The sequence below is a fragment of the Oryx dammah genome, unplaced genomic scaffold (assembly GCF_014754425.2).
Source record: "Oryx dammah isolate SB20612 unplaced genomic scaffold, SCBI_Odam_1.1 HiC_scaffold_10, whole genome shotgun sequence".
Classification (NCBI taxonomy): domain Eukaryota; kingdom Metazoa; phylum Chordata; class Mammalia; order Artiodactyla; family Bovidae; genus Oryx; species Oryx dammah.
Window position 1 is genome coordinate 66,646,151 of NW_024070194.1, and position 142,976 is coordinate 66,789,126.

Here is a 142,976-nt window from a genome sequence, read left to right on the forward strand (position 1 = left end):
CTGGAGTCAGTTGTCATTTTCTCCTCCAGGGGATCTTCCCAACCCAAGGATTGAACCCACATCTCCTGCACTGGCCGGCAGATTCTTTTACTGCTGAGCCACCTGAAAATGAAATCTCAGTCTTTAAAATATTCTGTTCTTTTCACTCTAGTTTAATCCTACACATTCCTGCATAAGTACACAGGTTTTTCTCTCTATTCCAAGAAAATGTTTTTTGGAAAGGAAAATTTTTTCTCTCTACCCTTTTAGATTCAGTACCTGGGGTGTATGAACTAAACTGACAACAGATTAATACAGGGGAAAAGTATATAAATTTAACTGATGCTTTTAATTTTGCATGAATGGGGCTACATGAAAAAGAAGTGAAAGCCCAATGAAGCAGTTAGACTCGGAAGGTTATATATCATTTTAACAAAGGGTGACTAGAGAAAAAAAGGGGTGAACTTCTAGGGCGGAAAACTGCAGGAAGGCAAATACATGAAGTAACCAGTGGAACTAATATAAGATATATTACCTGTATAAACTAGATGTAAGGGTTATTTTAACAAGGTTTGTGTAGATTCATCTTCATGTTGGCTTTTCATCTTCAGAGCCATAAATCTCCCGGGGAGGATATTTATGGCAGTCTCCATTTCTCAAAAGTTTCTGCTTTTAGTCAGATAAAGGGAGCTCCAAGAAGTTTTCTTTCTTCATCTGATTGACTCTTAATTGCCTTCAGCTCAAAATAATCCATAGGCCAAAGTCTATATTCATTCATTTTTAAAAAATATATTGGAGTATAGTTGATTTACAATGTTGTATTCATTTACTTTTAATTCTTCTCTCAAAATGTGATTGTGGCCCCAGGACACAAAGATGAATAAGATACAAATCATAGTCTCAAGGAGCTCACAGTCTTAATGGGAAAGCAAATACAAACAAATTACTTCAATATAATGAATGTTGGAATTGAGTTATTCAGAGACTACTATGGGAACCCAAGTAGGGACAGAGACTTAATCCAACATATGTAGGGTGGTGGTGATGAAGAATGGCTTCCCCAAAGAAATAATGCCTTTAGCATTTAGGCTGAAAACTTTCATGGGAGAAAGTATTCTAGGCAAAATCATAATATGTGCACCAAATGAAGAGGAAGTTCAGTTCATGTGCTGTGCTGTGCTAAGTCGCTTCAGTTGTGTCTGACTCTGTGCAACCCCTATGGACTGTAGCCCGCCAGGCTCCTCTGTCCATGGGATTCTTCGGGCAAGAATACTGGAGTATGTTGACATGCCCACCTCTCCTTCACAGGATCTTCCCAACAGGGATCGAACCTATGTCTCCTGCATTGGCAGATGGGTTCTTTACCATCTAGCACTACCTGGGAAGCCCAATTCAGTACATGCAACTTATTAACTACAGCTAGAACTCAGACCTGAGGAGAATGAGCCAGAAACTAGATATACAGGCAAGAGCTATGAAGATCTCCTCCTAAGACTGAATTTTTACCCTGTAAGTCAGTGGCTTCCAAAGTCACTTGGCACAAGGAGATATGCAAAATGATCTATTTAGGCAAAAATATTAGAACTTGTTTTTTTTTTAATTTATTCTACTTTGGGATGTGTAGTATTATGTACAACTTTAGGTAGTAATACATATACACACAATTTATATCTAAGTAAATAGACATGACTTGGGAGTGTATGCCCTCCTCCCCTTCCCATGGATAGTACAACCAGAGAAGTTTGGAGACTATTGCCATTAAAGGGTGTTTTGCACAGGAGTTAAACAGATTTGTGCTTGAAATGTTGCTAAGGTCAGAGGGGACAAAATTAAAAGTAATTAATTAGAAGAATTAAGATTGTTGCCAATAGCGTGGGTTTGAATTGATGTTGGTCTCAACTAAGATTGTGGCAGTGGGATACAGAGGAGGACTGAGGTAAGATCTTTTTTAAAATTTTATTCATTTATTTATTTTGGCCCTGCTGAGCGCAGCTTGTGGATCTTAGTTCCCCAACCAAGTATTGAACTCGGGCTAAGGCAGTGAAAATGTTCTAACCACTAGACTGCTAGAGAACTCCCAAGGCAATATCTTTTTAAGACACACTGATTTCGGGCTTTCCTGGTGGCTCAGTATTAAAGAATCTGCTTATCAATGCAGGAGACACAAGTTTGATCCCTGGTCTGAGAAGATACCACATGCCATAGAGCAACTAAGCCCGTGTACCACAGCTACTGAGCCTGTGCTCCGGAGCCCAGGAGCCACAACTACTGAGCCTGTGTCCTGCAACTACTGAAGCCTGTGTGCCCTAGAGACTGTGCTCCACAAGAGAAGCCACCACAAAAATTAGCCTGAGTACAGTAACTAGAGAGCAGCCCCTGCTGGCCAGAACTAGAGAAACGCCCTCATAGCAAAGAAGACCCAGCACAGCCAAAAATAAATAAATAAATAAAATTTTAAAAGAAAAAAAAAAGACACTGATTGCATTTGGATAAGAGATGACGAAGGACAAAGAAACTATTGGGGAGGAATAACTTTTCCTCTATCCTCTTATGAAACGTTGGGCTGGATGAAGCACAAGCTGGAATCAAGACTGCTGGGAGAAATATCAATAATCTCAGATATGCAGATGACACCACCCTTATGGCAGAAAGTGAAGTAGAACTAAAGAGCCTCTTGATGAAAGTAAAAGAGGAGAGTGAAAAAGTTGGCTTAAAGCTCAACATTCAGAAAACTAACATCTTGGCATCCAATCCCATCACTTCTTGGGAAATAGATGGGGTAACAGTGGAAACAGTGTCAGACTTTATTTTCTTGGGCTTCAAAATCACTGCAGATGGTGACTGCAGCCATGAAATTAAAAGACGCTTACTCCTTGGCAGGAAAGTTATGACCAACCTAGACAGCATATTCAAAAGCAGAGACGTTACTTTGCCAACAAAGGTCTGTCTAGTCAAGGCTATGGCTTTTCCAGTAGTCATAGATGGATGTGAGAGTTGGGCTATAAAGAAAGCCGAGAACCGAAGAATTGATGCTTTCGAACTGTGGTGTTGGAGAAGACTCTTGAGAGTCCCTTGGACTGCAAGAAGATCCAACCAGTCCATCCTAAAGGAGATCAGTCCTGGGTGTTCATTGGTAGGACTGATGTTGAAGCTGAAACTCCAATACTTTGGCCACCTGATTCGAAGAGCTGACTCATTTGAAAAGACCCTGATGCTGGGAGGGATTGAGGGCAGGAGGAGAAGGGGATGACAGAGGATGAGATGGTTGGATGGCATCACCGACTCAATGGACATGAGTTTGGGTAAACTCTGGGAGTGGTGAGGGACAGGAAGGCCCGGTGTGCTGCAGTCCATGGGGTTGTAGAGTCGGACATGACTGAGCGACTGAATTGAACTGAATTTATGTTCTTAATTGAGACTGTGCAGATTAAACTAACAAAAGACAGATTATTAGGAGAAAAGACATACAATTTTCACTTATATTTATGTGAGTTCACAGAAAAGTGAAACACAAAGCAGTTAGACTCTGGGCTTAGGTACCATTCTAACAGAGGAAAGGGAGCTTGGGTTTCTAGGGATGACAAACTTTTGTTAAGTCACTAGAAAATATATAGGGGAACTAATGGGAGATAAGGATTATCTTAGTAAGATCTGTTTATGTAAACCCATCTGAGTGTTGTCTCTCCATCTCTGGTGATGAGACAGTTCTTGATGCCGGGGTTGGAGGGTTGGGGTAGACACTTTCACAAAGGGAAATCCACGCTCTGCTTTTAGGCAGTTAAGCAGAGTTCTATGGAACTCTTTCTGAATCTGTTGATTCTTTTTTTTTTTTTTTTGAATCTGTTGATTCTTAATTGCCTTCCTGGTGGCTCAAACGGTAAAGAATCTGCCTGCAATGCAGGAGACCCAGGTTCAATCCTTGAGTCAGGGAAGATCCCTGGAAAAGGGAATGGCAACCCACTCCAGTATTCTTGCCTGGAAAATCCCATGGACAGAGGAGCCTGGTGGGTTACAGTCCATGGAGTCTTAAAGAGTCAGACAGGACTGAGCGACTAACACTTTCACTTTCAGAACAATCCTTATGATAAACTAGCACATTTCGGTGTGGCCTATGTGGTCCCTTTTAGCATCATTAACTGATAGAATAAAAACAGAAAAAGAAACAGGTGGGGTTGGAGGCCAATATTAAGTTCAATTTTGGACATTTTAGGTTTGGTGTATGTGGTGTATTTCATCACAATTATCTCACAGCAAAGACTTAGAAATGTAAGTCAGGAATTAAAGAACTGAGATCAATTAGATGATATAGGGTTAGTTTTCTCACCACTTAATTACCCATTAGTTTTCCCAAAGAATACTGAGGATGTTTCTTCTACTGAGCAATAGAAGTGAAACCAGAATTAGAGATATTTACACACCTCTGTCTTTATTGTTTACAGTAGTCGAGAGCAGTTTCTTTTTTCTTCTCTCAGTCTTATTGGGGTATAATTGACAAAACTGTAAGAAATGTAAAATGTAAACTGAGGTGATTTGACATTTCTCCTTTCTTTTTTATCTTCCTTTTTTGTTTCTTAGCAGGATACATAATGTTGGAGTAAAAGGTTCCTGGTGCACCAGTTTCATACCAGTGGGAGGGCAAAAAAAGGGCCTTGAAGTCGTATTTATTCAAATTGCAAAGCCATTCAGATGATAGTGTTTATTGTTAGCAAAATGATTTGGTAATAGCTAACACTCAAAGAGCATAAACTATGAACGCTGTGTTAAATGGTTTTATTTAAATCACCTCAATTACTAGTCACAAAACCCTAGAAAAAAGTACTGCTATTATTATAATTTTCAAGAATAAAAAGCTGTGACGTTTGAATAGCTAGTAAACACTGGGACTAGAATTTGGATTTATGTAGGCTACCTCATTCAAAGAGTTGACTCATTGGAAAAGACCCTGATGCTGGGAGGGATTGGGGGCAGGAGGAGAAGGGGACGACCGAGGATGAGATGGCTGGATGGCATCACCGACTCGATGGACATGAGTTTGGGTGAACTCCGGGAGATGGTGATGGACAGGGAGGCCTGGCGTGCTGCGACTCATGGGGTCGCAAAGAGTTGGACACAACTGAGCAACTGAACTGAACTGAATTGAGTCTCACTTCAGAGATGCTACAGTGTTTTTGGTTTCCCATTGTAGCTTCCAAACCAGTTCTCTTCCAAGAACTTTGACCCTGTTGGGCTTGCTGCTTCTGTCTACACCTCCTGCCATGGTAACTCTTCAGAACCACTTTCTGATGTCCTTGTCTGTCCCCATTCACTCACTCAAGGTTTGGCTCTTTTGTCAGTTTTCTTTGCAACCTGTACTCCTATCAATGTTAACCCCATCCATACTCACATACAAACCTCATTTCCCTTTAACTTCCCTCCAAATCCAGTGTAGATCCTACGATCCTTCATTACAATTGTTCTTTTGCAAACACCCACGATAGATACCTGTAGTTGTCTCTCTGCCATTACCCTCATGGAGAAAAAAAAAGGCAAGCTGATTAAATCTAACTGTCCATCTGTTCTGGGGATATTGGCAAATGTAGGCTAGATGGTTTTAAACTTATGAGTACATAGTGCTGGAGAAGACTCTTGAGAGTTCCTTGGACAGCAAGGAGATCAAACCAGTCAATCCTAAAGGAAATCAACCCTGAATATTCATAGGAAGGACTGATGCTGAAGCTCCAATACTTTGGCCATATCTGATTTGAAGAGCTGACTCATTGGAAAAGCCCCTTCTTCTATCAAAGGCACTTTTCCCATTTGTACTTTAATTTTTGACTGTGCCACACAGTATATGAGATCCCAGTTCCCTGAGCAGGGATTGAACCTGTGTGCCCTGCAGTTGAAGCTTGGAGTCTTAACCACTGGACCACCAGGGAGGTCTCTCCACTTGTACTTTAGATGCTATTCCTTTCCATCACAATGATTTTCCTCCTTTGCTATCTTCTTTTTTCTCCCTCTTGCAACTCCAGTATTTCCCTATTAGATCATTACCATTAATAAACATTCTTTGTATTTTTCATAAAATACAAAAATAACATAAAAGATAGAAACAAATCCTCCCTGACTTCACATTCTCCATAGTTCATTTTTCTACTGATCTTCAGAGTAAAATGCCTCAAATACTTGTCTTCACTTTTTTCATCTCCAATTTCAGTTCAGCTCAGTGGCTCAGTTGTGTCCCGCTCTTTGTGACCGAATTTAGTCAACTATTCCAATCCATGCCCACTACTTCACTGATCTGGTTCCGAAAAACTCAGTGTTGAGGTCCACAGTGTCAATCCAATGGGTTCTTTCCGGCCTGATGTTACCTGTTCTCTCATTAACATTTGAGACAGTTAGCCACTTCTTTTCTAGGCTTTTACAAAGCTATTCACTCCAGCTTTCCCCTCTCTGCACTGTCTCCTTTTTAGGGACTTAACCTCTATATTTGGAAGTTTTTCAGGGCTTAGTCCTGGACCACCTTCTCTTATCACATTTTCTTTGATCTCATTTTTTCTTTTGACTTTATGTATGTGTGTATCTACTGGCCACACAGCACAGCATGTGGGATCTTAGTTCCCCGACCAGGGACTGAACCTGGTCGAGAAAGTGCAGTCCTAACTAGACCACCAGGGAATTGCCCTGTTTTTTCATATGGTATAGTTCTGTCAAGTGAAGCAGGAAAAAGAAGAATGGACATTTTTGAGAATTTTCTGAAATACTTAAATAAACAGTTAAAAACTTAATATAATTTAGCTTCAAGAAATAGTGAAATTTGAGTCATCACAATGCAAAAATGATGGCTTCTTCAGAGCAATGTATTCCCTGAAGGTAAGATTCAATGACATCCCCATATCAGAGGGCTTTTGGTGGTTTGCTTGACATGCTCCTCTGGAAACAAAATGATTGGCAGCATTTTCAGTCTATGTAAAAATGTGCATTAAGGCAGTGGGATATAGCAAAAAGAGCTTGGTTTTCTGCAGTTAAGAGTTCAGTATGATAGTAGAGAATATATTTACTAGTTTTTGATCTTTAATAAATTAATCTTTGTGATTCAGTTTCTATAAAATTCAGAATACTTACCTATAGCATTTTTGTAATTATTAAAATAACAAATGTAAAATATCAAACGCTCTCTTCTTTTTTGATCCCTGTACTCACACAGTTTTTTTTTAACACCTGATGACAGGCAAAGGATTGAGAAGATTTACTGATCAATGGCACAGGTGAATCTTCTCAAGGTAATCAGACAAAATACAAAAAGCTTCAAGGAGAACTTGGTGGCTTGGTGTTTTAGAACAGTTCTCTCATAATGGCTCATCAATGATACAAAAGCAGTATTTGTCTTTCTTTTTCACTGTCCTTTAAAGGGTGGGCCTATCAGTAGGGTTTTTTTAAGTACAAGAAGCATCAACACTCAGTTTGGAAGAGTAACTTATGTGCTAAGAATAAATGGTCTAAGTGTAAGCAACCCGTGTCCACCAACAGATGAATGGATAAAGATGATGACACACATACACACTCAAGCATAAAAAAGAAGGAAACTTTGCCATTTGCAACAACACGATGAATTTGAAGCCTTTTGTGCTTAGTGAAGGAAGTCAGACAGAAAAGTACAAATACTGTAGATTATCACTCATGTGTGGTATCTAAAAAAGAAAACAAACTAGTAAATAGAAAAGAAACAGACTCAGATACAGAGAACAAATCCATGGTTACCAATAGAGAGCTGGCAGGGGAAGGGGAAACAGAGGTAGAGGTTAAGAGGTATAAATTTTATGTACAATAAATGAGTTACAAGGATATATTATACAGCTCGGGAATATAGCCAATATTGTGAATCACTATAAATAAAAATTGTGAATCTATGTTGTACACCTGAATCTTATATAAGATTGTAAATCAAATACACAGTTTGAAAAAAGAAAGGTAAGTGAAAACAGTAAATTGAGACAAATGTACAAAAGTTGAACACAAGTGAATTTAGACATGCGTCAAGGATTCGAGGCGGCTAGTAGTTTATTTTGTGGGAGGAGCACTGCACGAAAAAACAAGAGTGAAGGCCAGTTCTGCACCTTTGTTCCTGACCAGCCAAAGCCGGTAGTACTTAACACCCAGACAGATTCTGTTGGCAAACCTCGCACTTTTTCGATAAAAATCAGAGGCCTGATGCACGAATTCATCAATTTAAGAGAAAATAAGTTTAGATAAGCTGAGCCATTTAAAAAAAATTGACTTGGTTCCACGTTTAGAAGAAATAGCAAGACTGTCCAATTTTTAACCTGGTGATTTCATTCAGTAATTCGCGGAGATGATGCTACTGTAAAAAAACTTGCTGGCTACAACAGGGTACTTTCTAAGACCTGTATGAGAAAAGCCTTGATCCTTCTTCAGCCGTGAGGTACTTACAGATTGAACAGCTAAAACTGCTTCTGGAAGTTCCCCTACGGGACTTTCTTAAATCTAGATCCGTCCCTTAACCAACCTGTACCTTCCTCACCGTACATATTCTTAGCTTCTCCAGCTTTCAGCTTCCTAAATCCTCAACCTCACCCCACGAATTAGTCCAATCAAACTCTCCCTTCTTAGACTCCTCCTTATATACACTCCAGGAAAAGCCTCTGAGAAACACGTGGCTAAATTTGTCCTTAATGGCGCTCCGTAATTCGCCTACTCCTCCACCGCCCTTCCTCACCTCCTGTTAGCTCCGCCCCTCCTCATTCTCGCTTTCCCCCTCCGGTCTCCCTCCCCCAGCGCCTGCGCTTGCGCACCTCCAATTCAGGCGCTTTCCCTTTCCTGGCGACCAATCCACTTCCTGCCTCCCGGCCTCTGAATACTCCTCCCCTCCGCTGAGGCCCTGGCTAGAGGTGCAGGTTATGGCTGCCCTGCGAATTGCCTGTCTGAAAAATTAGCTCCTCTCCTTGAGTTGGGCAGCTTGAAGCCGCCGCTCTGGGTGTGGCACCTATCTGAGCATTCACTCTCGATCCTTCGCCCCGGAGCTAAGCTAAGAGCGAGGGAATGCCGGCGGAAGGAAAGCTCGGACTGTTTTCGACCTGGCAATAGTGCGGACGGCTGCTTCCTTTCCGCCGTCCTCCGCCCCGCCCCCACTCGCAGCCTGGCCGCGCTGGTGAGTGGCGGACGGGAGGGCCGGCGGGCGGAGGGAGGAGGGGGAGGTGAGGGAAGGCGGGCCCTCGGCTGCGAGCTAGGTGGGGGGAGGGGAGGGGAGAGCCCGAGCGCTGGAGTTGGTGCTGGGAAACCCGGGGCTAATGTTGACAACAGGCTCGAGGTAAGTCCCGGGGAACCTCCTTCCCCTCCGCCCCAACGACCAGGCGGGAACGGGGTTGAGGGGCACCGGCCTGGACTCCTACTCCCCCGGGGACCCGTGAGGCGACTCGGCACCCCAGCGCTCCGGGGACGGCGGGCAGGAGACGGACCGCGGGTCCGGCGTCGTTCTCCTCAGACCCCTCTCCTCTGGAGGCTCCCTTCAACGCGGGAGGGAGGCAGGAGAGGCTGTCGAGGGGGCGCATGCCCTATATGCCTGGGGTGGGCCTCGGGGCCGGAGGCGGGGAGCCCGCCGTGGCGGGGTGAAGAGGTTTGGGGTGTGGAGGAGAGCGAGGGGAGGCTGGGGAGAGCTCTTTGGGAGCCCGGAGGGAAGCGAGGGCGAGGAAATGGGGAGGGTGGGTGTGTGTGTGGGAGGATGTGGAGCCGGGAGACCGGCCGGGGCGCGTGGGGCTCCGGCGGTGAGGGAGTGTGGGGCGCGAAGTTAGGGCTGGGGCAGGGACGGTCCGCGAAGGTGACCGTGGACCCCGGTGGGAAGGGGAGTTGTGGCGAGGAAGCGAGCGGAGCTGAGGCGTGTGGAGCGAGAGCAGGGGGTTGTGGGAGAAGAGGGTGCAGGGGACCGGGTTCGGTGGCTCGGAGAGTGGTGGGCAGGCATTCCTGGGTGGACTTCTTTTTAGTCCCATGGGCTGAGGATTCTTCACTTTGCCTTCATCCCGGGCTTCCCGGTCCTCCTGTTGAACTAAAGAGGCGATCGCGGGGTGTTTGGTTGGCGGAGCAGAGCCAGCTTATAAGCTTGAGGGGACAGTCTGGACCGGACCGTCGGCTCTCTTGCTCTTTTAGGACTTGCACGCAGTGATGCATCACACCTGAGGAAAACTCGCCCTCACTTTTCCCCTTTAGCAGAGTTATTAAGTGTTTAGAAAAACTGTGCGACTCATCAAGAAAACCATTTTTGAACTCTGGTGGAATTTGTAAAAACTTTGAATGAGTCCTTTTTCCTGAGGACTTTCTTTAAAGTCAGAGACTGGGAGGTAATGCCCTTGTGCTGTTCTGCCCTTAGACCATGTTAAATGAATAACACAAAATGAAAAGATTAAATGTCATTCTTTCACTCTGGAGCATTTTCAGAGCAGTCTCATTGCGATTTCATACATAACCCATATGGTACTTTGTGGAGAAATAGCTTTAAAGGGAAACACCCCTTTCTCTGCACTCTCCCAGCAGACCATTGAAAGTACCTGTTTGAGTAAAGTAGTTTTTCTTTCTTCTGGAAGTTCAGAGTATATTTAGAAAACCAAATAAAATATACAGCCCAAGGGCCAGGACACTATTTTGGGAGCTAGAAAGGTGGTTTTAAAGCATGGGTTCCTTTTAAGGACTGTGTGAATGTAATTATACTGGCTTGTAGGAGCTAATCATATTCCAATTAAAAGATCACTAATTTTTATCTTACAGACTCTATTTAAAAGTTCTAGTTTTTATTTGGAAGACGAGGTAGAATATTAAAGCATGAGTTTATTAAAATTTGAAATGCAATTAGCATTTCACAGTATAATTTAATGCTCAGTTTCATATTTGAAATTTGATGTGATACAAATACATATTTAATCTGAATTCTGTAGCTTGTATTTTTTACTTGGCTTTTAAAAAATATTTATTTGGTTGCACCAGGTCTTACTTGGGACATGCGGGATCTTTAACTGCACCATGTGGGATCTTTAGGGATCTTTAGTTGCAACATATAGAATCTAGTTTCCTGACTAGGGATCCAGTCCTAGCCCCCAGGGTCTTAGCCACTGGATCACCAGGGAAGTCCCTACTTGACTTTTTAAGTCTTAGGGTATATAGGGGGAAAAAGCACTGGACACAGAGTCTCAACCCAGTCACTAAGCTAGTTGTGTAATCTTGGGCAGTTCACTCAGTGTAAAAATTGAGAATTGGAGTAGTTAAAATCTAGTACTCCTAACTCTAAAAAATTCTTATTTTAGGCTTAACTCTTCAGTTTTCTCTGTGAAAGAGAATAAGCATTTGTTGAATGGCTCTCTCATGCTCTCTTCTAAACTTAGAGAAGTTTAAGATGTCTGTAAGAGAGGTAGCAGTATCTCCATCTGATGGATGAATAGACTCAGAGAAGTTACATTGCCCTGTTCCCATAGCCAGCAGGTTGTAGAGTTTGTAAACTTAAAAGTCTGACTGACTTTAAAGCTCATATTATTTTCTCATAGTGCATTGCTACCTTTACATGAACCTTAAATTTTTCATCATATTTTTGTTCACTTAAATTTAGTTCCAGGTGTTCTTTGGGTATGTGTTTGTAATATAAGGATGAAATGGTTCAAAGAAGATACCACTGCCAAGACTTGAGGGTCTTGTTGAAAATCTGTTTTGCCATGCTCTAGAGCAGAATCTAATTCATGAAAGACTTCTGCAGTTTGATATAGAAGGCATTTAAAAGTCTATTGAATATATGAGTACTGTGGAAAATCACAAAAGTTTGAGGGACTGTTGTGCTGATAAATGATGATCCTTTATAAATTTATCAGATTCCAAGTATGTTTCTTAATGTTTTAACAGAACTTAGTGTCTAATTTTGTCTTCATAAATGAGATATAAAATTTGGTACCATTCTTTTTTATATTCTGAGAACTGTTCTTTCTCGTATTAGCTGAAGTGTTGCTTGTTGCAGCTTCGCATCAGAAAGTACAAATTCTATATAAAACTTACTATTTTCTTGCATATAATTACAGATATCCCTAAGTAAGTTTACCTGATTACCTGGAAATTAGCTGTCCCAATATCTTTTAGCTAGAATAGGCTGAAAGTTAAAACAATGTCTAAACTGCTTAAGCATTATCAGGGACTCTTTCTACTTTGAGAGATGTCCTGATTTGTGTAGTCAGAATCTCTTGTCAGGTTTTCTAGCTGCACCCTCTTCAGGGTTCTTAATAACTTTGGTTCAGCTCTGTCACTAGCTGTAGAAGCCTTGGTCAACTTACTTGGTCAGGTCTCTTTTTAGTCATTTATTAAATAGGGAAAATAATACTTATCTCATGAAGATTTTATTATTAAATGAGATAATGTATGTAAAATGTTTACTTTGTGAGAAGTAGCTAGTAGCTATTAGTATTTGCTCTTGAAAGTTTGCTTGCATTAGGGCAGCCAGTCACTTTAGGGTAGTGGTGGGTATTTAATTGAAACTGCATGAGAAGTTGATACTACATTTCCCAGGTAATATAAATATTAACACTGTCTTGCCACATAAATAAGTAGTTATGCTCTTATATATTTTAATGATTGTTTAAACAGGATTAACAGCCATTTTTTGTTCAAGTTCCACAAGTAGGGTTATCTGAAGCCTTTGGGTGTCATTGCCCAGAAAATGCATAGAACATGGAAGTGGAGGAGAATAAGAGTAAAACAGAAAAGGGGAAGGAAGAGGTGGCTGAGATAAGATACAGACTATGACATGTGCCTCCAAAAATCACTGAAAGTGCTTCAGTTGGCTTAGATTGTCTTTCTGTGGTAATATCTTATTAGAGGGCTGAAATAAATGCTTTGTGTTTATAAAATATTTATTACTGCAAATGTTTTGTTTGCTAACATAGTTTTTATTGAGGTAATTTAAAACATATATTGAAAATACTTGAGCACCGTGTTTAGCTTAAAAAACCCTCGGTAGTTTAAGTAATTCTATACTTCTTAAATGAAAAGTATTTTGATTTTCTTGTGTACAACTTTCAAATGATTTAGGAGTTAAAACATGAAGTATTGTCCATAAAAGAAAAGACATGAGAACACTAAGCTCTAAGTAGACACGTATTTTTAGAAAAGAAAATCATGAATTTTGCTGGAGAATACATTTTTTGTTCCAGAGTTTATTCCAGTTAACTGTATGGAGCCTGTACTATACCCCAGTGCTCGCCAATAGAACTTTCTATAATGATGAAAATGCTCTATATCTGCACTGTCTGATGTTGTACCCACTAGCAGCATGTGGAGTTGAGCAGTTGGATTATGGATAATGATGGAGAACTGAATTTCAGAATCTGTTTAATTAATTTATAGTGTAAGTAGCCACGTGTGGCTAGTGTGGTGGTTTTCAGCTGGTAGTGATTTTGCCCCCAGGGGAAATTTGGTGATATCTGAGCAATTTTTGTTTTTTTAAAACTGGGGCAATATTCCTGGCCTCTATTGTGTAGAAGGCAGGGATGCTTCGTTTACACTTTGTGCAATGCACACTGTAGCCTTTCCTCCTCCCACCAGAGAACTCTTGCCCACGACGTCAGTACTCTTGAGGCTGGGAAACCCTGTAGAACAGAATATTTCATTTATGTCTTATTTATAGTAATCATGATGTTTATAGACTAATTTTGACTACTAATAAAGAGATGAAAGGTCTAGTCTAGTTTGGGATAGTTAGTAGTTTTTGTGTTTGATAGTTAGAGCAGTGAGATGAAATTTATTAGTCTTGTCCATTTTATTAGTTGCTTCGTAGAAGGTAAGAGCTCGTTTATGCTCCTACTTAAATACTTGTAATTGAATATTGTATGATGTAGTGTCACCAGCATTTCTTAATGGTTGTGAAGTATGGTGGGTGAAACTGGTTGAAGATGTTCTCAGATAGTACTGAAGTATTTATGATAAAATGATATGTCATTTAATATCAGCTGTGAAGTTGATAGTGGTTGAATGTAATGGGTACATGGAGGTTCCTTATATTGTGCTCTCTACTTCTTGTAGAGACTATTTTCTGACTAAAAAGTAAAAATAAAAAAAGTGCTTAGACATAAGCATAACTAATAATGATAGAATATGGAATATGATCAGTGATTTATCACTGAAATAGTATTTGTTTTGTATGCATTTTATTTAATCTCTCACAGTTGCCAAGTTGCATTAATATGTTCCACTTAACAAAGTAATGTCACATTACTTTAAAAAAAGTCAATGCGATTATAATGCTGACATTTTTCTACTCTTACAGATTGTCTTGGGTAACATAATGCCAGCTGAGCGTAAAAAGCCAGCAAGTATGGAAGAAAAAGAATCTTTACTAAACAGCAAGGAAAAAGACTGCAGTGAAAGGCGGCCAGTGAGCAGCAGGGAGAAACCAAAAGAGGAGATCAAGCTTACTGCCAAGAAGGAGGTTATTAAGGTCCCTGAAGATAAGAAGAAGAAACTGGAAGAAGATAAAAGAAAAAAAGAAGACAAGGAACGCAAGAAAAAAGAAGAAGAAAAGGTGAAGGCAGAGGAGGAATTAAAGAAAAAAGAGGAAGAAGAAAAAAAGAAACATGAAGAAGAAGAGAAAAAGAAGCAAGAAGAACAGGTGAAACGTCAGCAGGAAGAAGAGGCTGCTCAGTTGAAGTAAGAATATTTATTCTAACTATTGATGTGTAGAAATAGGAAGATTGGAATGTTTTGGAAAAACAATGATTATTTGAAATCAAATGTGCAAGGTACAGTTGCTTGAGAGTTGAGAGTATCTCAGTTTACTTGTTCTGTTAGTTTCACTGACTACAGGCATGCTTACAGTGCTTTAACTCTTGAAATTAAATAATAGTAACCTTTAATAAGTATTTTTTTGAGGTGTGGGGCACTTTGAGCTGTTTGTGCTTTTTAGAAAATTTTTTTCATGGTATAGTATGTAATCTTTCTAAGTTGAAAATCTTTCTTTTTTGGCCATGCTGTGTGGCTGGCAGGATCTTAGTTCCAAGACCAGGGATTGAACCTGGGCCCTGGTGGTGAAAGTCCTAACTATTGGACTGCCAGGGAATTCCCGAAAATCGTCAATTCTTAATGGCTGCTGTTGAGTTTCTTATATGCCAAACTCTACAGTTGTATCAGTACCTGTCTTTAAGGCAGTCCTAATGAAGTGAGCTTATTGTTTTGTGGATTAATAAAATGAAGCTTCAAGAGATTAAATGACTTGCCTAAGGTCACAGTAAATAGTAGAGCAGCTGGGATTTGAACCTAGGTTAGGCTGACCTTAAAACCATTGTCTTTAAGTACAATTCCAAAATGCTTCCCTTTTTTATTTTTATAAAAATCTATTTGTAACCTTGTAAATCTGTGCAAGTGATATAATGAACTGGTGAAAAATGAGGTAGTCCTCTTAGGAAGACTGCCAGGATGTAGCAGAAATGACAGTTGATGAATAGTGCATGAGACCTAATCCAATAGTGCATGGGCTCTTCCCTTCATATATGTAATTTAAAAAGCTGTTTGCAAATACGAATTTTTATGAGTCTCTTGAACAGCTCAGTTACCTACTTACCAAAGTTCTTTAGTACCTCTAGTTTTAATGAGGAACTGGAGTCTTAGGTCTGAAAAGCAATAGCAGTAGTTTTGGAATATTCAGAACTATGATTCTTGAGAATTTCTTGCTTATTTTCTATTTTACGTAAAATAATTTGGAAGGATATTTCATTTCACTATAACTTTGTTCTCTCACCCTTGCAATACAAAGAGCTTAAAAAAATAATGGTAACCAAAATGCCAACTTTTTATTTGGAAAAATTCAAGCATGTAAAAGATAGAATGGAATAAATTAGTATCCCTTCCCATCTACCCAGCATCTGCAATTACTCTTTTTTTTTCTTGAGTATTCTAAAGCATCACATTATTTCACCTGTAAATATATAAATAGGTAAGTATAAATATTTTCATTGTGTGTATATATATATTCATTATATATCAAAGTATTTTTAATAAAGATGATAATTGAGTTGTTGAATGCATGGAAGTAATGAGTTATACTCTCTTAACGAGTACTCTCACTGCTGATCTTGTTTTTGTGTGGCAGGGAGGCTTCTAAGAGATTCATATCCCTGTTCTCAGAGGTAGATGTAACTCTGTTAGCCTATTGTAGCTATTAGTGGAAAAATCGTAGAATTATAGAGTAACTCAGGGATGGTTATATTAGAAAGATGAAAATCTGTTTTATTAGAAATTTATATTTTAAAGTTACATATTTCGGTGTCTTAGAAACCTCGGATTGTCCTCATTCTCCCACTCCTGCCTGGGTTATTTTACTACTTCTGCAGTTTAAACATGTCCCATCTTTCTAGTGGAAACATAACCAGATTTGATTTTAAATCTTCTCAGGATAAACTTGAGTCTGCTAACCTTTTATTAAAGTGCTTTTATCCTATAGTTTTTCTGATTCCTAAATGAGCTTTTAATTATACTTGAATTTTAAGGCCTAAACTTTAATTAAGAAAGGTACTTTTATTAAGAAAGGTTTATTTAATGCAGAAGTATGGGAAAAAGTGGTACCTAACTCAAAGCATTTTTAATGTATTTTCTAATTTTGTTCTTTTAACTTTTTTTGGTGGATTTTTTTCCCGTTACCCCAGTGCTTTTATTTGGTTTAGGTTTTATATTTTTCCAAACATATTACTTTGTTTTTTTGTATTAAGAATCCTGTGTTTTATCCATTTATTTTTTTCAGCTTAATTGAGTTACAATTGACAAGTAAATAGTTATATTCATTTAGCTTGCCAGTTGGCAGAATGATTTTTAATCTAGTTATTAAAAATGCTCCACTCTGCCACTTTTGGTGTTATCAGTAGAATGAGTTCTCATTATTTTGTCATTAATCAGATGTCTTTAAAGTGGTGAAAGGGCCTTTTGCATTTCTTGTTCCTCTTGGATTTTGTTGCTTTTCTAATTTTTCATTGGCTTTCACTGTTATGGGAATCATCAGTTACGCTTCAAAATATACAAGGTATCTTACTTGTTTGTTTGTTTGTTTGTTATATAGAGAGAAAGAGGAATCCCTTCAGCTTCATCAGGAAGCTTGGGAACGACATCAGTTAAGGAAAGAACTTCGTAGCAAAAACCAAAATGCTCCAGACAACCGACCAGAGGAAAATTTCTTTAGCCGACTAGACTCAAGTTTGAAGAAAAATACCGCTTTTGTCAAGAAACTAAAAACTATTACAGAACAACAGAGAGACTCCTTGTCCCATGATTTTAATGGCCTAAATTTAAGCAAATACATTGCAGAGGCTGTCGCTTCTATTGTGGAAGCAAAGCTAAAAATATCTGACGTGAATTGTGCTGTGCACTTATGCTCGCTCTTTCACCAGCGCTACGCCGACTTTGCCCCATCACTTCTTCAGGTTTGGAAAAAACATTTTGAAGCCAGGAAAGAAGAGAAAACACCTAACATTACCAAGTTAAGAACTGATTTGCGTTTCATTGCAGAATTGACAATAGTTGGGATTTTCACTGACAAGGAAGGTCTTTCCTTAATCTATGAACAGCTGAAAAATATTATTAATGCTGATCGGGAATCCCATACTCATGTTTCTGTGGTGATTAGTTTTTGTCGACATTGTGGAGATGATATTGCTGGACTTGTACCAAGGAAAGTAAAGAGTGCTGCAGAGAAGTTTAATTTGAGTTTTCCTCCTAGTGAGATAATTAGTCCAGAGAAACAGCAACCTTTCCAGAATCTTTTAAAAGAATACTTTACGTCTTTGACCAAACATCTGAAAAGGGACCACAGGGAGCTACAGAATACTGAGAGACAAAACAGGTGATTTTCAAACGTTTCTCAGAATTGAGAATTTATTTTGGAGCTCATACTTTAAAAAATGTAAAGTCTTCATGCCACTGAAAGAACTTGTGGAAAAGGGCTTATTGCAGGTGATTTCTTAACATTCCAGGAAAAAATTTCACAGGGTAATAACAGTCTAAGTATTCATGTTTAAATGTGAGTTTTTGATAGATTTTGTTTCTGATTTAAAAAAAAAAATTCGGCAAGTATATGATGATTTTTACATTGTGGATTTTTACTGTGATTTAAAAATCTCCTTAACATTGAGGGATAAGTTTTCTTTTTCTATCACTTTAACTTATCTGCTGTTATTTTTTTGTGTGTTTCACTGTTTCTTTTCTATAACAGGTTTGCTTTTGTTTTGTATTTGTTTATTGACGTCACCATTGATACTCGCTCTTTTCAAGAGTGTAAGTCATTCATGAGTGATATTTTAGATCAGAAATTTGGAAAATAGTGTACCAGAGTAGCTGTGGAAAAATTCTTTAAATGCAACTATGTTAAGTGCATTTACAGGAGTCTTTCTCCTGGGGACATCCATTCAGAATTCTAAAGGAGTGATGTGTGTGCCTATGGTGAAGATCCCTGATTTAGGCCATCCCTTGATTGTTACAAGATACTGTAGACTACTGTGTATCATCTGCACCTAGAAGGCATCGAAAGGCTAGAAGTTTTGATGTAGTTGGTGGATATTAGGTCAGTATGGAGGTGTGTATGTGGAGGAGGGCTGAGGGTGTGCAGAAAGGAGGTACAAGCGTTAGCCTTTGGCTGAATACTCTGCACCTATTTTAAAGTTCCTGTGTGGGGAGAACACTTACTCTTTAGAAGCCTGTAGTTGGGGAGGACTGGTTTACGTAGTTACCTCTAGAAGGTACTTAGCCACAAAAGATTGCAATAGTGAGTTGTTCACTTACGTAAGGGATAAGATTGGAGCAGAGGCTATATGGATAAATCTGTGGTGGCTGAAGCTCACTCAGAGGTGAGAATTTAAGATGGCAGTGGTGTTCCTTAATGTTTCATAAAACAATCCTCATTATGTGCTTTTGAATAGCGAGGACTGTTTTAAACTTTGAAGAGGTAACTTCAGAATGTACTTTTATAGCCAGTAATGGGTTAAAAAAGAAAGTAGTGGTCCTCTATTAATAATTTTCACATATATTAGCTTTCTTAGTTACAATTTACATAGTCATTTTTACAGTCTTTTTCCTTTTCACATATGTTTTACCTAATATGTCGCAGGTGATTTTGAAAGTATGGTCTTTGAATTTTTTTTGGCTACTTTCTAAGGTTTTTTTTTTTAATTAAACTTTGTATTTTGTGTTGGAGTATAGCCAATTAACAGTGTTTTGATAGTTTCAGGTGGACAGCAAAGAGACTCAGCCATACATATACATGTATCCTTTCTACATTTTGTGTTTTTGATTGGCCTCACAGAAGCTTTTAGGGCAGAGTCTATAATGATTTAATCTAGTCATCCTTCCAATGCAAAATGAAATCTATTTTATAGATTATCTGACATGAATTATTTTGAAAACTGTTTGAGCTTAGTGTTCTGAGCCATTCCACTGTTGGACACACCTATTCCTAGCCTGTTTGCTGGGAATTTAAGCTGAAATTTAACTCCCCATAAAATGGTTCCCTTTGATTTACTTGTTTTTTCTGGTACAGACAGAATAAAGCTACCCAGAGTGGGGTTCCATGAACTGTTTACCTGTTGGCCTGTGAATTAAGCAGAGAAACTGAGACAATACATTTAGACATTTTGATAGCAATTTTTCATTGCCATGATATTGTCATCATATTTTATAGCCGTGCAGTGATTGGAAAGAAAATTATTCCTTTACAACAGATAATTTGAGAAGCATTGGCATGGGATGTGTCTCTTCTTTTACACCATGATGTCTCAAAATATTTGCAGACTGCCAAGATGTTACCCTTTGATCTTCTCCAGGCTGAGTATCTCTGGTTCCCTCAATTTGCTGCCTGATTTTCAGACACTTTGGATGTTTGTTTTTGATGCCTTCTTATCTGCCTGTTGGAGAAGGCAATGGCAACCCACTCCAATACTCTTGCCTGAAAAATCCCATGGACGGAGAAGCCTGGTAGGCTGCAGTCCATGGGGTCGCGAAGAGTTGGGCACGACTGAGTGACTTCACTTTCACTTTTCACTTTCATGCATTGGAGAAGGAAATGGCAACCCACTCCAGTGTTCTTGCCTGGAGAATCCCAGGGACGGCGGAGCCTGGTGGGCTGCCGTCTGTGGGGTTGCACAGAGTTGGACACGACTGAAGCGACTTAGCAGCAGCAGCAGTATCTGCCTGTGGCCTACAGTTTTTATAGCTGCAGTCTTTTGACTTTTTGTTATACCTAAAGACAAATTTCTCAGATGGCATGCTGCCGAGCCAGTTCTTCACTTTGAACTATAGACATAATTTTTTATTCCTGATACAGACTTAACTCTTAAACTTTAGGTACTTCTGGCATGTTATGTTAGCCTAATGATAATTGATGGGGTGTGTGTGTATTTTTTTTTTTCCCCACGCCACATGGCTTCTGGCATCTTAGTTCTCTGACCAGGGATTGAAACGGTGGCCCATGGCATTGAAAGCACTTGAGTCCTAACCGCTGGCCTGCCAGGGAATTCTCAATGATGTATATATTATTAATTATACTTATCCAGTGGTCACATTTAGATTAGATAAGCAGACCTGTTTTTCCTGTTTTTGTTCATGATTAAAGTCACATAAGAAAATTTTGAACCAGGATACAGTGTTGAGACCACAGGCTCGTGGCCTTTTCCTAGAAATTTCCTCATGTTAATACAGAGCTATTGACCTATGGTTGGTTATTAGAGGACGATATTTACTAAATGTAAATTGACCTTAGCCTGGGAGCAGTTATTTTATCACAGGAACTAATTATATGTAATTATTTGGAGGATGTGAGAATCTTAATCACAGTGTAGAAAACAATTGGCATACAGCTTAGTAAGTCACTCATGCCTTAGGATAGCTTCAATTTGAAGAGCCTTTGTAAGTGAGGATTTAAGTGCCTGAATGAGCAAAGACACGAATTGGATTAATGTAGAGTCCCTACTTGGCCTAATATTAGTCTCATTTCTAAGAGGGTATGTTACAGTTAAAATGGCCAGTTTCCAGAAGTTTCTTTCTGCCCATCATTATCCAGTAGATGTTTTGAAGTTTTTCTCTTTATCATAGAAATAAATCACAGATGGTCATTTTTCTCAGTAAGGTTTCTCTTAGGTGTGATAATGCTAGAAATCTAGGTGCCAAGCTAGTGAGTATTTAAGACTCAAGTAGTTAAACTACTTTAAGCCTTTATTCATTGTCTTTAATGATGGTTTTTTAAAAAGTGAAATAGCCTGTGTTTTCAGTCTATGGATTGTAAATGCTCTTGGTCATTCTGGTTAACTTGGGAGATGGCATGGTGCTTAGAAGTTGTGAAGTGTTAGTCTGTACTCATTGAAGTCTATACTTAAAATTTTATTTACCCAATTAAAAAAATAGAGTAATAAAATCTCTCGTGTTTTCTTAAAAACACTGTAGTGGATGAATGAAGGCATGACTGAATGAGACCTGTTGAGTCTCAGCTGTTCTTTTCTACTGTTAGCTATGCTGATATGTATTAGTTACAAGCCCCGAAGGATTTACAGTTGTTAGCGAGCAATAAAATTGATCCTAGGGTTGGGTGAATTCTAATAAATGTGAATTTATAAGCTTTTTGTACTTGTTAAGTACAAAATCTTATTTTTAAATGCATTTTGGTTAAGTAATTGATCTGAAGAGTTAAAATTAATATTTGCACATTTAAAATATCATCTAACAGTATTTTCCAGTCTAGAATTAATAGTTTTACTTCTTGCCAAGTGTTATTTTTTATTATTTTCAGTGCTGTTACTTTATACTCAAAATGCTTTGTACTTTGAGATTTTATTCTCACTGAGGTAATAACCTAGTATTTTCTGGCATTTAATAAAAATTGGTTGAATAAATGATTTAATTTTATTGGATATAACTTAATTATGTAACAGTTAATTTCTTGCAGTATAGTGAAATGAATTCAGATATTAAGTCAGAATACTTCAATCATTCTGAAGTGTCTTAATTTCTTTTTTTTCTCCTTTATTGGTGGGAATGAGAGCACATTTCTCTTTTCAGTACCGGTGAATTATGACCTTCATGATTGCATGCTCAGTTCAACAGCAGTAAATGATTTGATTTAAAGTTTGGGAAGGAAACAAATGTAGGCTTTTCCCCTGTTAATGTAACCAGAGAGGTTTCTTTTATTAATGCAAATTCATGAGGCATTACTTTAACAGTGTTGAAACCTGAAAACACATTAACCTGACATTCAGTGGTGTTGCTTTTACGTTTCATATTCTTTCCGGTTAGGTTGTACCTTGCCTTTACAGGAAGATTGTTTATTAAACGAAGTCCACGGGGTCGCAAAGAGTCGGACATGACTTAGCGACTGAACAGCAAGTATTAAGCACTATTAAAATGTTATATATCATTGTGCATTATATTTACAGAGGCTTTAGCAATTTTATAAGTGTTTCAAAATGGTTACCTCCTAGATATTTTCTGATTGAGTCAGTGACGTTGATGTAGTTGATTAATCACTGGGTACAATTATGCTTAATAGTTGCTCTATGCTCTTCATATAAGATTGTACAGCATTCATAACCAACTTCAAAATTGTTACCTCCTTCTAGATATTTTCTAATTCTGAGTCAATGATTTTGATATTAGCTGGTTAATAAATCTTTGGGGACAGTTATGCTTAACTATTGCTCTACTCTCTTCATGTAAGATTGTTCAGCATTCATAACCGAATTCTAAAATGAAACCACAAGAAAATTCAAGTTCTCATGAGAATTTGACAGAGCAGTAAAGAAGATGAAAAGTGAAACCTAGTGGTTTTCATCGGTCTGCTTCATGGTTATTTTGTCAAGATTTGGCCATGTGTTCTATTTTATTTTACATGAGTGGTTAAGGACAAAGCTAAAATAGATTTTCTGTATTCAAGATTTTTTTTTCTCTTTTACTTTGGCTGATAGAAGATTAAAATAATACTTCAAATTTTAAGTTCTTGCCTTTGCTACAGTGGACTCTGGCTTTTTTTTTTTCCATGAAAATACTGTTTTACTTTAATGTACCAGGTATATGATCTCAGTTGATCCTCACAGTACCCTTGAAAGAAATACCTGTATTTTGAAGGTGATAGATCAGATTTAGTTATTAAAGACCTTGCCCAGTGTGACTTCGATAGCAAATGACAGAATCAGTTTCTTTCCTATCTCTTCATTCTTCTTCACATCTTCCATGGTATTCATCTTCATCTGCATTTTGTTTAAGGTATCTAATAAACCCATTAGCTACTCAGAACTTATAAAGTCAAATCCAAATAAAAGAAGGACCCAAAAGAGAATATAAAATCAGCACCTTGGTTTGGGAAGACTTGCCTTTGATATATGCATTTGAGAGACATCCTAATTCAATATATGGTACCAAGTAGATAATTTGAGAGGCAGTGTAATCCAGGAGTTAAGAGAGTGAACTTTGGAGTCAGACTGCTTGGGTTCAAGTTTTAGATTTGTCATTCACTCCCTCTGTAACTTTGGGCAAGTTCCCTCACATCTCTGCTTTGGGTTTCTCTTCTGTAAAATGGGATGCCAGTAGCACTGTATCTAGAAGGGGCATGCGCATGATGCCTGTGTGAATGCATATGTGTAAAGGCATTTATAACAGTATCTGGCACATTGTAAGTATCAATAAATGTTAGTTCACTGTTCATAGTATATTGCCTGCTCAATTCTTCAGAAAGTTTTTCAAATGAGAATTTCTCTTTGTGCCTTTTTATGATTCTCAAAATGTGTATCTTAAACTTGTTAAATTTTCATAGCTTATTTTTAAAAATTCATTTTTAAAAACAATATAAAGCAACAGAATAAACACTGTACAAAATAAAAGAAGTAGCATGAAGGCCAGGCAATAACAATAAAAATTTTAAAAATGGAAAAAAATGAATGACTCAATATAAGAATTTTTTGAGGCATATGTGGCTTTCCTTATGAGATATATTGCTTAATTCCAGAATGGACTATTTGAGATAGTCAGATTTATAATATTAAATTAATGTTAAATATAATATAAAAAACACTCCAGAAATCAAGGATTGATATACCTTAGAGGTGCTCCCAGATAGTGATATCTTGTATTTTAGGTGCAAGACATCTACTTTCTTTTTTTTATAGTGAATAAGACTTGGAATTAATTTTGTTTTTATTGCTTGCTTTTCATATCTTTAAAGTAGTACCAGTTCCTCCCTATCATGCAATGAAACCAGGAGAGGGAATGAACTTGTTTATAATATATTTAACAGTGGTACTTGGTTACCTCCAGTTATGACAAGGATTGGCAAACTATGGCTTTCAGGCCAGATTAGTAATTACACGATGTTCAAATTTCAGTGTCCATAAAGTTTTACTGGAAATAGTCACACTCATTTGTTTACATATTGTTTGTGCTGCTTTTGTGCTATGCTATCAGACTTGAGTAATTGCAGCAAAGACCATATGGTCTGCAAAGCTTAAAATTATTATGTGTCCCTTTGCAGAAAGTTTGCTGACCTCTGATTTATGACAGCCTCAAAAGAACGGTTTCAGTGCAACTTTCTATAATAGATGTGCTTCTGAAGAGATTGTAATTAAAATGATACATGATGAACCATATTTTTAGCTTGATTTTGCTTAGTGTTATATTCCGTGGAATTGGAATTCACATAAGAAATTTTGGTGAGATTTACACTGATGTACAGAAAATGTACTCTGGTCAGATGTGCTGTGTATGTGTAGATCCCTTAATCAAACTGAAAAACTTTTCCTGTGGACTTAATGAACTTACAAGAACTGACTTATGTAGTACATTCATTAGAAATTGTTTCATTTAAATTTCATTAGAACTTCTAAATGACAAGGAATTTTGAATTTTCAGGCACCTGCGATTGATTCTTTCTCTGCTTGAAGTCTGTAGTCTTACTACATGCTGTAGAATTAGATATTAAGAAAATATATTTTAAATAAATGGTCAAGGAAAATACATATGACTATGTATGTTTTGTATATAACGGATCTCTTCTAATGCCTTTTCATTGTTGTCCTATACTGCTTTCTGACTGTACAGTATAAGGTTCTATTAGAAAATCAACCAGAGTCTAAGCTGCCTGCCCTTTAGGATTGTTCTTATTAGATAGTAACCTAAACATGTATGAATTAAGTAGTTAAGTAAATTAGTACTATTAAAAGTTTAATCATGGAATTGAGGTTTTGAGGAGAGCAAGGAGTATCTCCGAAGCTTCAGAGTTTTAAATGGTTGCAGGAGGACTGGAAGAGAATCCTTTTGCCAGTGCAGGAGATGCAAGAGGTGTGGGTTCCATCCCTGGCTCGGGAAGATCCCCTGGAGAAGGAAATGGCAACCCATTTCAGTATTCTTGCCTGGAAAATTCTGTGGACAGAGGAGCCGGGCAGGCTACAGTCCATGGAGTTGCAGAGAGACGTGATTGTGTGCACACGCGTGCGCGAGGACTGGATAGGAACTGAATGCACACAGTGGGACCCCTCATAGAATTCAGTCATTTAATTGACTGAATGCAAAGTCCAGGCAAAAGTTTCAAAGTGAGGTTGATACCAGAAAAAGTGTTCACTTTCTGTTTTGATAAAATAGGCACCATCTTGGTACAGCTTGTATGTCATAAATCTTTAGTGGATATTGTATAACCTAAACTGGATGTGTGTTCTTCATATGATCAGAATCCCAAATTATTAGAGAAGTAAAGTTTCACGTTATGGTATTTTGAGATATTTTTCAATTTTGTTTTAAGCACTGAAATAATTTTGAATCTTAGTTGTCATTAGAAGTTTTGAAATTCCTTGGAACTTATATCTCTTAATATAATTTGCTTCTGAATAAACTTTTAAAGTTTTTATTAATATTTCTCCTAATAGTTGTAGAACATTTTAGAGTAGCCTGCTTTTGAGTATTATTTATTCAAATCATTTAATTTTAATGGCTTTTTTAACTTGGAAAATGATGTGACTTCTAATTAAAAGTTCTACCAAGCTCATCATGGCTTGAATATTTTTAAATGCTTGGGTTTTTGTTTTAATCTAAAAAAATTCATAAAGCTTAATGAAAGGAAAGTTAGTCTGAAATAAATATTTGAAGAGAAAAATTGTTCTTTAATGACAGTGTTATTAGAGGAATACTGTTTAGCCTGGATTATTATGGTTAAACTGTCTTGGCATTTTACTAATCTGTTTGTAAAATGATATTGTCTGGTGTGTATTTAAATAATAAGAAAATGAATGAAAAAATCTCAGTTTAGATCTAGGCCAGATGTTGGGGAAAAAAGGATTGAATGTAATGAATTGTAATTGTTTTTTGTATTGATCTATCTTGTATTTGTAAATGGGACCTGATATTCCTAAAAATAGAAAATGTTAATATTTTAAATATTGTAGCGTTGAAACAAAAGTTCCTGTTGAAAAGAATGAGGGAAGATGGGAAAGTTTAGAAATGTTCCAAATAAATAGAGATAAGTAAGTGTAGGCAAGGATTTTTTCTTCATGAAAACTTCCATTTTCTATAACTTTTCAGAAAATGACAACACACAAAAAAATCCATCTAACTCATTTTCTTCTCTGTTCAGAAGAAAACTCAAAACAAGGAATAAAAATTCTTTTATATATTACTTTTGAAAATGACTTAATTTATAATTTATAATTGACTTTTTGAAATTGTATTTGCAATAAGGTTTATAAATTTCATGTCTTACACTACTGTGTATTTAGTTGTAGAAAAATTGAGTCCAGCTATAGACATTTCAACCATCTAAGCTAATGTAGTAAACTTTTACTCGACTGTACAATTGAAAATTTTTCATTAGTTTTACATTTTTGTTAATAACTGTGGGTGGTTTATTAGTGAACTGTTGCAGAGTAGAAGAATACTGTGTCCTCTGCTCCTCAGAGTAGCCTGACCTTGATTAAGTGGGTTGCACCAGTGATATTTGTTAAATGACTAAATAAAGAGTGCTTGAATAGTAAGATTGAGAATTCACTGTAGGGAAGATGCAGGCTTTTTCAAGATAATCTTGAATCAGATCATTGCGAAAGTTTAAAGGTACTTGAGTCTCTAACCTGTTTTTGAAAACCAACTTGTATGTCTGGGGTATATGACTATAACAAAATACTAAAAATTGATGAGTGGCATACTGTTAAATTTTGTATTTCTGCAGGCATACTTGTTAATCACACTTCATATTTTTTGAAGAACCAATGTTAAATTTTAATTGCTTAAAAAATTAATTTGTTTAGGTGAATTTGATGATGTAAGTCTTGAAAGTGTTAAGTATTAAACATAGGTTATTAAAGAAGGTTGTGCTAATAAGCTTGTTTGATAAAATCAGATTTTATGGAACATTCCCAATATAATAATAGATGATCACATCTGTTTTGATAAGATTGTCAGATTATTTCATCATTTGTTTATAGGCGTATTCTACATTCTAAAGGGGAGTTAAGTGAAGATAGACATAAACAGTATGAAGAATTTGCTATGTCTTATCAAAAGCTACTGGCAAATTCTCAATCCTTAGCAGACCTTTTGGATGAAAATATGCCAGATCTTCCTCAAGATAAACCAACACCAGAAGGTAAGATATCCTTAAAAATAAACACTGATTTTTTTTTTTTTTTAGTAAGCATTAATCACTTCTCTCTAGTCTTCTCAGATGTATATTATTGAAATCAGATGTTTTGAAATGCCTTTAAAAATTTTTTAATGAAGTAGTATTAAGACCTAATAAAAACCTAAAGCTCTTTAAATGCTTCTCTGAATGGAAAAGTCTTTGTGGTTAGAACAGTGAAGCCTAACTTATAATGATATGATGGGTTTCTTTAGGTTCTTTTGTAATAGGTATTCTTAGATTGTATCTAACAGGGCTTGTCTTAAACTATATTTGGGACTATATAAAGATTTACTGTATTCCTCAGGTAGGTAATGAGGTGGATTGGACCTTTGGGATACTAATATTTCTATGTTGTTTTTTTTTTTAATTTAGTTGTTTTGAATTGTGTATTATCATAAATTGTTACTTAGAACTAAAACCTACCTTGCAGTTTTATAAGATAAACTTATCATTTTGTAAAATGAGTTCTCATATTATTGCAAAGGTGTTTTAAACTTCCTTTTTGGTAGGGCTCCTAATACATTACTGTAATATATTATACCAACTATTTGAGAAGTAAGTTGATAAATGTTAACACATTATTAATTTTAAAACTATCTGAAAATCCTATATACTTAAAATCTTAAGAGTGAAGTATTTGTAAAGTATCCATTTATAATACAGGAAAGTATTTTGTATTTTACATCCTCAGTAAGAAAATATCCATTGTATACTGTGAAAACATTTATAGTCCTTCTTTGGTATCTTCAGGGAGCTGGTTCCAGGACCTCTGAAGATGCTCAAGTCCCTCATTTAAAATGGCTTAGTATTTGCATATAGTGAAGTGAAGTCACTCAGTGGTGTCCAACTCTTTGCAACCCCATAGACTGCAGCCTGCCAGGCTCCTCTGTCCATGGGATTTTCCAGGCAATAGTACTGGAGTGGATTGCCATTTCCTTCTCCAGGTCTCCTGCATTGTAGACAGACTGCTTTACCGTCTGAGCCACCTGCACACATTTTCCCATATACTTTAAATCATCTGTAGATTACTTATAATACCTATTACAGTGTAAATGTAAATGCTATGCAACAAAATTAACAAAATTCTGCCATCATTTTAAAAAGATATTTTCACTTGGTACAGAATTTAAGGGTGAGATTTTTTTTTTTCTTTCAGAATTTAAAGATGTTGTTCCACTGTCTTCTGTCTTTCATTGTTTCCAGAGAGAATGCTGCTATCATTTGTGTCTTTGTTCTTTTAAACTGTGTATTTTTTTTCCTGGTTGTTTTAAAATATTATCATCATTGACTTTAAAGAACTTAATTATGATAATGACTTGGTGTGGTTTACTTCATGTTTCTTGTGCTTGGGGTTTGTTGGGCTTCTTGAATCTGGGTTTATAATGATCAAATTTAGCAAATCTTGACCTTATTTCTTCAAATATGTATTCTATTCCTCTCCCCCATTCTATAGGAATTCAAATACCACTACGTTTGAAGTTGTCTTCTCTGCTTTAGTATTTTTTTTCCGCCCTGTTTGGTATTGGTTAGTTTCTGTTGCTTAGTTTCTATTGCTGTGTCTTCCAATTCACTCTTTTTTCTTTTTTTGGTGTCTGATAGTCTCATGTAGAGATGTAGAAGCTAGTTATGTTTTCCATGGTCTCCAACATGCTTAGTGTATCTTCTAGCTTATTCAGAATGTGAAATATAGTTGTAATAACTGTTTTAATGTTCTTGTCTTAATTATATCATTTATATCACTTCTGCATTTATTTGATTGATTGATCTCTATACCTTTGGTAATTTTTCTACTTTGGTGATATCAGTCTTTTAAACATAATCTAATGGGTCAAAGTGATAAATGCTTGTTTCATTTAGCATTATTCTGATTAGTACTGAGGTTAGGATCTTTTGATATACTCTCTGACTTATCTGTTCAGAGGCTTTATCCATTTTTTTCTATTGAGATTTTGGACTTTATTTGCAGAAGCTCTTTATATTATGGATATTAATTCCTTTGTATAAGTTTTGCCAGTATTGGCTTCTAGTTTGTCCTTTGCTCTTTTTTTTTTTTTTTTTTTGCCACACAGCGTAGCTTATGAATCTTAGTTCCCCAACCAGGGGTTGAACCTGAGCCCTTGGCAGTGAAAGCTTGGAGTCCTAACCACTGAATCACCAGGAAATTCCCCGCTTTTATTTACATTTTTGTTAAAAAGAAATTAAATTTATCAGTGTTTTCTCTTACATTGGTTTACTGTCCTGAGTTTAAATATGTTTTTTGTAAGGCATATAAGTAATGAGTTAGAGAGCCAGTACTTTATTGTTTTTGTCCTGTTCTTCCTAAATGACTTTTAATGAATAATCTAATTTTCTCAGGGCTATTTTTAATCTGCATTGTCATTCTCTTATAATTCTAGTTTGGAGAGAAGTACAGTGAGAACAGATAAAATCATGAATGGTCTTGTGATCATGAAGTAGGAAATTGCTTTTAATGTTCTGAATTTTAAGCATCTATAGTTGTATGTAAATGTAGCCTGTGTATATACAAACACATGGTTTTCCACTCTCTACTGAAATGTATATATATGTCTTCATCATTGTTCCCTTCCCTTCTAGTTATTTATCAGTTGACCACTTATGGCAGTCTGTCTTATACCAAGTTTAATACCAAAAGGAGGGATGCTTCTTAAGGGTTTATGGTAAGATAAACCATAAACTTGTGAACATAATTAAGATAAAATCATACAGAGTGTTGGGAGTATTAAAAAAATGCTTCATGGGGGAGGTGGGACTTCAAGCTAGATGTTTAGGAATTGCCAGGCTTATGTATTTCTTAGGTTGGTTTTAAGCTTTGTGAAGATGGGCCTAATATATCAAATAGCTACTTAATCTCATATCAGTTGCTTAAAACTTCGAGAGAAAAGCATGTTTATCCTGCACTTTCCTTTGATCTGTCCTGGTTTAGAGCTTTACTTAAAACAGAATTTGTGATTTTCTGGTAAAGATGGTTACATGCATAATCAAGAGTACTTGTTGACTGAAGAGGTAACTGTTAATTGAAACATTCAAGATTTCATTGGTTTTAATTCCCTGTGATTTATTTTACTGTAGAGCATGGGCCTGGAATTGATATATTTACACCTGGTAAACCTGGAGAATATGACTTAGAAGGTGGTATATGGGAAGATGAAGATGCTCGGAATTTTTATGAGAACCTCATTGATTTGAAAGCTTTTGTTCCAGCCATCTTGTTTAAAGATAATGAAAAAAGTTGTCAGAATAAAGAGTCCAGCAAGGATGATTCCAAAGGTAAATGCTGGAGGACAAATTTTTATATTAAAGTGCTATAAATTTTATTTTCAAATAATATTTGTAAAAAATTTTTTTTTTACTTACTAGTTTTGTTATATGTACATTAAGTCACTAGATTAAATGCATGACAGAATAATATGGACATCTTAATTGAGTCCACTTTATCTAATCAGATTTATTTTCTCCTCATCATTACCACAAATCCTCATGGCCTGTATGTCTCCATTCATCAGTCCACCCATCCATTCATTTCTTCGCTGAACAGATGTCATGCACAAAGAAATTATGGTTTTTGTCCTCCATGAGCACAATGTATTTTTAAGAATCTAAATATCAAATTTGTCAGATATAAATGTAGATTCTAAGAAAAATGTTGCAGATTTTGTGAATCTTTATTTTTTGCAGCAGGATTTCAATATGACTTTTAATTCAGAGATACTGATTCTTTGATTTCAAACAGAGACAAAGGAACCTAAGGATAATAAGGAAGTATCAAGTCCTGATGATTTGGAACTTGAGTTGGAGAACCTGGAAATTAATGATGATACATTGGAGCTAGAGGGTGGAGATGAAGCTGAAGATCTTACAAAGAAACTTCTTGATGAGCAAGGTAAACATTTTTGCCAAAATTTTTAATTTTTGACTAGGTTTTTTTTTTTTTTAATGTAATGTTTTACTTATTTTTTGGCTATGCCTTGCGACTTGTGGGATGTTAGTTCCCTGACCAGGGATTGAACTCAGGCCCTTGGCAGTGAGAATTCAGAGTCCTAACCAATGGATTGCCAGGGAATTCCTAACTTTTGATTAATGTTTATACACAAAGCTCTTGCCTGTGAATATGGGTCTTTACTCTTTAATTCCTTGTTTTCCTGTTGTTTCTAGGCCCTCACTTTTTTGGAATTTGATTTGGAACATAAACACTACATGTCCCATATTATGTGACTACAAACTTTAGTGATCTAAGTCTTAATAGATATTTCTTGCACTTCAGTGCTTTTAGTATTGTCCTTAATGTATTTTATTTCTGATATCTTTACAATCTTAACATAAATGCATTTGAAAGTTGAGAGATAAAAAGACCATTGGTATATCAATTCAGTTGGTATATCATTTCTTCTGTCATTTTTATCTGTCTTTACTATTGAGTAATGTTTTGTATTTAGTAATAAAAATATCACACTGTTCATTATTTCCTGAATACTCCTATCAAGTTTCTTTATCAGTTAGGATTCTTTATTAGAAGAATGCCTTTGTCAGGTTTGCCTTTCTCTCTGTGGGTTTCATTGTTTCCTGCTGCAGATTCTGTAGTTCTCCATGTCATGAAGGGAGGGAGGCATGGCTGGAGGCTGCCCTTGGCTCAAACCAGCTCGTGACATCTGAGGAAAAAAGGGATTCTCTCCCACTGTCTGTGTATAAGCATCTTGGAGGAGTTGGCTAGTCCTGTGTCATGCTTGCCTGTGGCGAGAGGAGTAATGGTATCTGTGCTTGGGCAGCACCCTTTCCCATCAGAATCCCGTGGATTGCCTTTGAGGGGAAGCAGTGATAATACTGTTAAGTTGAAGACATGGGCAAAGGGATGTTCAACAGATAGAAATAGTAGATCTTCTCTAAAACTACATGCAACTTACGACTTCTCATGTAAAAGTTTTCCCTTTTATAGTTGATAAAGACTAGTGATTTAGGCTTATGATTCTAAAGATACCCTTTCTTTCAAGAGTAATATCTGAAAAAGTGCTTCATTTTTCATAAGAAAAGTGCTTTAGATTATCTGTGCCTCAGATAACATCTTACTGAAGGTTTTTATTCTTACATTGTCTATGTATATTTCTAAACCTACTTAAATCCAATTTCATATTAGAACAAGAGGATGAAGAAGCCAGCACTGGATCTCATCTCAAGCTCATAGTAGATGCTTTCCTCCAACAGTTACCCAACTGCGTCAACCGTGATCTGATAGACAAGGTATGAGTGCCTCTGTGTGACTTTACTCAAAGCACATAGACCTTGTAGGATAGCTGAAATTAGGCGTGTCTGTGGTTTTTGCAGTTTTGGCTATAGAATGAGCCATTTCTTCAAATGGAATTAATATAGGAATTCAAAATGAACACATTTGGAGCCAATTTGTAGATGCTGTGTTTGGGGGTGGAATCTAGAGTCCTGTAGGCTTGACACCTCTCCCCTTCACATACTGCCACAGTGTGGAAAATACTGTTTTAGGCCAGATATTCTTAAAGTACTCTCTTTAGATTCCCGGTGTCTTTTTAGATACTTTCAGGGCGTCTGTAAGGTCAAAACTCTTTTCATACTAATACTAGGAGTTTTCCCCCCACTTTTTCACTGTTTTTGACATTTGCAAAAGTGATGATGGGTAAACCTGGCATTTTAACGTGAAGTCAAGCTGCATTGGTAGCATACTCTAATAATAGCCATCGTAGTCTTCATTGCTGTGCATTTGTGATTAAAAAACAGTGTCACTTTAACTTATAGATCTCTTTGATGAATCTAAAAATTAGTGATTTTGTTTCATTTCAACCTCTGAGTACACTTCCTTTTAACTTGATAAAATGAGAAGGATGTGTAAAGCCTGTCTGCTGACTCAAGGTTGCCTTGAGAAAAGCTATTTGTATGATTAAGTTGCAAGCTAAACTGCTACTTTTTATAGAGTACCATTTTTACTTGAAAGAATGGAGGGATGAAACATAGTTATTCAGACTTGGGTATTTAACAGACATTTTTCTGACATGAACAAAATGAGCCTCTCAGTTCAGGGGAAACAACTAAAAGTATTTACTGACAGTAGATAGTGGTTATCAGTTTCCTAATTTTTGTTGAAACGTAGTCCATTATTAGCCATTAAATGTTTTTCTTTATTTTTTCTTTTTCAAAAAATGTTGACTTGAAAGGGGTGTGTGTGCGTCTGTGTGTCTGTGTATGCCTGTGTGTGACATTTTTATAGTGTAAACTAGTTTTTTTCTGAGTGGGTGACCTTTGGGATTATCCTAGTCCACAATTTTTCAGTATTTCATGTGGGTGAATTACTTGAAGGAATTTTAGTGTGCTTTCAGCTTTTCTGTTTGTTATTCTAATTAGCTGTAAGAAGCTTTAATGTTATAAAATATAAATTTTAATAAAATGTATTATACTCCCTTTACAAGCAGAAGAAAAAGTTTAAATTGGTTTTACTCTTGACTAATTCAATCTTGGTGAATACTTTCAATGTGCATTTACTGGGTTTGAATCTAATCAACATTAATTGTGTTTTATTTCATCAAAAGTTTTTAGCAAATGGAAAGTTTTTCAGTGAGTGTCGCTGAAGAGTTGACATCCTTTATAGGGAAATCAGAGAATCTTTGTAGAAAGAAAGAAAAGTGAAATTGCTCAGTCGTGTCCAACTCTTTGTGACCCTGTGGACTGTTGCCCACCAGGCTCCTCTGTCCATGGGGATTTTCCAGGCAAGAATACTGGAGTGGGGTTGCCATTTCCTTCTCCAGAGGATCTTCTCAACCCAGGGATCGAACCTGGGTCTCACACATTGCAGGCAGACTCATTACCCTCTGAGCCACCAGAGAATCTTTGTATTTGATCCTTAAATCTACCTAAAGTTTGAGAAATTAATGATAAAATAACTATGTGAAGTTATAGAAGGAAAATACTGGTGATACCCAATAGGGTTATTTGATAGTAGTTATTTTCTTTTTAAAATATATCTTAAATGTTGGTTTCATAAACTATGTATATTGAAAATCTTTAATATTTAGATAATATATACACCTGTATTTTAAAAATACCAATTACTCATAATTTTGTTTTCTAGTGGTTTCCCAGAGCATAGACTTCTCCCAGCTTTTCTTCTACACTTACATTAGATTTTAGATACATTGATAAAATATTGAACACATTTTTGTTATTAAAATATAAAATAGTGGATTGCTATACTAAATAACAATTATAGTCCTATGATGTGGTTTCTTTAGTTTGTTGCTATATCTGATTGTCAACAGTAAACCATTTTAGTTGGTTTTAGCACTTTAACCATTTTAGCACTTACTCTTAAATTTTTCTGGTTATAATCTGTGTCTATCTCTCATACATGGTTTGTCTTTATTCTTTTTTAATCCTTATTAGCATTAATAATTTTCTTGGTTCCTGGCTTCTTGCTACTTTGTAACTTCTATCAGAAAACTTTCCTGATATTAACATTGATCTGTGAGATCAAAAGCATGGGTTGCACATTTCATGCAGTTATTTACCAAACGTGTCACCATAGGTCTTCAATCTACCCCCTGGAAGTTCTGTTTTTAGCACTAGGTTGCAGTTAATAAGTTTTTGTGAAATATGTTTTGAGATATATAAGGAGAGAGGAGCTTAAGCTTGATGATTGTTAAAGTTTGGAATTTCCTTGTAATACTAGTGTCTTAAAACCATTGTGAACTGTTTAGGAACTATTAGAAATCCATTTTAGCATGCTGTTTTAGTAGCTAAATTGAGGTTTTTTGTTTTTGTTTTTAAGAAAAATGTTTGCTTTTTCTCCTTTAGGCAGCGATGGACTTTTGCATGAACATGAACACGAAAGCAAATAGGAAGAAGTTGGTACGGGCGCTCTTTATAGTTCCCAGACAAAGGTAGGTTTAAAAAGAAAAGAGAGTAATTTCTTAGTGTTTCTACACTGCACTGATTGTAAGAGCTAAGTTCTTGTATAATTATCTCTTTAAAAATATCCCTTATCAACAGAAGTTATTATCATTGTTGTTAGCATATTTTCTAAAATTTACTTCTCCCTGATTTTTGTTCATGAGCTCTAGTGGAAATATTCCTTCTGATGCTTTCCTGTTATTTTAAGAATAATAGAAACTTAATAATTTAATCATTGCTAGAAGCAATTTATTTACGTCTTTTCCTCTGAGGAGAAAAAATAAATAGTATTTTTTTTTTTGAGAATTTTTATTTTGTGGAAAGATCAGACTAAATTGATTTTATCTAGTTAATAAGTGTTGTGTTTAAATGAAAATTTTCAAGGTTTTTTTGGTCATTATGCTGTTTTGGACTTGAAGGTCACATTGATGATTATGTTGCTAGTAATTCAAGAAGTGTATTCCATTTCATAATGCTGATAGGGAATTCTAATGCTCTCTTAAACTAAGTTAAAGTCCCTACTTCACCCACATATTTTAGGAGGTGACCATAGCAGGTCATAGGTTGTTGACTTTAGGAACTTGGAGAAGATCTGTTTCTGTTTATTCAACAGGGAATAATTAAAGGATTTTGTTAACTATTATGATGATTACATACTTCATAGCTAATAGATACTTCCCCCAGAAAGATTCTGTGGGATTTCACTAAAGACTTCTTAAGCAAAATTTTAATTTGGTTCATTTGTTGGTCTCTCATTGGTAACATTTCTCAGTGAAAACAAATCACTACTTTTTTCATTTATATTTGTTTTTATCCCTGTCAGCAGCCTTAATATGAGCATTTGGTTTTTCATTTTAGTGGGGCAAGGGAGATAGGATGTGCTAATGTAGTGAGTAGTAATTCAGAATTATCCAATTGAGAATATCTTAGATTAATTACTTTTATTATGTAAAATTATATGCTACATTTCCTCAAATCTGAGGTGCCATCAGTTACGAGGTGCACCATTATTTCATGAACAACTGAAAAAATAATATTGCCAGTTACTTAAAAGGTTTTTGACTGTCAGACACATTCTGGTTTCAAACTCAGAACTTCAAATAGGCCTTAATATTTGGACCTTTTTTTTTTTAAAGTAATTCTTTTTTACTTTTGCAATGGAATGTTTACTTGCATAGTTTTCTTTTCATCTGTTCATATGAATGAATAAACATAAGTAACAATTATCGGAACTTCTAGCATAGAATGAAGCAAATTTAGCCAAAATGAAAGGCTTTTTTAACAAAAGAATTATGCAGTAATACTAAGTAGTTCATTTATAAGAGAGCATTTTGTCTCCCCTTGTCCCCATTCCATCCCACTCCCCTGTCCATGGAGAAGACTGAAAATCTATCTCTCTCTCTATATATGTAAATATAAATCTATATATATCTATATATCTATAAAATCTATAAAAATCTATAAAATCTATATATCTATATATATACACACACACACACACACTCTCTTACTTGGTCTTATGCCAGTTACATTCTTTGTTACTGGATTTATCTGCTTAGCTCAGCAGTTAGCTGCAAACTAGAAGTGTTGGAATCTGCTAGAAACAGACTTGAAAGTAGTAGGAATTGACAGATTATGGTCTGAGGAGAGAAAAAAAATAAAGATATAAGTACTTAGAATGCATGGCCTTTTGGAGCCATGAGGAAGAGACCACTTGGTCTTATATACCTGAAATATAAAAATATAATAATTTAGGTTTTTTATAGTCAGCTTGAGTGATCAGGAAAGGTTAAAATTATGTTCTAAAATTTATTCATTCACTAAAGATCTACTCTATACTGTGATTAGTGCTGGAGGTACAGTAGTGAACAAGACAGATTCAACTCTTGTATTCGTGCAGCTTACAGTTTGGAGAGGAAGAAAGAGAATTTTAAGTGCAGTTGACAAAAAGAATCCCAGCGTGCTTTGGAGTATATAACAGAGGAACTGATTGATTTAGTCTCAGAAGTCAGAGAAGGCTGCCTGGAACAAGGGTCATTTAATTCAATTCCTGAGAAAGGAATGAGTGAGGTGAGGAATGGGTGTGGAGAGGAAATGTCCAGAGCATTTCTGATAGAGGCAACATTATGTGCAGAGCCAGAGACAGGAGACTGAAAACCTCTGACTTAATCTTGAACTCTTAGGATAAGAGTTATCTTCTCTGAACAACCATCCTTATTTTCCTTATGTATATATAGGTGCTGCTTTATAGACTTTCAACATAATGTCTTCACACATATCAAGAATTCGGCACATCACATTAGGCATATTAGTTACAGCCCAATGTTGGTTTGCTGCCTATATTCCTATGAAACTAAAAATATGGGTCCTTTAAAAGAGGACCAGATCTTTTCATTTTGAACATCCCCAACATCAAGTGTATTGTTTGGTACACATAAGTGCTTGAAAATATTTGATGAATTAATATTGGTCATATGCAATTAAAATTTTTATTAAAAAATAAGTGAATGCATTCATAGGACTGAAAACACTGAAGTGAAAAACCTTGTGCTAGAAAGTGTCCTTATCCTTGTCTCCACATCTACTCTCCTCCCAGTAGGAAGCCACTGTCTTGATTATTGTGTGTTCTTCCAAAATTTCTTTTGCATATGCAGGAACATGCCAACATTCTATATTTCCTGTTTTTTACACAGGAGCAACTTATTTTACTTATTCTTCCAACCTTTACTATTTTCACTTAACAGTATAGCTTGGAAATCTTTTCGTATCAATAATAAGGACTTCTATTGTTATTTTCTTTTAAATTTAGCAGGAGTTTCCTTTTATGAATACTATATTTAATCATTTTGGACATTCCAGTCTTTGCCATTACAAACAATCCCGTTTTTGTACTTTTCCTTTCTTCATCCTCTTTATTATATTAGCTGGTGGTTTATTCATTTTAGGTTTTTTCACACACATGCACACAAAAACTCAGTTTCTAGATTACCTATATAGTCTACTGTTTTATTATTTTCCTACTGATTATTTTTGGATTTTATCTTTATTTTCTTTTTTGTTTTCTTTCATTCTTTTTGTTCTCTTTTTGGCATTTAATATATTGCTGTCCTCTTACCCTGGTTTTGGCTGTATCTGTTAGTTCTGACATGTGATTTCTATTTTTGTGTTTTCTAGAAATTCTTCATTTTCTGACTTGGTTAGTAATTCATATTTTTATTGTACTATGATTAGAGAATACTGTGTGATTTTTGCTTTTTGAAATTTTTTGAAATTTTCTTTGTGGCCTCTTACACAGTCAGTTTTCATGAACATTCTCAAACATATTTGGGAAAGGGGGGGTGCCTCCCTCTGTGTGTGGCATTTCCCTCCCCATCCTGTAAGGGACGTGAATCCTAGTGAGTGTCTTTATTTTTCTCTATGGCCATTTAGTCCATCTAGTCTGAGTTGACCAAAAAAACAGAAAATTATTTAGTAGTTACTTGAGTGCCTATGAGGACCCAGAGGTTTTATATGTGTGTATATGTGATAGAGAATTTAGCTGCCTTACCTTGTCTGTATAGTTTGGTTAAGGAAGCACTAAACTAAATAAATCTTAAGGTCTTTACAGTTGTTTTTTTTTTTTTTTAAGTTTAAAAAATAACAGCAACCAGCTTTATTGGGATATAATTCTCATAACAGTTTACCAATATAGTTCACCACTATAAAGTATATACAGTTTAGTCTTTTAAATATATTTAACTATCACAGTAATAAAATTTTAAGACATTTTCATCCCGCTAAAAGAAACCTTATATCCTTTAGCAAGCAATTCCATTTCCCACCTCCCCATTCTCTCCCCTTTCCTAAGAAACCACTAATCTCCTTTCAGTTTCTATGGATTTACCTATTCTAGGTATTTCTTGTAAGTGAAATCATAAAATATGTGGCCTTTTGCACCTCACTTCTTTGGCTTAGAATGATGTTTTCATGGCTCATCCATGTCATAGCATGTATTAAAAAGGAAGACTGAATAGTATTTCATTATAGAGCTCTACCACATTTTGTTTACCCATTTGTCAGTTGATGGACGTTTAAGCAGTTTTCACTTTGTAGCTATTATGAGTGTATTGTTGTGACTCTGTACAAGTTTTTGTGTGAACATACGTTTTCAGCTGGAGAAGGCAATGGCACCCCACTCCAGTACTCTTGCCTGGAAAACCCCATGGACGGAGGAGCCTGGTCGGCTGCAGTCCGTGGGGTTATGAAGAGTCGGACAGGACTGAGCGACTTCACTTTCACTTTTCACTTTCATGCCTTGGAGAACCAAATGGCAACCCACTCCAGTGTTGTTGTCTGGAGAATCCTAGGGACGGCGGAGCCTGGTGGGCTGCCGTCTATGGAGTCGCACAGAGTCAGACACGACTGAAGCGACTTGGCAGCAGCAGCACGTTTTCAGTTCTCTTGGCTATGTATATATGAGTGGACTTGTAGTGTTACAGGGTAAGTGTATGTTTAATATTTTTAGTAACTGCTGAACTGTTTGTCACAAGGGCTGCACCATTTTACATTCACAGTAGCAATGTATGAATGTTCCAGTTTCTCCATATCCTCACTAATACTTGTTACTGTCCCTGTTTTGCTTTTAGCTGTCTTAGTGTGAAGTGGAATTTATCTCATTGTGGTTTTGTTTGCATTTCCCTAATGGCTAATGATTGTGAGCATTTTTTCATGTGCTTATTGGCCATTTATCTGTCTTCTTCGGAAAGTTGTTCAAGTCCTTTGCCTCCTTTTAAATTATTATTTGTCTTTTTATTGTATGAGTTCTTTGTAAATTTTTTATACACATCCTTTATGGGATATAATTTGTAGATGGTTTCTTTCATTCTGTGAGTTGTCTTTTACTTTCTTAGTATCATTTGAAGGACAAAAGTTTTAAAAATTGATTTATTATCTTTATAGCTCTTCAAGGTCTGATCTGAAGCACTGGTTTAATTTTCAGTTGTGTTCTTCCTTCATTAAATAAACAGTGGTTAAAATTTTTTTTGAAAAGGCTGGACTGTACCTCTTAGCCTGTTAATTTTAATGAATCCACTGAAATTAAATCTATAGAAATCCCCTTAATTATATATTTACATAATATTCTATAGTTAATTTGTAGTATAACTGTCCACACATTTAATTGAAATTTCACAAAAAGTGTTAATATCTTGTTTTAAAATTTTATTAAAGTGTAGTTGATTTCCAGTGTTAATTTTTGCTCTACAGTAAAGTGACTCAGACTTATATATTCCTCTTCATATTCTTTGCCATTTTGGTATATCAGAGAATATTGAATATACCTGTGCTGTTCAGTAGGCCCTTGTTGTTTATCCATCCCGTATATACTAGTTTGTGTCTGCTAATCTCGAGCTCCCAATCCTCCCCTCCGGTGCCTGACCTTGCCTTTCGCAGCCACAGGTCTATTGTCTCTGTCTGTGGGTCTCTTTCAGTTCCTTAATTTGTTTGTGTCGTTTTTTAGGTTCTGCATATGATATCATATGGTATTTCTGTTTCTCCTGCCTTACTTAGTATAATGATCTCTAGGTCCATGCATGTTGCTGCAAATGGCATTATTTCACTTTTTTTATGACTGAGTGGTATTCCATTATACTACTTTATTTATCCATTCACCTGTTGATGGACACTTAATGTTGTTTCCATGTCTTGGCTGTTATAAATAGTGCTGCTGTATGAAATAGGGGTGCAGTATCTTTTTAAATTATAGTTTTGTCTGGATACATGCCCAGCAGTGGGATTGCTGGACCGTAAGGCATAAAGTGTTTACATCTTAAGTATTATGTGTGTATACACACCTAGATCAAGGTAGAGAACACTCCTAGCCCCCTCCCAAGGCTCCCTCACCTAAGTGAACTTTCAGGTATGAAGTCAGCTGGAATCAGGGAACGTTCCTAAGCATCTCTTAGTTCTTCATTCTGAAGATAGATGAACCTGGTATTGGTTTTCATGACTTTGAAGACCTGTGGACTTTACCATGTTTTAGCAGATGGTTGGATGTTCAGAGTCTCTTTACATTAATATAGACAGAACACTATTCACCAGTGAAGTACTTTACTTCAATCTTAGCTTTTCCTGATCCAGCTTTTAGGAGCATTTGCTGGAATTTTGGGGAGAGAGTTTCTACTTGAAGCTTCCCTTGCTAAGAATGAGAAACTGAGTTTTGGGAGATCTGTTAGCACTGCACCACTTGATGGCACTGTTGCATGAGGAGCGTGAACGTTGTGGGAAAAGTTACAGGGGCATTTGCTTGTCTGTTTCAGAGTAAATGATCTCATTTTTTTTTGTTTTGTCCCTTTTGAATCATCATCTGCTTTAGTGTTTCCTATCAAGAAAAACCTTTGTTTTCTTCAAATAAGCAGTAACAGTGTTCTTTCACATTAATTTTTTTCCAGGCATTTTTGAGCACAGAAATATAATAGCTTTCAACAGTTAAATTATTTAGATTTTAGAGAGAAAACAGCTAAAAACCTGATAGATTATGAGGTTAAAAACCTTTAAAATTTCCCTGCCCCCCTGCCCTGGTCCGGAACAAAACCGTGTAATTCTGCTTTCTTGTTTTTACTTGTAGTTAGTGACTAGATGTTTACTTACTTGATGATCATTAACTGCTTGTAGGATACTTAAATGTGTGATTTGGGAGACCTTGAAAATATAAGTAAGGCTTCATTATTGTTTAAGAAAGAAATATTCTTTTTAAATTGTTCACTCATTAACTGCTGGTAAAAATATCACTCAGAAGATTATAAAATTCAGTTTTCACAGGAAGGATCTAAGTTTATTTTCTAGTTCACTTTCAGAAAGGTTAAATAAAATATATTTAGCTTAAAATTTAATCTAGAAATTTGCTTTTTATATTGATTGAAGTGTCTTATAACATTTATGTAATTGGTACAGCATTTAGCACTCCATTCCCTTTGAGCTTGCATTTGTAGGAAAGTGAAAAAGTCAGAAGATTTTACTTAAATAATTATGAATGTTGAAAAATATGTAATTTCTTACATTATGTACAACATAAGGGATCTTATTTTGTGAGGTAATGAATGTTCACAGAACTTGAAGGTTTAAATGGGGCAAGATGACTTTAGTATCAACTGTTCATTTAATTGTAAAAAGTATAGTGGTAAAAGAGGAACTAGGAACTTCTTGGTTTGAGGAGGATTTGGTGAATTTACTAGGAGTAGAGGATTCTGAGGAAGTGGACTATCTAACTTTACTTCCAAAAGAAACAAAAACTAGGGCTACTGACTACTTGGAACGGTATAATTTAAAGAGTTAAGATCGTCTAGCGGTTCCTTAAGGAGAAGGCAATGACACCTCACTACAGTCCTCTTGCCTGGAAAATCCCATGGACAGAGGAGCCCGGTAGCCTGCAGTCCATGGGGTTGCTAGGAGTCGGACACAACCGAGCCACTTCACTTTCACTTTTCACTTTCATACATTGGAGAAGGAAATGGCAACCCACTCCAGTGTTCTTGCCTGGAGAATCCCAGGGACGGGGGAGCCTGGTGGGCTGCCGTCTCTGGGGTCGCACAGAGTCGGACATGACTGAAGCGACTTAGCAGCAGCAGCAGTAGTTCCTTAAACTAATTTTTAAGTTCCTGTTGAAGCTGAAAGCACTGACCTGTGTTAGTAGTTTAATGATGTGAGTCTCCGTGGATAGCAAAAGCTGCTTTACTTTGTAAAAATATATACATGATTTCATTTATATTTTTGGTTGTGCTGGGTCTTTGTTGCTGTGTGGACTCTCTGTAGTTAGGATAGTGAGGGTTGCTCTCTAGTTGTGCTATGCAGGCTTCTCCTTGGAGTGGCTTCTCTTATTGCAGAGCATTGGCTTGAGTGCACATGGGGTTTGGTAGTTGCAGCTCCTGGGCTCTAGAGCATAGGCTCTGTTCTTCCATGGGATGTGGGATCTTCCTGGACCAAGGATTGAACCTTTGTCTCCTGCACTGGCAGGTAGATTCTTTACCACTGAGCCACCAGGTAAGCCCAGGCTGCTTTACTTTAAAATGGATGGGTCTGTCCATCTTTCTATTAGAGTTGGAAAAAAACTTTGAAGTAGATTGAACTAACAGGAAGAAGAAAATAGTGCAGCAAAGTATAGATGACTTGCCCAGGAAAAGAAGAAAAAAGATGACATACTTCAGTTAGGTTTTGATGCTACATGTTATAATCTCAAATTTTATTGAAAAATACATTGAAAAAGACAACCAAGAATTGATTTTGTAAACTCAGAAGCTAGTTCTTAAAAAAAATTCAAATAGAGAACTATTTAGCAAATATTAAAAAAATTAAAAACTTTAAGAATAAGCCAGCTGATATCCTAGAAATATTTAAAAACCACTTGAAAACAGGTAATTTTTTGTAAAACATAAACATTTTCAAAATTGATTCAACACAAAATTAAATAGACCAGTGATTATGGAAGAAAATGTAAAAAGTTACCAGAGTAATTTCTCTGCTCTATCATTTTTGCCAGAGCATAGGAAAAAAAAAATATGGAAAAACAGGCAAAATCTTACCAACAACAAAAAAAGAGCATGGAAATCAAAAGTATGGGTTAGTCTCACTTTGAAGTGTCGATACAAAAATTCTAAGTAAAACACTAACAAATTATATTTACTAGTATATTAAAGATAAAAATTCAGCATGATCAGAGAGAATTAATCATAGTAATGAAAAGATACTTTAAATAGGAAATTTATTAATATATATAACAGCAGGGACAATAAACTATATGATTACCCCACTAACTGCATGTATTTGATAAGCTCTTGTTTGATAAAATATAAAACTTGATCAATTTAATATTATTCTTATAGAAATAGGATGATATTTTCTTAATATGCTGTAGAATGTTTTAGAATAAGAGGTAAAAGTATTTATCTAAGAAATATCTATCGAACACTTACGATATTCTACATACTGTTTTGAGTGCTGACAAACTGTTTCCATGGAGCTTACCTTCTAGTGGGGAAGGGTGACAGACAACAAACATAACAAGTAAGTAAACTATGTCTGTTGGAAAGTGATAAATTTTATTTAAAAAAAAACTGTGTGGGATAAGGAGATGGGAGTGGAATGGATTTGCAGTTTCAGTGGCATATTCAGAATGGGTCTCATGGAGGGAGTGTCATTGTAACTAAGACTTGACCTTTGTGAGGGAGTAAGTGGCAGAGGTCTTTGGGGAAAGTAGACTCCAGCTGCTGAGAACAGCCTGTACTGAGGCTCTGAGGATTAGTGGGGGTCCAGTGAGACTGGAGAAACTAGTAGGAGATGAGGTCAGGTCAGTTCTTGAGATCACAGAGGTACTGTTTGGGAGAATTAGAACCTGAGCCTCTCAACTCCCAGTGCATAACTCTTTGTTATCCCATGACCTCAATATTTGAGTCTTAATTTTACTGACCTGCAATGTGGCAGTTGGGAGGGGTAGAACTTGGGCACAGATTTAAAGTCCTATATTTGTAATTGATCATGAACTGAAGGGGGAAAAAAGTATTTGTTACTAAAGTGAATATGAAAAAACCAACATTGTAACTAAAATATAATAGCAATATATTAAAATGTAATATTCTAACTGAAGTTTGAAAATTTAGAAAGTAAATTTGATATTAGTATGAATCCATCAATTATGCTTGAAAATTAAGTCTGCAGTTGCCCTAGGCATTTTTTGGAGGGGGGGTACTAGCAGATGTTAAGAAAATTATTACAAATTTGTGAGAGTGTTTTACAGGATACCTCAGTTCTTTACAGAGTGGATTGTGCTTTTCATTTCTTTAAAGAAGGACAAAGTGAAGTGAACGTCACTCAGTTGTAGTTGACTCTTTGCGACCCACCATGGAATTCTCCAGGCCAGAATACTGGAGTGGATAGCCTTTCCCATCTCCAGGAGATCTTCCCAACCCAGGGATTGAACCCAGGTCTCCTGCATTGCAGGCAGATTCTTTACCAGCTGAGCCACAAGGGAAGCCTAAAGAAGGATAAAATGCATTTAAAATATATTGAAGTACTACTGTGGAGGCATCATATTCTTGACTTCTCAGCATCTGTAGCCTTATCTCTGAAGTGCTGATTATGGTTATTAGGATCAACAAGATAAATAATGGATATCAGATGCCTAGGACAGGGCCTGGCACGTTCATAAGAAAAAATAAATGATAATTAAAAAAATTGTGATGATCAAAGAGGAATACGAAGTGTTTGAGGCTATGAGTACTTTCCTCCCCTTGGCTCCACCTTTCAAGTTTATCTCCATTCTTCCTTCCTCACCATGTCCCTTCTCCCAGCTAAGGCTTTTATTGATCCACACTGGGAGTTTTCCAGGTCTAATTTAAGTCTTTCATGGTAGGCAGAGTTTTTTCTGATGATAAACCATTTTCATGGTTCTGTAGTATAATGATATATTCAGAGATGTATAAAACTTGTAGAATTATTTCTGTCCTAAATGGCTTTGGGTTGTAGTTTTTGAGCTCATGTTTTGAATTTTTCTAGTTTTTTGCTTCCTTCCTCACTGTTAGGTCCCATTACTTGCTGCTTTTATTTTTTCCTCATGACTTCTCATTTTCAGAGTCTGATCTGCTGAGTGTTGACTCATTGGATAATCGAGTTTTATAAAATAATGTGTGGCAGGAATGGAAAATAAATTTTTAGTTTGTGTGTTGATTCTGATTAGTATTGGCTATCTGGAGTGCTGAATCCTGGAGTTGTATCCATATTTGGTGAGAAAGTGCTCTGATGATGAAAGAGGGTGGCAGCAATGCATATTTGCACTGATTGTCTAGAGAAAGGGTAGGTCGGCCCCATGTGAGAGTCCAAGTGGGCTTTATAATGGGTAAAATAAGTTAGTGTATAGGTTTTGTGCTGTTTTTTTGACTTCTTAGATACTCTTTTGGTTATTGGTTAACCCTTTTACTTTACTTTGAGGCTTCTAAATAACTTCTCCATGGATAAATGAAGGAAATGATTTAAAAGGATTGTTTTGTTCTTTTTAAGTTATCTTTATGTTTATCTTCCCAGTACTGTGTGATTAAAATTTTAAGCCATGTTTTCTTTGCTGTTTCATATTTTATCAAAATTGTGTACTTGATGAAATTTGCAGATGTGCGATAATTGCACTGAATGGAAAATACCAGATGATTAATAAACTTTCACAAGGTGAATTGAATTTCCAAACACTTCATTATGATGGCAATTAATGGGCATGCCTGTATGATTACTAGTTTTTATAATCTTTTAATGTGTGACTATATCTGAGAAAGTTTAATTTATTTTAAAGTGAGTTATTTCTGGTGTGCTTTTCCTTTTACACATATCACATATAACTTTTGCAGGTTGGATTTGCTACCATTTTATGCAAGATTGGTTGCTACATTGCATCCCTGCATGTCTGATGTAGCAGAGGATCTTTGTTCCATGCTGAGGGGGGATTTCAGATTTCATGTATGTATTTAAGCATTTATTTTGTGTTATATATATATATACTTATAAGATGAGTGAGAATATGATTATTTTATTGGTAAGCACGTTTTGAAATCTGATAGTGGTATAACAGTTCAGAATGTATGGACTTCTGAATTTTTAAAATGTGAATCTATTCAACAACACTTGAATTTTATAAATGCTATTCCAGATTGGAGATGAGTGGCTGCTGTTACCTTGTTTTCCCATTGTAGGTACTGTACTCTTTGCTTTTGTAAAGTAAAACCACTCTCCAAGGTCAGGAGAGCCAGCAGGCCTCCTTGGGGTCACCAGAAGAAACATAGGGTTGGCCGTGATTCAGGGCACAGTGCCAGTAGGATGCCTCTTTAGGTGTTGGGGTCCTGTGTTTGGGGCACATGAAGTTTTGATCTCAGTGAATGTGGTCATAGACCATGTTTTTATTGATTCTTGCCTTAAAAATCTTTACCTTAAAGATTCTTAATAGAGTGTGTGTGAGTGGTTCTCCCAGACCCATGTTACCCCATCATCTTGGCTTGAAAGAAGTACAGTGATACCTTAGGGGTGACAAAGTGAACATTGGTAGAATTTGAAAAGACCTGAAATGCAAGTGTTCATGTATGCCAGTGGAAAAATTGTGTTTGTAAAATTTAGCTTTATATAGCAAGTTGCTTAGAATGCACATAACTGTTTGCTGCGCTCAATATGTACTTTATTTCACTCACTCTGGCCACATCAGTAGTAGGGCTGAGAACTAGAATGGAAATAATTCTTGAGGTCAGGAGTCACATGATATAATTAGAAAGATAAGGCATAAATACAAAAGCAAGAGTGAAATAAAAAATTAAACCCTAAATGTATATTGATGTTATAAGGAAATGCATGCTTACTTGCCAAATGAATTGTTGGAGACTCAGTGCCTTGAGTCTAGAGGAGGCAAATTCTCTGTGGAGGTAGGTGGTCTCTGACGGCTTCTTGCCATAAGTGTTAATCTGTTAGTATGAGATTTGTAGGTAAAATTTTCTGAACCAGCTCTTCTGAAGTGTGTTTCAGACATTTGTAGATATTACTACACAAGGACAGGTTTCTGTGTCTAGAAAAGTTGGAAACACTGAGATCAAGAAAGTCAAACCATTTTGCTTTTGCTTTGTGGTAAGAATTCTCAATGCTTTAGTAGGATAATGAGCACTGTGAACCTCCTGGAAGGGGCTGACTATACACTCGAAGAACACATTTTGATAAACGCTACTAGTTTAGGGGCAGATGGGCCTGAAGGCATATAGTTGATATCCCATCAGGCAGATACAGACAAGACAGTGTTTTACGATCAGGCAGTATGACAATATCAGAGAAGGCAACGGCACCCCACTCCAGTGCTCTTGCCTGGAAAATCCCATGGATGGAGGAGCCTGGTAGGCTGTAGTCCATGAGGTCGCTAAGAGTCAGACAAGACTGAGCGACTTCACTTTCCCTTTTCACTTTCATGCATTGGAGAAGGAAATGGCAACCCACTCCAGTGTTCTTGCCTGGAGAATCCCAGGGACGGGGGAGCCTGGTAGGCTGCCGTCTATGGGGTCGCACAGTGTCAGACACAGCTGAAGTGACTTAGCAGCAGCAGCAGCAACAGTATGACAATATTGTATGAGTTACATGCACGTACCCCTCCACCAAAGCTACAGTCAAACAAAATATAAGTTGCTGAACCACACATGATTAGTGCTTTTGGTGAGAAACCTAAAATTAGGAAATTCTGTTCTTGTGTACTTCTGTCCCATCTTTGAAAATTGGGGTGAGAGTTGAGGGAAATGGCATTTTTGTTACTGTTGTAAGGTTCCATTAGTACGAGGAAAGTATCAGGATTCCAGAGAGTATTTGGGAGCCGCTGCTCTCGGGAGAGAAGCAGGCACTTGGTGTCATCCATCACCTCTGCTTCCTCTTGATCCAGCCTTTCCCACCCTCAGATCTGCAGACTTTCCATTGACTTTTTATCAGGCAGTAAATGTGCTCAGCACTGTCCTATCTTTAAAATAAGGTGTAAACAAGAATTTTTACACACCTGCACCTCTCCCCATCCTCTTTCATTTCCTTCTTATTCGAGTGCTGTAGAGTATACTTGTCTCTTACACTTCTGACAGTTGCTCTTTGTTTTCCATCATAGTGCCCTGGCAGAAACCTTCACTGTTCTCCTAAGCACCTCATCCTAGTTGAGGTCCTTGAGGATTCTGACTATCACTGTGGCTCCACCACAATGGCCAAGTTACTTAAATGCTCCATACCTCGGTTTCCTTTTATTAAATGAGATAATTTTATCTTTTAAAATAGGATTGTTCTCTGTGATTAAATGAGATAATGCATACAAAACTCATCACACAGTGCCCGGACACAGATGCCCTTGTGATAATAATGACCCCTTTTGTGCACCATGCTCTCCTGCTTTTCACTTCTGACTACTTTTCTCAGTATCCCCTTGCTCTTTTTTCCAGCTGAGTTTATGTCGTAGTATTCTTCCTTCACTCTCCTTTTTGACAGAATGCAGTTTCCCCGGGGTTTGGTTGGTATCTATTTCCCAGCAGCCTCACATACCTGTCTCTTAACAGAGCCTCCCTCCTGGTGCTTAATTAGTTGTCATGTACTTTTAGCTAAATACATCCATAAGACAAACTCATTTTCTTTAAAAAAATATCTTTATCTTTCCCTTCCTCATACAAATTCCTATATTCCTCCTGTAAATTTGCAATGTAGTTTATATAATCACCAAGGGAAATAGCTCTACTTTTGCCCCTCTGACATTCAGGAACCCATGTTTGCCAAATTCTATTGATAATACCTTCTAAAACACGTCCTTAGGCTAGTGTCTCTCCTTCAGTCCCAGTGCCACTGTCTTTCACTCTCTGTAGCTTGAATTAGAATAGCTGTGTAACCAGGTTCCCCATCTTTGCCTTCTCTCTAGCTGTAACATATTGTCACAATCTGATCCTATTTGCTTCTTGCTTAAGAACCTCACCTGAGAAAAAATGCTGGTTGGCAAAACTGTATAAAATCTTATCTGGTAGTCAAATTCTAGTTAAAACAACAGCTTTGCTAATTTGACTAATTGGTTAGTGAAGGTAATAGAAATGAGAAACCATTATCATATACTTGAGATTGTAATTTGAAGAAGGGAATTTGGCAGTATGTTTCAAGATCATTGGAGGTATTCATACAGTAGACAACTCTGAGAATCTGTTCTGAGCAGATGATCCTGAGTACCCCAAAAGCTTTATTCACATCATGAATTGTAATAGAGGAAAAAAGGAAAATAATCTAGAAGCCCAACAATTGATTAAGAAAATGGTTGTATAATCACAATGCTGAAATGATACAGAGCCATTGAAAGTCTTATTTACCAAAAAGTTTTCAAATCATATGCAAAGTACTTTTAGGGGAGAAAAAGCAAGCTCTAAAGTCTTAAACATAATAAATTCACAATTATGTTAAAATGCTTAGAAAGTAACCAATAGAAAAAGGTATATATCGGTATATTAGCAGTGGCTGTTAGATAGTGGACTTATGAGAAACTCCTTTCTAGTTTTCTGTGTTCTCTACATTTTTAGCAAGGGCTGCTTCTTTAATAATGGAGAAGACAACTTTTACTTAAACACAGACATAATCATCCTCACTGTTCAACATTTTTGAAATCTGGTTTTTTAACTTTTTTGATCAAACCTCTCTCTTGGTAAAATAAGTTGACCACGTATCATAAGTTGACTATATTTATAAGTTATATGCATTTTTAATTCTACCAGATATTTTATATATATCATAAAACATACAAAGGTAACTTTAAAGTATGAGATAAAAAACAAAAACCTAAGTAGAAGTTTGATCCCCACCACCCCAGTAGATAAGAGTCTTATCCTCCTTACTTTGGCAATCAATAGTCCCTAGAATAATATAAATTAAGTTTCTTTGAAGGCAGAATTATCTATTTATAAACCCAGTGCCTACTTAGTGTTTAGTGTATAGTAGATTTTCCAAAATATTAGTTGAATGATTGAATGTTTGTGTAAAACAAATGAGCTAATTATGGAGGATATACAATATTTGGGTGAAGTTATTGAGGGGCCAGTTTGGGGCAAAGAGTTCTTCCTTTAGGGGAATAATGAATGCTAGGTCTTGGAAGTTCTTACTTTTGTATGTTGACATAGCTGAAGAGATTTTAACTCATTATATGAATCTAGTTATTTGATTAATCTTGGTTTTAGCTGTCTCTAATACATGAGTTGTAAGCAGCATTTTTGCTACATTTAATTATATAAATAAAATCTTTTAAGACATATATAGAAAATTTTACATTGTTAGTTCATCTGTATTTACTTTTGCAGAAGTGTTTGATGTATCATTTGATCATAAAGAATCAACAAATGAGATTAGAAAATATTAAATGAGGAATCAGAATAAGTCTTTTTTGTCAGTCACAGTCTTTTGAAAAAGCTTGTTTTTTTTTTTCCATTGAAAATGAGGGAGTGAGATAATTCATACCTCATTTTAAAAGTCTGTAATCTTCTCATTTTAGTTAGATTGTACTACCTTAACCTCAATAATATGTAAGAGTAATTGTGAATGATACACTGTGTTATGTGTTTTGGAAACTATGATGCTTAGTAATACTTAAAATTGTATGACCCTTACGAATTTGAGTCAGTTCTAGTGAGGTGGATGAACCCAGAGCCTGTTACACAGAGTGAAGTAAGTCATAAAGTGAAAAACAAATATCATATATTAATGATAAATGTGGAATCTAGAAAAATGGTACTGATGAACCTATTTGTAGGGCATCACTAGAGATACAGATGTAGAGAAAAGATTTGTAGACCCAGCAGTGGAAGGAGAGGGTGGGACAAACTGAGAGAGTGCCATCACCAGTCGGAATTTGCTGTATGACTGCAGAGAGCTCAACCCAGTGCTGTGACAACCTAGAGGGATGGTATGGGGTGGGAGGGAGGTTCATGTACGGCAGAAACCAACATAACATTGTAAAGCAATTATACTCCAATTAAAAACAAATAATTTAAAAAATTGTGTGATTCTGCATAGCACAGAGCTTGTACATCTAGAATCGCCCAAGGAGCTTTGTAAAAGCATATGTATGTATTTCCCAGCCTTTCTCCCTTTAAAGATTCAGCTTCAGTATATCATTTTTGAAATGTTTTTTTTTTACTTTTTCTGTTTCTATATTTCTTTAATTGTAAAAGAAACACATGCCCAGACTGGATGATTTAGAAAATACAAAAATACATAAAGAAGAAAGTGGGGGGCAATCTCATAATTTCATCACTTAAACTTTGTTAATATTTTAGTTTGTTTTTTTTTTTTTTTTTACTTTCTTGCTTCTATAGTTTTTCATGGATGAGTTTATCTTTAGTACAGTTTTTCATTTTTTATTTCCCAGAAGCATTTTACTGTTATCATTTAAAACACTTTGCAAGCATCATTTGTATAATCTTTTGTCCTGGACATTAGTTGCTTAGTATTAGGTGAAGTATAGTTATCATCATTACCACACACTGTCATCATCCTTGTTTTTATCCATATTTTTCCAAGTGAGTGAGTAGGTTCAGGGAGTTTTATATGCATTGTCCAGAATAATATACCCCCACCCTCACTCCCAAATGGCACAAAACGACCACATGAGCTCAAGTGTTGTGAACTGCACATCTTAATTCTTTCATGGCACTGCAATGTATATATAAACATTAAGCATTTTCATTAATTTGTTCAGTCAGTGAACATTAATTTTGTGCCCATGTATTAGTGATACATGTACAAATGTGGATAAGGCTCACAATGACTATTATTTATTGAACTCTTTATGGTCCCAGTCACTACACTATTGATTGTGCTTTGTATGTATCAGTTCACTTAATACCCACAACCCTATATGATACAGGTTACTTTGATTAGTTCCATTTTACAGGTGAGAAAATTAAGGCATAAAATTTAAGTAACAGTTAAGTGATAGAGCTGGGAATTAAGCCTAACAAATTAAACCTAGCAGATTTTTGTTCACAAATTATCCCTGAAGATCTAAAAAGTTTATAAACACCTACTTTTGCTTGCTACAGAAAGTTGGTCTTTAAAAGGAAGATGATGAGGTTAGAAGACACACACACACACACACTCTCTCTCTCTCTCTCTCTTTCCCCCTCTCTCTCCCCCCCCCCCACTGGACCACCTGGTTAAGACTTATTTTTTGAACCCCAGCACATGCTTGAGCACTTGAATTCTCAAATGTGAGTTAGGAGATTGGGGTTTTGGTACTGATCCTTGGTCAAGTCATTTGACAGCGTTGTGTTCTTCTGTTGTTGTTTTAACTATTAAATCATATTTATACAGATTTTACTCCTTTCTCAGTATTGTTGTGTGGAACAAATAGGAAGTATTCTGAAAAATAAGGACAGTAAACTATTATAGAGAACTGCCATATTATTGTTATTGTTCAAAGAAAAGTCTTCTAGACTTCAGGTTTGTTTTTCTCATGAAAATATAATTCTGAGGTTAAATCCATTTACAGTTATCTTGATGTGTCTGTTCACATTGTACTGTTGTAATAAGACTTTCTTATGTTCAGTGTTTTTTGAAATGTGTGCCTGAGTAGAGGGCTTATATTTGCAAAGGATTTGAACTTTGATATATGACTGTGATTGTTGATAATAAAAAAAAATAGCGATTGTATTGGAAATTTTGTTGTACTAATGCATTTACAATAAAAAATGTAGTATATAGTTCATAACTATAATACACTAAGCCTTAATATTTTCTGCTTAAGTGAGCTTTAGGCATTTATTACTTTTAAAGGAGCATTTCCTAACATATATTCCTTATAATATTAATTTAACAAACTAGTAGTTGTTAACATTTCAAAAGAGGGATTTATGTTTTATGTTGCCAAAGAAATTTAAGGAACATTGAGTTAAGTTAAACAGATTTCTTTGTTTGAGAGCCTCTTTAAGGTTGATGAAATGCATTGTTTCTCCAAATTACTTGACCATGAAACTGTTTTGGAAAGCACTTCCTGGCCCTGGTGTTCCACGGAGCTAATTATGTCTTAACTTAGAATAATTTGAATATAGCAAGAAACTATACCCAAATTTATTTTAAAATATCTTGAGTGATTCAGTCTTATTAAAATAACAGTTTTTATCACAGATTTCAGACTATTAAGCAGTGTCTCTTTTCTTTTCATTTGTAGGTACGAAAAAAGGACCAGATCAATATTGAAACAAAGAACAAAACTGTGCGTTTTATTGGAGAACTCACTAAGTTTAAGATGTTCACAAAAAATGATACGCTGCATTGTTTAAAGGTAAGTGCTGAATCATTTGAAATATTTTTTAATAGGTAAATCTAAAGTTTTAATGCTTTAGTTTATAAATGCTGGAAAATGATACAGTTAAGAAATATTTAATTAATCTATAGGAAGACAGAAAAGGTAAAAAGGAACAATAAATAGATGAACAAACTAGAGAACAAATAATAAGATGGTAGATATAAATACAGCTATAATAGTAATCACATGTAGTGTAGAAGGACAAAATGTATTAAGTAAAAGCCTTAAGAATATAAGACTTGATTGAAACAACATTATATGCTGCCTACAAGGAAGATGCCCTTAAAATATTAACACCAGGAAGCCTAAAGTGAAAAGATGGGGGAAATATACCAAGGAAGCACTAAAAAGATAAGATAAAGCACTTGGCTTCATTATTGTCAGACAAAGTAGGCTTTAGGGCACAAAACATTGTTAGAAATAAAGAATGATAGTTCATAAAGATAGTGTTACCTTCCTGAATCAGTATGCATCCAATAATGTATTTTCAAAATACATGAAGCAAAAATCAACAAAGAAAGAGAGATCTGCAGTCATAGTGAAATACTGAAAAATACCTTTTAGTAGCTAAAAGCATAGGCAGGCAAGTAAGTAAGTGAGTAAGTATGTATCAGGTTGGACAATGCAATTAATAACCTTAATCTAATTGACAGTATATTCAACAGAATCAGAATTTACAGTCCCTGCAAATGCACATGAATGAACCAAAATCAATCAGAAAGTCTCAGCAAGTTAAAAAAAAAAAGGAAATTACTCAGATTACAGTTTTTTGTCCACTATGGAATCAAACTAGAAACTCACTAGTAACTAACTAGTTATGTGTGGTAAAGCTGATAACAGCATCAGTTCAATCACTCAGTTGTGTCCGACTCTGTGACCCCATGGACTGCAGGCTTCCCTGTCCATCACCAGTTCCCGGAGTCCACGCAAACCCATGTCCATTGAGTCGGTGATGCCATCCAGCCATTTCATCCTCTGTCGTCCCTGTCTCCTCCTGCCTTCAATCTTTCCCAGCATCAGGGTCTTTTCAAATAAGTTACTTCTTTGCATCAGGTGGCCAAAGTATTGGGAGTTTCAGCTTCAGCATCACTCCTTCCAATGAATATTCAGCACTGATTTCTTTTAGGATGGACTGGTTGGATCTCCTTGCAGTCCAAGGGACGCTCAAGAGTCTTCTCCAACACCACAGTTCAAAAGCATCGATTCTTTGGTGCTCAGCTTTCTTTATAATCCAACTCTCACATCCATACGTAACTATTGGAAAAACCATAGCTTTGAGTAGATGAACCTTTGTTGGCAAAGTAATGTCTCTGCTTTTTAATATGCTGTCTAGGTTAGTCATAACTTTTCTTCCAAGGAGCAAGGGTCTTTCAATTTCATGGCTGCAGTCACCATAACAGCACAGATGAAATAATTTTTCTACATTTGAAATTGGTCATTACTAACAATAACAAATTTTTTATCAAGTTGATTTCCTGGATATATCACTTAGCTATGTCACACAAAATGGGTCTCATGGATTCAAATACATTCAGAAAACCCTGAGTTAAACAAACATGTTTATTTACTGCATGATTTCTTAAGAATGTTTAAAATATTTTAAACGATCATTATAAATATTCAAGGGGTTTAGTTTCCTAAACCTACCTGGAACATCTCAGGAGACTACAGAGTACATTAGGGAAACTTTGGACAGAATTTTAAGAGAGGTTGTGAAAGTTTTTTCAGTGCTGTCATTGAAAGGAATCATACCATGAACAACTTAAACATTAGTATATCTCTTTGTATTAATTACTGACATATGTAGGAAGAATATACATTTGTTTGCCACAAGTTCATTTATGTAAATTTGGTTTAAGGAAATAATCATAAATGTAGTTAAATTTATCTACAAGAATGTTGCATTACACTGTTGTTTATAGTAGCAAAAATTTTTTTTACAATTCCATCAATAAGAATTGGGGAAGTTTTATAATTCAAGTGAGCCTTAGAAAGCATCACTATGAACAAAGCTAGTGGAGGTGATGGAATTCCAGTTGAGCTATTTCACATCCTGAAAGATGATGCTGTGAAAGTGCTGCACTCAATATGCCACTAAATTTGGAAAACTCAGCAGTGGCCACAGGACTGGAAAAGGTCAGTTTTCATTCTAATCCCAAAGATAGGCAATGCCAAAGAATGCTCAAACTACCGCACAGGTGCACTCATCTCACAGGCTAGTAAGTTCAGTTCAGTTCCTCAGTCGTGTCTGACTCTGCGACCCCAGGAATTGCAGCATGCCAGGCCTCCCCGTCCATCACCAACTCCTGGAGTTCACCCAGACTCAAGTCCATCAAGTCAGTGATGCCATCCAGCCATCTCATCCTCTGTCGTCCCCTTCTCCTCCTGCCCCCAGTCCCTCCCAGCATCAGAGTCTTTTCCAGTGAGTCAACTATTCGCATGAGGTGGCCAAAGCACTGGAGTTTCAGCTTTAGCATCACTCCTTCCAAAGAACAGCCAGGACTGATCTCCTTCAGAATGGACTGGTTGGCTCTCCTTGTAGTCCAAGGGATGCTCAAGAGTCTTCTCCAACACCACAGTTCAAAAGCATCAATTCTTCAGCGCTCAGCTTTCTTCACAGTCCAACTCTCACATCCATACATGACTACAGGAAAAACCATAACCTTGACTAGACAGACCTTTGTTGGCAAAGTAATGTCTCTGCTTTTGAATATGCTTTCTAGGTTGGTCGTAACTTTCCTTCCAAGGAGTAAGCGTCTTTCATTTCGTGACTGCAATCACCATCTGCAATGATTTTCGAGCCCAAAAAAACAAAATCTGACACTGTTTCCCCATCTATTTCCCATGAAGTGATGGAACCAGATGCCATGATCTTCGTTTTCTCAATGTTGAGCTTTAAGCCAACTTTTTCACTCTCCTCTTTCACTTTCCTCAAGAGGTTTTTTAGTTCCTCTTCACTTTCTGCCGTAAGGGTGGTGTCATCTGCATATCTGAGGTTATTGATATTTCTCCCAGCATTCTTGATTCCAGCTTGTGCTTCTTCCAGCCCAGCGTTTCTCATGATGTACTCTGCATATAAGTTAAATAAGCAGGGTAAAGTAATGCTCAAAATTCTCCAAGCCATGCTTCAGCAATACGTGAACCGTGAACTTCCAGATGTTCAACCTGGTTTTAGAAAAGGCAGAGGAACCAGAGATCAAATTGCCAACATCCGCTGGATCGTGGAAAAAGCAAGAGAGTTCCATCTGTCTCTGCTTTATTGACTGTGCTAAAGCCTTTGACCGTGTGGATCATCATAAACTGTGGAAAATTCTGAAACAGATGGGAATACCAGACCACTTGACCCACCTCTTGAGAAACCTATATTCAGGTCAGGAAGCAACAGTTAGAACTGGACATGGAACAACAGACTGGTTCCAAATAGGAAAAGGAGTACGTCAAGGCTATGTATTGTCACCCTGCTTATTTAACGTCTATGCAGAGTACATCATGAGAAACGCTGGGCTGGAAGAAGCACAAGCTGGAATCAAGATTGCTGGGAGAAATATCAATAACCTCAGATATGCAGATGATACCACCCATATGGCAGAAAGTGAAGAGGAACTAAAAAGCCTCTTGGTGAAAGTGAAAGAGGAGAGTGAAAAAGTTGGCTTAAAGCTCAACATTCAGAAAACTAAGATCATGACATCTGGTCCCGTTACTTCATGGGAAATAGGTGGGGAAACAGTGTCAGACTTTTATTTTTTGGGGCTACAAAATCACTGCAGATGGTGATTGCAGCCATGAAATTTAAAAGACACTTACTCCTTGGAAGGAAAGTTATGACCAACCTAGAAAGCATATTCAAAAGCAGCGACATTACTTTGCCAACAAAGGTCCGTCTAGTCAAGACTATGGTTTTTCCAGTAGTCATGTATGGATGTCAGAGTTGGACTGTGAAGAAAGCTGAGCGCTGAAAAATTGATGCTTTTGAATTGTGGTGTGGAGAAGACTCTTGAGCATCCCTTGGACTGCAAGGAGATCCAACCAGTCCATTCTAAAGGAGATCAGTCCTGGGTGCTCACTGGAAGGACTGATGCTAAAGCTGAAACTTCAATACTTTGGCCACCTCATGCGAAGAGGTGACTCACTGGGAAGGACTGATGCTGGGAGGGACTGGGGGGCAGGAGGAGAAGGGGATGACAGAGGATGTGATGGCTGGATGGCATCACTAACTCGATGGACATGAGTTTGAGTAAACTCCGGGAGTTGGTGATGGACTGGGAGGCCTGGCGTGCTGCCATTCCTGGGATCACAAAGAGTTGGACACAACTGAGTGACTGAACTGAACTGAATGAACCCTTTAAATTATTTAAATTTAAACTATAGAAGGAAAAATAAGGACATGGAAAATACTCATGTTAGCCAAAATACAAGCCAAATTATTAAATGATATGGCTAAATCTGGTTTAGAAAATATACACAAAAATATTGGGGAGATAAATACTAAAATGTTGTAATGTGTTGTAAGTTTCATATAATAAGCCTTTTGTTGTCAAAATTTTAAAGGTAAATGTCATATAAACCCAAGCCAGAAAATATTTAGAAACTGTTAGCTATTGGTATGTGGCATTTATTTAAATATGTAGCATCTCCTGATAAATATAAGTTTTGATAAATAAATTTTCACATATCTTTCTAAAAGGAATAACATTGAATATATTGAAGTTTTTAGATAAAATTTTATGGTTGAACACAAGATACCCTGTGATAACGCTTGACATCTAAAGTAGACTAGTTTTTTTTTTTAGTTGAAAGTTTTGTTGATTTATAATGTTGTGTTTAGCTTTTTTTTTTACAGTGAACATTTTTAAAGGTGTTCCACATATTAGGTATGTAATGTTTTCTTTAATAGGATTGAAATGTTGTCTTTGTGGGTTTTTATCATTATTATTATTACAGATGCTTCTATCAGACTTCTCCCATCACCATATTGAAATGTCATGTACCCTACTGGAAACATGTGGAAGATTCCTTTTCAGATCTCCAGAATCTCACCTGAGGACCAGTGTACTTTTGGTAAGGGCTTGAGGATACTAGCAAGAGCTTGAAGTTCTTGATTTACTCCAGGGGTTAAAAATTTTGACCAGTGCCTGTTACCTTGCTCAACCATTTAAACATTTTACCTAAAGAAGAACTCCAGCCATTCCTGAGTAGCTATAGGAAATATTCTCATTTGGCTATCAGTTAGCTCACACTATTATAGAGTGGGATTGAATTCAGCCCCAGATAACTTTTGATAAACTTAGAGCCATCTTTCTGAATATTCTTGGTACATTGTTACTGTGCCATAACCACATAAATGATGGCGCTTAAATTTTTAAAATTAAAAAACAAAACATAAGCTTAAAAAATTAACTTGGAGGAGAAGATATTTCTTAAGCTAATTAGCATGCCAAAATGGCAATCAAGTTTATTAAGCAATTAAGTTATGCTAATTGGTAATATCCATGCATTCACTTGGAGCCTTCACAGGGGAGACAGTGTGGTGGGGGAGGGGTATCAGACTTTTACCCCTTCCTAATTTTGAACTAGTGTCAAAGAGAGCACTGGGTTAGGAATCCCTGGACATAGACTGTCTTTGCATCAGTGTCGCTTTTATAGAAGTGCTGATGGTGTCTTTTTCTCTACATGTGTTATTTTTTTAGAATTTAGTTATAAGCTTGACTACTTCTCTGACAATGATATTTAAAATGAAAATACATAGTAATTTATTTCTAGTAGACAGAAATAATGTGACAAGCATTAATATTTTGTCTAGTAGACAAAAATATTAATGTGAAATCATATGGAGTTGACTTCCACATTCTTTTTAGGCTTATTCAAATGAATAATAATCATTCCAAGTTCAAATTTTTATTTTAACATAGGAAAAACTCTTCCTCCTCTTTGGCCCAAGCTGATATGGCTAAATAAGACACTACATATTATAATGTAATAGAGATGCCAAGAAAGATTAGCTTTAAAAGTGACTGTATTTTGTTTGTAATACTGAACTGTCTATGTTTACTGTTTGCTGGGGAAAGTTTACTAGTCATGGTATAGATGCTTATCCCATTGCTGCAAACCAAAGTCCTGGCTTTCGTGGCTCAGTGTATCTTCCCTGTCTTGTAGCAAGAGCAGCCAGCCTTATCATTGATTGTCTTGCTTTCTGGATAGGAGCCTTATTTATCATATAACATTTTCGGGGCTCCTCCTGTGTGTCAGGCACTGAACTGCAGGGATGATGTTCTTGCTGATTGGCTGGGGTTAGTACAAAGAAACAAACATAGTTGGCGTTAAAGTGGTCCCTGCTGCTGCTGCTGCTGCTGCTAAGTCACTTCAGTCGTGTCCGACTCTGTGTGATCCCATAGACGGCAGCCCACTAGGCTCCCCCGTCCCGGGGATTCTCCAGGCAAGAACACTGGAGTGGGTTGCCATTTCCTTCTCCATCTATCTAGTGCTAATCCCAGTATAGTGTTCTATGTGTTTTAACAGGGAAAGGTGTGCAGAGGATCTTAAGCACTTATAAAGGGAGGACTTTAAGCTAGACTTAATGAGTCAGAAAGGATCTTCCCTAATAGATGCTTTTATTCGTTGAGTGCAGACCCTTCTGTCAGACCCTTGGGATATAAAAGTGAAAAAGATAGTCCCTGGCCTCAGGAGATTTATAGTCTTATAACTCAGATGAGTAATTAGACAATTGAAATATACAGAGGGGGAATGTGATCTAATACTGTGGGTCAGCATAGGGTAATATGTGTCTACATAGGAGAGGTGCTTCATCTAGTCTTGATATGTTGTGAAAGGTTTCCTGAAAAAATAGTATTTATTTTAGAGACTAACCTGAACCCCAAAGGCAGAGAAGAGAGACACACTGAGTTAAGTGGCTGCAGCTAAGACTGGAGAGGTAGACACAGCCTAGATTATAAAAAGCGCCCTGAGTCTGAGTGCTGTGCTAAAAAACTGATACCCCCTCCCCCCGATGGTAGTGAGTAGCTATTGAAGGATGTTAAGCAGGTAGGATAGGTATGATCAGATTTAATTTTTTAGAAAGATCAGTGTAGAGGAGATGATTGAGATGGCTGAGGCTGGAGGTAGACAGAAGAGTGAAATGGCTGTTTTCAGATCTTACAGAGAAAAAAAGAAATGTTAAGGGTGGGAAGATGAGGAATGATAACTGGCTATATATTTTACGAGGTAGAACTGGTGAGACATGGTGAGATAATGAGAAAGAGAAAATGCCCTAAGGTAAGACCCCAGATTCCATCTTGAGCATCCCAGCAGATGATGGTGCCAGTCACAGAGATGAGAAAATAGAAGAAAGGAAGAGAGGGTGAGTTTGGTTTGAAATACACCAATGCTTATCAGTTCAGTTCAGTCGCTCACTTCTGTCTCATTCTTTGCGAACCATGGACTGCAGCATGCCCGGCTTCCCTGTCCATCACCAACTCCCAGAGCTTGCTCAAACCCATGCCCATCGATTCGGTGATGCCATCCAGCCATTTCATCCTCTGTTGTCCCCTTCTCCTCGTGCCTTCAATCTTTCCTAGCATCGGGGTCTTTTCCAATGAGTCAGTTCTTTGCATCAGGTGGCCAGAGTATTAGAGTTTCAGCTTCAGCATCAGTCCTTCCAATGAATATTCAGGACTGATTTCCTTCAGATGATTTGATCTTCTTGCAGTCCAAGGGGCTCTCAAGAGTCTTCTCCAACACCACAGTTCAAAAGCATTGATTCTTTGGTGCTCAGCTTTCTTTATAATCCAACTCTCACATCCATACGTGACTACTGGAAAACCATAGCTTTGACTAGACAGACTTTTGTTGGCAAGGTAATGTCTCTGCTTTTTGATATGCAGTCTAGGTTGATTATAACTTTTCTTCCAAGGAGCAAGAGTCTTTTAATTTCATGGCTGCAGTCACCATCTGCAGTGATTTTGGAGCCCAAGAAAGTAAAGTCTGTCACTGTTTCCATTGTTTGCCCATGTATTTGCCATGAAGTGATGGGACGGGATGCCATGATCTTCGTTTTTTGACTGTTTAGTTTAAGCCAGCTTTTTCATGCTTCTCTTTCACTTTCATCAAGAGGCTCTTTAGTTTCTCTCTGCTTTCTGCCATAAGGGTGGTGTCATCTGCATATCTTAGGTTATTTATATTTCTCCTGGCGATCTTGATTCCAGCTTGTGTTTCATTGAGCCCAGCATTTCACATGATATACTCTGCATATAAGTTAAATAAGCAGGGTGACAATATACACCCTTGACGTACTCCTTTTCCAGTTTGGAACTGGTCTGTTCCATGTCTGGTTCTAACAGTTGCTTCTTGACCTGCATACAGATTTCTCAGCAGGCACATAAGGTGTTCTGGTATTCCCATCTCTTGAAGAATTTTCCACAGTTTGTTGTGATCCACACAGTCAGAAGCTTTGGCATCATCAATAGAGCAGAAGTAGATGTTTTTCTGGAATTCTCTTGCTTTTTCCATGATCCAGTGGATGTTGGCAATTTGATATCTGATTCCTCTGCCTTTTCTAAATCTAGCTTGAACATCTGGAAGTTCATAGTTCATGTACTGTTGAAGCCTGACGTGGAGAATTTTCAGCATTACTTTCATGTGAGATGAGTGCAATTATGCGGTAGTTTGAACATTCTTTGGCATTGCCCTTCTTTGGGCTTGGAATGAAAACTGACCTTTTCCAGTCCTGTGGCCACTGCTGAGTTTTCCAAATTTGCTGGCATATTGAATGCAGCACTTTCACAGCATCATCTTTTAGAATATGAAATAGCTCAACTGGAATTTGATCAAGTCCACTAGCCTTGTTCACAGTGATGCTTCCTAAGGCCCACTTGACTTCACATTCCAGGATGTCTGAGTGATCACACCATCGTGATTATCTGGGTCATGAAGATCTTTTTTGTATTGTTGTTCTGTGTTTTCTTACCACCTCTTAATTTCTTCTGCTTCTATTAGGTCCATACCATTTCTATCCTTTATTGCACCCATCTTTGCATGAAATGGTACCTTGTTATCTCTAATTTTCTTGAAGAGATCTCTAGTCTTTCCCATTGTATAGTTTTCCTCTATTTCTTTGCACTGACCACTGAGGAAGGCTTTCTTATCTCTCCTTCCTGTTCTTTGGAACTCTGCATTCAAATGGGTATACCCTTCCTTTTCTCCTTTGCCTTTAGCTTCTCTTCTTTTCTCAGCTATTTTTAAGGTCTCCTCAGACAGCCATTTTGCCTTTTTGCGTTTCTTTTTCTTGGGGATGGTCTTGATCACTGCTCCCTGAACAGTGTCACGAACCTCCATCCATAGTTCTTCAGGCACTCTGCCTATCAGATAGATCTATACCCTTGAATCTATTTGTCATTTCCACTCTATCTAAATCAAAGGGATTTTATTTAGATCATACCTGAATGGTCTAGTGGTTTACCCTACTTTATTCAATTTAAGTCTGAATTTGGCAATAAGGAGTTCATGGTCTGAGCCACAGTCAACTCCCGATCTTGTTCTTCATGGCTGTATAGAGCTTTTCCATCTTTGGTTGCAAAGAATATAATCAGTCTGATTTTAGTATTGACCATCTGGTGATGTCCATGTGTAGAGTCGTCTCTTGTGTTGTTGGAAGAGGGTGTTTTCTATGACCATTGTGTTCTCTTGGCAAAACTGTTAGCCGTTGCTCTGCTTCATTTTGTACTCCTCAAGGCCAAATTTGCCCTTGAGGATTGCATGACTCTTGACTTCCTACTTTTTCATTCCAGTCCCCTGTGATGAAAATGACACCTTTTTGGGGTGTTAGTTCTAGAAAGTCTTATAGGTTTTCATAGAACCATTCAGCTTTAGCTTCTTCAGCATTACTGGTTGGGGCATAGACTTGGATTACCGTCATATTGAATGGTTTGCCTTGGAAATGAACAGAGATCATTCTGTCATTTTTGAGATTGTACCCAAGTACTGCATTTTAGACTCTCTTGTTGACTGTGAGGGCTACTCCATTTCTTCTAAGGGATTCTTGCCCACAGTAGTAGATACAATGGTCATCTGAATTAAATTCTACCATTCCAGTCTATTTTAGTTCACTGATTCCTAAAATGTTGATGTTCACTCTTGCCGTCTCCTGTGTGACAACTTTTGATTTACCTTCATTCATGGACCTAAGCAGAGAAGGCAATGGCACCCCACTCCAGTACTCTTGCCTGGAAAATCCTATGGACAGAGGAGTCTGGTGGACTGCAGTCCATGGGGTCACTAAGAGTCGGATATGACTGAGCAACTTCACTTTCACTTTTCACTTTCACGCATTGGAGAAGGAAATGGCAACCCACTCCAGTGTTCTTGCCTGGAGAATCCCAGGGACGGGGGAGCCTGGTGGGCTGCCGTCTCTGGGGTCGCACAGAGTTGCACACGACTGAAGTGACTTAGCAGCATGGACCTAAGATTCCAGGTTCCTATGCAGTATTGCTCTTTAAAACGTTAGACTTTACTTCCATCACCAGTCACATCCACACCTGGGTGTTGTTTTCGCTTTAGCTTCATCTCCTTATTCTTTCTGGAGCTATTTTTCCACTCTTCTCCAGTAGCATATTAGGCACCTAACTGGCCTGGGGATTTCATCTTTCGGTGTCATATCTTACTGCCTTTACATACTGTTCATGGGTTCTCAAGGCAAGAATAGTGAAGTGGTTTGCCATTCCCTTCTCCAGTGGACTGTGTTTTGTCAGAACTCTCCACCATGACCTGTCTGTCTTGGATGGCCCAACACGGCATGGCTTATAGTTTCATTGAGTTAGACAAGGCTGTGGTCCATGTGATCAGTTTGATTAGTTTTCTGTTATTGTGGTTTTCATTCTGTTCGCCCTCTGATGGATAAGGATAAAACTGTATTTTCAGGGATCATTTCTATAGTTTGTTACTAGAGAAGTTTCTCTGAACATGTAAAGCACCCAAGTGCTTATGGGATGATATAAAAAATATATTCATATTTATTTGGGAACACATATAACCTTTTAATTGGTTGTCATTTAAAATTATTCTTGACTGATGTTAAAAGTAGTTTGCTGTGTGTGTTAGGGGAAGTGGTTCTGAATAACAGAACAGTAGTCTTCATAACAGGTTGAAACTTGTGTTGATTTAAAACTGGGTTATGGGGAGGGATGTGAGAGTGGGGTTCAGGATGGGGAACACATGTACACTCATGGTGGATTCAAGTCAATGTATGGCAAAACCAATACAATATTGTAAAGTAAAACAAACAAATTAATTAATTAAAAAAAAAAAAAAACTAAAAAATAGAGCTACCATATGATCTTACAATCCCACACCAGGGCATATATCCAGAGAAAATGATAATTTGAAAAGATACATGCACCCCAGGGTTCATAGCAGCACTATTTACAATAGCCAAGACAGAGAAGCAGCCTAAATGTCCATCGACAAATGAATGGATGAAGAAGATGTGGTGTGTATATACCATCAGCCCCCCCCCAAAAAAATGACATAATGCCACTTGCAACATTATGGCATTATCATAGAGATTATCATTAAGTGAAGTAAGTCAGAGAAAGACAAACATCATATGATATCACTTATATGTGGAGTCCAAAATATGTCACAGATGAACTTATTTGTGAAACAGACTCATATATTAACACATAAGAACAAGTATATGTATAACTGAATCAATTTCCTGTTCACTTAAAACTAACACAACATTGTAAATTAATGATATCTCAATTTTAAAAAGTTAAAAAAAAACATACAAAAGAGAGAAAAGAAAAACTGGGCTATGTATGTACAAATGATAAGTGATGTTTTGTCCAAAGAACCTAAAAGGAGTGGTCATTATCTCTAGCCCTGTTCAACAGGGAATTGTTCTGTCTGGAGGAGCCAGCATTAAATAAGTATTCACAGATTGTAGAGTAGGTGTCAGGACAGGAGCTAGGCTACAACCCATGTACTTTAGCAGATTCATAGACAAGTGAAACAGTTGTGAACCTTGGTATACCCATAATTGAACTTATGAACAGCAAACTTCTCCCCAGTATGTGATGGCTTTACATGTATAGAAACACAGACCATGGGAAAGATTTGAATGTTTTTTTTTAAATTCATTTATTAATTTGTGTATTAGTAAATGTTAATTGCAAACCTCCCATACATGCTAGGCCGGGCACTGATTAGGTGATGAGTTTATGAACCTGCTGTAACCCCGGCCCTTCCTGAACTTAACAGACACAACTATCTTTCCAAAACATGAAATCTTGCCTCCATCTGCCACCCCTCGCCACCCTAGTCCAGACACCTTCTTAAAGCTCATCGTGCTTCCCTCCACATGCTTCAAACTCCTATTCCTACCAACTTCTGCAGAGTCTGGTCTCCCTGAACCCCTCCCCACTTGGAGCTGATCTCATGCCATTTCGTCCCGGCACCATGCTGGCCTGCATTTAGTTCCTGTAGCGGATCCTTCTGTTTCCTCATTGCCTCTTGTCTGGCTCTTGCTTCTGCCTCAGCTGCTCTCAACATGTGTCATCCTTCAGAGCACAAACTTCAATGTCACTTTCCCAGAGAAGCTGTCCCTAACCTATCCTGACTAAAGTGGGCTCTTCTTACTCTGATTATTTTCTTTTGTAACACTAATCACAATTCATATTTAAAAGATTAGTTTATTTGTTGGCTTGTTTATTCTGTCTTCCTGCAGCAGACTCTTAGGCTTCACAAAGGTAGGAACCGTGTCTCTCTTGTTCATTGGTGACTTCCAGCATAGTGCCAAGTGCCAAGTAAAATGTTTGATGAATGGCTGAGGAAACTCAGTAATTTTAATTCTTACTATAGTGGTGTTTTAAGAACTAGGAGTGCTGTTTGAAGATCTTCAACTGGTTCATCTGTGGTTCTCAACTGGCATGTGGTGGGTATAGGTGTAGCTTGCTACAGAACATCCCACAGTGTATGAAACAGTTCTCATTCCTGCCAGACAAAGAACTTTCCAGTCCAAAATGTCGGTAGTGTTAGGCTAAGAAGCCTGAAGTAGATGATTATTGACTGTGTTAATAACCTTGAGCCAATGCTGAGGTCACTGGACGAGTTGTAAGACATTGGAAGCCTTTTAGTTTTCTTGTCTGTAGAGATATGTCAGATTTACCTGGTACAACATTGGATGGCCCAAGCTCTATGAATAAAATTATTCTCAGTTTTTGTCTCAGCCCTTAACTTCAGTCACTCAGATGTAAGCCTTGTTTTATGTAGAGTTCATGTAGTTTGGCAGAGTTTTAAGTGAAGTTAAATTTGTAGCAAAGTTCTCTGAGTATTTCATTGGAGAAAGCCTAAGACCAAGCAGTTATGGAGTAATTTGTTCTAAAAACATGACTCGTGATACAGCAGTTAGTATGCTTGTATACTCTTAGAAATATCTAGTAATTATTTTTTTCCCTTTTCTAGCTCTTTATCTTGAAACCTTTTCCCTGAAAGGGCACCTTTAGTTAGGAACAAAGGAACCTTAGAAGTAAGTATTTTGACTGATGTAAGCTCTATACATTTTAGGAACAAATGATGAGAAAGAAACAAGCAATGCATCTCGATGCAAGATATGTCACAATGGTGGAGAATGCATATTACTACTGCAACCCACCTCCAGCTGAAAAAACAGTGAAAAAGAAACGTCCTCCTCTTCAGGAATATGTCCGGAAGCTTTTGTACAAAGATCTCTCCAAGGTTACCACCGAGAAGGTAAATTTTAATGAAATATAACAGTAGTCAACTTGAGATTCGTGGTAGTGCTGAGCTTATGTATTAATAACATTCAACCAAATTAATTCTTTTTCATCCTAATGATAATTGTTCTGATGCAGTTCACTGTCTTTGTAGCCTGCACCAAATTGTTTTAGGTCAAGGACATATATTTCAGTTTTCCTAAATCAACTCAGTTTATCAATTGCTTCAGTGCCCTACATAGTATAGATAAGAAATGTAAGTAATTTGCAGTGTTCAAATCTTGTAAATGGAGAAAGACAGTGGAGTGATTGATTCCATATAAGTCATCACTAGAGGGAATTTACGTGATGATACTTAGTTTATGGGACATATGTTTTGTTTTCCTTTCTAACCTAATTAAAATGGTAATTCTCTCTGTATTTACTGTTGATGCTGTGTGTATTTGAAACAATTACTTAGTCTCTGACATTGTAGTGGATTTACCTTTAAATATTTTGCTTCAGTACCAGTGTTCTTAACCTTTAGTAAGTTTTTGGAGGCCTGTGATCCTTTGACATTTAATGATTTTATCTCTGGACCTGACTGTATTTTCCTGGAAGAGGGTCTATAGCTTTCTTTAGATTCTCAGCAGGGGTCGATTTCCAGAAGAAATTAAGAACCATTGACCTACTCGCTTTAATTATTGTAGTTACCTCATTGGAGCCTTCACTTCTAAGAAAGACATGTTGAATAAACATTTCTTGGTCAGCTCAACAAGTTGAAAAAACATGGTATGGGGCTTTTTTCTTTTCAGGAAAAAAAGAAAAAAATTTCTGGACAGAGGAAACCTATGGATAAGAGGCAAGGAATAATACATGTGTTATAAGTGGCTGGGGTAGAAGGTGATGAGGAATGATAGTGCAATTTTGAACATCAAAACCACCTTCAGGGAGCCAGAGACAGTAGTTGTTTAAAAAAATAGGACTTGGAAGGGGCTTTAGAATTGGCAAAAGTTTGAAAAGTATGGAATGTTTATACATTTGAGATGACATTAACATTTCCATGGAAGCTGATACAAGAACATACTTAGTGCTTGAAAGCTGGATTGTGGATATAGAGTAGAGGTAAAAGGACAACTTTACAAGCTGCTAACAGAATCTATTTTCTTTCAGAATAAATGTGGAAAGAACTAGATGATAAGTAGAGCTCTGCTGATGATATCATTCCCAGTAGAGTTTTTTTTTAAGTAATAGCTAACTTCTTTGGGGTGCTTATAATGTGCCAGGCATGTTCCTATGTACTTCTCACACTTTAACTTGTCTAACCCTTAGAGCAGACTTATGCCCTAAGTGCCTGTCATCCCCGCTTTACAATGCAAGGAAACTGTCAGTCTTGATGTTGTGTCCCCATCTTACTACTTAAGTGGTCTTTTAACCAATTGATCTTTAGTTTATTTCCTTATTGGACATTTTTCATTTATATAAAGAAGTGTCTGAGATTATTTACATCAAATGATGCACAAAAGAAAACGTTATTTTTGTTAAGTCTTGGGTATTTCTTTCAGTGCCCTGAGTATGAGTGTATACTGTTAGCTTGATTGAAACCCTGGAAACTCTAGGAAATTTGAGGATATTATGAAAGGTAAAGGGAAAATGTGAATATATTTTGCCAATAATTAGAAAAATCTTATTTTTCCTATCTCTAAAATGAAGAGGCTGATAGGGAACCTCTAAAGTATTTTCCATTTCAAAAGTTCTGTGACTGTACAGTCATAATAAAATATCTGTATTATTGGATATGTTGGGCTACTTTGTGCTTATATTAGTAATTTAAATAAAATTCTCCTCATTTAGGTTTTGAGACAGATGAGAAAGTTACCTTGGCAGGATCAGGAAGTGAAAGACTATGTGATTTGTTGTATGATAAACATCTGGAACGTGAAATACAACAGCATTCACTGTGTAGCCAACCTCTTAGCAGGACTAGTGCTCTACCAGGAAGATGTTGGAATCCATGTTGTGGATGGAGTTTTAGAAGATATTCGATTAGGAATGGAGGTAACAAAGATTTGCACCAAATTGAAATCTGTGGACAATTCAGACAGCTTTTAAATCCTATTATTGAAAAATAAGGATTTGAAAACCTTCCTTTCCCCATATGATGTCATTTACTGTTACTCTTTTGGAAATAGTGATTTCTTAATAAACCCTACTTGTGTCAGATTTTCTAGTTTCCTGTCATGCTAATGCTAAAATATTTTTTGCCTCTTTTTCTCAATCCAGTTAAGGTTATTTTAGAAGAATATAGTAAATTTTTATTCTTTCTAGGTCACTCTTGGAGTTCATGTTATAGGAACTCATAAATTTATTAATTAGAAGAATTGATACTCACTTGATAAGAATTTCTGTAACCAGCTTGTTCTATAAGCTTGTTTCCTTAAAATTTATGGATTACAGAGAAAATAAGTTACAGAGGGCTGATAGGGAGAATTACATTTTAACTTTTTTCATAAACTTAATTCATTTAACAATTTAGTATTAAATTTAATATTTAACATGTTCTATTTACTAAAACATTTTAAAGATAGACATTTCCTGCAGAGATAAAAAAGGACACCTATTATTGGAAAAGAAAAAAAGAACCCATTGGTTTTTCTCTGTTCAGTGAGTGATGTTGTCAAGTGACAGAGATGATTTTTAGCTCTTCCCAAACACATTTCTGTTCATTAATGGAAATCTGCTTTTTTTTCTCTTCCTGCTTTAGGTTAATCAACCTAAATTTAATCAGAGACGTATCAGCAGTGCCAAGTTCTTGGGGGAACTTTATAATTACAGAATGGTGGAATCGGCTGTTATTTTTAGAACTCTTTATTCTTTTACTTCATTTGGTGTTAACTCTGATGGCTCTCCAAGTTCACTGGACCCTCCTGAGCACCTTTTCAGGATTAGACTGGTGTGCACTATTTTGGATACCTGTGGCCAGTACTTTGACAGAGGTTCCAGTAAACGAAAACTCGATTGCTTCCTAGTGTATTTTCAGGTATACAAATTAAAATATGTAGTTGGCCATCATGTAATGCATTGCTTGTGTTACAAAAATATTAAAGCAGTGGAAATTCCCTGGTGATTCAGTGGTTAGGACTCTACACTTTCACTGCAGAAGACCCAGATTCAATCTCTGGTTGGGGAATTAAGATCCTGCAAGCCACACAGTGCAACACGCACCCCCCCCCCAAAAAAAAAAAAATCAAGGAAAAAACCATTAGAGAAGAATGCTGTAGCATTCATATATTATGTATAAGATATATTCATAGATTAGATTTATTCTTGTAAGGCTGCTTACCTTTGGATATTTTAAATATGTGATGTGTTCTATCATAAATATTCTGATTGCATTTTAAGTTTTGTGATTAATCATTACTTTGGGAAGTTATTTTGGTGCAGTTTATAAATTTGGTATAGTATGGGTTATTTTTTTATTTGGTACAGAAATTCATGAATTAAGTGTAATGTTTTTACATTTGATGATAATCTTCTCATCTGTGTTCTGGTTTTATATCTAAGATTCATCTTAATTTTTTTTAAAGAGAAAAAAAAAATCCCATCATTAACACTACAAGAAATATTTATTCATTCTTTGTTAAACTCTTGGGTTGTGCTTTCCATGTCTTAAGTTACTTATGTTAACTTGTGATTTAGAGCAAATACAGTGTAAATTAAATCAGATACAAATACAGAGACATTTCTACAACTTCTCTGCAGTTTGTGTTCCAAAAGTTAGCTTGTAGCTTGGTTGTTTGGAATCCAGTCACTATTTCCCATTAAATGCAATGTTATAAGTGCTGTTAGGGGGGCTAGCTCCTTGAGTTCTTCAGATGTTACTCAAATAAAGTACCAGTGGTAGCATTCAGTTCTGTTTGATCACTCCTTTCTATATAATCTGTTTTTAGAATTGTTTTCATTTATCCATTGATGAAGAAAATAAATTTAAAACTACAACTTGAAGAATCAAAAATACATCCAAATAGTAGCTGGATTTAGGTGGGAGTAACTACTCTTTGGGGAAGAGCTGTTTTTTAACTTTCTTCTACCACTGTACCTTTGCATTAAAGGATAACTTGTTACCCCCTTTTTTTCTGAATTGATGAGCCAGCAATGGGGAGATGGTGTTGCAGATTTGTGACTCAGATTCCTTGTTGCATGGAAGGAATGCCTTAAGTTGGAGACAGCCTGTATTGAAAACAAATTTTGCTGCAGAATGTCAGCTGTCACTGTCAGTGTCCAAAAGCAGGGCTCCTTTGAGAAGAGTATCCTTCATTGCACTCACTCTGACATCACTGACAGAAAAGAGCCACTCAGAAGTAGGAAGAAACAAAAGTATTCTCCACATGATTAACAGCAGGACTGTGTGGCAAGGATATACTTAGAGCATGGAAGTAAGAAGTGGGTGAGGCCTGGGAGAGGTGGTCAGTGTATGCCACCTGAAATAGTGTCCAGTTATGTACTGGAAGTCAGATAGAAAGACCCCCTGCAGCAGTGCTTCTGAACTTCAGTGTGCACACACATTGCCTGAGGATATTTTTACAGTGCACATGCTGTGATTCAGCTGGCCTATGATGGGGGAGTCCTAGGATTCCATATGTCTAACAGGCTCTGAGTTCCCACACTTGGAATAGCAAAGAGAGTCGAACACGACTGAAGTGACTTAGCAGCAGCAGCAGAACAAATTGGAGAGGATGATTAAACAACCAGAGAAATAGCTGTTTATATACAAATAAATTTGTGGGTTGGGCTTTTTAGTTAAACTTGTACAGGTACAAAATAGAAGGAAGGAGCCAGGCTAGAATACGAGAGGGAATATATCTGAACAGTGCCATATACACAGTAGGTGTTCAATAAATGCTTGTTGATTTCTGATTTTTATATATTCAGTAACCCTGTCTTTAGATACTTGGACTCTTTAAAATATCAAAGCAAGTAGTATAGAGAAACATTTATCAAAACCATGGACTTAAGTTTGGTTGTTTTTGTAAAATTAAATACTTACTCCCTTTTTGGGGTGTGGGAATGGAGTTTGTGCCTGGTTTCAGTACCTGAAAATGTATTTGGTGTTTATAATTTTCCCTTGCTTTTAAAAAAGATTACGACAGATATAGTAAAAAAGTGTGTTTAAAGTTACCAAATGGCTTAGAAACAGACTAGATGGAGGGAAATAAATGTGTTATGATCATTGCTGTTGACCATTAATAAACATGTAGGTGTCTTGTTAGCTTAGTTGTTATAACTAGGTGAAGTCACAGTATAGATTATTATTTTAAATATTTTGTTATTAATTTCTTATAGCTAAATTTATTTTTCATTTGTTATCAGCGTTATGTTTGGTGGAAGAAAAGTTTGGAGGTTTGGACAAAAGACCATCCATTTCCTATTGACATAGATTACATGATCAGTGACACACTAGAACTGCTAAGACCAAAGATCAAACTCTGTAATTCTCTGGAAGAATCCATCAGGCAGGTACACGACTTGGAACGAGAATTCTTAATAAAACTAGGTAAGCAATTAATTACAGAGAGAAGGTAAAGATGATATTTGGCAGATTGTTTCCAGGATTTGCTTTATAATGTTTTCAGTTAGCTTTTACTTTTTGTATACTTTTAATTTTTTGATGCTGAGTGTTACATAATAGTGTTAGGTAAGACCTGGGTGGCTTACTTCTTCATTAAATAATCCCAAATTAGAGGAAAACAGTCATGTAAAACTTGAAACAAATGATGGTGATGGAAAAACAATCCTGTCAGCCTCTCTTAATTTTATAGTTTTTGGTTGCTAATTTAAAAGTCTACTTTTGATTAAAGCATCTCATATACGGTATATATTTTCAACAAACACTATTTCCTAAGACAGAGCAGGCTTGACACTATATAAAGGGAGTGCCGGTTAGAAGTTTGAAATTATCCTACAGAATTTCAGACCCTCATCACTGGGGGAGTTGTCTCTGTCTCTAAAGACTAGAGGACATGTGAGAAGCATGCTGCAGGAGAGTTGGTCTCTTTACTTTCTCAGTGTCCTTTGGCTATTGTTCTGGAAGAAGAATTGGTAAGGAACTGTATAAGCTGACTAGCCTTGCCAGTGGAAATAATTGGAATAAAGTGGGGCCTTTCCAGTGTGGTTTGCTTGCTGATAGTTCTTAGCATGTTGTAGTCATTTCAAAGTGACATGATTTCAGCCTACAAATTTAGCATTTTATTAGGAGATCCTTACCGTGACCAATTGAATAATTGTATACATTTACTATGTTGCTTATCTGAGAAACCACTTTCATGGCAAAGGCACTGGGTATTCTTTTCCTTTAAAACTTTTTTTTTCATATTACATCAGCATATTAATAGGGTTTCTTTCTCCAAGGCAAACCCTTTTTTGAAGAATGTGATTGCTGTTATCTATCTGAGCATTGCTTTAAAGATGCTACTGATTATGTAACTATTCACTTTCCTACTTACCAACTCATAAAGACACATGTGGTTCTTTTTGTTGTTTAACTTTGTCCCAAATAATCCACTTTCTTTTCCTTTTCAGATTTCTAATTGTATACAGTGATTATTTCAAGCAGATTGTTTATCTACTTGTTTATTTCATTTACTTTATATGCTTTGAAATAGTCTTAGTCTTGTTATCCAAAGACTTAAGAATGAATGGCACTCCCTATATAGTGGACATAAGGAAATACTAATTGGATACCCAATTTGGTAGCAGTAAAGAGAGCAGTATGATTTATACGTTATAAATCATAGAGCAAAGAATTAAAGAACTTGAGGCTTCCTTTGAAGAATCTGTCCTCCTTTAGAATGTGGAAAGGACAAAAATAGGCCATCATTTGCAAATGCAGTTCTAAAGATGGTGTCAACTAGGATCATTATGCTCCCAAGTAGACCCATTTTCCTTCTATTTTAGGGTCTAAATATCAGAGAGAAGATACACATGAATAAATGTATATTAAATCTATTTCCTTGCTAAACCATAAGATGATACAGCATCTTGCCTTTGGTAGTTTTTTGTTTTCAACCACTTGTAAATTTATTATCATTCTAATTTTATAGCAACCCAGTGCTAACTTAATAGAATTTTCTTATATTTAAAAAACCATTTTAATATTATTAAAAGTAATAAAAATGTTCATGACAGAAAATTTGAAGAATGCCAAGAAAACAAAAATCACTGTTATTTCGTATGCAAGGATAATCACATTATTAACATTTTGATGCATGTTCTGTTTAAAATTTTTTTCACATGTTTGCAGTTTTATAACTGGACTTTTTTCTATCTAATATATTTTGAAATTTTCTGACAAAATACTTTTCTAAATCTTTAATTTTAAAACAGCGGTCTATTTTCCTTTGTGTGAATGCATTAATTCTGTTGACATTTGGGTTATTGCTAATTTTGCATCACTATAAATAACATTGTTATTTTTGTGTGTATCTTGATTTTCTCAAGGTAGAATTACTAGCTCTGTGACATTCTCTTTAAGAACAAAACCAACATGGTAATAAGCAATGTAATATAACTCTGGTCTGGAAATTGTAGATTATATCATAAGGAACAGAAATGGAGGTAATAAAAATGAAAAAAGTCATATGAATAAATTGCTTATACAACAGAAGAGTATATTCCATAAATTAGAAATAAAATTAGCAGAACAAAATGCCCAGAAGTCATCCCAGTTAAATATAAAACAATTTAGTGTATGATGAAATAGGAGTCTTAAAATAGGATAAGAGCAACAGGTGAGCATTTGGGAGGAAAATTGATACAGAGCCACATCTTACATCATCAAACTCCAGATGTATTAAAGAGTTAAATATTTATTTTTAAAAAGTTAAAAATAGATCTGATCATCAGATATTTGGAGAGGTGTTAATTTTCCTAAATTTTAAAATGATACAGGAAAGCATGCATACGTTGACATATTTGGGTTTTAAGACTTTGGTACAATGGAAAAATAAGTTTGAAGTGAAAATAGCTCCTGTGCCAAGGTATCATCATTTACATAAAGAGCACAGGCAAACTGATGAAAGTAGAACACCCAATAGATGAATGAACGTAACATAATCTAATAAGTGAGGGCAAGAAGAGTTGGTATTTTTATTAAGTACTATCTGTTTCCCAAAATTAAAGTGGAAGGTATTGTTCATACTTGACCAAGGAGTTAGGTAACGCCCAAATCAAAACACTGGGTTAACCGATTGAGCCAGAATTCAAACTGCTCTTTCTGACATACTGGGTGTGTGGTGGAAATGCTCAGCATGTCTAGTTGAGCAAAGAAATAACAGATGGAAAACCATTTAGAAGAGAGGGAGTGATACAATTATTACTCTCTGTCAAGAAGAGGAAAACTGAGGCACCAAAGTAGCTCACATTCAAGAGAACAGTATTTGACTTTGGTCCAAGTACATTTCATTCTGACCCATACTGTAAACATTTTACTCTCTAGGTTTTACATTTTATTAACGCATGTCCTTTATATGTGCATTTTTATCTGCCTTGCTTATTTTAGACTGAGTGTGTCCTAGAGGTCAGCAACTGAATAGTTTATTATCCAGCTTAGCAAATGCAAAATATGTTTATAAACTCCTTTTGAAACTAACTTGCAATGCAAATGAAAATGTGTTAGAAATAGTAGTATTTTCCTTACAAATTATGGCTATCAAAACAAAGGTACTTACCATTACAGTTCTCCCCATGACATATATTTTAAAGTGGCTATAAAAAAGATGTAATGATATATTGCTGCTGCTGCTAAGTCGCATCAGTTGTGTCCGACTCTGTGCGACCCCATAGACAGCCTCCTACCAGGCTCCTCTGTCCCTGGGATTCTCCAGGCAAGAACACTGGAGTCGGTTGCCATTTCCTTCTCCAGTGCATGAAAGTGAAAAGTGAAAGTGAAGTCACTCAGTCTGTCTGACTCTTAGCAACCTCATGGACTACAGCCTACCAGTCTCCTCCATCCATGGGATTTTCCAGGCAAGAGTACTGGAGTGGGGTGCCATTGCCTTCTCCGAATGATATATTAGGTCATGTCAGTTTATCAGTACTGTGATATTTTTAGGTTTATATGGTCCTGATTTTTAATTTTTTGCCTTTGATAACATAAAAGCCCAGTATTTTGCTCCCGTTCAAATAAATACATGAATAAAATAGTGAGTTAGTGGTATCAATCGGAGACAGCAGCTTTTTCTATCAGTATTATTATATTTTTTCAAAATAGATCTCTCTGAGATTCATCCATCTCTCCTTACCTTTTTAATTTCCGAACTTGATTGTACCTGCTTTCATCACTTTGTAGTCTCTGTTTTTGTCAGTTCTTAATTAATTGCTTAGATTTAAGACATGAGTAATTTTTTGCTGTTGTTGATTGTGTTAGTTTTGCAAACTTTCTGGACTTCAGTATACCTCATAAAATGAGAGGGCTAAATCCCATCATTACTAAAGTTTCTGTCTGCTCTAATTGTGTAAGATTCTGTGAATAAACAGGGGTTTACTAAACACCTACTATGTATTTATCAATATATGGCCTCTAATAAGTTTTGAATATATAAAAGAAGTTTTTGGTTCTCAAGGCCTTATACTGTGACATAACATTTATTGAAATCATTAGAAAAACCATTGCATGGTGTATCTTGAAATGCAAATTTAAAGATCAGTTCTCCAAGTAGCTTTATCAATTCTATGATCAATCCTCCAAGTAGCTTTAGGAACAAGTAGAAGGAAAAGTAATACTCATTGAGTTTATTCAGGAAAGGAAACTTAGACTGAATTTGAAGAATGTATAGGATTTAAAAGAGCATATTGAAAGATATTCTATATTGAGAAGCAGTTTGATGAGTAGGACCCCAAGGAAATATGCTTTATGATACAGAGAGTCTGCCCCAACTACGGGAGAAGGCTTGATTAAGACTTGGAATTGTGGGGAAAAGTCAGATTATATGAGGCTGTGGAATGTGCACCTTCAAAGTAGAGTGTAGTTTGGAACTCAGATAATAACAAAGAAGAATTTACTAGGCAGTGAGATGTGGATGAACATGGGAAGTGGCCCATATTCACACCAGGGCGTTGCCTCTGGAGGAACACACTGTTAGGAAGGAAAAAACAGCTCTGTGATGACACACATTAGAAGTGTCACTGTGTATCTTCCTCCTCTGTCTTAATTTGCAGATATTCAAATTAAGAGCCAAATGTGATTTCTGCATTAAAGCAATGTAATTTTATTGTACCTTTAAGTTTTTAGAGATTCTTGAAATGCCACTTGATAAAATATGTGACCGTGGTTGCCTTGTGTGTGGCTAAAGCTGCACTATATGGGTTGCTGTTTGTTCATCTGAAACTCAGATAGTCTGAAGCTCTGAGGAAGTAAAAAAAATAATTGTGGGGTTTTTTAGTGTTTGTTTTTTTTTTTTTTTTGCTAGTTTTAAAGAAATGTATCTGTGCTCCTTTGTTGAAATAAAGGACTGTTTAGTTTTTTTAATGGTTCTTAAAATAGCTTTAAATTCTGTTCTTAATTTACTGAACTGAGAACACGTTGAATTATCTTCATATATACTTTAAATGGTATAATATTCACTTTGGAAAATTTGCCTTTATCTTGTTTTGTAATGTCTTTTTCTACTTTCTTCTCACTTCAAGGCCTCGTAAATGACAAAGACTCTAAAGATTCTATGACAGAAGGAGAAAATCTTGAAGAAGATGAAGAAGAAGAAGAAGGAGGAGCTGAAACAGAGGAACAATCTGGAAATGAAAGTGAAGTGAATGAGCCAGAGGAAGAGGTGATGACTTTTATTTATAGCAGATAGATAACATTTGTGCAAGAGTATTTGGGTTATATGAGCCAAAGTTTTCTTTATAAAAAAGATCTTCCTCTTAGTTTTATTAGAGTAAATGTAACTAGTAGTTTATGTCTATTATAAAACTGCTGGATTAATTAAGAGGGGTTTTTATGAGTAAGAAAATACTGATGATAGGATTTTTTAAAATTACTATTAAGAGCATTTTTAAAGAGCAGTTTTAGGTTTACAGCAAAATTAAGGGGAAGATAGCAAGATTTCCTGTATATCACCTTCTCCTATCTACTCACACAATCTCCCCCAATCAGCATCCCCCACCAAAGTGGTACATTTGTTAATAATTGATGAACCTACAGCAACACGTCATAATCACCCTAAGTCCGTCATTTACATTATGGTTGACTCTTTTTTTTTTTTTTTTTTTTTTTATGGTTGACTCTTGGTGGTATACTTTCTATGAGTTTAGGTAAAAGTATAGTGACATGTTAACCATCAGTATGGTTAGGATTTTTATTTAATAAGCAATTTGAAGACAAAAAATTATTTGATCTGCTCTGTAACTTAATCTCATTTTTGAGTGTGGACTTTTTAACCTATGGGTTTTATGAAGAAGTTGCTGACTAGATATTAATAACTTTGTTTTCCCCAGATCTGATAGCATAGGAAATCTGAAAATCATCATGTACCATCATCTTTGTTGTTACAAGTCTGTTAGGCCAGACCGTATGAAATGACTGTTCTACCATTTTGGACCTACCAAACTGTCATTTTTATATATGCTTCAACATAATAGTTCTAATTCTTTCCACTTTTTTTTTTTAAACCTGCTTTAAGTTTTAAAAATTCCACCTGAAAGACTGAGTGTCTGGGTTTGCTTCATCATTTGGAAGTAGACTGGGCAGTGAGTTAGGGATGTAGAAGACACTGTAACTGACTGGTTGGCTGATCATTGTTCAGCTGTATAATGAGTAAGTAAGGGTTTGTTATGCTGTTCTGTCTACATTAATATATATTTAAGTTAGAAAGTTAAGAAAATGGAAAGTCAGGTAAGAATTACAATAACATACTGATGAATAAAATGTATACCATGAAATTAGGACCTTTTCACTTTTTAAGCTTATAATATGACATCATGTGCATGGCTTTTTTGCTTGGGTGCTAAAAGCATTTAGGAGAGAGTGATCATTTAGAAGTGTGATTTTAATTAAATACTGAAAAAGTTTAAATGTATAATCAATACTTCTAATCAATACAGTTTTTTATGGAAATGGAATTTATTAAATTTTAAAGTTTTGATTCATAGTAAATAGAATGCAAATGTTTAGAGGTTATGAGTTGTTTAATGTATAAAGGAGTATAGATTATTTAAGGCATTCATAAGATAGCTTCATAAACTGGGTTATTTTTGGCTGTGCTGGGTCTTCATTGCTGCACATGGGCTTCTCTAGTTTGGTGAGCGGGGGGGTGTTCTCTGGTTCCAGTGCAACGGCTTCTCATCGTGATGGCTTCTCTTGTTGTTGAGTGCTGGCTTTAGTGTGCACAGGCTTCGTAGTTGCTGTGCTTGAGCTTAGTTGCTCCATAGCATATGGGATCTTCCCAGACCAGGGATCAAATTGGTGTCCCTTGCCTTACAAGGTGGATTCTTAACCAGTAGACCACCAGGGGAGCCCTAAACTAGATTTTTAAAAAGCTTCATTTAGCATGAAAGAAAAACGACCATGCATGCATACATGCTAAGTCGCTTTAGTTGTGTCCGACTCTTTGCGACCTTATGAATTATAGCCTTCCAGGCTTCTCTGTCCATGGGATTCTTCAGGCAAGTATGCTGGAGTGAGTTAAATGACCCATAATTTAAAGTAATTAAGATTTTCTGTAGTTAGAAGTAAAAATCCCTAAGTCTTTATTTCTATTAGCCCTGAGGGTCTGTAGCTATTAATGAACATTTTGTTTAATTTGACTACATAACAAATAGCTTCACTATTAAAAATGAATGATTGTATAAAAGGCAGCTTGTTTGTTTGGCTTTTTAAATTGGCTGGGCTTCCTGTGTGGCTCAGCTGGTAAAAGAATCCGCCTACAGTGTGGGAGACCTGGGTTTGTTCAATCCCTTGGTTGGGAAGATCCCCTGGAGAAGGGAAAGGCTATCCACTCCAGTATTCTAGCTTAGAGAATTCCATGGACTGTATACTCCATGGGATTGCAAAGAGTCGGACTTGACTGAAGGACTTTCACTTTAAATTTGGTTAGCATTTATAGGCAGTGGAAGTACATCTTTATATTGGGTTATTTTGCTACCACTTTCCCCCCAGTTTTATTGCGATATAGTTGATAATAACATTGCATTAGTTTGGTGTACATACAACAGTGATTTGATATATATATATATATATATATATATATATATAGAGAGAGAGAGAGAGAGAGAGAGAGAGAGGCAGAAATGATTACCATAAGTTTAGTTAACGTTCACCTCACATAGTTATAAATGTTTTTTTCTTGTAATGAGAACTATTAAGATCTACTCTCCTAGCAAACTTTAAACAGTACAGTATTGTCATCACTTTCTCTTTCCAACCTGACAGCTCCCCTAAAGTAGATATAAATAAGCTGATAAAAATTTAGAACTGGAATATGTTTCTATAATACATTTCTATGAAATAGATATTGCTATATTGCTTTTCTAAAAAATGAGGTCATAGAAACATTCAATTATATAATTTAAATTGGCTTATTATAACAACAAAAGGAAATAAGTGTTTTGTATATTTAGACTAATTTAGAGTAATTATTTAGACTAATATTCCATTTCGTACTTTTAGACTAATCTTATGGCTGTCTATGGATTTTGCACTAATTTGATAAAGAAACTAATAAATGAAACATCCTCATTAAATGTGTCATTAATGAATAGCTCATTTTCCTATAGATTCCTCATTTGAATACTTGTGATATTTTCTCCAAATGCATTTCAGCTTTTAAAAAGTGAACTTTATAATTTTAAAAATTGTATCATTTTAAACTATTTCTTTCTGGCTGTAAAGTGGATATTATACATAATATATGTGAATTTGCTAAATGGGAAAACAAATTCAACAGGATGACTCCTGAGTCTTGGCTGGGAGGAGATGTGAAAGGAGTATGGTTGGTTTATTTAAGAAATGGAATTTGGAATTGTTACTCTCCCACCCAGGACCACCCTTTCCCATGACTATCCTCCAAACATAGGAGAACATTTTTAGAGAGAGAAGATGGGTTGATTATAGTGAGGACAATGTGTAGAATATTCTATAAGCCTCGACTGAGAAAAGAATAGGGCTAAAGTGGAACTCTACAGAAACATTGTACTTTTCTTTTCCATCTTGTTCTGCAACTCTTCCAAGCTCCGGATGGCCTTTTGAAGTTATTCTTAACACCTCAGTTCAGTTCATTCACTCAGTTGTGTCCAACTCTTTGCGACCCCATGGACTGTAGCACGCCAGGCTTCTTGTCCATCATCATCTCCCAGCTGCTGCTGCTGCTAAGTCACTTCAGTCTTGTCCGACTCTGTGCAACCCCATAGATGGTAGCCCACCAGGCTCCCCCGTCCCTGGGATTCTCCAGGCAAGAACACTGGAGTGGGTTGCCATGTCCTTCTCCAAAGCGTGAAAGTGAAGTTGCTCAGTCGTGTCCTACCCTCAGTGACCCCATGGACTGCAGCCCTCCAGGCTCCTCCGTCCATGGGATTTTCTAGGCAAGAGTACTGGAATGGGGTGCCATTGCCTTCTCCACCATCTCCTAGAGTTTTCTCAAACTCATGTCCATTGAGTCGGTGATGACATCCAACTATCTCATCCTCTGTTGTCCCCTCTTCCTCCCACCTTCAACCTTTCCTAGTATCAGGGTCTTTTCCAATGAGTCAGTTCTTTGTATCGGGTGGCCAAAGTAATATAAAAATTGGTGAAAGAAAAAAATTCATGCATTTTAGCTTAGTTTTTGAATAGGAAGTATCTTTCCAGTGTTAAGAAATGATTATTTTTTTTTCCAAGAGCCAGTTGAAGTGCATTTCTATTGCAAATTTAATTTGGAAGTATAGAATTTTGTCAAAAAATTTAATGCATTTCTGTACTTTGCTCAGATATTTCCACTTCAGAAATTCTAAAAGTTTTCAAGCCTCTGTAAAGTATTAATAGTTTAGATTTTTGAAATTAATTGCTAGGTATACTAAGTGTATTATAACACATTTAAATCATTTGTTTTCTCATAGGAATTATTTCTCATTCACTTTATTTCTCTCAGCACAATGAGAAGCAGCTGGGTTTAGTGCAGTATTTTTTTTTTCCCCTTAACTTTTATGGAACAAAGTGGGAGTGAATTGTGTTGAAAGGTTCCTCAGATGGAATGCTGCCACTGTGTGGCTTTTTTTTTTTTTTTGGTTTTGGTTATGGTTTCGTTTTTGTCTCTCTTTGAAAATCTATTGGAGTTCTGCTCAGTCTTCCATTTGAAGAGGAATTTTGTCTGATAGACGAGGATGTCGGGGTACTGACAGGAGATAGGGGAGATATAATACTTGAAAGCCACCAGCAAAGGGAGTCAGAATGTCTAGCTTTTTGGCTTAAAAAAGCACGTGTCCTTGAGCAAGTCATTTAACTTTTCCAAGCATTAGTTTTTTCACATATAAAAATGAAGGCAATAAAGTTTATCTGTCCTTCTTCAGAACTGGGTGAGCAACAAAATGCTGTGAGAGTACACTCCACCCTGAGATGCTTTATGCAGTGAGATAACTTTATAAAATATAGTGTTATTGCTTTCAGATAGTAATGATGTTAAATTTGAATTGTCAGTTTTCATTGCAGAGTTACATGGGTATTAAAGAACCTCTGTGAGAAAAATCAGTCTCAAGTTTGTTAGGAAGGAGAAAAATATGAAAGGTGCAAGAAACTTGTTCCTTGTGGAATTCATGGATAAGTTTCTAAAAAGGATCTTTGTATTACTAGGTCAGTGGAAGATGTAAAATGGGTTTTTTAGCTACTGGTGTGTAGTAAGAGTTGCCAGCTGACTTTGCCTTACCATTCTAGGCAGACTGCATAAAAGGCTGAAACTGGAGAATAAGAAATAATTATACATAAATTTTAACATCTTTTTAAGGCATGTAAAGTTATTAGTAAAGTTTTTCAAAAGTTTTAATCTTCTACAAATATTAAACAATTTCAGGAGGGTTCTGATAATGATGATGATGAAGGAGAGGAGGAAGAGGAAGAGAATACAGATTATCTCACGGATTCAAATAAAGAGAATGAAACTGATGAAGAAAATACTGTACGTATCATTAAAACTTTGCTCTTTGAAATTGTTCATCATATTTCAATTTTAGCCACCAAGGTTTTGATTTTTGTGATTATTGAAATATTTCTTTAGAAATTCATTTTTGATTTATTTTCTTAGCTAAACACTTCTCTTTATTTGCAGGTTCTTTGAATATTTAATAATGTTATTATTTTACCTAACTCATTCCTTGACTTATGTTGAACAAGTTCCATACAGAAGGCTCTGCCATAGAAAACATTACAGTTAGAATTCCCAGTTTGAATTGTTTCTGTTTTGTTTTAATAAGGAGGTAATGATTAAAGGAGGTGGACTGAAACATGTACCTTGTGTAGAAGATGAGGACTTCATTCAAGCTCTGGATAAAATGATGCTAGAAAACCTTCAGGTATTAAATGTTGCTCTATTCCAAAGTACTTTAATATAAAATATTGCAGCACACTTGATTGTGATGGGAGAGTCTCTGCTCTCTAAACATTTACCTCTGCAGCAGCTTTTCCTAATTTAGGCAGTTTGAGGCTGCCAGTACTTCTGGCATCCTACATCCTGATTTGCTATGCTTCTTTGAAATAGAGTAGAAAAAATAAATGTTATCAGACTTGGAGCAGAGTAATTTCATTGTATCACCCTCTGCCTTTTCTCCTCTTTCTAAGACCCTTTACTTGCAGTTTGTTTAGGAGTCAAACTACAGAAGATTAGAATTTGGGGAAATTTACTTTAGCAAATTCTTTAGTTTGATTTATAATTTGAATAACTTGTATATAAATATCTGGAAGAATATTGGTTATTTGATGTTTAAAGTACTCATGATATTAAGATGCTAGATTTTATTAAAAGCTCCATCTTCCAGTGATTTAGGTAATTGTGTTTTATGTTTTTCTGTAGTTAGGAGTAAAATCCCATGAACTATTTACTTAAGCCCTATTTGTAGCTATTGTTAAGCCCTTTGGTGATTTGAGGGCTTTTGTCGTTGTAGTGGTAGGTGAAAGCTCCACGGAGTGGGCTCAGTGGAAAATGGAAAAGGGAGAAGTGAACATACTGGATACAGGTAGAGCTGACTTGAGAAGTTTTTACTAGAAAGAGGAAAAAAATGGGCATGTGGCTAGAGAAAGTCAGTTGAAAGAGGAGTGTTATGGAGTACATGCTGATGGAATAATCCTTTAGAGAAGATGGATTTTACTTTCATTGTCGCTACGAAGGCCAAAAGCTATGATAATGTATAAATTAGCAGTGCAGGTACATTAGTCTCAGGAACCAAAGGAACAGAATACTTTGGTAGAGTGCAAAGGAAGAGCCTTTTTCAGATGAGATAATCAGAGAAGACATCTCTGAGGTCATGACTTGTAGACAAGACAGGTAAAAAGGAACCATCTAGGTGAAAAATTATGATTAATGCAAAAACTATGTCAGATATGTCAGAGGTCCTGATCAGGGCAGAAAAGTACTTGTTTGAAAAACTTTAAAAAGGGCGCCAGTAGTAATAGAACATAGTCTGTCTGTGGGAGGGTCACAGCATGAGACAGGTAATTGGGAGTGGCACAGTCCTTTAAGGAGCTGGTTCAGACTGTGGGCTTCCCTGGTGGCTCAGAGGATGAAGCATCTGCCTGCAATGCCGGAGACCCAGGTTTAGTCCCTAGGTTGGGAAGATCCCCTGGAGAAGGAAATAGCAATCCACTCCAGTAGTCTTGCCTGGAGAACCCCATGGAGATAGCCTGGAGGGCTACAGGCCACGGGGTCACAAACAGTCGGACATGACTGAGTGACTTCACACACACACTCAGACTGTGTGTTAGTCGCTCAGTCATGTCCGACTCTTTGCAGCCCCACAGACTGTATCCCGCCAGGCTCCTCTGTTCACGGGATTCTCCAGGCAAAAATACTAGAGTGGCTTGCCATTCCCTTCTCCAGAGGGTCTTCCTAACCTAGGGATCAAACCCTGGTCTCCTGAGACAGGACTAAAAGCAGAGAGACTAACCAGGGGTGTGGTTAAAAGGCTGTGGTGGTAACCTAGCTGAAAGATAATGGTCATCTGTCTAGGAGACTGGCAGGGCACAGGGACAGAAGTCTGGATTTGAAAGCTATTTGGGAGGCAGAATGAACTGGATTTATTTGGTGCTTGCTTAGGTAGTAGTATGTGGGGCCCAAGGAGTCAAGGATGCCATCCAGTCTTGTGGCTTGGACCACTGGCTTGTCTCTAAGAAACAGGAGAGTGCGAGTAGGAGTTACACTTGGTAAGTTTGAGGAGCCTGTGAGGCGTCAGTGGAAATGTCTGGAGAGCAGAAGAGAAACATAAACAGAGCAGTTGTTAGAGTACTTTTAAAGCCATGGCAATAACTGGCTCATCCAGATGTAAAGTGTGGAGACAGAGGAGAAGCAGGTTCAGGGTTGAGCCCTGACAAACCCCAACATTTAGAAAAGGTGGGAAAGCTGATGAAGTGAAAGGCTTGGGAGATTTTGGTGTGGTTCCGTGGTCATCACTTACTGAGAGTTCTTAAGAAGCGAGCTGGAAGGGTGAGAGGATGTGATCAGAGAGGAGGGAAGTTTGAATTCACATTTTTGCAGTTGTGTTTATGTATAGGAGAAAACTTCATCCACTGTTAGGCCCTGATTTTAAATCATTATCAGATACCCAAAATGAACAGTTGTACAGACTTTTTCCTTTTGCTAAAAATCATAGGAAGACACAGTATTGTAAAGACATAATTTCTCCATAAGTCATGTCCTTAAATTTCATGCAGTCCTCATTCTGTCCCATCAGGGAAATTGGGGGATGGGGTAAGGGTTGGAGGAAGAGAAGAACAGGGACATGGATGTAGAATGAACCTAATAAAATTATTCTTAAATTCTTAATAACTGAACAGTTAAGAAACTTGTAGAAGTGACATACAAGATAATAAAACATTTTAAACATACAACAGTAGTTTGGTACAGAAATGAATAGATTAATCAAACAGAGGAGGGTCCAAAATAGACCTTGCATTGCATTGCGTGTGTACTCGGTTATGTGTGACTCTTTGAGACCCCATGGACTGTAGCCCACCAGGCTCCTCTGTCCATGGGATTTTCCAGGCAAGAATACTGGAGTGAGTTGCCAGAATCTAAAATAGAACATGGCAGTTTAATCTTGATGAAGTTAACATCTCAAATGATGTGAAGGAAAATGGTATCTTCAACAAATGGTCAATAAAAAATAAAGCTGGATTTCTGTTTTTAATTTCCACCCCATAATTAATTGCAAATCTCTCAAATAATTTTAATGATTGTAAAGACTGTTGAGCACTGCACTGACTTTATGTTTATTCTTCATACAGTGCTGTTAGCTGTTAGATACTGTTCGTATTCCCATGTTTCAGTTAAAGGAACAGGCTTAGAAAAACAAAAAAAAAATTGCTTAAAGTGAAAGAGTAGTGAGTGGTGCAGTCTTTTATCAACCATTTGTTACACTACTTTCCAGCACGAAATGCCATAGAAATCTTTTTAGAAATAACTAACCAGGAGAAAAAAATCTACAGCTGACACAACACAAGAGTCAGTATCTGTACTGAGCTAAAGTGATTGTACAAACCAATGAGAAGAGATGAATGACTCATTTTGTTGTTGTTAGAATTATAGTGCTAAAGCTCACTGATAATCAAATGACAAGCAAACTAAGAAGGGCCTTTTTATCGGGTCATAAAATATTAAGATTTAAAAAGTGATGGTACCTGTTGTGGTTAAGTGTGGGTAAACATCTATACTTGGTAAATGTAAGTGAGTCCAGCCTTTTTTAGAGAGAAATTTAGTAAACCTGTCAGAATGACTTGCCATTTGATCTAAAAGTGTACCCTTAATAGTCTCTCAAGTGCATGAAAAGTGTGACACTGTAATAGAAATAAAAAGTCTAAGCTGTCAGTAGAGGGCCAATAAAATAATTAGCTCTGTACTAGATGCCCAAGGTAAAGAATCTAAAAGAAGAAGAAACATGTATGTTTAGTATAGAATAATATTCATCATGGTTGCTCCTGTTTATATGTGTTGTATGTGTCACATATATATATGTTCATATATGTATATATGCAAGAAAAAATCTGCAAGGACGTGACCCATTGTTAATAATTGTTGCGTCTTAGAGTCAGGCAGAGGGAGATAGCTGTAGGAATTGGTATGGACACATTTGCTAATATATTTTTTTATTAGTTTATGAAGAGGATATGTTATTTTTATAATCAGGAAAGAAAGATAATTTACATATCAAAGTTCCTCTGACATGATTGTTTCAAATTTTAAGTTAAAAAATCTTTATAAATAATCTTATGAACCTGGGAGAACTTCAGCCAAATTCTAACAGTTGGAGCTGAGAAATCAAAAACAATAAAACCTTACACCTTTATTACCATTTTGCTGCTTTGCAAGTCTCTTGCAAATATGGTACCTATATCAAAAGAGTATTTAAATGGCAGTAAAGAAGTTTTAATACCTTCATGCCCTTTCAGCATTACTTGCTTAGATTTGAAGTATCATGTTCATCTCTTTCCTTATTCGTGCTCCATTCATTCAGACTTAGAAAATTATTTGCAGTTCCCTGAATGCACCTGCTGTTTCAATCTTTGCTTTTGCACCTGTTCTTCCACTGTCTAAATTCTCTGTGTATCCCCCAAACTGCTCTTTTACCATCTGGTTGGAAGAAGGCCTGTGAAGTCTTTAACTTTCTCAAATGTCCTGTCTTCATTCAACCTTTTGTGAAATCTCAGCACCCACCCACTCTGAACCAGTCGTATGTAGTCAGTCTGTTGTACACGTTATACACAACTCAGATGAATCGTAATTAATTTCTCTTTCTTACTTAACAAGCTTATGAGCTCTTTGAGGATAGAGATTATCTTTTTAATACTAGTGTCTCCAAGCTGAACACGTAGTAAGTCATCCATCAATGAAGATTTGTTTTAATAATTGTTGATAAATCCAGTGTAAATGTTAAAAAGAATTGATACTAACAAGTAGGAAGTTATCTGTTCACTCTTAAATACTGAGCTCTGACCGCATGTGCTCACAGCAGGAAACACCAGAGAAAGGGCACAGTGATGAACCCATCGGTCAGGTAGGGGTTCTCATAGGTAAGGAGGCGGTTGTGGCCCATGATAATTACAAAGGAAGATGTGCGCTCTGAGGGTGAATGAAAGGACACAGTGTACTCAGACAGGACTGGAGAACCTACAGCACTGTGTGTTTGAGTTTGGGAGAGGCCTGACCCATCAGCAGGAGCCAAATTGTATCCTAAGGGATGTGTGCAGGTGGGGGGCAACTCTGGTTTCAGAAAGATTACTTGGCTCTAATGACTGTTCCAAAATATATAGCACTGAAGGAATTACAAACAATTTATTGGGCTGTTTACATTTTTTTCATTTCTGTCTTTAAGCAACGAAGTGGCGAATCTGTTAAAGTGCACCAACTTGATGTTGCCATTCCCTTGCACCTCAAAAGCCAGCTGAGGAAAGGACCCCCACTTGGTGGTGGGGAGGGAGAGACAGAGTCTGCAGACACAATGCCATTTGTCATGTTAACCCGAAAAGGCAATAAGCAACAGGTGAGAATCTGTCCGCAGTGTATTCCCAGTTCATTGGTAGTTCTAAGTGTAAGTGGTAACTTTGTTTTATAGGTTCTTGCTTACAGGGGGAAAAGACTGTTATTCAGTGGTAGAAATAATTTTATCTGTTATGTGCACAGAAGACACATGTAACTTCCATCAAATAGATGGGTGTTTTTTAATGGAAAGAACGTTTAAAATTTAAGTCATATGCATTTGTTAGAAGATACACATACTGACTTTCAGTAGGAAGGTTTCATCAGTAAGCTTACAGTGAGGAAGGAAAGGAGGGTGATGGCAGATAATCTTAAAAAAAAAAATGCTCACTTGCCAAATGGCTTTTGGGAAAAAAAAAAACAAAAACATTGTTTTCTGACCCCTGATCCTTCTCCTCCATTCTCCTTAAACCACCTCCTCTTTCTTTACCTTATCTCACAGATGGCCCTCACAATTATTCCCCTGTCTACTAAGCTATCACTTTGATTCATACATTCAGTCCTCAAATATTATTTGTCTGCTCTGCCAAATACCAGCCCAAGTGTGAGGCTACGGTGATGAACAGGATGTAGCCCCTGGCCATGTGAGCACACACCAGCTGAGGGAGAGAGACAAGCATAATATTACATTTGCTGATTGTGGAAAGTGCCCTGAAGGAAATGGAGCCCGGCTCCCAGATCTAACTCGAGGATACATCATTTATTACTAGTTCTGTTAAAAAAAAAAAATTCATACTTAATTATTTCTGAGTTCAAGCTGCCTCTTAGAGTTGATGGAATCTTAGGATAATTGACAGCATTTTTTTCTATTTTAGTGGTATGTAAAATAATGGTGATCTTATAATTAACAGAAGCATCTATGAAATATGGTGGCTAGAACAGCTTGTCAGACCAGTCTGATACCTGGTTCCCACGTTCATTTAAATTGTCATTTAACAGCTACTTATTGTTGACTTGTTATGTACCAGGCACTGTTCACGCGCAGAAATATAGCAGTCAACCAAGTCCCTCCTCTCTTCGGAGCTTTCATTCTAGTATTGAGAGGCAGACAAGAAATAATGTCAGGTTGAGGGCAATGCTCTGTTGGAAAATAAAGCAAGTTAAGAGGATAGGAGACTGAGGTGGGGAGGAGGTGATGAGAAGGAGACTGCTGTTGTAGAGGGTGACCAAAGAAGGCCCGGAATATCCTCTGTGACGCAAGGGACATTCTGTTCCCTCCCTTCTAGAACAGGCTGAAGGAGATGGTGCCTACCTTCATCTTCTATCTCTGCTTTGTCAGGTAATTTCTTGTTACTCAAAAGATCAAAGTTGTAGAGCATACCATCATTTTGCTGTGGTGCCAATAAGTCTTGAGATGTGAAAGCTGAGTACCAGTTAGGATCACATAATGGAGGGCTGGGAACAGGCTTTCCATCATGACTCGCGTGTACATAGTTAACTTGACTTCGCTTCTGAGCACTGCTGAATCTTTGTCAGATATTCTTCATAAATCCATAAAGTCAATAGGACTTTCCTTTGTCCTAGACTTTAGTGTTATCAAGGTTTTACAAAAGCTCCCTACTTTCTCACCTTCAGGCCAGAGTTGAGCCCTGACATTTCCCTTCTCCCTCATTCTCTACCCAGTCCCCAGAAAAATAAGGGTTTGTTTTTGATCAAGACCCTAGACTTGGTGCTGGAGTCTTTGTAAAACTACACTTCTCAGCACTTGGAACTGCTGGTTCACCATGGCTCGCAGGATTCTCAAAGTCCAGAGTTTCTGCTTTTCTTTTCTAGGGATAACTTAGTTCTCTGAGCAGACTTTTCCCGTTTTGTTTTGTTTTCTTTTTTAATAATTGTCAAGGGCAGTACATGACAACTTCAGTTCCATAGGCTGAACTGTCACATGGGAATTGATTCCTATTCCTGTACAGTTCCTGAACTTTCTTTGCTACATTGACACATTTACTGAGCCTTGATTTTTCTTATTTAAAAGGAGCTTTAGGAATATCTTTCTGTGAAGATCAACTTGTTCAGTCACCCAGTTGCATCTGACTCTTTGTTACCCCATGGACACCAGGCCTCCATGTCCCTCATCTTCTCCTGGAGTTTGCCCAAGTTCATGCTCATTACATCGGTGATGGCGTCCAGCTATCTCATCCTCTGATGCCCTCTTCTTCTGCTCTCCATCTTTCCCAGCATTAGGGACTTTTCCAGTGAGTCGTCTGTTCACATCAGATGACCAAAGTACTGGAGCTTCAGCTTCAGCATCAGTCCTTCCAGTGAATATTCAGGGTTGATCTCCCTTAAGATTGACTGATTTGATCTTCTTGCTGTTCAAGGGACTTTCAGGAGTCTTCTCCAGCACCACAGTTCGAAGGTATCGATTCTTTGGCATTCTTCCTTCTTTACAGTCCAGCTCTCTCAACTGTACGTGACCACTGAGACAATGATAGCCTTGACTACAGACCTTTGTCATCAGAGTAATGTCTCTGCTTATTAACAGACTGTCTAGGTTTGTCATCATTTTCCTGTCAAGAAGCAATCGTCTTCTGATTTCATGGCTGCAGTCACTGTCCGCAGTGATTTTGGAGACCAAGAACAGGAAATCTGTCACTCCTTCCACCTTTTCAACTTCTCTTTGCCATGCGGTAATGGGGCCAGATGCCATGATCTTAGTTTAATATTTACTCTTAAGCTGGCTCTTTCACTCTCATCAAGAGGCTCTCTAGTTCCTCTTCGCTTTCTGCCATTAGTGGTATCATCCACATATCTGAGGTTGTTGATGTTTCTCCCACCTATCTTTTAATTCCAGCTTGTAATTCATCCATCCCGGCAACTCTCATGATGTGTTCAGCGTATGGTTAAACAAACAGGGTGACAGCAGACAGCCCTGTCATAGTCCTTTCTCAATCTTGTATGGATCAGTTGTTCCATACAGGGTTCTAGCTGTTGCTTCTTAACTGCATGCAGGTTTCTCAAGAGACAGCTAAAATGATCTGTTATTCCCATCTCTCTAAGGGCTTTCCACAGTTTGTCGTAATCCACATAGTCAAACACTTTAGCGTTGTCGATGACACAGATGTTTTTCTGAAATTCCGTTGCTTTCTCTGTTTAATCCAGCGAATATTGGTGATTTGATCTCGTATTTCTTATCCTTTTTTAACCCCAGTTTGGACATCTGGAAGTTCTTCATTTGCATAATGCTGAAGCCTACCATGTAAGATTTTAAGCATGACCTTACTAGCATGGGAGATGAGTGCAATTATCTGATGGTTAGCACATTGTTTGGTACTACCCTTCTTGGGGATTGGGATCAAGGATTAATCTTTTCCAGTCCTGTGGCTACTGCTGGGTCTTCCGGATTTGCTGATGTAATAAATGTAAAACCTTGATGGCATCATCCTTTAGGGATTTGAATAGTTCTGCTAGAATTTCATCGCATCCACTGGATTTATTAACAGTAGTGCTTCTTAAGGCCCACTTGACTTCCTACTCTAGAATGTCTGGCTCTGGGTGACTAACCACACCATCATAGTAATCCAGTTCATTAAGATCTTTTTTTATACAGCTTTTCCATGTATCCTTTCCATCTCTTCTTGATCTCTTCAGTGTCTACTAGGTCTCTACCGTTTTTATCCTTTATTGTGCCCATCTTTGGACAGAATGTTCCCTTGCTGTTTCCAGTTTTTCTGAAGAGATATCTACATCTTTCCCCTTTGGTTGTATTCCTTTGTTATTAAACATTGTTCATTGAAGAAGGCCTTCTTAGCTCTTCCAGCTATTTTTTGGAACTCTACTTTTAATTGGATGTACTTTTCCCTCTCTCCCTTGCTTTTCGTTTCTTTGTTTTTCCACTATTTGTAAAGCCTCCTCAGATAACCACTTTGCCTTCTTGCTTTTCTTTTTGTTCGGGGTGGTTTTGTTTGCCACTTCCTGTACAGTATTACAACCTCTGTCCATAGTTCTTCAGGCACACTGTTAACAAGATCTAGTCCCTTGAATCTATTCATTACCTCTACTATGAATTCATACAGGATTTGACTTAGGTTATACTTGGCTGGCCTATTGTTTTTCCCAGTTTTCTTTACTTTAAGCCTGAGTTTTGGTGTGAGAAGCTGATGATCTGAGCCAGACTCAGCTCCAGGTCTTGTTTGTGCTGATTGTATAGAGCTTCTCCATCTTCAGCTACACAGAATGTAATCAGTTTGACTTTGCTATTGACCATTTGGTGATGTCCATGTGTAAAGTCGTCTCTTGTGTTGTTGAAAAAGGGTATTTACTATGACTGGTGCATTCTCTTGGCAGAATTCAGTTAAGCTTTGCCTTGCTTCATTTTGTTCTCCAAAGCCAAACTTACCTATTACTCCAAGTATGTCTTGACTTTGTACTTTTGCATTCCAATCCCCAGTGATGAATAGAATACCTTTTTTAGGTGTTAGTTCTAGGAAGTCTTCTAGATCTTCATAGAACTGATTAACTTCAGCTTCTTCAGCATCGGTGGTAGGGGCATAGACTTGGATTACTGTAATGTTGAATGGCTTGCCTTGGAAATGAACCGAGATTATTGTCATTTTTGAGGTTGTACCCAAGTACAGTGTTTCGGACTCTTGTTGATTATGAGGGCTACTCTGTTTCTTCTATGGGATTCTTGCCCACAGTAGTAGATATGATGGTCATCTGAATTAAATTAGTCCATTCTCATCCATCTTAGTTCGCTGATTCCTAGGATGTCTATGTTTATTCTTACCATCTCCTTAACCATATCCAGTTTTCTTGATTCATGGACCTAACACTCCAGGTTCCTATACAATACTGTTCTTTGCAGCATCGGATTTTACTTTTATCACCAGACGCATCCACAACTGAGTATCGTATCTGCTTTGGCCCAACTGCTTCATTCATTCTGGGGCTATTGGTAAGTCTCTGCTCTTCCCCAGTAGCGTATTGGACACCTTCAGACCTGGGGGACTTATCTTTTGGTGTCATATCTTTTTGGCCTTTTATACAGTTCATGAGGTTCTCAGCAGGTATACTAGGGTGGTATAACCTGGGTATAACTAGGTATAACCAGGTCTGCCATTCCTTCCTCCAGTGGATCACGATTTGTCAGAACCCTCTGCTGTGACCTGTCCATCTTGGGTGGTCCCGCGTGGCGTGGCTCACAGCTTTGAGTTATGTAAGCCCCTTCACCACAACAAGGCAGTGATCCATGAAGGGGGATGATCAACTCACACAACAATAAGTAATCAGTTTTCTTCATTCATCCCTCTGTTTCCTGAGGCACATATGAAAAATTCACAATACCTGTGTCAGTTTGCACACCCTTTTGATCTTTTTAGAATGTGTAGGCATAAAATTAAAACCTACCTTCAGAAACTTTTGAGCTTTGAAAAGTAAATTCATTTCAGTAGTCCTGAATTCTAAATTCTATGGGTCAAAGTAAGACTGTGTCTGTATTTTAACAGAAATATTTTTGGTTCAAAGTAGATAGATTATATACTGTGTAACCCATACAACTTCAGAGTGAGGAGTGAAGTCTTTACTTCTTAAAATGTGAAATTTTGTTTAAGGAAGTATTTTTATTGAACTTTATTTTTGAAATCTTAGCAAACATGAAATGAAAGCTCAGAGTACTTGGTTATTAAGTAAAGTTTCAACTCATAAACATTATTTGGAATTTTGGAATATGTTCAGTTTTAGGAATATTATTTGAAGAAACATCACTGTTATTTTGTGGTCTGAAGAAAAAGTATATTTTGTTCTGATTTTTTATTTCTTTATTTAACTTCTGGGTGTTGGTTCTTCTGGTGCAACGGTTTTTCTAGAAATGTGAAATGCGTAGCCTTATAGGAATCTTTAGTTCTTAAGTGAAAGATCTCTTTGTGCACCAAATTTGTGCCCAGAAATAACTTTCTTCTGTAGTCAGTAGGAAAAGAAAAATTTGTACCAGTGAAGTAAGTAGTTGAAAAGAAAGGAAAATACTGTTGACAATTTCTTTCTAGATTCAAATGTCTATGAATTAGAATAATGAACTGAAAGAAAATGTCTTATTAAAGCAAAAGTTTTAATGTAATAGAGCCATTATGTAATGTTTTAAAGAATTTTTTAGTTTTAAACAAATGCAAAAGATATTTATTTTGGTTTAATAGTTGTTAACAATCCTGAACCAGGAACATCCTGCTAAAAACAAAACATTCCATAGATAAGAATTATTCCCCCATAACTAATTGTTCAGTTGCTAAACTCTTTCTCTTTTCCAGCATCACAGCTATCTTTAGACTGTGAAGACTTGATAATCCTAAAGGTGGACTAGATTTGTTCTGTATAGTCCAGAGGGTAGAAATGAAAAGGGTGCAGATTACAGGTTGCTGTATAAGACCCTTTCTGACAATTAGCCATATGTAACAGGGTCTGCACAGTGGAAAACAATCCCCTGTTGCTTAGATGTGTTGCTTCAAAACAGAGTGAAGGAAAGAGGAGTGTCTGCTTTTTATGGATGTTGAACTTGATGGCCTTCCACTTCTTATCCAACCCTGATGAGTTTATCTCTTAAGTAGCGTAACACTATTGTCTGTGTATGTTTTGAGATGGTACTGTCTTTATTGACTTATTAGGAAAGGAGAAATTAATTTTCTAACCTCACTTAGCTCTACTTGTTTATTTGGGCTTCCCAGGTGGCTCAGTGGTAAAGAATCTGCCTGCCTGTGCAGGAGACACAAGAGACTTGTGGGTTCAGTCCCTGTGTTGGGAAAGATGGCAACCCACGGCAGTACTCTTGCCTGGGAAATCCCGTGGACAGAGGAGCCTGGCAGGCTGCAGTCCGTGGGGTCACGAGCTGGGAGTGACTGAGAATGAACACAGGCACTGATTTATTTGAAATCTTTGTTTCTTGATTTTCTCAAGCCATTTGTGGTTTCTTTACTTTTTTCTCTCAGTTTAAGATCCTTAATGTACCCATGTCTTCCCAACTTGCTGCAAATCATTGGAACCAGCAACAAGCAGAACAAGAAGAGAGGATGAGAATGAAAAAGCTCACACTAGATATCAATGAACGGCAAGAACAAGAAGATTATCAAGGTATCAGATCATTTCCAGGACAGAAATGGAAAGTTGTGATGCCTTTTGAGTTTTTAAAATATAGAACATTAGAACTATTATTCTGTTCCTTTTCATGTCATATTTGTTTATATTTAGCCTGAGAAGTTGATTGTTTTTTATATTCCTTTCTGTCTTTATTTTTCTTTCACTTATTTATAAAATAACACTAATGTAATTTTTTATCATATTTTGCTTCCCTTATAATTCAGTTAGATTCCATACTGTAAGAGCTGGATTGCAGGTGAGATAGTACCAAGTTTTAATTGCCTTGTGTTACCAGTCAACTGTGAGCAAATTATTATTCAGCAAATATCATCTCTTGTCTGCTTGGGAATCCTGGTCTTGAGGACCCTCTTCCTTCCAGATTTGAGGGCATCAAGTTAGGATTCCAGTTTTATGCAGACATACTCAGCACACTTGGATTAGCTAAACTCTACATATGGAGTCCACAGATACCTTAAGAGGCCCTCAGAGCTATAACATGGCTTTTATATAATGTTATACTCACATATTGCTTTTTGTGCAAGAGATTGTTGTATAAATAAATATTTGGTTTTCTATCTTTAAATCCCACTTTTAGAATCTTCTCTTTTGGTTGATGCCAATTTTTAAAAAATAATTGTGTTTATTTATTTATTTGGCCATGACTAAAGGCATGCGGGATCTTAGTTCCCTGATTGGGTATCGAACCCATGTCCCCTGCAGTGGAAGCATGGAGTCCTAGCCACCACCAGGGAATTCCCAATACTCAGTGTTCTTAATAATAAAATAATGGTAGCTAACACTCAGTAGAAGTGCTTATTATGGCCAGATGCTTATGTACTTGATCATAGCTTTTAATCCTTACAATAATTCCATAAGATAAATGAAATTTTATATTTAGGGAAACTGAGCCAAAAGCCCCATAGCTAGTATGTGGCAGAGCTGGGATCTAATCTAATATTGCTTAGCTCCAAACACCATGCTCTCAGCTATTGTACTCTACTGCTTCTTACGCTGTTTCACTGCCTCACAAGACACACAGTTGTGGCCCCATTGCTTATAAGGGAGCATGGTGTTGTATGGTACACAAGAGCATATCTCCTCTCTTGATTGCTCTTCCAGTACTTCTCAATTATTTTAGTCCATATAATGGTGATTTTTCTTTAGTTAGCTACCTGACAGAACTAATAAATTTGATCTCCCTTTATTTGCTTATTGGGAGAAGTACATTTACCAGTGTTAATGCCTTTTCTGTTTTGCTTCTAACTACAGAGATGCTGCAGTCTCTTGCCCAACGCCCAGCTCCAGCAAACACCAATCGGGAGCGGCGGCCTCGTTACCAACACCCAAAGGGAGCGCCTAATGCGGATCTAATCTTTAAGACTGGTGGGAGGTATGATGATCTCGCTTGTTTCTGCCTTAGCTAGTTCTTTTTCATGGTTCTGTGTGAATAAGTTAGATAGTTCTGGATTATACCTAATGATAAAGGCCCAATGATTAGCACAATAGAAAAGTCTTTTGAGTTGCAGATATTTGAGGGAAAAAAAAAACCTGTTTATAAAATAGTTACCTTTTTTTGTTATTTGTTTTATAAAATCTTGATTTTAGTCATACCAGTATTGGTTTTCATTTTCTTTGACTTTTTTGGATTTTTAAGTTTTCTCTTTGGCATTTACATAGAGGACTAGTTATTGATTAATTGGAGAGAAGTCACAGGCTTTTTGTTAGAATTTCTTAAGCCAGTGTTAGGTAATTATAATGTTTATAAAAACCTAAAACCTGTTGTTAGACTTTGAGGCATGCAGATTGAGTTTTTTGGGGGGTATTTTGTTTGTTTTTAAATTATAAAATATCCTGCTGAGACCCATGCCGGTTCTTCTTAAACTTGAGTTGCCTGATGTGAAATAACTGAAACTGTAAGGTATTTCACATAGAAGATATTCCCTAAAAAGACCTCACTCATCTTGTTTTTAAGGAACAAAATTGTTGAAAGTTTAGCCAGGATCTGATCTGAAGACCCCTCCCCATGGATTTCATTCTCTCTCTTGTGTTTGGGTTATTATCAAAAGTGACATAGGCTTCGCTGCTCTGACAGGTCTGCCTTGGGGTATTAGTGTTTAGACTGAGGCTGTCAGAGCCGTCAGATATCAACGTGTTGTTGGGAGTAGGCGAGCAGGTGTAGGAGAGAGGTGCTGGGGTTGCAGAAATGGTCCACTGCTGGAGTAGTAGCACTGTAGAAAATGCAGATGTTCATCCGGTGTCTTTACTCACTAAGAATATTTGTGTTCCTGCTAACGTTTTACTTTGAACTACATGCTCAGGCCCTGATAGCTCAGTTGGTACAGAATCCACCTGCAGTGCAGGAGACCCCAGTTCGATTCCTGGGTTGGGAAGATCCGCTGGAGAAAGGGATAGGCTACCCACTCCAATATTCTTGGGCTTCTCTTGTGGCTCAGCTGGTAAAGAATCTGCCTGCAGTGTGGGAGACCTGGGTTTGATCCCTGGGTTGGGAAGATCCCCTGGAGAAGGGAAAGGCTACCCACTCCAGTATTCTGGCCTGGAGAATTCCATGGACTGTATAGTCCATGGTGTTGCAGAGTGGGATATGACTGAGTGACTGTCACTTCACATATGCTCAGACAACTCTAATCTAATTTCAAAGTTTAGGAAATTGGTTTGTCACTGAGTTCTCACATCCTTCAGGGTTACTCATGGCTTGTGGGATAAAGTCCCAGCTCCCTACTTGATAACATGACCCTGGATGATAGGGTGCACTCTGTTTACTGGCTTTCTCTCCTACTGTTCTTTGCCCTCCTCCTCACCCAGCTGGCCTTAGTTCTCCTAGTTTCGCTGTCTTTTGCCTCTCTGTTTGGAACCCTCTTGGGTTCTTCCTCTGGATAACTCTTGCTTCTCCATCTGGTCTCACCTTGATACTCAGAAGTCTCACTTTGGTGCCCTGAGTCACAGTGCTTCCCCAAACCTTACAGTGCTTCATCACTTGCCAGCCTGTCTCTGTCCCCCAGAAAATTGAGGACCCAGGGAGCCTTGTCTTGCTTTCCGTTTTGTCTCCTACAAGCTTTTGGTGCCTAGCGTGTAGTAGATCCCCAGTAAATATTTGTTGAATGGACAGAGAAACTTCAAAAAAAAAAAAATCTGTGTTTAGTCTTTTGATAAACTTTCTTCCTATATTATGCTACCCAGCACTCATTCCCTTTTGTTTACCTGATTTTGTGAGACTCCAATTCTTCAGCTACTTCCTTTACCTATTTTAAATCTCTTCCTAAAATACTGATTTGGAAAATAAAATCCTGACTTGTACAGTGCTCTTTAAAATGGCCCTCTGTAAGGTCTCATGGTATTGTGGTATTTTTAAAGCCAGAGCTCTTAAATGCAGGTGTGAATGAATATTGGGGAGGAACAAACAAATGTGTGAAAATGAGTTTCTGAGCCTTTCAAGTTCCATGTGTTTTTTGCTGTTTTTTAAACTTAAGTTTAAGTGAAGTGTAGTCATGTGGAAGAACATTAGCTGATGCGGTGGTGTCTTTTGGTGGTTTGGCTCCTCTTTATTTTCTTCTATTTTTAATGCTGGGCCAGACTCATTGGGAAGCTGTTTATCTAGAGCCATGATCCTCGGCTACCTGGTGCTGAATTCCTATAGGAGGAAGCGGAAGAAATTCTGTGAGGTCTAAAGAACTGTTTTCAGTTGACTCCTAACTTGGCTAGTATTCTTTTAAAAGTTATTAATATTGTTGACATTGGATGGCAGATGAAGGGAAACTAGAAACCTGGTTATTAAGGCAGTATTAAGTTTTTCTTATCTCTAGATTTTGATAAGGCTCTCAGACATTAATTGTAATGATTTTTATATTTTCTAATCAGGATTGAAATAGGCTGTCAGCCCTTCTCCCTTGGTATTAATGTTCTAACAAAGTGTAAGCATTTTGCTTATAATGAATTAAAATGGCAGTAGCACTCTAAGTAATAGTTACCCAGGTGTTTTGTAAGGCAGGACAGGGTTGCTTTCCACTCTGCTAGTGTTGGAAAAACTGTGAAACTCAGCATCATGGGAAAGATTGAGGGCAGGAGGAAAAGGGGGCACCAGAAGATGAGATGGTTGGATGGCATCACTGACTCAGTGGACGTGAGTTTGAGCAAACTCGAGGAGATAGTGAAGGACAGGAAAGCCTGGCGTGCTGCAGTCCATGGGGTTGCAGAGAGTCGGACATGACTTAGCAACTGAACAACAATAGCATTTTTGGCAAATGTCAGTACTAATACAGTTTACACTCTATGAATTCGTGTGGATTATACCATTGCTCCTCAAACTTTAAAATACACATTTTAACCATCTTGACTCTCATTAAACTGCGGGTTCTCATTAGTTTCTAACAAGCTGTCAGGTGATGTCAAAGCTGCTGGAGTGTGGACCACTCTCAGAGTGATTATATATAGTGAGAGGTTATAGGGCAGGTATGTCTCACTTATCAAAGACTGTGAACACTTTTCCTTTATTCACTGCATTTGTCTAAAATATTCTGTTTTAGACCATTGGTTTGTCTTGACATCAAAAGAGAGACTGTTTCTTTCTCTCAGGGAGTACTCCTGTTACTGACCTTTTCCCATTCTGTTCAGTTTTGTACAACTTGCAGATGTATCCAACTGAAGATAGACTTTTCCTTATTTGCATTTTAGTCTTGGGAAGTTTCTTGCTAATGCAACTGGCCTTGTGTAGACAACCTGCGTTAATTTGCTAGAGCTGCCAAAAGGCAGCATAGTACATGGTGTGATTCACACAACAGAACTCCCATCTCACACTCTAGAGGCCGGAATCCAAGGTCAAGTCAGGGTCGCTTCTTTCTGAGGGCTGAGAGGGACAGTCTGCTCCCAGCTCCCTGCTGGCTCCTGGCGGTTTGCCAGCAGCCCCTGGCATTCCTGGCTTCCACAGCCCCTTCTGATCCCTGCCTTCCTCTTCATGTGGGGCTCTCCTCAGGTGTGTGTCTGTCCAGACGTCCTCCTATTATGAGGACACAGTCATACTGGATTAGGGGCTCATTGGATTCCAGTCTGGCCTCCTCTTAACTAATAACATCTGCAGTGACCCTTTCTCCAAATAAGGTTGCATTCTGAGGTTCAGAGGTTAGACTTCAGCACATAAATTTGGGGGTTACACAGTTCAGCTGTGACACAAACCATGAGTTTTCAGCATCTTAGAAAGTAGTTATAGGAAAGCTGACGGGGCCACCCTCCCCATCACTGTCAGAATTGCCCCGTTTAGTGCCGCTCTGCTCCCTCTTGTTTCTTCAGTAGGAATCTGTACCCTCTTTAAAAAAACACTGACTTCTCTGCAGTCAGTGAACAGTGGCTGGTGGTGCTCAAGGGGCATTTTCTTGCTGGAGGGGCATCCTCAGTCCTGGTTGTTTAACATTGCCCTGTTTGTGCCTCTAGGAGACGTTGATCCAGCAGCACGTGTCATTTCATTAGGTCCTGTATCTGATGTTGTGGATAGTGGAGTCCTCCAGCAATTGAATGAGAGCAGTGGACACATCTCAGCATGTCGGTCTAGAGAGTTGTGAATCTAAACCTGGGACAGGCTGGGGCCATGAGGCAGAAACAGCAGCCTCTGCCAACACCGGAACAAGCCGACGCTTCCAGACAAGGCGGAAAATGCCTTTTGTAATGGAAATCACGTGAGGGTTCATCTTCTCTTGAGAATGGCAGTCAAGAAATGAGGTGGTTGACTTGACTCCTGAGCAGTTACACCAGGAAGAGCGTCAGTGAGATGACTGAGCCGGAGAAGAGACGGTTGTAATGGTAATGGTATGGGGGAAATGAACTTGAGTTTAAACTTGATTTGAGTTTCAGTGTCTCTGAATTGAACATCCTATGTTGAAAGAAGATACATTTGGGGGCTCCAGAACTACAGTAGAAAAGTATAGAGCAAGCAGTAAAATCTTCTAGTGAAAACTTACATGCAGGACAGCAAAATGATGAAAGATATCCAGGTACCAGATAATCCACCAGGAAGGCTTTTGTTTAGGAATCTCTTTCATGAGGAACAAGGGATGGGGGAGAAAAATCAGTTTTATCCATCAGAGTCAGTAATACAACATTGCCTATTAGGGTAAACGGAAAATGTGAAGACGATTAGTACACACAGCATGAACCCAGATGGCTTAGGGGAGTCTGACACCAGCCTCAGAACAGGGATAGTCGAGCCCATTGTAAGTATCATTGAAAACAAACAGCGTGCCAGGCAGACACCACAGAAGATGGATGAAGGACAGCGAGAAGGGGATCCGGAGATTTTGTTGACCTTCATGGGTTTACAGCCTCTGTCTCTAAACAAAGTATGGAAACAGTAGAGCTTTTATTTTGCTTTTGTTTTTGTTTTGTTTTGTTTTCCCCCCACTACATAGAAATGAGAGTTCTTAGTCTGTTTCTGGCCAATCTGTTAATTTATTAGGGTAGTTGTCTTTCGTTTGCTTTCCAGTAGACATAGCGAATTCAGTTGAAAAGCAAGTACATCTGTAAGCTACAACTTGATTACATCTTTTTTCCTAGCTGTTTTGCATTTTTTCTTTCACCATATTTTAGTTTCTGCATGTAGAATTAAATAAGAAACAAAACTGTAAAGTTGTAACATTTCACATGGAAATGCTGCCCGATCTTCACCAGCTTCAGAAATCTGACCTTTGCCGATGCTGCAATAAAGTGTTGTAATTTCGATTTGGTGTGGTTGTGTTTTATTTGGTTTGGGTTTTGGAAACCTATCAAATGGGTAAATCAGTATCTCCCATGGGTGTCTTTGTTCTTTACAGTCTTGGAGACGATTTTGTTTGCATTTCACTGGTATCGTTGCTTTCATTTCAGCATCTGTTATTTGCATTGTTTTCTTGGGTGCCTGAGTCAGCTTACCTTGGGGTCAGTACAGAAAGTAGGCCGTGGAATCCGATCGAATAAACATGTTTCGAAGAGGCTTGAACCAGTTACAGTGGAAAATGCTGGCACAGCACCATCTGGTCTGGGTGGTGTTTATGTTGTTACCTGAGGGTGTGCAGCAAGGTTGATAAACGCCACTGTAAGACGGGCAGCTCAGAAGGGAATCTCGAGAACCATTGTTTTCAGTTTCTTTCAGGTGTTCATTCCAAGGTTGACTGAGACAATCCAGAAAGTGGGACTGTAATCAATCACTCTTGCTAAAATTCAGCTGAGAGTCATTCATATTTGAAAAGAAAAAGACAAGTTTCAAAACTCAATTCTCTCAACACTGTTTCCCAGCCCTCATTGCCATTTTACTTGCCGGCCCCACTTGGCACAGCATCCATCCCCGGACCAGTGATCAGCGGTCAAGGGGGCCAGTTCTGTGAAACCACTGGCTTCGTAGGCAGGAGCGTTAAGAATTACCTGGACGAGGCCACTTTCTACACTCATCCATAACTGCGGTTCACTCAGATTTTAAACGTGAAGCTTTTCCACATATCTACACGTTTATTTCTAAAGTTTGACTTTTAAAGAACTCCAAATGTTTTATCTATACAACATCTCATTAAAACATCTCTCGCTCTGTGTGGCCGGCACTGGAGTAGCTGCGCTAGCTCTGTGTAGTGCTCTTCCCTAGGCTTGTTTTGAATAAAGACAAATTGGAGGTGGAGTCAGTTTAAAAATACTTCGCATGCTATAAGTAAAATCATGTTTTTGGCATTCTTATTGTGATGCTTTTTTAAACCTTTGGACAAAGTACAAAGGACAGTCAGCCATCTTCTGTTATCTAAGTAAGTGCTTCTTTCTAGAGGAGTAACTTTGGAAATTGTTGGGTTATTACTCAGATGTTTTGTTTCCTTGGAGGAGGTTTTAGTTTTATAGTTATTGGGGAAAGCATTTCAGATTCTGCTGAGTATGTGCATGTATGTCTACAAGCGCTCTTTTTTTTTTTTTTTTTAACCTTTTCTTTGGTTTCCTATGTGACACTGGATAGTCAGTCAGGTTGGATTTATGGATTTAAACATTTTGATGAATACTTTGTGACCATGGAAAGGGAAGGATTGATTGACCCCATTCTGTTTACCAGGCACTGGGGATGCAGAGGTAGGGGGAAAAGAAAAATCCCTGCTCCCATGGGACTGATACTCTAGTAAGGGAGAAATGTGATAATTCTGTGAAGTTAGGTGACCATATGTGTAAACTGCTTATGCAGTGCATGGCATGTAGGAAGGGTCCCCTTGATGGCCCTGTTACTATGAATCCTTGTTCTCTCCTTACTGCCTGGCTTGGTTACTTTCAAGATGTAGTTCAAGCTTCGTCTCCTCTAGGACACCTTGCTGTTCCCTCATCCCTCATTTGATTTATTTTTATTTTTTATTTATTTATTTTTATTTTTATTTTTTATATATTACTTTTTTTTTTTTTTAATTAATTTATTTTTTATTTTACTTTACAATTCTGTATTGGTTTTGCCATACATTGACATGAATCCACCACGGGTGTACATGTGCTCCCAAACCTGAACCCCCCTCCCACCCCCCTCCCCCCTCATTTGATTTAGATGCTGTCCTTCCCTTGTAGCTCAGTTGGTAAAGAATCTGCCTGCAATGCAGGAGACCCAGCTTCGATCCCTGGGTTGGGAAGATCCCCTGGAGAAGCAAATGGCAACCCACTCCAGTATGGAGAAGCCCATGGACAGAGGAACCTGGTGGGCTACAGTCCATGGCGTCAGGAAAGTCGGATGCAACTTAGCGACTAAACCACCACCTTGAGCTTTCATCAAAGGTGCTGCCCACCTGCCCCCGGGTGGGGATGAGATTAATTGCAGGGTGGTGCTTAGCAGCTGTTCTGCAAGAGTTACATGGAACTTCTATCTGTAGGAGCACCAGGCTGCACTAGGGGACCCTAGGAGGTGCTCATCACATGCTCCCCCTGGACGCTGAGAAATCTGAGGGAACTTGCTTTACCTCAGGAAGCGCATGTGGCCATATTTTCAACCACCTTTCCTGCCATTTCCACAGCAGGACTTTTGCACTTGACCCAAATGCCACTGAACCCCAGGCCGGGTATGTGATGGGTTCTCATCTGCTTGACCAGGTGAGCTCAGGAATTGGACACAGGTCCCACTAGTCTCCCATTTCCCAGTTCACTCTGACTCTGGATGCTGGCCTGAAGACTTTGGGGCCGGCACTCACAGGGCATTTCTCGTTTGGACTGATGGGCAAATTGTCAATCTAGTTCCATGCATTGTTTGCTTTGTAATCTAGGAGTTGAGCAGGGGGACTTCATATGTCCCCTGAGATCTGTGTGCACCTGTGCACACTTGCCACTAAGGAGCCCTCAGGCCTGGAACATTTTCTCACTAGTGGCCCAGAGGACTGAAACACCTATTCCCAAAGAGGATGTGGAGGCACCAGGCAGACACCCTCAGTAACTCATTAGATGTTTATTGAGCACCAACTCCTGTGCTTTGTACTTTCATGAACTTGGATGGTCATTGACCTCTAAACTTCAGTCTGTAGACAGTTTACTAGGGTTGTCTGAGGAATTAACAAGATAATGGACTTGAGGGTCTTAACAAAGATTGATATATAGTAAGTGCACAATAAAGGACCAGTAGTGGTAGTAATATTAACACCAGAGCTTCTGTGTGCTACGCACATCGTACATAGTTAGATTCAAAGTTGGCCAAGCTTGGCCCTTGAGTTCGTAAACCCTTCAAGTGTGCAGAGAATCCTGCGTTCAGACCTGGGTGGCTGAAAACCACACAGAACTTCCAACAAGCTCCACTTTATTACCCACAGAAAAATGTTCCTGAACTGCTGTGGAATGCCACCTTTCAGTGAAATAGGCCGGGACCACGTCCCATTACCTTGTCAGAGAGAAACTGTATCCCCAGAGATCACTGGCCACTTGATTTCAGGCATAAACCTCTTTATTTTCTTAATTTTTTTCTCTATATATCTCTTGCCAGTAACAGGGTTGAATATTAAGGAGGAACACACAAGGTCCTAGTTCCTCTGGCTCCAGAAGTAGCACAGGTGGCTTCGGGGTCTTCCAGCATCCCAGAAAAGCATGGGCTTTTGTCTGAAATGCACCCTTTCACCCAGAACAGATATGGATGAGGGTCAGATTGACAAGATTTAGCCCCCTTGAGGCTGGTGGGATTTTTGCCAGGCTTCCTCTAGAGGGGATGGTGAAGGGGAAGAAGTGGATGGAGCAGAACATGCGGCAGAGTTGAAAAGAGAAAGCAGAGTTGTCTTCAGCTTCGTCAGATCTCGGCCGCCCTCCCCCCCCCCCACCCCCGCACACTCCCGCCTGGGTGCAGCGCAGGGCACATGGTGCTATGACTTCTGTGTAGGGGGGCCATTGACTTAACTCTGAGCCCAGGAGGGATTGTGAGGTATGACCCCAATCCTCCAGTAATTGATAATCTGTTCCAAGCCACTCGAATGTGCAGCCTCTTCCTTGATTCCATCAAGGCAGGGGTGCTGGCTGGGATTGCACACCTGCTGTTCCTTGGGTAAGTTTCTCAGCCGAAGCTTCACTGATGTCGCCTGTGCGATGAGAATCAAATAGTGGGTTTTTCAGGGTGATGGAGAGTGGAGAGCATTCACTCCGCACCTGCCATGTGCTAGGCTAAGGTCCTGGCGACACAGCAAATCCTACTTCTGTGGAGCTTTTTTTCTTGAAGGAAGAGCACACAGGAACAAAAAGAATATCAAAATGAGAGAAGCTGAGACGGATACTGCGATGCCGAAGGCCCCGTTCTGGGATGGGCTTAGCTGCAGGTGAGGTAGGGGACCTGTGGGGGCCCACAAGCAAGGGCTGCTCGGAGCAGGAGCACGAAGGCCTGGTGTCCTTAGCCTGAGTCAGGACATCACGGGCCAGTCCAGCTGTCATCAAGCCTGCCCTGCCCACCTGCTGCTTGGCTGCCGGTCCCCAGAGTGCTCCCTCATGAACACTGCACTCTAACCGCCTTCCCAGACTCTGCTCCCCTGAGACCCAGACTGCAGCCCACGCGCTCCGGGGGTGAGGTGCCGTGGTCTGTGGCCCCTTGAGCTCGATTCCCTGAGTGACAAGGATCAGCCCCTGGAAGATGGGGAAGGACATTCCAAATGAGAGATTGGAGATGGGGGTTATGAGCATGGCCTGCTTGAGGAATGGAGGGAAAAACCAGTGAGAGGTGGGCACAGAGCTGTCTGTGTCAGAGAGGAATCATGAGCCAGAGGGGGGCGTGTGAATTTTCTTCTAGGTGTGGTGTGATTGACTCAGTCTGACTTCATGGGATCATCCAGCTGCTGAGTGGAGGTCAGATTGTAGGGGCTGGAGTAGAACTGGGGAGACCTGGAGGCAGGAAATGGTAAGAGCCCAACTGAGAAACGATGGGGTGATGGTGGAAAGGGGACAGATTTCCTAGGTAGAGGGGAAAGGGCTGGCTTAGGAGGGGTCGATGTAGGAAAGGGTGGGATGAAGGGAGTGTGGGGTCGTGAGCTGTGCGGTGGGTGGGCGGGGCATGCAGAGGCGGACGGAGAGAGCAGACAGTCCCCAGGTGCTGTTCATGTAGGGGTGCTGCCCGGAGGCCCCCACGGCCCCGTTCAAAGGTTTGCATACTCTGGCTCCACGCCTGCCGGGGAAAAGGGCCACTGACAAATGGCCCTGGTTTCTGGAGTTGCCTAGCTTGCAGGTGGGCAGGCCAGGGTCTGGGCCTGAGAGCTGAGGCCATGATGTCGCCCTGGTGTGCTGCCCCACTGTGCGCGTGGAGCTCAGGCCTGCTGTGAGGAGCAGGCCCTGGCAGTGTGGAGCCAGGGGACGCTCCCACTGGACCCTGTGCAGACTGGGGAGACGGGCTGACTGTAAACGGATCTCTCTGTTCTGCCTGACCTGATTTTCCCTTCCTTTTAATTTGACTTTTGTTTGTTTGCTTTGCATTGTTTCTGAGAGACCCTAGAGACAGACCTGAGACAGCCCGCACTGGGCTGCATACCCGGATCAGGCCAGGGCCTTCTGGCCTCAGCCTGCCCTTGGCCCTCCCAGAGGCCCAGGCCTCCCTCTGCAAACCCCTGGCTTCCTGCAGTCACAGAACCAGGCAGACCACACCCACCAGGGCCTCTCTTCCCCTCCTCTTCACCGCCTGCTGCAGCAGGAACCTGCTAGAGCCACTGGCCCACACGGCCCCCTCAAGAGAAAGCCTGAGGAAGTGCTGGAGATCTGTGTATTTAGGTCCCTAGAGCCAGCAGCCTCTGACTTTGGTATCCTACTCCTTGCATGGTCCACCCAGGTTTCTGCACCGGCTCCCAGGTGCTCTGTTCCTGCTGCTGTGATCTGCAGACAAGCACGGAGGGCCAGTGCCTGACAGTCGACCACCCCGGTGTTACTGAGGGAAGGAAATCAAAAACAACTGCAAAATCTCTAATCGTGTTTTACTTTTAAAAACTTTTTATCTCGAAATAATTACAGACTCACCAGAGGCTGCAAAAATAGTCGAGTTCTGCAAACCCTTTGTCCAGCTTCCCCCAGCGGTGACGTCTTATATGACGACAGTAAACATCAAAACCAGGAAACTGACATTGGTTCAACATTGGTAACTAGACTCGAGGCCCCATTAAGTTTCCACAGCTTTACATGTGCGTGTACCTGTGTTTCCGCAGAATGGATGGCATGGGTAGATTTGCCACCCTCAAGGTACAGAAATGTTCTATCACCACAAAGGAAGTCCTTCCTGCATTCTACTCCTTGATCCCTGATGGAGTAGTTCTTCAGAGAAACAGAACAAAGGATAAACAGAGATGTATGTTTTGTTCTATTTTATTTATAGGAATATTGAGGGATATTATAGGAATAGGCAGTTATGGAATTATGCAGGCTGAAATGTCTCACAGTCTTCCATCTGCAAACTGGGGAAGCATAAAAGTCAATTCTACAATTCAACACACGTCTGAAGGCCTGAGACCCAGAGGTGCTCCCAGTCCGAGGTCGAGGGCCCAAGAGTCAGGGGCCAATGGTGTGAGTCCACTCTGAGTCTGAAGAAGAGAACCAAGAGCACCCTTGTTTGAGAGCAGGGCAAGACGGACGTCCCAGCTCGAGCAGAGTGAGCAGGTACCCCTTCCTCCACCTTCTTGTTCTTTTCACGTTTTTGATCTCCTGGTGGATCCCCACACACCTTGGGGAGGGGTGTTTTCTCTACTCAGTCCACTGATTCAAATGCTCATCTCTTCTGCAGACACCCTCATGGACACACCCAGAAATAGTGTCTCATCAACAACCTGCACATCTCTTAGCTCAGTCAAGTTGACACATAAAATTTGTCATCATACCTGGAAACAACTAACCTGGTTTCTTCTGTAGAGTTTTGTCATTTTGAGAGTGTTATGTAAATAAAACTGCACAGTATAGATCAATGATGGATTTATGATGCCCTTGAGATTCCACTGAAGCCAGTGCATATGGTTCCTTCTTATGGATGAGTGGTAACCCTGTTGGGTGGATGTCCCTGAGTTGAAGCATGCACCCACTGAAAGACATTTGTGTTGTTCCCAGTTTGAGGCTATTCTGAGTAAAGCTGTTGTAAATATTTTGGTGCAAGTTTTTTTTTTTTAATTTTGGTAAAATATACACAAAATTTACCATTGTAACCATTTTCAAGTGTACAGTTTAGTGTGTGTACAGGTTTCTGTATGCATGTAAGTTTTCAGTTCTCTGGGACAAATACCAAGAGTAGAGCTGCCGAGTCCTGTGCCTGGTACATGTTTAGTTTCTTAAGAAGCAGCTGCCCGTCTGTGCTCTGGAGTGACTGCTCCGCTGTCCATTCCCACCAGCAATGTAGGGAGACCCAGTTTCTGCACGTTGTTGCCAGCATTTGGTCTTATTGCTGCTTTCTTTTTTTTAATTTTAGCTGCCATAGTCCGTGTGTACTGGTGTCTCCTTGTTATGATTTGCATTTCCCTAACGGCTAATGATATTAAGCATCTTTTTGTGTGGTTGTCATTCGCATATCCTCTTTGGTGAAATGTCTATTCGTGTCTCCCTCCTTTCTAGTTTCATTAAAAGCAGGGTCTGCTTTTGTGTGTTGTTTTTGAGTTTTGAGAATTCTTTAAATTTTTTTAGAGATTCTAGATATAAGTCAGATGTGTGGTTTTCAAATGATTTCCCCCCATCTGTAGCATGTCTTTCTTCCTTTTAATGGCATCTTTTGCTCAGCAGAAGTTTCAAATTTTGATGAAGTCCAACTTATCTTTTTTGGTGATAAACTCTACTTTTTGCCTAGCCCTAGATCTCAAAGGTTTTCTGTTGTTCTTCTTTCCTAAAAGTCTAATAGTGGTACATTTTACATTTAGATCCATGATCTATTTTGAATTAACTTTGATATAAGATATGAGGTTTAAGGGTTTTTTTTTTTTTTTCTTTTTTTGCCCATGGATGATCAGTTGCTCCAATGCCATTTGTTGGAGAGGCTGTCATTCTCCACTGGGTAAGTTTTACACCTTTGTCAAACCAACAACAACCACAGAACCTACCATGTGGGTCTCTTTCTGGTTTCTCTGTTCTATTCCACTGACCTCTGGGTCTGTCGCTTCACTAATACCACACTGTTTTACTGTAGCTCTATGGTGAGTCTTGATATCAGAAGAGTGAGTCTTCCCACTTTATTCTTTGTTAAACTTGTTAGCTGATTTAGTTCCTTTGCCTTTGCATATAAATTTTGGAATAAGCTTGTCTCTGTCTACAAAGTATCTTGCTGGGATTTCCATAGAAATTGTGTTATTATTTTTGAGCTGTCATGGATTAAATGGTTTTTGTAATCTTATTTTCAGATTGTTCATTACTAATTTCTAGAGATGCAGTTGAGTTTTTTACACTAGTCTGGTATCCTGTGATGCTGCTCAACCCAATCAGTTCTGGTAGTTGTTTCTAGTAATGGATTCATGTCATCTGCAAAAACAGTTTGACTTCTTGCTTTCCAATCTGAATGACTTTTCTTTTTCCTACCTGATTGCATTGGCTAGAATCTCCAGTACAGTAACCAGTAGAAGTGATGGGAGTAGACATCCTTGCCTTGCTCTTGATCTTCGGAGAATCATTCTGTTTTTAACCATGTAATATAAGAACTACAGAGAGCACCATATACTGACCCAATACCAGGGTCCTGAGAAGGGGGGAGGGATGGGTGAAGGTAACTGAAGCTGCTTCCCAACAAGATGGGTTGGGAGGAAAACGAGCTCACCGAGGTCAGGAAATCTATGAATTTGTCCTGACATCCCAGTGTGGGAACTGACAGCTGAAGGGGACAGACTTAGCATTGCTGATGCTATTGCAAGCTCAGCTGTCCTTCCCTGACAAGGTTGACCTCCTCTTCCTCCCCACCATACCCATGAATGAGACAGACGGACAGCCTGTAGGGGTCCTGTGCCCCCACAGTGATGCCCCATCACTCCAGAGTTGGGGTCTGGAGTGGGGCAGGCAAACTGAGAGGCTCCCAAGTATTCCAGGGAAGAAAGGTAGGACCAGGCATGTGAAACTCTTGCCCCAGGATCCCTGGGGCAGCTGCCATCAATGAGGATCCTGTGGACCTTCTCTCCTGTTAGGAACCTCTCCTCTATTGATCCATTCACTTATTTAATGCATTTGTCTGATACCTGCTAGGTGCAAGGCTTCTTTTGAGACACAACGTGGGATGAAATAGACTAACAAGGTCCTTACTCACCAGACAACTGTAGTTTACAACACAGGGATGCATCTCAAATGCTTATACCTTAGGAACAATGTGAGCCCTGGGACTAGAGAGGCATAAACCAAGTGCTGCAGTTGTTCTAAGAAAGGAAATAGCACGTGTGTGCGTGTCTGTGTAGGGGTGTATGTGAGGGGGGTGTTAGGCCAGGTGGGATGGGGTCTGTGAGCAGTGGTGGGGGCTGTAGGCAAGCTGAACCCTAAATGATGTAAAAGGTTTTAACTGACGACTACTGGCAGGAGCTTTGCAGACACCATGACTCTAGAACTCTCATGAGCATGACTCATGTGAGGTCTCTTTAAAGTGCAGATTCTCATTCCATGTGTCTGGGGAAAGACCTGAGAGTTCTGACAAGCTCTCAGGTGGGGCAGATGTGGAGGTCGGAGGGTCACCCTGAGTAGCAGGAGTGTAGAGATTGCCTAATGTAATTTGGCTGCAGAACAGTGGGAAAGGAGGAGAGCAGAACAGGAGAAGGAGGTGGGGGCCAGATTCCAGGCAGAGGAGTTTGAACTGTATTTGGCAAGCAGTGCACGACCTCTGAAGGTATTTGGGTCATGCCATGAGCCAAGCTGGACGTTAGGAAGATTAGCCTGGAAATTACTCAATGGAGAGACAGAGCAGGCGAAACTAAAAGGATATCCATCCATGTGTCCACCCCTCCATCCATCTATCCACACATCTGTGCACCTACCTAACATCTGTCCGCCATCCACCAGCATTTGTTAGACACACATTATGCTCCAGAGCCTGGGAAAGGATGGAGAAGCCCCAGTTCCCCCACCCCCACCCCAGCTTAGGGATCCTGGAACCCAGAGGGATTGAAAGATCTACATTTAAAGAAGTCTGGAAGCAGAAACTCACTGCCAGAGGTGACGTCAGAGACAGAGCTCCTGTGAGAACTTCTGGACAGACGAAGGTTTCCTACTGGGGTTCCAGCCATCTTACTGACTCCAGGATGGCAGAGACAGAAGGGCCTATCTGCCTGGGCTGCCATAACCAAGTTTCACAGACATTTATTTCTCACAGTGCTGGAGGCTGGAAGTCCAAGGTCAAAGTGTCGGCAGGGAGACTTCCCTGGTGGCTGAGGTTCCATGCTCCCAGTGCAGGGGGCTGGGTTCCATCCCTGGTCAGGGAACCAGATCTCATATGCCCCAAATAAGAGTTTGCATGCCACAACTAAAGATCCTGCATGCCTCAACAAAGATCGGAGATCATGAGTGCCACAACTAAGACCTGGTACGGCCAAGTAAATTGATAAATAAATAATAACAATACAGTGTTGGCAGGGCTGGACCCTGGCGAGGCCTCCCTGCTTGGCTTGCAGCTCGCTGCTGTCTCACGGACTGTCCTCTGTACACTGGTGGGAGTGAGAAGGATGCTCTGGTGTCTCTTCCTCTTCTTCCAGGGACCCCAGCACTAACCACCTCATTTAACCTTGGTCACCTAAAAGGCCCTGTCTTCAAATATGGGTTGTTTGGCGCTTCAACACATGAATTTGGACAGACATACATCTAAGAAACCCTCTAGTCCAGCCCTGTGACTTTACTGGTGAAGACACGGAGGCTCAGAGACGTTAGGGGATTTGCTCAAGGTCACACAGCTGGCTGGCAGCACATCCAGAAGAGGAAGTCAGGCCCATCATCTCCCAAATGTGCTGGGAAAAGGACAGTGTCTTCTAGCTGTTGAGGCTTGTGCTGAGGCCTGCGGCGGCGTGCCCTCCAGTACCAGCCCTGTGTTTATATGAGAGACAGGGCCAAAGGGGAATAGCCCACCCCGAAACCAGAAGGATTTAGCTGAGACCTCACAAAGGCTCCCTGTCCCTGCCAAGTATGACCAGTGGTGGTTATGGGGCTTCTTCCTCTGAAAACGGCAGAAAGCTGGCCAAAGAGGCAGGGGAGGAACTTTACAACTGCTTCAGGCTCCTCCTAGACTTAGGATTCTCTGATGACAATTAAAGACCTACTCAACCGAAACCACTTGAATCCAGAAGTCCTGCCAGGAGGAAATAAGTCACCAAAAAAAATCACCCCATGCATACCTTTGGCCCAGCAGCCCGACCTTGAGGGTGAGGGCAGGGCCTGGGCCCTCACAGGGCTGTTTACCTTGGTTAGGCATTGCAGATAAGTGGCCTTGTTTGTGTTTGCAGATGGGGTCAACGTTTGGGTGGGCAAGGTCAGTCTGGAGCAGTGGGCAGCCAGCCTTAGGTCAGGGGCTGTGGTGGGGCTTGAGGAGGGGAGGAGCAACTGCAGCCCAGCCCAGAGGCCCATCTCCATGCCCTCCTCCCCTCCCTGTCCACCCTCTGCTCTCCCAGGCTGCTCTGTCTCTGCAGTCTCTGCACGCTCCCCATCCCTCCACAACCCACCCCTGACAACAAAGTTCTGTACTGATCCTCTCCCAGAATTTTTCTTTTTGAGAAAATATTTTCATTGAAAAATGAATTCAGGCAATCCCTTTCAGACCCACACATGCCATTTTTAGGAAATTAGGAGATCCTGAGACCCACCCTGTTGGGTCATAAAGAGTGTTTGCCTTTCTGAGCACTGTCCCTCCTGATGTGGTGGGAGAACACACTCCAGAGAGACCTGCTCTCAGTCCAGTGTTTTCTGGCTCCGTGTAATAAAGGCATCACCCCTTGGGAGGGGGTCAGGAAGAACACCTATGGTGGAGGTGGGGATGGGGAGGACGGGAGTGCTGTCTGCCGCTGAGGACCATACTTGCCCCTAAGCCTGTGCGGCCACAGCTAATCTAAGTCACATTCTCCCTGTAAAGAGATTCTGAAAGAGTTCTAGAACACACACACCTCTTGGAACTGTGACTACTCTGGGAGAGAGCCATGCTCCATGGGGTCCCATGCTCCACCCCACCTCATGGCTTCCGTGGACCCGCTGGCCAGTGGAGGAACCACCCAGGCTGGTGGGGCTTGCTCAGTTTATTTTGGCCATGCCTACCCTTGGTGGAGAGGGGGAGTGGAAGGAGGGAGAGTCACGCCCGGTGATGGCGGGACCCAGGATTTGGTTTAGTCCTGGCTTGCAAAACTTGGCTCCACTGTCTGCAGAGGCAGCCCCTGGTGGAGACTGTTGGTTTGGGAAGTGTGGTCAGTGGGCACAGAGCCTTCTCAGCGCCTGGTTTACTGAAGAAATGAGTGCATGTGAGACCAGAGTGGCCTCTGTGGACAGAGGAAGGCCCTGCTTCCTGCTGACGTGGCAGAATCTGTACCCATCCTGGAACACTCCTTTACCTGGGGTCCCGGTGCCCCCTGAGCAGGGTGTGACCTCACCTGGGCGCTCAGGTTCTGCCCTGCAAGGATGGAGGTTGTAACCCCTTTCATGACCGCTTCTAAGCCCTCCATTTACCAGTACATCTTCCTACATCCACCAGCTGGGGACAGGATGTTGGATGGTGCCCCAGGCTTGGCTGATCGACCTCAGACATGGGGACGCTGCCTTACCGGCCCGGGCGTCCCTGGAGCATCCTCTTCCCACCCACAGGGCGCTGGCTGTGGGGTCAGCCAGTATCAGAAGACGGGTTTTTTGTCCAGTGCCGCCTGGTCACTTGCTGGCTCTGTGACCTTGACCTTGGCCTCTCTAACTTTCAGTTTCCTCATCCTTCAGTGGAGATGGTAAAGGAACGACTGCACAAGTCTGTCACGAGAAGAAATTGAGGTGACCCATACCCAGCCCTGAACATGATACCTGGTCCAGAAATGCTAAAACCTGGGTGCTCCCACCGGTTATGGGTCATGAGCACGCTCACCTGAGGTGAGATCATACCCGAGATGCCCACTGCTTACTCGGCAGTGAAGACAGTGAGTCCCCACATAGACGTGAAGGGACCAGCCTTACCCCGAGCAGCACAGTCTCACCTCCCAGGAGTCTCATTGGCCCTAAACAATAAACTGAGCTCGAATAATCAGACTCTACCCCCTCACAAACTCAGGCTAGGGATGTCAGGGAGACCCCATGCCATCCCAGCAGGCCCCAAATCATCCTCAGTTGAAAGGGCTCCTGGGGTCCCAGAGATGCATGGGACAGGCTGCTTTAATGTCAGATGTGCCAGCTCGAACCCCTTCCCGAGACCCCTGAGACCTGGGAATGCAGCTGGCAGCTAGTGCAGCAGCCGGAACTGAAGACAGTGCAAGGAACATTCCAGCAACCTATCCTCTGGGCTCTGCAAGAAAATTCTCAAGGCCCAGAGCCACGATATCATTTCTGGCCCGACCTATAAGTCACCTTTTGGGTGGGTCTGGCCACCCCAGATCAGAGCCTTCTGCTCTCCAAGGGTGGGACAGGCAGCCGAAAATCTGAGACAATGTGGAGCCAGGGGTGCCTGGAGATTGAAAGGATCTCCTAGGCTGATCAATACTGTGGCTTGAACTCCCAGTCAGGTCCCAGCGAGGCTTGGTCTCCCTGGGGCTTCCATGCAGCCCTCCCCTGACAGGGCACCTCAGAATGGAATGTTCTGGTACTAGCAGGTGTGTAACAAATACTACAGATGCTTGCTCACTGATGTCAGAGGATCAGGGCTGGCCCTGGGCTGGACGCAGAGGTGAAGGCTGACTTTGTTAATCCTAGCTTCCCTCTCTCTTTGTACCTTCTGCTGCCCTTACCTGTCCTGGGCCTCTTCCTTGCTCCTCTCTCCTGACCTTGCAACATCTCCTTAGGAAAGGGGAGGAGAATTTAGACTATAGTGTAAATGACTGATTGCTTTAAGTGTCTGATCCCTTTAAAGCTCTGCAGCCCCCCTTTCTGTCTATCTTTTTAACAAGCTAGACATGACCTCAGTCTTGGGCTTCTGAAACAGGGATCATGAATCCCTGGGGATATATACTGATGTTCTGGGGAACAGACAAAGCCACAGGATAACCCAGATAACCTTCCATACCTTCCTGGAACATTTTATTCAGTGAAAAGAAAATAATACATGAAAAGAAAAAAGTTGCCTGGATTTTAAAGACAAAACAAAGAGTCTACTCACCATACACAATAGTTAAATTTATTTCCACAAAGCTCAGAGGAGCATAGTTGCCACCGGTGATGACAGGACATCCCCTTCTGGTCACAGTCATTTATCATCTTGGTGGGTAGAGACCTGCTCTGCAGGACTTAATGCTTTTCTACAGTCAATAATGTTTTTGAAATGAAGGTTAGACTTTGTATAAGTGTAAACCCACGTTGCGCAGTCTGGACCTTACACAGAGCTAAAAGGCCATCTAGCAGATTGCCCTGTGTTTCTGAGCACATATTTACTTAAAGGTTTAAGAGTTTTAAGAAGTACAAACCTGACTGCTCCAGATATAAAACTCTGTGAAATCACAGGTGGAAACTGTTCATGGAACCTTAGTGGAGAATGCAGGCTACAAGAACAAAACATGGTACAAGAAGCACAAAGATGGACTTGAGAATATGAAAAAGGAGAAAGGTTGGACACTGGGCGAGAGGGCCATCACAAGGAGATTGCAGAAGACCTGGGCAGGAGAGTTAGGAGTTCTGGGCTCTGCAGTGCCCCGGGCCCTGCCCTCCTCCTGCACCTCCACACGTCCTGTGTCTCTAAAAGGAGAAAGTTCCCCGGAGTCCAGCCATCTCCAGCTCAAAGCCATGGTGTCTGACTTTTGACAGAATCTGATTCTGTTTCCAAAGCTTCTGTTTGCTCTCTGATGACTTTTGCTGCAATGAGATTTCTCTCAATATTCCCAGTGTTATCATCAGTCAGTGGATGCTGGAGAAATGAGATGAACCACGTTGGTGGTGTGATAGGTGAATAAGGAAGTGGATGAGTTCATGTTTTGATTAGGACTGCCTCTTGGAACTGGACAAGGATGGACCCTGCCCTTGGGGCCCTGGGGTCACTTCTCAAAGTCCTCCTCTACCCTCCTGAATTACCCTGATGTTCTCCTGGTGTGCCTCTGTCCAGCGCCTCTCAGCCCCCACGGGCTCCAGGGCTGATGGTGATGATGTTCTTCGTGATGCTTGAAGGGCTTCCCGGGCCATTGCCCCGCACCCCACACCCTTTGTCTCTAGCGAGCACCAGGCACCCTGTTCGCCTTCCTCTGTCCTCAGCTACATCCCGTCAGTCATGATGGTCATGATGGGCCAGAACACAGACAAACAGGGCCCTTGCAGACCCATCTCTGGACTGAGAGCTGGTGTGAATTCTCTGGGCTTCCCAGTGGCTCAGTGGTAAGGAATCTGTCTGGAGTGCAGGAGATGCAGGTTCAATCCCTGGGTCAGGAAGATCCCTTGGAGGAGGGCATGGCAACCCCCTCCAGTATTCTGGCCTGGAGAATCCCATGGACTGAGAAGCCTGGCAGGCTACAGACCATGGGGTCACAAAGAGTCGGACACGACTGAAGCGGGTGAGCACACACACATGCATGTGAATTCTCTAGGGGGCAGGTGGGGATAGTCATCTGCCTCCCTCCATTCTGTGGAGAAGCCAGACCCAGGAAAGCAGAGGAGAAAAAAGAAGGGGAACATGCACACACGGAGAACCTTCTAGAGTTGCAAGACATTCACCCTCAGTGTCCCTTGCTGGGTGTGGGAACAGTTTTCTCGCTTCCATGCTTCGGGAGTGGAGGCCCCGGGATGCTGAGGAGTAGGGGTGGCTGGTGTCACCCAGGGCCTGCTGACCAGCGCCAGCCCACTCATGACTCACCCACCCCATGTCGTAGGCACGGTGATCTCCGTTTTATAGATGGGAAACTCAGAGGTAGAGATACCAGGTAACCCACCCACAGGTCAAGCTCATAAATGCTGGAGCCGGGACTGCAGTCTCAGAGTTCTGACTTGAATCTGTGTGTTTCACCACAGTGTTGTTCTGCTCTCCAGGCCTCAGGGCTTATAAACGCTGGACTCCGAGTTCCCTTGTCTCTGGCCTGAGCCAAAGGGGTCCTGAATGCCAAGTGTCCGAGGCCACCTGGCACCTCCCTCAGTGCAAAAGGATGCTCCAAGTGGCTCAGTGGAAAAAGAAAGGCAGGGATGCGGCTGCCAGCACATGTACACCTGGCCCCTCAGCCTGGCTCGAGGGCAGGTATCCCCGATCTTCCCAGGCATCTTCCACTGATACTGGTCCACAGGTGGGTGAGGGTGGTTTCCACATTTCCCCATCTGCCCGCAGAACCGGCTCTGGCCCCCACCCACAGCCTCGGCTGCCCTGAGAGCTGGCTGAGAAGTCACCTTTGGCCAAGACCCAGGCTCGGTTCCCCCGGGGCCACATCTCTGTCATCCCCTCTATGACCAGATGAGTCAGGTAGAGTCTTGATGCCCCAGCAGCTCTTCCCTCACTGCCTTCCCCATGACAGAGTAGGAGCCCAGGGGCTGAGCCCAAAGCAGAAAAGGATGTGGAGACAACAGGGAGAGCATAGGATATTAGGACAGATTCCCGAGAGAGACTGGGGGTGGCCCTGACCACTGTCTAGTGTGGCTCGGATCCTGCACGCACTTCTGAGCAGAGAAAATTGCTTCCAGCTGAGACCTGAAAGTGCCAGCTCTGGAGAAAAAGACTTTCCTGGTAATTCTGAGCAGCTAAAATGCATTACTTGTGTGACAAAATTGCTAGTTGATGCCCCAATATACATTTGTTACATAGTACCACTAGTATAGACCTTTTAGAACTAACACCCGAAAAAGATGTCCTTTTCATTATAGGGGACTGGAATGCAAAAGTAGGAAGTCAAGAATCACCTGGCTGCTGCTGCTAGGTCACATCAGTCGTGACTGAGTCTGTGCGACCCCATAGACGGCGGCCCACCAGGCTCCCGTCCCTGGGATTCTCCAGGCAAGAATAATGGAGTGGGTTGCCATTTCCTTCTCCAGTGCATGAAAGTGAAAAGTGAAAGTGAAGTCTCTCAGTTGTGTCTGACTCTTCACCACCCCATGGACTGTAGCCTACCAGGCTCTTCCGTCCATGGGATTTCCCAGGCAAGAGTACTGGAGTGGGTTGCCATTGCCTTCTCCTGGAGTAACAGCCAAATTTGGCCTTGGAATACAGAATGAAGCAGGGCAAAGGCTAATAGAGTTTTGCCAAGAGAATGCACTGATCATAGCAAACACCCTCTTCCAACAACACAAGAGAAGACTCTACACATGGACGTCACCAGATGGGCAACACCAAAATCAGATTGATTATATTCTTTGTAGCCAAAGACGGAGAAGCTCTATACAGTCAGCAAAAACAAGACTGGGAGCTGACTGTGGCTCAGATCATGAACTCCTTATTACCAAATTCAGACTTAAATTGAAGAAAGTAGGGAAAACCACTAGACCATTCAGGTATGACCTAAATCAAATCCCTTATGATTATACAGTAGAAGTGAGAAATAGATTTAAGGGACTAAATCTGATAGATAGAGTGCCTGATGAACTATGGACTGAGGTTCGTGACATTGTACAGGAGACAGGGATCAAGACCATCCCCATGGAAAAGAAATGCAAAAAAGCAAAATGGCTGTCTGGGGAGGCCTTACAAATAGCTGTGAAAAGAGGAGAACCAAAAAGCAAAGGAGAAAAGGAAAGATATAAGCATCTGAATGCAGAGTTCCAAAGAATAGCAAGAAGAGATAAGAAAGCCTTCCTCAGCGATCAATGCAAAGAAGTAGAGGAAAACAACAGAATGGGAAAGACTAGAGATATCTTCAAGAAAATTAGAGATACCAAGGGAATATTTCATGCAAAGATGGGCTCGATAAAGGACAGAAATGGTCTGGACCTAACAGAAGCAGAATATATTAAGAAGAGGTGGCAAGAATACACAGAAGAACTGTACAAAAAAGATCTTCACGACCCAGATAATCACGATGATGTGATCACTCATCTAGAGCCAGACATCCTGGAATGTGAAGTCAAGTGGGCCTTAGAAAGCATCACTATGAACAAAGCTAGTGGAGGTGATGGAATTCCAGTTGAGCTATTTCAAATCCTAAAAGATGATGCTGTGAAAGAGCTGCACTCAATATGCCAGCAAATTTGGAAAACTCAGCAGTGACCACAGGACTGGAAAAGGTCAGTTTTCATTCCAATCCCAAAGAAAGGCAATGCCAAAGAATGCTCAAACTACCGCCCAATTGTACTCATCTCACACGCTAGTAAAGTAATGCTCAAAATTCTCCAAGCCAAGCTTCAGCAATACGTGAACCGTGAACTTCCAGATGTTCAAGCTGGATTTAGAAAAGGCAGAGGAACCAGAGATCAAATTGCCAACATCCGCTGGATCATGGAAAAAGCAAGAGAGTTCCAGGAAAGCATCTATTTCTACTTTATTGACCATGCCAAAGCCTTTGACTGCGTGGATCACAATAAACTGTGGAAAATTCTGAAAGAGATGGGAATAGCAGACCACCTGACCTGCCTCTTGAGAAACCTCTATGCAGGTCAAGAAGCAACAGTTAGAACTGGACATGGAACAACAGACTGGTTCCAAATAGGAAAAGGAATACGTCAAGGCTGTATATTGTCACCCTGCTTATTTAACTTCAATGCAGAGTACATCATGAGAAATGCTGGACTGGAAGAAGTACAAGCTGGAATCAAGATTGCTGGGAGAAATATCAATAACCTCAGATATACAGATGACACCACCTGCCGGGAGCCAGCGTGAGGAATTCCACCCGTGACAAGGTCATGCAGCAGAGCTCTGATGGCAAGGTTAATCAGACCTCAGGTTTTCCCCCTGGAATTTCCTGAGCATCCACCCCCCAAAAAATAAGAATCTGCCTGCTTTTCCACTCTTCTGACATTCTCTGGAAAAAGTCAATTCAGGGCTCTCGTCTTCTGCATTTGAAAGAGTGTTTCAATCCAAAAACCCCTCTGATGGCTTTCTAGTCTGCCTGCAGGCTGCGCATGTGATTGTTTGAGGCCTCCCAACTGTGAGGGACACCGGAAGCATAAAACATCCTAGAAATGTCGAGGCTTCCGAGGAGTCAAAATCATTAGAATAGGACCGATTAAAGGTTTCATTTGTTGAGCCAATACTTGCTGCCAAATTCTCATATCTTTTATTTTTAGGTATAGTTGGTATATAGAAAAACAGGTAGTAGACCTGGTATTAGCAACACTAGATCTTTGAGTTAAATACTTTCTTTGTTATAACCCACTGCACCTTTGTTCTATAGGAATGTAACTTTTTTGTACTTTGAGGGTGATGCAGAGTAAAGAGGAAACACTTCTAGGGAAAAGGAGTTTTCTGGACAATTATCCAGGAAGAGAGCCATAAAAATGTTAAGCCTCTTGGCCAGAAGATAATGTAAGCCACCTGAGACCTTTTGTATACGGGAGGGTATGCAAAAAGAAAGCCTTGTCTCAATGAGGGTCAGGACTGCTGCCCCTGTATAACTCTTTTTCTTTCTGTACAACTTGGGGTATATAAGCTGATTTTGAAAAATAGTTTTTGGAGTCTTGCACCAATGCTGGGCTTCCCCATGTCGTTCTTTTCTTTTTCTGGCTGAATTCCCATCTGGAGCAGTGAGGCTCATCATGTCTACTTATTTGTCCCGGCTTCTAAGATCTGTAAGAGAGAGAGCCCAAGGCGGGGCACTCTACGATATTCAAACAGATGCTGGTGGCCCTACGTAGATGGTGCAAACCTCTTGTCTCGAGATTTTCTTCCTAATCTATTTTTTCCTAATCTATTTTCTTCCTAATCTAATCTTATCTCTAAACAAATAAGTTTTCCACGCCGATGCCGTCCACCCTTTGAATTCCCTGGATCTACCGGTGCTGGGCCCCGGCAACCACCCTTATGGCAGAAAGTGAGGAGGAACTAAAAAGCCTCTTGAAGAAAGTGAAAGAGGAGAGTGAAAAAGTTGGCTTAAAGCTCAACATTCAGAAAACGAAGATCATGGCATCTGGTCCCATTACTTCATGGGAAATAGACGGGGAAACAGTGGAAACAGTGTCAGACTTTATTTTTTGGGCTCCAAAATCATTGCAGATGGTGATTGAAGCCATGAAATTAAAAGACGCTTACTCCTTGGAAGGAAAGTTATGACCAACCTAGATAGCATATTGAAAAGCAGGGATATTACTTTGCCAACAAAGGTCCATCTAGTCAAGGCTATGGTTTTTCCTGTAGTCATGTATGGATGTGAGAGTTGGACTGTAAAGAAAGCTGAGTGCCAAAGAATGGATGCTTTTGAACTGTGGTGTTGGAGAAGACTCTTGAGAGTCCCTTGGACTGCAAGGAGATCCAACCAGTCCATTCTAGAGGAGATCAGTCCTGGGATTTCTTTGGAGGGAATGGTGCTAAAGCTGAAACTCCAGTACTTTGGCCACCTCATGAGGAGAGTTGACTCACTGGGAAAGACTCTGATGCTGGGAGGGTTTGGCGGCAGGAGGAGAAGGGGACGACAGAAGATGAGATGGCTGGATAGCATCACTGACTCGATGGACGTGGGTCTGAGTGAACTCCGGGAGTTGGTGATGGATAGGGAGGCCTGGCGTGCTGCGATTCATGGGGTCTCAGAGAGTCGGACATGACTGAGCGACTGAACTGAACTGAACTGAACCATTATTATTGCACATCACTTAGTGCTCGAGTTTCTAGGTTCTTAGCCTGGTTCTTAGCTGTCTGTGACCAGGATATAACATCCTGGCTAATGGGATATGCATGACAGTGAGATGTGTGTAAATTTTGAGGCATATCCTCAAAGGAGGTGGTGTGCCCTTGTCTTTTATCATGTTGCCTTCCTCATGGCTGGAATGTAAACGTGATGGCAGGAATTGGAGCAGCCATTCTGGGCCACAAGATGGAAGCACATATTTAGGATGGCAGAGCAAAGAGTTACAGAGTCTTGGATCCCTGATTGTTATGGAGCCACCATGATACTTCCACCTGTGTGTTTGAACATCTACATGACAGAGGTAGAGGTTTCCATCTTGTTTAAGCCAATATGATGTGGGTCTCTTTGTTAAAGCAAGCAATCTGATATCCCACCAGTGTAGCTCAAAGGTCAGATTCCCTGAGTATACTTTGGTTGTGAGGTTCTGTAATTCCTCAGGTAGATGAAACACCATGCTATAAGGCCCTGCATATATCTCATGGGTGTAAATCGTTGGGTGAGTTTGTAGGGAAACGGGCAGCCTCCTTCTCTGCTAACCCATGACTACTTTCAGGCAGGCTGACAGGCCACTGCCTCTAGAACAATGGGACCAACCTTGGCTAAATTTCATTAGACTGAGGTTCATTTGATGGAAAGAGCTGGCAAGGGAAGAAAAGACATGGGGACATATGGGGGGATGGTTGTGTTCTGATCCTGATGCTGTGTTACCAGTCCCTGCTGTGGCCCTGGACCAGTTTCTCCAGATGTGAAAATGGGAATGACCCTGACCACCATCCACAGGGCCTTGTCCCCATGATCTTTCCCCCAGGAGCCTGGGGAAAGTCTCATCAAGCTTAGGACAGCTTGTCTTTTCTAAAGATGACTGCCCTCTTTGATTTGATGTCTCAAGTAGCTTGACTTCAGGGGACAAAGCTGTAGGAATCTCCAGCCTGGTGTCACATCTGTTTCTTGAGTTGGTCCTTCTATGCTGTCACACCCCAGCCACAAGACTTAGCAGCTTTTCTTATTTCTCCTTTTAAATGACAAGCCTATCACTAAAGAAAATCAACCCTGACTATTCATTGGAAGGACTGATGCTGAAACTGAAGCTCTAGTACTTCCACCACCTGATGCAAAGACCCAACTTATTAGAAAAGGCCCTGAGGCTGGGAAAGATTGAAGGCAGGAGGAGAGGGGGATGACAGAGGATGAGATGGTTGGATGGCATCACCGAATCAATGGACATGAGTTTGAGCAAGCTCTGGGAGACAGTGAAGGACAGGGAGGTCTGGTGTGCTTCAGTCCATGGGGTCACAAAGAGTCAGACAAGACTAAGCGACTGAACAGCAACAACCATCCCTCCAGCTTCCCGCCCCGTCTGTGCTGTGTGCAGAGGGGAAGTTGGTCTTGTGTGGGCTGACCCCTCCAGGCACAGATAGGACTTTCTCTCACAATCACGGGGAAGAGCGGCCAGGGCAGCCTCTCCTGTCTCCAGGTCTGCTTCTTCCAGAGACGCTTTCCATGAAATAAATGTCTTTGACTCCTTGTCCTTCCATAGGTAATACTCACCTTTCTCCTGGAGCAGACTGTTTCTGCGGATTTCCTTCTCCCTGACCCTGTCCTTACTGGCTGCAGAGGCCCTGAATGGCTCACTGGGACCTTTTCTTGCTGGGAGGACTTGAAAACAGGCAGAAGGTCCCCGGTCATCTCAGTTGAGCCCTGACCATCCATTCCTATTGATTTTTCTTTACTGCTTTCAATGTGGCAGTTTCCTGGTCAGGAAGGACTCCAGGGCACAGGGTGGAAGCGGGGCTCCAGGGGAGGCATCCAGGTGCCCCGCTGTTCTGTATGTGGTTCCCACCATCTCTTCCTCCAGTCTCATCCGCTCGTGAAATGAGCGACCGAAGGCCCATCACACTGCCAGCTCAGTCTCAACTGTCTCTTCTGCGAAATGGGGGGCAAGAAAACCCTTCACCCTTTCAGACAAGGGACCAGACTCTCTGGTCTCTTGGGTTCCCTGCCATCTCTGAGACCCACAGTTCTGCAGAAGACTGAGTCACTAGAAACAACTGTGAAATTCCTAGTGAAACCTGGTGAAAAAATACAGATATTTTTTCCAGAAGTGTTAAGAAATAAACTGCTAGCATGGTGGCCATGCCCCCAAATACTTTGGCGTGTATTTTCTACACACAAGAATATTCTCCACCAACACAAGCATCAGATGAAGTCAGTCTGCCCTGTTCTACCATCCAGTCATCCTAGTAATTGTCCATTGTAAAGCAAAAGGATCCTGTGTCCCATTTAGTTGTCACATCTCTTTGGTCTCCTTGCCTGGGAGGCATTTCTCAGTCTTTTATTAAAAAATTTTTTAAATTTCCTTATTAATTAATTAATTTGTTTGTTTTTGATTGTGCTGCATCTTCATTGCCCTACAGGGCTCTCTCTTGCTGTGGTGAGTGGGGGGCTACTTTCTAATTGTGGTGCATGGGCTGCTCATTGCTGTGGCTTCTCTTTTTGCAGCACACAAAGCTCTAGGGCATAGGGGCTCAGTAGCTGCAGCTCCTAGGCTCCAGGGCCAGCTAATTCGCTTTAGTTGTGTCCAACTCTTTGTGACACTATGGACTATAGCCCACCAGGCTCCTCTGTCCAGGGGATTCTCCAGGGAAGAATATTGGAGTAGATTGCCATGCCCTCCTCCAGGGGATCTTCTCAGCCCAGGGATCGAACCCACATCTCTTATGTCTCCTGCATTGGCAGGCATGTCCTTTACCACCAGCACCGCCTGGGAAGCCCCCTGGGTTCTAGAGCACAGGCTCAATAGTTGGGGCACATGGGCTTCATTGCTTCATGGAATGTGGGATCTTCCTGGAGCAGGGATCAAATCTGTGTTCCCTGAATTGGCAGGTGGAGTCTTCACTACGGAGCCATCAGAGAAGCCCCTCAGTCTTTTATTGGCTTACATGATCTCAACACTTTTGAGCATCACAGACACTACTTTTTATAGCATGTCCCACAATTTGAGTTTTCCGGTGTTGCCTTGTGCTTAGATTCAGGGTCTGAATCTTGGTAGGAACGGAAGTGGTTCCTGTTCTCATGGCACAATTTTCTCTTTGCTCTGTCACTGATGGAACTAATTCCTGATTAAGGTCTGTCTGCCAATTTTTTCCACCGATGTGAGTTTTTGTCTCTAATTAGTAAGTGTTTTGTGGAGAAATACTTTGAAACTATGTAAGTAACCAATTACACATCAAATATAGTTATGGTTAATAGTTCTAAATATCCAAGTAAATTAATTAACATAATCAATCAATTAACATATGTGTGGACTTGTGGTTTTCTGTTTCATCCAGTAGATTATGACTCATTTTTATCATTGTTTATCCTGATGCTCAGATCATCCCAGATCTGGTCTCTGGGAGCCCATTAAGGCCAGCCTCTGTGTCTTTTTGACACGGCCCCACCATTCTGAGTACTTCCTCCCTTTCTAGCACAAGCATATGTTCTGGGCTCATCTTGTGGTTTCTGGTCCCAAGCTCTGGAATCAGCTGTTCCTCCCCAGAGCCATGACTCTTTTTAGTGGAGAATGAATGGTGACAAGACTCTCCTTGATCTAACTTTAACCAGGCTCCTCTGGTTAGGGATCGCTGGGCCTCTTCTTCCTCTCTGTGTTAGGCCCCATGCATGGCCTTGGACAGGTTACATTTTAATGATCCCATCAGCTTCAGGTCTGGGCAGGAAATTTTCCATAGCTTTCCCACAGCTCTTCATGCCTTTGAAAGCATGCCCCAGGGCCAGCAGCTTCCGAGCCTGCGTGGCTCAAAGCAGCCTGCACTCAGTGCCCTGCCCAAGGGCCCCAGATCCTAGCCCTTGTCTCAGAAGTGGTCTGAGGGGTTTGGGGGCTTCCTGTGGACCCCACTATGGTTTCCCTTCCTGGGGTATCATTCCTCTTCCTAGAGAAGAGATATGCAAGGTGCTAGTGGACAGAAAAATCCCAGAATCCCTTGCACAGATAATCAGAGACTGACAGCCCCAGAGACCACCAAGGCAGAGACTTGTTTACATGAGGCCAGTGGAGCTTAAAACCCGGGGCTGTTCCTGGCCCGGCTGCTTCCAAAACCTGTAGGATTAGTCAACATTGTGTTGTAGTCTGTGCCTTAAAGAGGGGCTCCGAGATTGTCTAACCTGCGGGCCCCACTGCCTGGCCTGCCCTGGGTCCAAGGTCACATGCACCGTGACTCCTGGCTCCTGTGAGCCCTAGAGGGTGAGAAATGACCAGTGCCGGACCCTGTGTGGGAAAGTGGTCAGTGTCACCGAGAACAAGACGGCCTGGGCTTGAACCTCAGCTCTGATGACTACCAACTGCGAGATTCCAGAAGTTATCTAACCATGCTGTCCTCAACTTCCTCCAGTGGTACCTGCCTCACCACACAGGGCTGATATGAGGAGTAAATACGTTCATCCATATATATATGGACTCTATATATTCTATATATGTCTGTCTGTCTATTTATCTTTCAAATCTGACATCCTATCTATCTATGAACTCTACCAACTCTGGATCTACCTACCTATCAACTCTATCTATGTCAACTCTTATCAACTCTATCAATTCTGTTTATCTATCTATCATCTGTCTGGAAAGTCAATTTTCATTCCAGTCCCAAAGAAGGGCAAAGCCAAAGAATGTTCGACTACTGCATAATTGCACTCATTTCACATGCTAGCAAGGTAATGTTCAAAATCCTCCAAGCTAGGCTTCAGCATTACGTGAACTGAGAACTTGCAGATGTACAAGCTGGATTTAGAGGAACTAGAGATCAAATTGCCAACATCCATTGGATCATAGAAAAAGCAAGAGAACTCCAGAAAAACATATAATTCTGCTTCATTGACTACCCTAAAACCTTTGACTGTGTGGATCACAACAAACTGGAAAATTCTTAAAGAGATGGGCACACCAGACCACATTATCTGCCGCCTGAGAAACCTGTATGCAGGTCAAGAAGCAAGTTAGAACTAGACATGGAACAATAGACTGGTTCCAAATTGGGAAAGGAGTATCTCAAGGCTGTATATTGTTACCCTGCTTATTTAACTTATATGCAGAGTACATCATACTCTGCTGATATATGGAATCATCAAGCTGGAATCAAGACTGCTGGGAGAAATATCAGTAACCTCAGATATGCAGATTATACCACCCTTGTAGCAGAAAGTGAAGAGGAACTAATGAGTCTGTTGATAAAAGTGAAAGTAGAGAGTGAAAAAAGCTGGCTTAAAACTCAACATTAAAAAAAACACAACTCAACATTCAAAGAACTAAGATCATGGCATCCGGTCCCATCACTTCATGGCAAATAGATGGGGAAACAATGGAAACAGTGACAGACTTTATTTCAGGGGGCTCCAAAATCACTGCAGATGGTGACTGCAGCCATGAAATTAAAAGACACTTGCTCCTTGAAAGAAAAGTTATGACAAACCTAGACAGCATATTAAAAAACAGAGACATTACTTTGCTGACAAAGGTCCATCTAATCAAAGCTATGGTTTTTCTAGTAGTCATGTATGGATGTGAGAGTTGGACCATAAAGAAGGCTGAGAGCCAAAGAATTGATGCTTTTGAACTGTGGTGTTGGAGAAGACTCTTGAGAGTCCCTTGGACTGCAAGGAGATCAAACCAGTCAATCCTAAAGGAAATCAGTCCTGAATATTCATATGACTGATGCTGAAGCTGAAACTCCAATACTTTCGCCACCTGATGTGAAGAGCCGACTCATTGGAAAAGACCCTGATGCTGGGAAAGATTGAAGGCAGGAGGAGAAGGGGACAACAGAGGATGAGATGGTTGGATGGCATCCTGACTCAATGAACATGAGTTTGGACAAGCTCCTGGAGATGGTGAAGGACAGGGAAGCCTGGCGTGCTGTAGTCTACGGGGTTGCAAAGAGTCAGACATTACTGAGTGACTGTGCAACAACAATCATCTGTCTATCCACCTGTCTGTCTATTTGTCTATCAACTCTGTCTATCTATCTATCTCCCTGTCTGTCTACTCTGTGTGTCTATCAACTTTATCATCTGTGTACACAGAGTCACAGAAAGAGTCCCCAGACAGCATTTCAATTCTGTCTTTTAAAAATAAGTGCTCTTTATAAAAAGCTGCCATGAAAGTCACAAGTCACATGTCCCAAAACCTGAAGAGCCCTTGATCCTCCCCTCTTGCTTCAAGGCCAAAAATTGTTCCCTGACTTCTTTGCTTTATTTAGGGCTGGGTTGAAAAACTCCACAGTTTCAGAGCATTTTGACTCAGGACCATCTGTCCTGGGCTGCTCACCCAGAGCGGTTTGGCCTGCTCCTGCCATACCCGGTGCTCCCTGGCAGTGGGGGAGCCTCAGCCCAGGCCCTGTGCTGCCTCCTGGTTGCGTCCCCAGAGGAGGGCCAGCCACCCCCTGGCTCCAAATAGGGGGAAAATGAGAGCCCAGGAGGGCTTGGGAGGGGTGAGGGTTTGGACACTCAGGAGGATTGGTAGCTGGGAAGAAAGTGAGGTGGATGCTAACTGGCTTGTGGGAAAAAACCACAAAGGCAGCCTCAGAGGTGCTGCCCTGGGGATTCCAAGCCACCTACAGGAGAGTGGCCATGTGGGAAGTTTTCACCGCTTTTGCCCACCATCCTGCCCACCTCTCCCTTGTTTCAGAAAGCTGGGGGCTCAAATGCTTGAATTTCGCCTGCTTTTCCTTTCTTCTTCCTCAGCCGGCATGGATGAGGCCAAGCTTGAGGAGCAGGCGTGCTGGCTCAGGGTTGCTTTGGGGAGGCTTTGGGTTCAGCTCCTCCCCATCAGAGACCCTCCCCGGGTGCTAGTCCCATGCCTTCCCTTGTCATCCCAGCTTCCCAGAACATGTCCTCCACACTCCCCACCACCATCTCCTCCCTGCTGCTTCCTCCTCTAACCTGGTTTCTCTGCCACCTTCCTCTCTGACTCTTGTTCCAAGCCGAGGTTCTAGGCATCACTGAACCAAACTTAGGTCCACTTGCCTGCACCCAGCAGAGCCAGTCTCCTGACACCAGGGTGTGGTGAAGGGCAGGGCAGTGTTTATTGTAGGTACCAAGCAGGGAGCTCAGGCAGCTAATGTTCATACACAGACTCCCTGACAGTCTTCAGGGAGCAGTTCTGAAGACAGGGTGAGGGACTGGGTCACAGGGTGCCCGGTCAGCCCGTGAACATTCTTCTGACTGGTTGGTGGTAAGGGAATCAGGGGTCACCATCATCAACCTTTTAGTTCTGTTCAGTCTGGGGTCTACGTGCTTGTGGTCAGCATACACGTCACTTCTTCCACCTGGTGGGTTTTCAGTCTCTGCCAAGCTGCTCACAGGCTATGGCCCAGGATAGTATCTGTAGTCCTTGAGGAAGAACTAAAGGCCCTTGACTTTTGCTCGACTATTATTATTTTGTCTTCCTTTATTTCTGAATTTTCTCAGTTCTCAGATTAAATTTATTCTTTGGAACTTGGAGAAGGCCTAGGAGGCTAAACTTTTTCTTCAAACAAGAGGCATGGTGGTGGGGAGAGTGTCTGTCCTGGGGAGGCCTCAAAGGATCCTGCTTAGTTACCTGGGACCCAAAGGGCTGCAGTTCTTCACCTTTTATCATTTTCATTCCAAATGAGACACTTCTGAAAACCAAAGGGGACAGTCCTAGTGATGAAGCTGTGGGTCACCCTGCCCCACCACCATGTCATGCCTGCACCTTCCTCCTTCCTTTTTCTGCTGAAATAATGGCAACACTTGGTTTCACTCCACTCAGACCTGTCTCCCCTAACCAGCTCCCTGTGGTGCACTAGAGCCAGCTTCTGGTTTGCTGAACTGATTGTTAGATTTTCAGGAATTTTTCAGGTCAGCTGTCATTGCCTTAAAGTGGAAAGTTATAAACTTACAATTTAGATAATAAATACTCTAAATCCACCAGTTGCTCATTATATTACTGTTTTCTATGCTTTTGATGATATATATGTCATAGCTCAGTTGATAAAGAATCTGCCTGTAATGCAGAAGACAAGGGTTCTATTCCTAGGTTGGGAAGATCCTCTGGAAAAGGAAATAGCAACCCATTCCAGTATTCTCACCTGGAGAATCCCATGGACAGAGGAACCTGGCAAACTACAGTCCGTGGGATCACAAGAGTCTGACACAACTTAGCAACTAAACCACCACCCGTCCATTTTATTTGTTTCATGGGAATACCATGGGCTCGTTGATTCCTACATTTCTGCTCTCAACTGTGTCTCCAGTGACACAGAGGGGTAGCTGGGGATTGTCTACTGTGGGAATAATTACACCAGGGCAGGATTTATTGTCTTGTTGGTTGTTGATCCTTTAGAAGAGTATCATAACAGTATATGAAAGAGAGAAAATGTTAATAATGTAGATTGAACTTAAAAGCTTACTGTGTCCATATCCATGACACTTTTGATTAAGACAGAAAAAGGAAGGACCATTTCCTAGCATTTGAGAAGTTATCTGATTCAGCCAAGAAGTTACTCAGGTCAAAAAAGGTATCAGTATGGGGACTTCCCCAGCAGTCCAATGATGAAGACTCCACCTTCCAAGCAGGGGGTATGGGTTTGACCCCTGGTTGAGGAACTAAGATCCCACATGCTGTGTGGTATAATTAATAAATGTATCTCATATGAAAGTGAGAAATTGTTTATCAGATCACATATCAGATTTGAGGGCCATGCAGCCATGAAATTAAAAGACGCTTACTCCTTGGAAGAAAAGTTATGACCAACCTAGATAGCATATTGAAAAGCAGAGACATTACTTTGCCGACTAAGGTCTGTCTAGTCAAGGCTATGGTTTTTCCAGTAGTCATGTATGGATGTGAGAGTTGGACTGTGAAGAAGGCTGAGCGCCGAAGAATTGATGCTTTTGAACTGTAGTGTTGGAGAAGACTCTTGAGGGTCCCTTGGACTGCAAGGAGATCCAACCCGTCCATTCTAGAGGAGATCAGCCCTGGGATTTCTTTGGAAGGAATGATGCTGAAGCTGAAACTGTTCGCATCAGCTGGCCACCTGATGCGAAGAGTTGACTCATTGGGTAAGACTCTGATGCTGGGAGGGATTGGGGACAGGAGAAGAAAGGGACGACCGAGGATGAGATGGCTGGATGGCATCACAGACTCGATGGACACGAGTCTGAGTGAACTCTGGAGTTGGGTGATGGACAGGGAGGCCTGGCGTGCTGCGATTCATGGGGTCTCAAAGAGTCGGACATGACTGAGCGACTGAACTGAACTGACTGAGCTGAGCTGTACTGGGGAAAGAGCTTATGCGGGTTCGACTCCATTTGTCAAACAATGGTTGAGTGGAAGGGCTTAGCAAAATCAGTGAGCATGTCTTATGAGAACCATTTGGCTGTGTGGGCCTTATGGTGTGGACTATATGCAGACCTTGTTCTATTGTGCTTTGCAGATATTACTTTTTTTTTTTTTTTTAAGAATAAAGATTTGGGGCAACCTGCATCAAGCAAGTCTATCAGTGCTATTTTTCCAACAGCCTTTGCTCTCTTCCTGTCTCGGTGACAAGGTTTTGTAATTCTCATGATGTTTCAAGCTTTTTCATTATTATTATTATTATTATTATTATAGTATCTGTTCTGGTGATCTGTGATCAGTGATCTTTGATGTCGCCATTGCAGAAAGACTAAGACTTGCTTAAGACTCAGATAATGGTAACACTTTCTAGCAATACAGTATTTTTCAATAAAGGTATACACATTCCCTACTGGCTCAGTGGGAAAGAATCTACCTGTGATGCAGGAGACCTGGGTTCGATCCCTGGGTTGGGAAGATCCCCTGGAGAAGGATATGGCTACCTACTCTAGTATTCTTGCCTGGAGAATTCCATGGACAGAGGAGCCCAGCAGGCTATAGTCCATGGGATGGCAAAGAGTAGGACAGGACTGAGCAACTAACACTTTCACTTTACTATTGTTTATTAGACATAACACTGTTGCACTTTTAATAGACTACAGTGTAGTATAAACATAACTTTTATATGTGCCTGGAAACCAAAAAAAATCACGTGATTCACTTTATTGCCATATGTGCTTTATTTTGGGGTCTAGAACCAAGCTCTTGATATCCCTGAGGTGAGCCTGTATTGTGTATTTTAAGCATTGTTTGTAAATCATGTGTAACCCATCCTTTACATCAGTTACACTTGTAAAAAACACAAGCGTGTATATGTCAGCAAGCACATTTTTCCAGAGTCGGTGTGGACTGCTTGCTTGCCCAAGGCTGCCCGCCCCTCGCCCAGGCTGGGCACAGTGCCTCTCTGCTGCCCCCGCAGGACTGTAACGCTGCACCAGTTTGTCTGTTGACGCACATCTGAACTTCACGAGGACAGGGGCGTCTCTGTAGCTCTACATTCAGCATAAGGCCTGGCACACGTTAGGAGCCCCTCCCGAAATGTGATGACTGACCCCATGGATTTAATGGCTGAGTGGTAAAGGATGCACTTCTGTGCGCTTCCTCCTCCTTGGGAGGGGCTGCATTCCTACAATGAGTCCAGGCAGTGATGTGGCGGAGTGATGTCAGCCACTTTCAGACAAGACCCTCCAGGTGCTTCTTCCTTCCCCGGTCGGGGCCCATGGAGACCAGATGTCCCTGACTTTGTAGCCACGTGACAAGGAGGGATGTCTGCCCCATAAAGTGACTCTGAGTAAAGGAACTTTTATTTTGGTAAGCCACTGAGATCGCGGGGGTTTATTTGTGACCGCAGAACAGCCTGATCTATCTTGACTAATGCAATGAAGAGATGGAGCCTGGAGGTGACTTGGCAGGTTGAACAGTTGCTTAGTGGTGGGGCCTGGCCAGGTTTGAACTTCATGTTCACTGTACACAGTGCCTACCTCCCACACCCAAGGGGTTTCTCCCCTCCCAAAAGCTTTTTCAGAAATACTGTGAATCTGAGGAAGTTTTGTTCAAAACCCTATTTCCAAGGAAGACCAGTTGGGATACCCTCACAGGGAGGCTTCCAGAGGCGGCCAGCTTGCAGGCTCACCTGCCAGACCTGCTTGTTTGAGGATCAGCAGGTTCAGCTGGTGTCTGGGATCCATTAGCCGTCATTAGCCTGGCTGACCTTTCGCCTGAAGCCTCCCTCCTGGCCTGGGACTTACCCCTTCCCTCTGAGTAATCTGGATGAATCTGGTGCTTGGACAGAGAGAAGCAGCTTTACAGGTGACTTTCTCAGAGCATAGAACTTGGTCCCTGTATTGGGACAAGCCTCAGTTCTTTCTTCCTGTGTCCCCCTGTATCTCACACTGTCACCACCCTCAGCACATCTGACACCAGATGTGTGGGGGGTGTTCTCCCATCAAGTGATTCTCTGCAACCCCAGCTGGGAGTCCTACAAGTCAACTCAATCCTGACACTGTCTTCCTGGCAAGTGCATCAGAGCCCAAAGTGTGAGGGCTGAGGCCCAGCCCCTCTGCAAATGCCAATCGTGAGTCATAGGTCGCCAGGTTACCCATGATTTCTCTCTGATTTGGCTACAAATTGGAGTTTCTCATGACCTCTTCCCCTTGGATTAGAGTATTTGCTAGAACAGCTCCCAGAACTCAGAACACTTACTTTACCAGCTTCTTATATGATAAAGGATACAGATGAACAAGCAGTTTGATAGACACAGAGGGCAAGGTCTGGGAGGGTCCTGAGTGCAGGAGCTTCCATCTCTGTGGAGGTGGGGGGTGTTACCCTCCCAGTACATGGCTGTACTCACCGGCTTGGCAGCTCACCAGCCCCACAGTGGGGTTTTATAGAGGCTTCTCATGTAGGCATGATCAATCATTAACTCCATTTCCAGCCCCTCTCCCCTCCCTGGAGAATGGGGGAGGTGGGTATAGGGAAGGTGGTGCTATCTTTCTGGTGACTGGTCTCCATCCAGGAGCCCACCTAAAGCCTCCTCATTAGAACAAAAGACACCCAGGAAATTCCATGGGTTTTAGGAATCAATATGCACATGTGATAAGTCACTTAAGTCGTTCCTGACTCTCTGTGACCTCATGGACTGTAGCCCGCCAGGCTGCTCTACCCGTGGGATTCTGCAGGCGAGAATACTGGAGTGGGTTGCCATGTCCTTCTCCAGGGGATCTTCCTGACATAATGATCGAACCCCTGTCTCTTACGGGTCCTCTATTGGCAGGCAGGTTCTTTACCACTAACACCACCTGGGAAGCCCAGGAAGCAATATAGCAGAAATCAATATGTTTCTTCTTATCTCACAGTCCCCAAAGGCCAAGCAGAAGAAATAAAGTTCCCCATTGTCTGCTGGAGAGGCATTAGCTCCCATAAACATTTATTTAGTGTGGACTGTATGTTAGGCATTAGGCTCTTTAGACAGTGGAGCAGGTATGGTCTAGTGTGTGGAGTGGAGTGCAGAATGTTTGGTATTAGCATGGTACCAGCCGAGCGTGGCATCCTGTGTGTGGTGGAGCTGGATGGAGCAGTAGAGTCTGTGCCCAGAGGAGAGGATCAGCACAGCACAGTGTAGTCTTGTCTCGTCTTGTTCCTCCTGTGAGAGCTTGGTGATTTCCTCTTTCTTTTAGTGCAAAGCAGGACCCTGGGACCATCCGGTTGAAGCCGGAGCCCTGAGTGGCAAGGGTGACGTGAGGGCTGGGCGTGTTCCTGCCTGGTGATGTCAGCGCCTTCACCTTCCTCGGCCCCACTCCTTCATCAGGCATTCTGCCCATCCTTGCACTTACCTCTCTCACAAGCACCGTCCTTGGCTTTGCATGATTTCCGTCTTCTCGCGAGCAAAGTCTGTGTTGTGCTGTTTCTGATCTGCTCTGTTCCCAGTGTCAGGAAAGGTGCTGGCGTGTCTGTTGAATGACTGCTAGTCCACCAAGTTGTGTGGGCAGGGGCTGCACCCCTGCTCTGCAGTTCTACCTCACTCGAAGTTTCATACCGGCGACTGTGGAGACTGACAGCCCCTCGCAGTGCCCTCCCCTCCTAACCGCTTTAGTCCTGACCTGCCTCTGGACCGGCCATGCCCTCAGCCTAGACCACCACTCCCCTTGCAGTCTCACGAGCTCCTGTGTCTGCTTCAAGTCTCAGCTTAGCCACCTACCCCATCACTGCCTCCTCTTCTCTCCCTGGCCCTGGATTTCCTCCTTGTAATTTACATGCAGAGTATATCATGAGAAATGGCGGGCTGGAAGAAGCACAAGCCGGAATCAAGGTTGCCAGGAGAAATATCAATAACCTCAGATATGCAGATGACACCACCCTTATGGCAGAAAGTGAAGAGGAACTAAAAAGCCTCTTGATGAAAGTGAAAGAGGAGAGCGAAAAAGTTGGCCTAAAGCTCAACATTCAGAAAACGAAGATCATGGCATCTGATCCCATCACTTCATGGGAAATAGACGGGGAAACAGTGGAAACAGTGTCAGACTTTATTTTTTGGGGCTCCAAAATCATTGCAGATAGTGACTGCAGCCATGAAATTAAAAGACGCTTACTCCTTCAAAGAAAAGTTATGACCAACCTAGATAGCATATTGAAAAGCAGAGACATTACTTTGCCAACAAAAGTCCGTCTAGTCAAGGTTATAGTTTTTCCAGTAGTCATGTATGGATGTGAGAGTTTGACTGTGAAGAAGGCTGAGCGCCGAAGAATTGATGCTTTTGAAGTGTGGTGTTGGAGAAGACTCTTGAGGGTCCCTTGGACTGCAAGGAGATCCAACCCGTCCATTCTAGAGGAGATCAGCCCTGGGATTTCTTTGGAGGGAATGATGCTGAAGCTGAAATTCCAGTACTTTGGCCACCTCATGTGAAGAGTTGACTCATTGGAAAAGACTCTAATGCTGGGAGGGATTGGGGGGAAGGAGGAGAAGGGGACGACAGAGGATGAGATGGCTGGATGGCATCACTGACTCGATGGACGTGAGTTTGAGTGAACTCAGGGAGATGGTGATGGACAGGGAGGCCTCAGTTCAGTTCAGTTCAGTTCAGTCACTCAGTCGTGTCCAACGAATACTGCCTTCTCATAGTTACCTTGCTTCCTTGTCTCTTTCTTCCCTGGACTGCCAGCTTGGGAGGATGGCACTGGGTGTGCCAGGCTCACGGCTGTCTCCTCAGTCCCTGGGACAGCACATGCTGCTGCTGCTGCTAAGTCGTTTCAGTCGTGTCCGACTCTGTGCGACCCCATAGACGGCAGCCCACTGGGCTCCCCCATCCCTGGGATTCTCCAGGCAAGAACACTGGAGTGGGTTGCCATGTCCTTCTCCAATGCATGAAAGTGAAAAGTCAAAGTGAAGTCGCTCAGTCGTGTCCGACTCTTAGTGACCCATGGACTGCAGCCCACCAGGCTCCTCCGTCCACTGGATTTTCCAGGCAAGAGTACTGGGGTGGGGTGCCATTGCCTTCCCCGGGGACAGCACATAGTAGGCGCTCAAATACTTGTCGGATGAATCGGTGCATGGCAATCATGGCCAACATGTGACCACTTGATCCACTTGTGGGAGACCCCAAGGCCACATGGCGAGGCTGCAGGAAGTGTGGCCTGGCCCCTCATCTAGGTGAGGGTTCTTACAGACCCTCTCCCCCAGGGCTGCTCTGGGTAAGGCCAAGATGGTGGCCCGAGTCTACTAATCTTTCTGTCTCTTTCTGTCTCCCTCCCTCAAACAGGATTATCTGTGCTTTTGAAAATTTAAAAGTAACATCCTCACTGGAAGACTTCAGAGCGCCTCCTGTCTTTTCATGTTCACACACCCACTCTATGTAAGAGCTGCTCATTGAACACCTACTGTGCACCAGATGCCACCCCAGGCACTGGGATGATCCCCACCCTTTAGGATATCACAGTCTTGCATCTCTTCTGCATCTTTGCTCACTTCCCCATCTGTGCACCTTAGAAGTTGGGACCTGTTCTTTGTTTCTAGCCCAGGCCTCTGAATCACAGGGAGGGCTTGCTCAAACCAGACTCCTGGGGTCCCACCTCCAGAGTCCTTCATCCACTAGATCTGAGATGACTGCTAATTTGCCTTTCGAACATGTTTCCTGGTGATGGTGATTCTCTTGGTTAGGCCCACACTTTGAGAACCACCTCTTTTGACTATACTGCTCATACCGCCTTTGGAAGTTTTGCACACCCATTATCTCATTTGGTCTTTCAGAGTCTCTCACCTGAGTACCTTAAGTGCACAGAGCTGGTGAGAGCTGAAGTTGAATGTAAGCCCAGGTCTTTCTAGTGAAGACTGCGCTAGGTTAGATGTATTGGGTGGCATCTGAAAATCCTCAACGTGTTGGGATGTCCCTGGTTAAGGCTTTGCCTTCCAATGCAAGGGGCATGGGTTCGATCCCTGGTCAGGGAACTAAGAGCCCGCATGCCACAGGGTATGGCCAAAAATTAAAAAAAAAAAAAGGAAGAAAATTCCACCACCTTTGGAGTGCTGAGGAGGTGATGACGGGTCTGGTTGGAGGAAGCGGGGCTCCAATTGCAGAGGAAGGGGCCAGGAGGACATTTCTTGGGAGGGTCTACTACTCCATCCTGGAAGGAGACTGGCTGGGGCAACAGGGGCTGAAAAACAGCTGAAGAAGGACTAATGGCCCCGTCTGCCTAGAATGCGGAGGAGGGTGGAGGTGATGCTGCAGAGGAAGGAGCCATCCAGGGGCTTAACTGAGGCAGGTTTAACTGAGGCCTGGGTCAACCTACCTGCTTCTAGAGGTAGGGCTGCTCCCTGAGGGCTGCTCTGAAAGCTCTGGTGGTGAGGCCACTGCCCTCCCCGGGGAATGGCTGGGAGTGTGCCAGGCAGGACGGAAAGTCTGAGGGCCCAGCCTGGCCAGCTGGCAACTCGGAACAAGCACTTCCTCCCCAGCAGCCCCATGGTGACCAAGGGGCTCGGGCTGCACAATCCCCCAGTGTTCCCTGCAGCCTCGTGGCGCAGGGCTGGGCTGGGCACTTCCTCCTCTGGGAGGAGGCCCTGCGGGGAGGGGGGCTGCGGGGGAGCCCAGCTCCCAGAGGAGCTCTGCAGGCAGAGGACAGAAGACGTGGAAAAGTGTGAGCCTGGATGGGGAGTCCTCCCATGTGTATCTAAGCAGGAAGCCAGACCTGCCCAGCCCTGGAGAAGGAAAATAAACTCTGGAGAACCTATTTTTAGAAAGTGGCAAAACCTATTTCTCAGTAGGCAGTGGAATTTAAATCTAAGACTCGCTTCCTTGCTGAAGTAGCCACCGGACTGCACTTGGGGATGGGACAGTGGTGAACGGCAGAGTCTGAACCAGGCTGTGAGACCGGCACTTGCTCATCCCTCCAGACTGCTGGGCTTGAACAGAGCCATTCTGGAAGGCTCTATAGGAATTCCCATTTGGCCTTTGTGGTGGTGCTTTTGGCGATGGTGATGATGGTGATGAAGCTGATGACAGTAATGATGGTGTGTGCCAGGCATACACTTGATATATGTGGTTCTTAACACATGTGATCTCATTCAGTCCTTACAACAATTAGGCGATTACGGTTCCCCCCTATTTTCTCAGATGAAGAAAGTGAGGCTCAGAGAGGGCGCTTAAGTCACACAGCAATTGCAGGGTTGGGTCAGGTCAGGATAATGACAACTCCTGCACTATATGAGCCTGTCATGAAATCTCGGAATTGGGAGGGGGGCCACTGAATGCAATTCCGGTCACTTTCCTCTGCACCGCTTGCCTGGTGTCTGCACACCTCCACAGAGATGGCTACTGACACTCCTGTGAAGCGCCATTTCCGTTTTCAGTCGGCTCTCAGTGCTATGAATTCCCAGTGTTCGTGGAACTCTCTCATGGTGTGATCTCTGTGGCCATGCAGAACTGTACTGTGACAGCTCTTTGCCTCTGGGATTACTCTCACAGCTTCTTTAGTTCTCTTCTCTTCTATTTGCAAGAAATCTAGACAGCATATTAAAAGCAGAGACATTATTTTGCCAAGAAAGATCTATTTAGTCAAAGCTATGGTTTTTCCAGTAGTCATGTATGGATGTAAGAGTTGGACCATAAAGAAAGCTGAGAGCCAAAGAATTGATGCTTTTGAACTGTGGTGTTGGAGAAGACTCTTGAGAGTCCCTTGGACTGCAAGGAGATCAAACCAGTCAATCCTAAAGGAAATCAGTCCTGAATATTCATATGACTGATGCTGAAGCTGAAACTCCAATACTTTCGCCACCTGATGTGAAGAGCTGACTCATTGGAAAAAAACCCTGATGCTGGGAAAGATTGAAGGCAGGAGGAGAAGGGGACTTCAGAGGATGGGAAGGTTGGATGGCATCACCAACTCAATAGACATGAGTTTGAGCAAACTCCGGGAGTTGGTGATGGACAGGGAGGCCTAGTGTCTTGCAGTCCATGGGGTCATGAAGAGTCGGACACAACTGAGTGACTGAACTGAATGACCTGATTTTGTGAGACATGCTCACTACTGTCAATTGTGTCTGCCCCTTATAAAGAGTAGCCTGAGTCAGTGTGGAAGTTGAATGATACACTTAGAGCAAAATACACCTTTGAAGGTGGATCTGATTTTTAGAAACAGCAAACGGTCTTTTGGAATCAAGATTTTGTGAGGCGGATGATTGAGATGAGAAAAAAATTTGGTTTCAAAGATCAAATCGAGTGATTATAAAATGGGGCCCAAACTGTCCCTGAAAGCAGTTATTCCTAGAAGAAATTTACAAAAAATAATTTAAACAATAGCAGAATTATCAGGTAACATGTAGACCCTCCCAAGGCAGGGAGACACTTCAGTTCTCTGAGAGCGGCACATCTGCTCAACAGTGCCACTTTTAAATATCAGAAGTGTAAAAACTTAAGACATGGTTGGAAAGGGGCCACCAGCTCAATCTGCACTGCAGCTGTGTCCCAACTGCAATGTGGCTGGGAATTTACGATGGTGAAATAGTCCCACCTCAGTGCCGTGGAGCCAGTGGCCCCTGGCGGGGGCCAGGCCAAATGCAGGTGTGGGCGGCTGTCCTGCCTCGCCCTGCCCCAGCACTCCAGCTCCATGGAGCCAGGTCCTGGATTTTCCACTGAAGCCTGGTTGCCTTTCCAGTAACAACCATGACTTCAAAGGACTGCCAGCGAGCAGACTGGGCAGTTTCCCCAGTGAACTCACTCGGCTGCATGCGTGGGTGTCCTGAGCACAAGGGTGTTGGAAACCACCCCCTGGCAATTCCAGGCTCCAGAACCAAGTCTGGAGGGAGGGTAGAGGAGGGATGCAGCCAACGTATCTGCTCTGAACTGGATCCCCCAAGGCAGGGGTCACGAGTGGTGATTTAAGACACCCCCAGTAGGGCTGGCAAGGAGGCAGGGAGGCTGGGACCACCCTCTGCCTTCTTTTTCCTCTTTCAAGTCCCCTGCAGCTCACTGGCCCACTCTTTACCCCCAGCCTAACTTCCAAAGGCTTTACCTCTCTCTCTTTTCATCCCCAAAGACAAGCCCTGGCACTGTTGGTGGAAACATGAGGACAGTACAAATCAGAGATGAGACTTCATGAGAGCTGGGCACAGGAGGCAGGCCAGGGGGTGAGGGGAGAAGCCCTGTACGAGGGAAGGAGGACAGAAAGAAGAGTGGATGACATTGGCTGGCACAGCTTTCATGTCTTCACAGAAGGTTCAGGAAGCAGGGAGTGTGCAGCCAGTGGCCCCCACAAGGCCCTGTGAAAAGGAGAGGAGGAGCCCAAGGTTGGGAGGACTAAGTGATGATGCTTAGCACCACCTGTTGTGTCTGTTGCATTCAGTACCACCTGGGTCTGCTCCTAAGCTTCACAAACAAAGAAATCAAGTTCCAGACAGCTCTGCACATTCTAAACATTTTCATTCGGTTCATTTGGCCTTTAAGACAGAATAAATAAAGAGCTTTACAAAGTTTCACAGAGCTTCCCTG

At 40.2% G+C, this 142,976-nt stretch overlaps 1 protein-coding gene across 1 annotated transcript; it reads left to right on the plus strand.

The window, feature by feature from the left end:
- Nucleotides 1-9,139: 9,139 nt before the first annotated feature.
- Nucleotides 9,140-103,556, plus strand: UPF2 (UPF2 regulator of nonsense mediated mRNA decay). Its single transcript, XM_040248482.1, has 22 exons — nucleotides 9,140-9,283; nucleotides 14,261-14,640; nucleotides 17,039-17,818; nucleotides 27,414-27,574; nucleotides 30,701-30,898; nucleotides 31,362-31,511; nucleotides 32,760-32,863; nucleotides 35,438-35,523; nucleotides 46,897-47,005; nucleotides 54,234-54,347; nucleotides 59,313-59,429; nucleotides 67,926-68,111; nucleotides 69,929-70,132; nucleotides 70,839-71,114; nucleotides 73,445-73,628; nucleotides 78,758-78,897; nucleotides 84,106-84,210; nucleotides 84,506-84,604; nucleotides 89,612-89,779; nucleotides 96,690-96,831; nucleotides 98,107-98,227; nucleotides 102,280-103,556. The coding sequence occupies exons 2-22, from the start codon at nucleotides 14,279-14,281 to the stop codon at nucleotides 102,287-102,289; spliced, it is 3,816 nt and encodes a 1,271-aa protein (XP_040104416.1). The 5' UTR covers nucleotides 9,140-9,283; nucleotides 14,261-14,278; the 3' UTR covers nucleotides 102,290-103,556.
- The last annotated feature ends 39,420 nt before the right edge of the window (nucleotides 103,557-142,976 follow it).

Coding starts and splice junctions, on each gene's coding strand:
- UPF2 (XM_040248482.1), top strand. CDS start 14,279: ATGCCAGCTGAGCGTAAAAAGCCAGCAAGTATGGAAGAAAAAGAATCT. Junction 27,575..30,700: donor AGATAAACCAACACCAGAAG/GTAAGATATCCT, acceptor ATTTTACTGTAG/AGCATGGGCCTGGAATTGAT. Junction 54,348..59,312: donor ATACGCTGCATTGTTTAAAG/GTAAGTGCTGAA, acceptor TTATTATTACAG/ATGCTTCTATCAGACTTCTC.